The 142,778-nt window shown below is 49.0% G+C and overlaps 3 protein-coding genes and 1 long non-coding RNA gene across 6 annotated transcripts in view; 2 read left to right on the forward strand and 2 right to left on the reverse strand.

Annotated features, from left to right (window-relative positions):
• Positions 1-14,120: 14,120 nt before the first annotated feature.
• Positions 14,121-21,908, forward strand: Serpinh1 (serpin family H member 1). 2 transcript variants are annotated; one of them, XM_052713097.1, is made up of 6 exons: positions 14,121-14,304; positions 15,543-15,586; positions 17,879-18,531; positions 19,905-20,003; positions 20,155-20,387; positions 20,909-21,908. In XM_052713097.1, the coding sequence occupies exons 3-6, from the start codon at positions 17,913-17,915 to the stop codon at positions 21,209-21,211; spliced, it is 1,254 nt and encodes a 417-aa protein (XP_052569057.1). In that variant the 5' UTR covers positions 14,121-14,304; positions 15,543-15,586; positions 17,879-17,912; the 3' UTR covers positions 21,212-21,908. The 2 variants fall into 2 exon arrangements, with proteins under 2 accessions (XP_052569057.1, XP_052569056.1); XM_052713096.1 differs by lacking the exon at positions 15,543-15,586.
• A 7,129-nt stretch (positions 21,909-29,037) lies between these two features.
• Map6 (microtubule associated protein 6) lies at positions 29,038-105,648 on the reverse strand. 2 transcript variants are annotated; one of them, XM_052712167.1, is made up of 4 exons: positions 103,561-105,645; positions 48,669-48,882; positions 46,745-46,941; positions 29,038-30,446 (listed from the first exon to the last, which is right to left on the reverse strand). In XM_052712167.1, the coding sequence occupies exons 1-4, from the start codon at positions 104,988-104,990 to the stop codon at positions 29,171-29,173; spliced, it is 3,117 nt and encodes a 1,038-aa protein (XP_052568127.1). In that variant the 5' UTR covers positions 104,991-105,645; the 3' UTR covers positions 29,038-29,170. The 2 variants fall into 2 exon arrangements, with proteins under 2 accessions (XP_052568127.1, XP_052568128.1); XM_052712168.1 differs by lacking the exon at positions 46,745-46,941 and having other exon boundaries at positions 30,297-30,446; positions 103,561-105,648.
• A 24,285-nt stretch (positions 105,649-129,933) lies between these two features.
• The window catches only part of Mogat2 (monoacylglycerol O-acyltransferase 2), a 22,644-nt gene continuing 9,799 nt past the window's right edge, over positions 129,934-142,778 (forward strand). Inside the window, exons 1-2 of the mRNA XM_052761200.1 lie at positions 129,934-130,344; positions 138,334-138,512. Of these exons, the coding sequence (XP_052617160.1) occupies positions 130,254-130,344; positions 138,334-138,512 (270 nt within the window). The 5' untranslated portion in view covers positions 129,934-130,253. The remainder of the gene's footprint in view (positions 130,345-138,333; positions 138,513-142,778) is intronic.
• LOC128124657 (uncharacterized) overlaps positions 138,524-142,778 on the reverse strand; it is a 10,259-nt gene continuing 6,004 nt past the window's right edge. The window contains exon 3 of the long non-coding RNA XR_008222928.1: positions 138,524-142,778. This exon is cut by the window's right edge and continues 2,197 nt beyond it. This is a non-coding gene — a long non-coding RNA (uncharacterized LOC128124657).

The raw sequence follows: 142,778 nt of genomic DNA on the forward strand, positions 1-142,778 counted from the left end.
GCCCGTAAGTGAAATCTCTGCCAAAGGGTGCAGCGACGTCTGCTTACCTCTGAAAAATGACCACATCTGTGCCCTCTGTTTGACCAGGGTGCTAGAGTCCAGGCACACACCTGAGACAGAGGCTGGCAGAATGGAAGAGCCATTCCATGGAAGCCCGGGCCAATACTTGCTTCTTCCAGCTTTGAGTTCCCACCCTCTAGGACCATGCCGGGGCACACAGTAGGTGCTCAATAAGTCATTCTGCATCTGTGCTGCCACCTTCCCGGGTTGTCTGCCTGGACAGTGGCTCTTGCTCAGCTGGGCATTAACTGGAGCCCACACTCAGCCTCCCACAAGTCACTGGCAGATCCTGCCCACACCCCTGCTCAAACCCCAAGTGCTGAGATTGTAAGAGTGTGCTGCCATACTTGGCTTAAAAATATTAAGGTCAGGTGTGGGGGTGCATGCCTTTAATCCCAGCGCTTAGGAGGCAAAGGCAGAGAGATCTCTGTGAGTTTAAGGCCAGCCTGAAGCCAGCCTGGTTTACATAGCCAGTTCCAGGACAACCAGGGCTACACAGTGAAACTCTGTCTAAAACAACAACAAAAGTAAGACCAACAAAACCCCACAGATAAAAACTATTAAGATTCGAAACGGCAGCTGGTGAGATGGCTTAGCTGTCAAAGACGCTTGCTGTGCTTGCATGATACCCTGAATTCCAGGCTCAAAATCCATGGCGGCAGGGGAAGTAAACTCCTGGAAGCCGTCCTCTGACCTTTACACACACGCCATGCATGCTCGCGTCTGCCAGGAGCACACACACACACTAAATTAAAAAAGATGTATACTTGGTTTTTTGAGACAAGGTTTCTCTCTCTCTCTCTCTCTCTCTCTCTCTCTCTCTCTCTCTCTGTGTGTGTGTGTGTGTGTGTGTGTGTGTGTGTGTGTGTGTGTGTGTGTGTGTGTAGCCCTAGCTGTCCTGGAACTAGCTCTGTAGACCAAACTGGCCTGGAACTCACAGAAATCCACCTTCCTCTGCCTCCTGAGTGCTGGGATTAAAGACAAGTGCCACCACCACCTGACTACATAATAAATTTTTAAAATAGAAAGGATTCAAGATGGTGACAGCATAGAATTATGCCTGTATTGTACATAAGGCTTCAGAAAGAAAACACACCTAGCTAAAGAAGAATTTCAGAGAAACGGTGGATTTTTTTTTAAGTTTGGGTGTCTGAAGCAACATTTGCAACAAAATGTTGTATTTTCTATTTGAAATTTAGTCTTAATTAAGCATCCTGTATTTCTCCAACCTTACTCCCAGGCACCTACTGTCTCCTCCATTTTCTCAGCCTCTCAGGAGTGGTTCTTACCCAAGATGCCAGAAGAATAGTTTGCAAACTTGTATCCACACCACCTTGAGGGTTCGTTAACACAGAGAGATCAGTAGGCCATACCTCCTAAATTTTCTGGTTTATAGGTCTAAGATGGGATCCAGTAAATATCCCTTCGAACAGATTTGATCTTAACTGATGTTCCTGGTCCTAAAAGCCGCAGGAAACTGCAGTAGCTCAAAATGGGCACCAGAGGGCAGAAGCGTCCAAGGGTCAGGTCTCGTCCCACCCACTGTCTTGGGGCAGGTCTTAAAACAACTGCTTAGCATTTTGCTGTGTCCTGGGGATGCCAGAGGCATGGATTAGACTCCATTCCTGCCCCTTGGGACTCAGGTTACGGAAAGGAAAGCGGGTATGCTAACGGGGAATTACAGCTGGTGCTGAGGTATGAGAAGCCCAGGGAAGGGGCTGCCCAGGAGGCCTTGGACAGAGCAGCCATCCATGAGAGGAGCAAGGATGAAGGGTGTTCTGGGAATACCAGAGTGCTTGAGGTGGAGGAGAGAACCTGGGAGGGGGCTGCTGAAGCTGGCAGGGGTAGAGGAAGCGTTGGAGCCAGGCAGGGAGCGGCTACCTCTTGAGAGTTGCCCGGAATCCCAGAAAGCGTCTCACTAGGTGGTGTGCTGGAATGATCCCCTGGCGACAGTGTGGAGGAGGCTGGAAGCTGGTAAGGAAGTATTAGGGACAAAGGTCAAGAACGAGGTGACCAGGTAAAGCGAGGATGAGGGTGCCAGCGAGCTCTGCATCCATGCATCCATCCCTGTGTTTATGTGTCCCTGTGTGCATGATCCATCACAGACATACGCGGAACACCTCTGAGCCCAGCTCTGGATTAGTGCCTGGTGGTGCCGGTGCTGATGAAGGCAGGCAGTTCCTGCCGTATCTACAGAGCTTACCTTCCAACAAGGAGGACCACAGTTCAATAGCCAGTCGCACAGAGAGCTGACTTGTTACAGCCATGGTCCCTGAGAGCAAGCCAAACGGCAGGGCCTGGGTTGAGTTGGGGGTAGGTTGGGAAGGCATCTCCCAAGAGAGTGCCTGACCTGGGCATTCCAACTCAACAGCACAGATGACTCATTCAGCAGACCCTGGAGCCTCTCCTGCCACAGCCCAGAGCCAACAATACAGCTATTGAAGGTTCCTACCACTGCTCCAGACCAGTTTTCTTGGCCAAACCTCCCTCAGCCACACAATCCTGGCCTTCACTGAGAGAGACATACCAAGATTATATCCAGGTGCCAGTGGCTGTGCACGCTCCTTATCCGTCAGTCCGGGCAGAGGAGTGCTCACCGACAGACTCCTTCAAGTATCCAGGGCTCTTCCTCTAAGCTCCACACAAGTGTGATAGCCAGGAGTAAGGGGGTTGAAATAACTCTGAATCTCCTCAGTGACCTGAGGCTCTGGGTTCCTGGAGCACAGTGTGATTGTATGCAGGGGTATGATCAGCCTCATGAATGGACTGATAAGATAAAGCTGACTAGAGCTTTGATTTCTAGAAAGCTAACCTTCTTGTCACCCTCTAGATCATACCTCAGTTGCTCTGGCCTTGGCCCTCTGTGCTTGCACCTCCCTTCAGAGGATACTGGCTTCTCCCAACAAGAGCTGCCTGGGGTTGCCTTCACCGATGATAAGAATAATGGCTTCTGGGCAGTGATGGTGAACATCTTTAATCACAGCACTCGGGAGGCAGAGGCAGGCTCTGTGAGTTTGAGTCCAGCCTGTCTACAAAGTGAGTTCCAGTCCAGCCAGGAGTGTTACACAGAGAAACCTTATCTTGAAAAACCAAAAAGAAGAAAAAGAAGAGGAAGACAGAGGGGCGGTGGGGGTGGGGGTCTGAAGCATGCCCAGGCCCATGGCCCAGGGCAGGTGGGTACCACTACATAATGTTGTTGTTTGACTCTAGATGGTCTTTTAATAGAAAACCCAGAGCCAGATATCAGGGTGAAAGCTGAAAGATCAGAGAAGCAGAGCAGCCGGTCACTAGTTCTTACCTCTACGAAATCCTCAGCCTAAAGAGAACGAGTTCCTGTCTCCTCACACCTTATGTAACTTTCTCTGCTCTGCCATATTACTTCCTGGGATTAAAGGCGTGTGTGCTTCCCAAGCAAAGGCATGAGATCTCAAGTGCTGAGATTAAAGGTGTGTGCCACCACCGCCTGGCTGTGTGTCTAATCTAGTGGCTGGCTTTGTTCTCTGATCCTCAGGCAAGTTTATTAGGTACACTATGTATCACCACAACACGAACAAACGTATGATGGAGAGGTGGGAAAGATAGAACAGAGTGGTGTGTTCACTAGGGAGAGAGACAGAACTGGAGACTTGACGGCTTTGACAGGTGAGGAGGGCTGAGGTTACATTCTGCCAGTGCCCAGTAGGCTTGGGGGGGGATGACGGCAGAGCTTACGCAGACACAGACTCAGCCCCCAACCTTCTTCGTGGCCACAGGATCCCCTTGGCTCTGGGCAACGATAGAGGCCCAAGTTGAGGAGAGTCTCACTTTCTGGACTGGACCTCCCTAAAGGACCACCATGGTCTCTGATACCACCGGAGGCCATGTCAGTGTCAGTGGCCCATGCTGCTGCCCCAGACCCCAATGAAACCTGAGATCCATGTGGACATATGTAGTCTGTGCCGCTCTCTGAGGTCGTGGTGATGTCCTCGGGCTTTGCTGAGGGCCATGAATGAGTCAGTGGTCCTGACATGGCTAAGGGCCGTGTTGATGTCCGCAGCCCGTGTTACCACTGATGCAGATGTGCCGCCTAGCTGTGCTTATGTCCCTGAGGGCAGGGGAGCTGGCCCAACCCCACTCTGGCCACTGAGTCTCTTCTTAGCTGATGACTTCTGGCACAGATGCAGGCAGAGAAAGAGTCATCCTCCCTTGAGGGACTGGCCACTAGGAATTTGACCATACTCCAGTGAATATATGGACAACACAAAATGGACTTGTTTCTTTTCGGGGGCATGAGAAGGCTGGAAAGTCAATGTGATTGGTGTGATTGGGGCGCATGATGTGAGGTTCCCAAATAATCAACAAAAAAGGAACTAAAAGAAAAAGAATAATGGCTTCCTGAAGAATGCCTGTGTCCCAATCCTCGGAACCCAGAAACATATTCCGTTGTGTAGTCAAGAGACTTCACGTGGGTAACTAAGCTCTGGTTTTTGTGAAGAAAGACAAACACAATCAGGAGGGTCTTTACAAGACGAAGTCAGGGTCGGATGGGGATGGACTGAGCAGTCCTAGGGAGGAGACCCAGTGGTGCTACGATTGCTGATTTTGAAGGCTGAAGCAGAGGCCGAGAGTCATGGAACTATATGGACCTTGAGGCTGGGAAGGACAGTGTGATGGCTGATTTTCTTGGTCAGTTTCACTAGATTTGGCATTACCTAGGCCACACATCTCTGAGACTGTCTCTCCTAGCTGTGGGCAGAATAACCCACAGGTTGGGAGCCTGGACTTCATAAAAAGACAGAGAAAGCAAGCTGAGCATCAGCATACCCCACCCCCCCCACCCCCGACCACGAACAATGGACCCAGCTGCTCACACACCTGCTGTGATGACGTCCCCACGGGGGACTGTACCCCCTCGAATCATAGCCAAAGGAAACCCTTCCTTCCTTAAGTGGCCTTTCCTGGGTTATTTTGTCACAGCACCAGGAAAAATGACGCATTAAGACAGATTCACCCCTGGAGTGTCTTATTCAGTATTCGGACCCCTAGAACGGTAAGGATAAATTTGTGTTGTTTCAAGCCCCTTAGGTGGTGACAAACAGCCTCGGGAAAGGAAGATGGCGGCTGGCTTTTCAAGTGGCTGGTGTAATTCGAATCTTTCCCCCTGTCCCTCGCCTTTCTCTCTTCCTAGTGCGATCGCGTCGTGTTTGTTTCTTGGTTCTCAGCCAACATGGAGGGCCTGGAAGCAAAGGTCAGCTCAGCTCATTCTTCTCCCAGGTCCTAGAACAGTGCCTGGTCCACAGCGCTTCCTCAGAGCACCCTTGCTACACTGGAGATAAAGAACAGACTTGCTGGGACTCTCTTGTGCTCCATGCTCAGGGATGGGAGGCTCTTTGGCTGACTGGGAGGATGCCCCCCCCCCCCCCCCGCACCCCAGACTCTGGAAGGGCAGACTGGGTCTCTGAGCTGCTAGAAGGGAGGGGGAGAGGAGGGAGAGAGACAGCCTGAGTTTGATTCCTGGGACCTACATGGTGGGAGGAGAGAATTGACCCTTACAAGTGGTCCTCTGACGGTACACACGTGTGTCCTGGTATGCACACATGAGTGGGTGCACACATACACAAGGTGTCGTGTGTGTGTGTGTGTGTGTGTGTGTGTGTGTGTGTGTGTGTGTGTGTTTTAAGAACCATTATTCTTCTCACTTCATGATGACCCTGAGGCTTAGGACAGTGATTTGAGAGGTGGGATTTGGGAGACATCCTCTCTGGAAAGCGTGGGCCCTGAGGCGCTCAAAGGCTCTGACTGCTCCTCAAAGCTTTCCCGTACTCCACATGGGTTCCTGAGTCCAACCTGAGCCCCAGTGTAGATCCTGGGACCCTCAACTGCTGAGCAAGACTCTCTCAACCCTAGTGACCATGTGTCCAAGTCTCCCTTGCCACTGTCCCAACACCTCAAAAGCTCTGCCTAGGACCTGGGCAGAATTAAAAAGCTAATCAACTTATAGACAAAGCCACCAAGAGGCCTTGGTGACATAGTGCCAACATGAGCCTCCTGGTGCCCTCTGGTGTAGCCCAGGGACCTAAGCCAAGGCCTGATTTCGAAGCCACGTATGTCATTTTCAGGCTGCTGGAGGAAACATTTCCTTTGAAGCCCCCAGCAGGGAAGACACAAGGTCTGGGACACAGGAAGAGGGGTGTCACATGACATTCCTTTAAAACTGGGAAGGTGGCACCTTATAATCCCAGCACCCGGAAGATTGAAGTGGGTGGGTGGGTGGGACTAAGAGTTCAAAGGCCATAGCAGGGCGGTGGTGGTGCACACCTTTAATCCCAGCACTTGGGAGGCAGAGGCAGGCGGATCTCTGTGAGTTCGAGGCCAGCCTGGTCTCCAAAGAGAGTTCCAGGAAAGGCTCCCACAGAAAAACCCTGTCACAGAAAAACAAAACAAAACAAACAAACAAAAAAAGAGTTGAAAGGCCATCCTCAGCTATCCTGATATTTATCCTCAGCTATATAAGGAGTTCGAGGCCAGCGTGGACTACGTGAAACCCTTTCTCGACAACATGAAACAGACAAAAGGGGGAAAGAGAGAGAAGAGGAAAAATACACCAAAGGAAGAGGAGGAGGGGGAGGAAGAGGAGGAGGAGGGGGAGGAAGAGGAGGAGGAGGGGGAGGAAGAGGAGGAGGAAGAGGAGGTCCCTTCTCTTCTCTTGTTCTTGTGTCAGAACTCAGACTGGTCCACTGTGCCCTCTGGGGCATCTCCTTCCCTCTCCAAGCCTGCCTTCTGAGTTCTCATTCACAACTCTTCCAGCTAAGGAGATGAGGAAACTAAGTCTCAGAGGGATCAAGGACTTGCCCAAAATCCCCCACAGAAGAGGTGGCAGCTGGCCCTGGCTCTCTCCTTAGGCTCTTCCTCCCTTACCCTTCCTCCCCATCTAGCCCTGAGAGCTCTGAGCCCTGAGAACAGCTGCAGCACAGCCTCATCTGGGTCTCTTTCCCGGTGGTGACACACACACACACACACACACACACACACACACACACACACACACACACACACACACACACACACACACGGCAGAGATCTGAGATCTGGATGCTTCCATGAAAGGCGTGTTTCCCTCCTGAGTCAGAGCAGGCTGACAACAGAGACCTTTGGGCCTGGCTGGGCTGCCTTGAGAGTCATTCCCCACCTCCCTGCTGGAACAGCTGGGCAGCAGCCAGCACAGCTGCATCCCCTCCACAGGGCTTGCAATGATAGGCCCACGTTGCATCAGCTTGGCCTGTCTCTGTGCAGCTCCAGTCCTGACAGCCAATGAGACCCAGCCGAGTGTACAGACCCCAGCGCTGGCCCACCCCACCCACCAAGGATCACTCCGGCGGCCTGGTCCACCCCTGGCATTCTCGGCCAGGGAGGAGGAACAGGGGGAAGCTGCTGCTCCATAGCATCCTGCACTGCCTCCCCTCCCCTCCCTGCAGCCTCTTCCACCAGAAGCCATCAGGCACCAAAATTTCCCCTACTGGGGACTATGGAAGGCTGTTGCCTCCCATAGGAGCTCCCTACCCAATCTCCATCTCAGGGGAAGGACCACTTGCTGCTGCATTCTAGGTAGGCCTTTCTCCTTCCTCCTTTGTGGCCTCCAGGCCCAACCACCACCACACATTCCCAGCTCTGCGTTCTTGCCAGGGTCAAAGCTCCAGGCTCTGGCTCTGGGCTACTGAGTCTTCTCTGTGATATCCTGACACACACAGACACACTCCCACACACCCTGACTCCCGACACACAGCCCTGTCTTCTTCATGCTACAGCCTGGCTGACAGGGAAAGTCAGCTCTGGCTACAGGGACCTGCAGCTGCCCCCAGGGCTGCAGTGAAGTAGTCCCATTTTAGGGGGTCTCCAAAGGTCAGAGGCTTCCCCAGCAATACCCCCCACCCCACAATCGCTTTACGCTAAAGCATGGCCTCCCATTGGCTGGGTTTTTTCTACTTATTTACTGGTGTTTTGAGGTGATTGTAAAGTACATGCTGTTGAAAACATCCGGAGCAGAGAAAGGAAAAAAAAGGTGATATACATTCTTCCCCAGAGACGGTATTAACCCACTTAAGAATATTTCTTCCGAGCCTTTCTTTGAGAATACTACACACATCCGTGTATGTATATAGCTCATTAATTGCTTACAATACACACTCATTAAAGAGAAAACAAAACACCACAAGGCTGGGTGTGGTGGCACACACCTTTAATGCCAGCACTTAGGAGACAGGGGCAGGCAGATATCTAAGTTTAAGGCCAGCCTGGTCTACATATGAGTTCCAGGACAGCCAAGGCTGTGTAGGGAGACCCTGTCTCAAATAAGCAAAAGTAAATGAACTCAGACCTTTAACTAGCAGAAAGGCTTCCAAAATCAGCTGGAATCACGTAATATCCGAAGTTGGTTTTCTTTTGGTGACGTATGAACACATCCTTCCAGATATCTAGCTCTGGACATGGAATATTCACAAGCGTGCTGCTTTATAAACTGCTTTATTTTTTTGTCCACCAATCCACCTATCTGTCTTTCTCCGTCTGGGGTTAGAAGAGCTCTGTCTGGTTTTGACAATGCCAGTGCTCTGCTTCTCATTGCCTTTGTCTCCAATCTGTTCGTTCGTTTGAGACAGGGGCTCACTCTGAAGCTCCAGGTGTTCTGGAACACTCTGGAGATTGGTCTGGCCTTGAACTCGAAGAGACCTGCCTACCTCTTTCTCCTGACTTCTGGGTTCCAAGGTGCACACACCATGCCCACAGAGACAAGCTTTCCGCTCCACCTGCCATCCAGTTCTCTGCAGCGATGGTCGTCGTTGATAGGCCTGGTCAGTGTTTCTGATGACCTTCCAGAGATGCCCCCATGCAGGATCAAGGGAGTGCCCAGCACTCTACTTTCTTGTTGCACTTTGAGATCCAATCCCTTTCAGGATGTGTCCGCCCCATCTGTGCTACTACAAGGAAGGATTCACTAAAGGTTCCTTTTGTTGTTGTTTTTTTGGGGGGGTTGTTTGTTTGTTTTTTGAAGACAGGGTTTCTCTGTGTGACCTTAGCTGTCCTGAAACTCACTCTGTAGACCAAGCTACACTCGTACTCACAGAGATCTGCCTGCCTCTGCCTCTGCCTCCTGAGTGCTGAGATTAAAGGCGTGCGCCACTGAAGTGTGTGGCATAAATGCTGTCTCTGTCTCCAGCAAAGCTTTTCTTTGGTCTTCATCTCTGTCTCTCCCTTCCTTCCTGTGCTGAGGATTAAACAAGGCCTTGGTGGGTGAGAGCTACGACACTGAGCTACCGTCTCCCAGCTGCAAGCGTGTATATGAGCTTCCTTCTCTTTTAAAACATGATCCATCCAGACCATGGGTGAGGAGGTGGAGCTGAGGTCAGAGCAGTGGTTCTCAACCTTCCTAATGCTGCGACCCTTAATACCAGTCCTCATGCCATGGGGACCCCCAACCATAAAATTATTTTCGTTGCTACTTCATAACTGTAATTTTGCTACTGTTATGAATCATAATGTGAGTGTCTGATATGCAGGACATCTGATATGTGACCCCTGTGAAAGGGTCATTCAATCCCCTAAAGGTGCCAAGCCCCACAAATTGAAAACTGCTCGGTTGGAGGTTCTGCAAAGTCAATAGGTGATCTGTGGGGGGAAGGAGGGAGATCCTGACACAGACTCCTGACTCCTTGGCTAGGCTGCCGTTCTCTGCCTCTGCCCCCAAGGGGAGTCCCCATTCTAGCTACAGCCTTGGCTGGCAGCGTGTGTGTGTGTGTGTGTGTGTGTGTGTGTGTGTGTGTGTGTGTGTGTGTGTTTGTGTGCTCACACACGCACACGCACATGCATGCATGCACATGAACACGCACTCACAAAGCATGCAAAACTTTTGGGAACATTCAGAAGACAGAACAGGAAAGGTCAACAGCATTTCCTCAGAAGAGATCAGGGGTGACAGCCTGTGAGGAGTGAGTGGGGTGTGACCTGGAGATCCTGACCTGGGCTTTTTTTGAGAACAGTGTGGTTGGTGAGGGAGACAAGGTCATGGGCACCTAGTCACACAGTGGCAGTGCCAGGAGGAGGTTCCAGGGCCCTTGTGTTTCTTAGCACTAGGGTGCTGCACCAAGCTGGAGCACATTAGTGCTGGGGAGTGGGGTGGGCACAGGTCACAGCTCATTTCTGAGCAGTAGAGATGCTATGACAAGGAGGACAGTTCTGTCGCCAACCTAGTCATCACTACCATTCCAGCATGTACATCGCCTGGGAGAAAGGCGAGACAGGACAGTGTCAATCACTATGTCCAAACTTATGAGCCCCAAAGGCCTGGCCTTTCCCTGCATGAGAAGGCCAGAAGGGGACAGAGGAACCCTGGGAAGAGGCAGAGTGCCAGTCTGTGTGCCTGCCAACATCAGGCACACACATGGATATATCATGTAGTGCACTCGGGTTTGCAGACAGTTACACATACATGTATGCACACTGATGTCTTGAAGGCTCTGCCTTAGAGTACTGTGCATATTGCACAGCCACGTGAAGACACATGTGTCTCCATGGCACTCGGTGGGCCAGGGGTGTGGGTGAGGGCTCTAGAGTTCCTGAGCTGTGGCATGGCTGGGGGTGGGGCCTGCTCTTGGAGGAGGGGAAGGGAGGGAGCTTCCTGGTCCTCACTGGCCCGCACTTCTCTCTCCCTCCGGCAGCCAGCAGCACAGCCCCCTTAGATGGAAGGCATTCTTGGGAGAGTCAGACATTGCAGGATCCCTGACTCACGCCTGGGCTGAGAGCTCACTTGGCCTCTGGACAACTGTCACAGAGTGGCCGCCTGTGGGCCTCCAGCTCCAAGGAGAGGGCAGCTGGGGACTGGCTGTCAAGCCTTACTCCAAGTTAGAGAGGGAATTGCACTTCCTGTTCTAGATTGGAACAGCCTGAGGGGACCATCCTAGCTAGGGTCTGGGACAAACGCAGTCACTGATCTTTTGTCCAGCTCTGCTCCTTCCTTCTTCCCCTCTTGCTGTGAGCCTTGACCATGCTGGTCACTCCCCCACACGCTTCTCCCAGGCTGCGCTTAAAACGGCAACATTTTCACCTTCTGGAAGGATCCAATCGGATAGAAGCTGTGGGCAGTGTGGACACTTAAATGACAGGCTAGCTTCTGTCCTAGGAGTCCACAAGCTCCTTTCTGGCAAAAGTGGACCGAGTTGGACTGGAAGGTGTTCTGTTTCCTGTGGCCTTGCTTCTGGACCTTGAGAGCATCAAGCTGGGCCCCTACATGCAGGGCAAGGCAGGGTGGCAGGAGCAGAGGAATCTAGGCCCTGGAGGAATCCAGACATGAGAGTTTCTGGACCTGTTTGAGTCCCCCCCACCCCCCCCCACCCCCTTCAAAAAGAGGCTTTTTTCAAAGCAAGCTGCCTGGAGAGTGGGGGAAGGGCCTCCAGCGTCTGGGCTGGGCTCAGAGCTAAGAATAATGTGGCAAAGACTCTTGACATTTTTTTGCTGACGTTGGAAATTTAAAGGAGCCATGGCCTTTCTTTCCTAAGGAGAATGAGTTAGCCGCTTCCCACGTGTCCCTCGCTGGCATGACTATGGTTTTCACCTATGATTATGTTTTTTATGACTATGTTTTTTTTTTATGCAAGACCCTGGGCTGGGAGCTAGGGACACAGGGGGAGGAGGGGGAGGCTTCTCCCACCCTTCCAAAGTCCCCAGTGACATTCCCTTACAATCTGGGTGTGATAATGTAGATGCTCAGGCAGGCACTGCAGGCTGACAGACAGAGGAGACTTCTGGCCAGCTGAGCTACACAAGGGGTCTGTGAGGCTGCAGGAGAGTCCAGCTCCACACCCTGCTCTAGACTCAGCTTCACTACCCGTAAATGGGGGGCTTTCGTCTCTACTTCTCCCCTACTCCTGCTAGGGTTCTGGACTTGTCTAACACAACGAGCCTCAGTTTACCCTCTGCCAGTTGGGGAAGTCATAGTTCTCTCAGCTTCCCTTCCAATGCTAGTGAGGCCTGGGTGCCGACAGGTGGAAGGGCAGAGAAAAGGGGGGTGGGGGCTGTCTGGGATTTTTCACATAGGACCTGCTGGAAACCCAGCACACCTCCACTGCACCCCACCAGATTTGATGAGCTTTCTATTGCTGTCTCAGCTCACAGCCTACCAAGTGAGTTCCAAAAGAGCCCGAGAGCCAACTGAGGATGATGATAGAGAGGGGGTCTGGCCTGGGACTTGGTGGTATCTTTACAGTGCAAAGATGTATCCTTAGAAGCAGTACACAGTGGAGGCAGGAGGAAGCAAAGGAGAATCGGGACAGCCACCATGAGGACAGGGACAGCACCCCGTGCCTGGAAAGGCTGCTCAAGATCAGATCTGTTCTACAGAACAATGGTAGGCTGCCCAAAGACAACCAGGTCACTGTGCTTAGAGGGAGGCAGGTGATTGCCTTTGGAGTACATTTCAGAGAATACTAGCATTCAGCATAGGCTCACCTTGAACTCACCACCCTCCTGCCTTCTGCCTCCAGGGTCTCAGGACTTCAGGCCTATGACACTAGGCCTGGTACCATGATTTTTTTTTTGTCATTTTCCTTCTAAGATCTTTTGACTGAGATTCTAACAGGCTAAGATTCCTTCACTAGGTTCAAAAGACTTTGTGGGGCTTCGATATAAGATTATCATGTGTGGTGGTCATTTGAGGATTCACATACTCTCTGATTCTTTGATTCAGGCCTAAATCTATTGGGATCTAATATTTGCCTCAGCCTTTAGAGCAAATGGCTGGGTAGCCATAGCCAGACCTCTGTAGAGCAGCTGGGTGGGGTATCCAAACCTTCCTCCACTGTTCCCTGTAATGGTTTGATGCCAAGACTCCAGAAAAATCATCTTTTGGGGTGCTGGTGCAAAGACTCACCTGGTCCCCGGGCTCTAGTCAAGAACACGTGAGAAAGAAGATAATTAGGAGTCCGTTGATTGAGTGAGAAAGTGAGTGAATAAAGGGTCCCTGGGGCTCAGTGGCAGGATGCTCTCCTAGCTTTCTTGAGTCCCTGGCCAAAACGTTGAAAAGAAATAAAAAAAAAAAAGCCTCTTCGCGCCCCACTCCTTTCCAGGCCTGTTGTCTGTTGTCTATTATGCCGCTATCAGAAGATTGAGGGAATCTGGCCTCACCTACTGAATTCTCTACTAACTGCACACACCCCTCAGAAAGGATGTCCCCAAGGGCAGGGACTTTGCCCAGTGTGCAGCTTTGTTCACAATACTTAGAACAGAGAAAAATACAATGGATTAACTCAGAGCTCAAGAGGCTATCAGCGTAGGAGGGTGGGGTGGGGTAGGGTGGGAGAGCTAACTGTGAGTCCCTGAGCCCTAAGAGGGAATGGAGGGGTGGACAGGGATGAGCACATTGAAATGGAGAAAGGGGCAGTTATGACAATATCAGGTTTCAATCAAGGGCACTAGCCCAGAAAAATAAGATCATACAACATAGACCTTAATACATCCAGGTTGTTCCCTTACACACACCTCTCCATTTCCAGGGGGGCCGCCTAGGTGCCTGTCTCTGAAATTACTTCAAGACTTGGCTTCCAGGGTGTGGGTCCAGCTGGAACTCTTAGGGCTTCTCCTCCCCAGGGAGGTTTCAAGGGTGAACTTGGGAGTGGAGGAGGGCACTCACTGACTTCTGTGTCTGACTCTCCTAAGGCAAAGGAGAGGGGCCCCCACTAAGGGGTCCCTGATTAAAGCTTGACAACAGCGGGCAATGGATCTATTGGGCAGGTGAGAGAAATGTGTGGCAGAAGGGATGTGTGACCAGAGCAGGCTTGTGTGGACAATCTGAGAAGGAGACTCCAGTCCCTGGGAGCAGAACTTTGGAGTCGGTCTGTCTTTCTGCTCATCCTGTAGTCTACACCCTGCTCTCCCACTTCCAGGATCTCGGAGTCCAAGGATGTCCAGGCTCTAAGGAACAACGCCCCCAACACAGCCGGACGAGGGGGCAGTAGGACCCAGGGGTTGGGAGAGCGCCCGCAGCACAGGGGCGGGAGCCAGGGCGGTTTGGGGGAGGTCTTTGGCTTTTTTTTTTTTTTTTCTTCCTCGGGGAGCCACGGCGCTCTCCGGAAGCGTTTCCAACTTTCCAGAAGTTTCTTAGAACGGGCAGGAGGGGGTGGGGACAGCCATATATAGATCCGGAGCCCGGGGCAGTGAGTTGAGTAGAGCCTGTCTGAGACGAGTGTCCCGTCGGTCCCGGAGCAGCCCAGCCCGGCCCAGGTGAGGGGCGGGGGCGGCCGGGCGATTTGGCCCAGAGGGAACGGATCGCTCCCGAAGGGACTGGGGCCCGATCCAAAAGCCTGGGGTCCTGGCACTGGAGGGCAGGGAAAGATCGGACACGGAGCAGTCCTGCTTAGGGTCAGGTTACACATCACGGTCCCTGGAGCTGTAGTCTGGTACGCGGACCGACCGGAGGAAGTGAGGAGGGGTCCCAGCAGCTCAGGGAAGGGTAAAGGTGGTGGCAGGGCCTGAGTGGAGCTGGGACCAAGTGCAGAGATGACCTTTTGCACAACAGAGAAAGGGGGAGACCTGATTCTCCCATCGTCATTGGGGAAAGGCCAGCTCTGCAGTCCCTTCCTCTGGGGTGGAGGCCCAGGGACGCGCCGTGGTTGATACCAGCCCAGCCTCCCCACAGGCTGTGTGGGGGCCTCTGCACCTAGCATGAGAGATGCCATAGCCTTGGTTTCTCTTGACCCGGAGTGGGAGTCCCTAGCTGTTAGGGACCCCCGGGCTTTGGGGAGCAGTCGCTTTTTAATTAGCATCCTAGAAGGTGACTGATGGCTGGACTTGACCAGCATTACCCCACCCGAAAGGAGAGTCATCAGGGTCCACCAGACCCCGGGTGATTGGAGTCACCCTGGTCGTTCCATCCACCCATCTAGTTCCTGCAGGGTGAGGACTTCCTCTGAGCCTTGAGGTACCCAGCCTCCAGCTTGGGGACATTGCTGAGTCTCCAGACGCAAGGAAGAAAGCATTCCCGGTTTGGTCTAAAGGCCTACCTCTCCACTTCCCGGGTTTCCTGCTGGGCCTTCTGGGCTCCAGGGCCCGGATGGAGGCCGGTACGAAACTGGGGGCTTTGACTGCCTGGAAGTCGGGCCGAGGCCACACCCTTCTGCTCTCAGATAGTTCCTGCACCCATCCCCCATTCCCGTCTAGTCCTTTGTCTCAGTCCCAGGATTCCCTGCAGAGATTTTTTTTTTTTGGTAGTGGATTGCTGAGAAACAGGACACCACAGTGGTCGGCTGGAGAGCTTTGCTGAAGGCAGAGCCCCTCACTAGGAATCCTGACCTACTTGAGCGGAGGAGGCCTCAGCTGGGCTCTGCTTTCTCCTAATGCAGAATCCACCTCCGCAGCATCCCCTTGATACCCCGGGTATCCTTTGGGGGCTGGGCCTGACAGGCCTCTGCACCCCACATCTCTGCGGGGTCCCATCTCTTTACTCTTCTGTTTTCTTTCAGAATGAAAAAGGCAGGCAGTGATCTCCCTCTGAGGCAGTTTCAAGGTACTTTAGACCCTTCAAGTATCTGAGAAAACCCTGGTGTTTGCCCCCTGCCTCTGGCGTCTGCTCCCCTTCTCTCCCATCACAGGCTCCCAGGGCCAGCGGTGGGCAAAGCCTTTGGCTCTGTGGTATCTTGGTTCTATTTTGTTTCTGGTTTTGTTTTTCATTATGGGACTGTAAATTGTCTAACCTTGGCCGGAGGGCTGGCATTTAGCTGTGGCAGATGGGTTGGGCTTAGGAGGCTGGCTTGCTTGCAGAAACTTGCCTACTTTCATTCCTAATGCTGGGTTTAACAGCGTGGCCTTTCTCGCCAGCCCTGCCTCTTGCCTCAGACTTCTGAAGCGCAGATGTGAAACTATAGCCCAGGAGGCTCCTGGATTCTCCAGGCGATTCCTCAGCACCCCTAGTTCCCAAACCAGGCTCCCAGTTTTCTTCCCCTCTGCTGGCCTATTGAGATGCTGTAACTTCTGCCTGCCACGTCCTCACCACGAACCTTGCGGAATCCCAAACTAGTCATTTGGAGCTTTCTGGAGAAGCCCCTCCCAGGTCGGGGTTGGGGTTGGCTGGGCGTGGGGGCTGTCAAGATGGTAGCTGCCACGTGGCAGGCAGGGCTAGGCTTCTCTTCCCCTTCCTTAGGCAGGCTGGTGGCCTCGGCTGGATTAGTGGTCCTTTCTGAGTAGGGTGGCCACGTGTCTGCTGCTGTGATATAATCCATAATGCTTCATTTTACTCTTTGAAGTATCTTTGAATGTACAGTGAATTACATGGTCACCCTGACTCAAAGGTCTAGTGAGGGAGGAGTATAGTGTGGACATGAGGACCCCACCTCTCCTAAGAGTGAGATCTCACATCACCCCTCAGGCAGCTTTGAGACTGTGGTCCTCCATTCCCTCTCCCTGTCCAGTCCCTTTGCGTTGTTCCTTCAAGGTCCCTAGAAGGGAAGCAGCTGAGGAGGTGGGGGCTGGTCTGGCTAGCAGGAGTGTTGTCTCAGAAATCCCATACCCTTTCAGGCAGGCCAGGCTCGCGAGAGTCTTCCAGCAGGGTTTGGAATCTTCTTTCTTCCTAGAAGACTATGAAAGGGTCTTCCATTGTAGGGGCACCCATTCCCCACCAGGGTTCTTTCTGATCTTTTTGCCTCATGGTCTACTCACCTGAACTGCATGAAGTGGGGAGGGGGGAGCGATGAGCTGGAGAGGGTGTGGGAATAGAAACCTTGGTGATCTGGGGCTTATCTTGAGGACTGTTTCTACTGCTGGAGTTTGAGGAGGGGACTTGAAGGCATCTCTGAGGTTCTGGGACAGATGGTGACGTGGCCGTGGCTGTCCCACGGGAGGGCAGAATGGAATTTGTGGCTCTGGCTTCCTGAAGGATGGAGGGGAAAGGTCGGTGCTCCACTGAGCAGCGACTCACTCTCTTCCTTCCCCAGGATCCTGCCCTTGCTTCAATCTTAGGAACCCCCTTTCAAGTTTCTAAAGACCTGGTCCCAAGAGCATTTGTCATGGGATTTCCCATCTGGTTCAGGGGCTGTGTGGGAGACGGACAGGCGAAGTCCCTGCTAAGGAAGAGGTCTTGGGTATGGGGAGACCTAGACCCTTAGTGCTCAGCAAGAGTCTGAGGCTAGATGGTAACACACGTGGTGTATGTACACACCCAAGGTCACCCTAGGGGCAGCAGAGTGGAGCATCTGGGTTCCCCCATTTAATGAGTGACCTAGCAGTGACTTATTAATGTCCCAGGGCAGAATGCAAGGCACAGAGAGGGCCAGGGCCTCAGCTCCATTTTACATGGCATCCTCTGCTCAGAAGTGGGCTTCCTGCAGACCCCCGGCCCAGCTGCTGCCTTTTACCAACTGACAAAGGCCCTGAGGCTGTAGGAGACTAGAGCTGGGCTTCACAAAAGCCAGTGAGGATGCCATTCTGGCCAGGTGGCCCTGACCCTTAGAAACAGCTATGACAATGCTGGGCATTGGGATGTTGTAGGGAACCAGATATACTAGGTTTCCCGCTCTCTTGGCTACAGCCTACTTCAGGGCAGCTATAGATACATAATAAACTTATAAGTAAGTATAAGTATTTGATGTCCCATGGGAGACATCAATGGGTGGCCCGGTAATGTGCCAGGAACTTTTTTTTAGGTAAGGCTGTCGAAGAAGGCCTCTGAGAGGCTGGGTGGCCCTGAGTCAGGTCTGGGATCCAGAGCTGAGTTCTCTTGCCCCGTCGTACCCTTGGTGGCTTGGTGAGTTGACTAGGGAGTAAGGCATAGACTTCAGGGTGGTTCTCTCTGTACTCCGCACAGGTCCTCTGTGGTGCACACAGCTCACCTCTCAGCCATGCGCTCTCTCCTTCTGGCCGCTTTCTGCCTCTTGGCTGTGGCCCTGGCAGCCGAGGTGAAGAAGCCTGTAGAGGCCGCAGCCCCTGGTACCGCGGAGAAGCTGAGTTCCAAGGCAACCACACTGGCAGAGCGCAGCACAGGCCTGGCCTTCAGCTTGTATCAGGCTATGGCCAAAGACCAGGCGGTGGAGAACATCCTCCTGTCACCCTTGGTGGTGGCCTCATCCCTGGGTCTTGTGTCACTGGGTGGTAAAGCCACCACCGCATCGCAGGCCAAGGCCGTGCTGAGCGCTGAGAAGCTGCGGGATGAGGAGGTGCACACGGGGCTGGGTGAGCTGCTGCGCTCCCTCAGTAACTCCACCGCTCGCAATGTGACCTGGAAACTGGGCAGTCGCCTGTACGGGCCCAGCTCGGTGAACTTCGCCGAGGACTTCGTGCACAGCAGCAAGCAGCACTACAACTGTGAACACTCCAAGATCAACTTCCGAGACAAGCGCAGCGCCCTGCAGTCCATCAACGAGTGGGCCTCGCAGACCACCGACGGCAAGCTGCCCGAGGTCACCAAGGATGTGGAGCGCACGGACGGGGCGCTGCTCGTTAACGCCATGTTCTTTAAGCGTGAGTCTCAGGATTGGGGTGACGCAGAGGTGGAACTCTTTCCCACTCTCCTGAGCTTTTCCTTATGCTCAATCCTTCTTTGTTTCTCATCTGATCACGATGATACAACTGGCAGAGATAAGGCTTATTGTTAGACTCTCTGACGTGCTAGAAACTAGATCCGGTGGGGAGCCAGGCAGGAATCGCTAGGATGGGACTGTGCTTCGCCACATTAGGGTTCTTGCTTGTGTAAGTTGGAACATTCTGCTTCAATGGATTAAGGAACCATAGATGCAGGGTTAGCCCCATCTCACAGGGAAGGAGACTGAGGCCCAGTGGATTGACTGAAGGTTAGATCTGGGGTTCGTGGTTTTGTGTGAGTATCCAGATATGGGGGGCTGGCCTAAGAGCTTGCTGGTAGGTGAAGGTGACCCCTAGTTTACAGATAGGGTCAGGCTTGGGGTTGGAGAGATGGCTCAGTGGTTATGAACACTGACTGCTCTTCCAGAGGACCCAGGTTCAATTCCCAGCACCCACATGGCAGCTCACAACTGTCTGTAACTCCAGTTCAAGGGGACCCGACACCCATGGCAAAACACCAATGCACGTAAAATAAAACTAAATAAATGAAAAAAAAAAGGGCAAACACACACACACCCACACACACACCCCACCCCCCCCACACCTCCGCCGCCAGAAATGACACAAAAACAAACAAAAGCAAATAGGCCAGGGTGGGTGAGGAGTCTGATTGTCATTGGTCTGTCTGGATGGGATGTAGGTCTGGTTGGGACTTGCACCCCTGTCATGCATACGCTTTTGGTCATCTTTCTGGCCACACAGAACTTAAAGAGAAGGAGGAAATGTTTTTAACTGACTCACTTACTTACTGTTTTTATGTGTATATGTGTGTACCTGCATGAATTTATGTGTGCCGTGAGCTCACATCCGAGTGGTTGTGAATCTCCATGTGGGTGCTGGGAACCGAATCCAGGCCCTCTGCAAGAGCAGTCAGCACTCCTAACCACTGACTCATCTGTCCAGCTTTGAACTTGTGGAGAAGAATTAAAGGTGGGCTTTGCTTACTCCAGGCCAAGTTACAGACCGACCCCACCCACCCCAGTAGGGAAGAAAGCCTGCCTCAGCAAGTTTCCCAGACTCTGACAGATGCCACCCAAACATGAGGAATGAGCTTCTTGCAGTGTGATCAGAGAGACCTGCCTGCTCAGACAGGGAACATGTATTCAGTGGTCTGAGGACTTGCCACACTTGAGGGAGCCCAGAGCATGTGGCATGGGTAGAGTCTAGGGTGCACAGTCGGGGTGGATGGCTGTGGGCTGACTGTGTCTGGGGGACACAGCTCACTGACACCTTGTCTTATTTCTCTCCCATAGCACACTGGGATGAGAAATTTCATCACAAGATGGTGGACAACCGTGGCTTCATGGTGACTCGCTCCTATACTGTGGGTGTTACAATGATGCACCGGACAGGTAGGTATCTAGCCAGACAATCAAGGTGTGGGGCCCCAGGGTGCCCAGAATCTGGTTGGCCCCTTACACACACACACACACACACACACACACACACACACACACACACACACACCCGTAGTGTGCTCAGCATCCTCTGCTTTTCACACAGGCCTCTACAACTACTATGATGACGAGAAGGAGAAGCTGCAGATCTTGGAGATGCCCCTGGCCCACAAGCTCTCCAGCCTCATCATCCTCATGCCCCACCACGTGGAGCCCCTCGAGCGCCTGGAGAAACTGCTGACCAAAGAGCAGCTGAAGACCTGGATGGGAAAGATGCAGAAGAAGGCTGTCGCCATCTCTCTCCCCAAGGGAGTGGTGGAGGTGACCCATGACCTGCAGGTGAGGGCCGGAGGGTAAGGGTCAGGGCAGGCCTCACCCAGTTGTTCAGCAGGTCCGTCCGTCCGGCACCCACAGGGCATCCGCGTAGTGCTGGCCTCTGCTAATGCTGAGGAGATGTGTGTTCTGCCCTTGGGATGATGGCATGGGTACCACTGAAAACAGTTGACCAGCTACTAGGCAGCTGCTACCCATAATGAGCTGAACTTTCTTAAGAAAATCCCCCGCAGACAGACCTACAGACCAGTCTGGTCTTGGACAATTCCTCTTGGATGGCTTTCCTCTCAGATAACTCTAGACTCCGTCAAGCTAACAGTTAGAGCTAATGAGGAGAAGGGTACAGACCCTAGTGGTCTACAGGGGAAGGAAGGGAACGGTGGTTTGGAGCACCTAGCATTATGCCGGGAGCAAGGTGGTCAGCGGGGGACTGTCTCTTTTTGGGGAAGCCTCCAGGGTGGTGTAGATGGAGGATGAGGGTGTAAGAGCCTGGCACATGTGACCTCACTTAGTACCTGCTCCCACAGAAACATCTGGCTGGACTGGGTCTGACGGAGGCCATTGATAAGAACAAGGCTGACTTATCGCGTATGTCTGGCAAGAAGGACCTGTACCTGGCCAGTGTGTTCCATGCCACCGCCTTCGAGTGGGACACAGATGGCAACCCCTTTGACCAAGACATCTACGGGCGTGAGGAGCTGCGCAGCCCCAAACTCTTCTACGCCGACCACCCCTTCATCTTCCTGGTGCGAGACAATCAGAGCGGCTCCTTGCTGTTCATTGGGCGCCTGGTCCGGCCCAAGGGAGACAAGATGCGAGATGAGTTGTAGGGTCCCAGAGTGAGCATGGCATGGCAGGAAGTGGCCAAAGGTTCCTGAGACACATGGGTGCTATTGTCGGGGGAGGGAGGGTTACCAACCTTGGATATTCCACGGGGCGGGGGGTTGGCAATGCAGATCAGAATTCCCGTATGTCTGAGTGGACATTTCTAGCTAAAATCCACTCCTCTAGGATATGGGGCCCAGATACTCTGATGCCAAATTCTGGAGTGTCTCAGTCATCCTGTCCTGCCCTCCAGGTTCTAGATCCAATCTGCCTCAAACAGTCCATCAGTGTTCATATTTATGGCCAAGTCCTTTTTTGATCTGTGAGACAATCGAGTTGGGGGTAGGGCAGCCCTCCTTGTCACCATCCCCTCAGCGCTCCCCAGTTCTCTTGCCCATCTCCCAACTCCCTTTAACCACAAAACTAGGTGCTGCAGCCCCAGGACTGGCCACCCTTAAAATGACGCTTGCCCACCAGCAGTGGGAGTTGGGAGACAGAGACAGAACGTAGGAGGGGCTCCCTGGCCTACCCTGCTCTGGAGCCACCACACTGGGTCCTGCAGGGGTGAACTTTCGGTTTTCTCCTTTTGTAGTTTTTCAAAGATGGGGAGGGACAGGGGGAACATGAGCCTTTGTTGTTTTCAAAATGAGAAGTTAATTTGTACAATTTTTTTTTGAATAAAACTTTTCCAATAAAATGTTACAGGAGCGTGGCAGTAGATTAAAAAGGTTCCCATATCATTCTTTCCAAGAGACAAAGTCTGTGGCTTAAGCAGACCATATCTAGCTCTGGAGTGCTGGCAGATAACTGAACAGGGGCATGTTGTGTGCTGACTGGAGACTGTGTTCTGCTCTGAAGCCCTGGAGAAGTTGGGGCTGCAGAGCCTGGGTACCCCGGTCCCACACGTTGAGGGATCATGCTTGTCAGCCCTCTGATCTCATGGCAAGTTGGTCTTAGCCCAGGGGCCAGAGGGCTAACAGACGCATGTACAGTTGATAGGCTTACCACTTGGTCTCAGCTGTACAGCGGAGGCTTGTGGGAATCCCCCTTTCCAGATGCCTCATATAAGGGGTTTGTGACAAGGAGGAACCCACAGACCCCTGTCCTCGTGTTTGCCTCTTGTGGTCCTTAGGGCTATGCCTCAGGCCTCTGGCGGGAGAGGCAGAGGAAACGGCATTAAGCCCCACCTCTGCTGGCTGTGACCTTGAGCAGCTCACTGCTTTCTCTATATCCCCTCAACCATCAAGTCCACCTGGAGGGGTTTGGACCACAGACAGTCCCTTACCTTGGCCAGACAAGTCTACCAGGTGGAGCTGGAGCTGTAGGAGGGCCGACCCTTTCTCAGAGCTATGCCATTGAGTTTGATCAAAACTGTTTAGAATCCCAGACCTGCCCTGCCCTTTGAACTCAATAGGTTAGATTTCCACTCTCAAGGGACTTCATCTAGAAATGGAGACTGGGGTTAGTGACCAGCGTGCGTGCTCAGGACTCAGTGCATTCCGATGAAGCCTTTACATTGGGTGTTATCTGCCCTTGAGAGGCCATCCAGTACAGCCAGCCCCATGCCTGCTCCAGCTTCTCTGCTACGTTTCCTCATTTCCCTGACTTCGAAGCCCTGGGACACTATCAACTGTACGACATCTAGCACAGTGCCCAGCACACTGCCTAGTGGTCCAGTGGTTCTGTGGTGCTTAGGAACACCACCAAGGAATATGACTCCCTCTCCGCCAGCAACCATTAGCTGTCTATACCTCCTTTCCCCTGATGAAATGCTGACCACTCCAGTCTTGTGTAGGTAGCTGTTCTCAGATGTTCCTGGCTACATCAGCCACATCATGTCCTGAAGTTAGCATCTCACAGCACTCCTTCCCATCCCGCAGCTCTTAGGTTCTTCCCCTCTTCCGTGGGCCCTGCCTTGTTTGCTCAGATATTTGCATTGATGGGATGCTGAGCCAGTGAGGGGATGCTTGGCTGAGATGCCTCTGTACTTTGTCCCTTGGTTAAGTTCCATGCCCTAAATATCATCTTACAGACCCTGAAAGGCCCTTTACTCAGGCACCCAGAAATACATCATGGAGAGACATCTTTGAAATAGGATGTTGTGTTCTGTGCAGACCAGTAGGACAGGAAGAAGATGCCTCCCTGGAAATAGCTAATGAGAATATGGAATCTCAGGAGGACACACAGCAGCACTCTGGACCACAGCCCTCCAAGGCACGGTCTGACCCACAAGTATCTTTAGAAAGATGATTCCATAAACAGCTGGTCAGGGAAGTGGCCAACGATGACCAGCCTTTGCTAAGACGCACCCTAAGGTCCTACTGTACCTATATGACAGCAGGACAGGCCAAGTCCCTCCAGGCCTAGCAAACAAGCCTGACTTGATCTTCTCGGAAAGAGATCCAGGCCTTTCACCTAGAGTCCCTAAAACAAAGGAGGGACCAGCATCCTTCCAGGCCCTTGTGTTGCTCCCAGATGCACACTGTAGCTCCTTCTTTGGACACATAACTCCCGATCACTTGCCTGCACTCTGAAGGGACAATCTACAGCCGCTGCCGGGGTTAGAGGTCAAACCCTGTAATGTTAATTCCCAAGGTCCCAGAATACCACTGTACACGTAGGTGGTTAGGACCCAAGCCAGGTCTGGTGAGCCCCGTGGAGCTCTGGGCTCTTCTTGCAATGGTTTTCCTCCTTTCACGGTTCACAGTTGGAATTTCCAGGCTTGATTCCCACAGGAGGCTCCAGCCATGCCTGTGTAGTAAGTGTCAGAGTGGAAAGGATTATCCGAAAGACCTACCCCAGGTCTTCCCTTCTCACCAACATGTCAGAAGGAAAGCTGTGATTGGGGGAAAATCACAGACATCGCCGTCATCAGCGACTTGAAAGACGCAGGGGGTTACTTTAAGAAAGTATGTGTTGTGTGTGCGTATGATGGGTGTTGGTGTTTGTGCACGTGTGTGTACGTGTACACAGGTGCACGTGCAGGGGTCGGAGGACAACTTTTGGCTTCCTATTTTTATGTGGGTTCAGAGATCGAACTCAGGTCATCAGGCTTTGCAAGCCTTTTACCTGGCGAGCTAACTCACCAGCCCTCAGGGGCGTTTTCTGTCACATCAACTTGACTCCTGCGTTTTTCTATGTGGAGGACACAGTTCTTGGTTCTGCTGTGAGCCTGCTCTAACAGTGACTTTAGTCAGGCTATTCTAGATAGGGTGTTTTCATGAGAACATAGGTTGTCACTTGGTGTGAAACGAGCTCACAATTTCCCTCTCTTTCTCTATAAGGAGTTCCTGATGACGTTTACTTTCTCTTTATAGGGACGACAGTACACCTTTCTCTTGAAACTCATGAAGTCTCTGGCTTTCTGTCATGATTTATTGATGGGGATTTGGAGTCCCTCTCCATCCATCTCAGGACAGCATCTTGCCTACTACATTGGATATACCACAGTGCTAGGAAGTAGCAGTCTTTCAGATGCATCAAAGCAGGAAAGATTGCTCAGCCACTATAGTCAGGACACTACTTGCTACACACAATGGTTAGTTTTTATTGTCACCTTGATATAAACCTAGAGTCACCTGCAAAGAGGGAACCTCATTTGAGGATTTATCCAGACCAGACATGGGCCTGTGGTCATATCTGCAAGAGGTTGTCTTGGGAGGGCCCAATCCACTGTAGGCAGCACACCCCTGGGGGAGGTGGTCCTGGGCTATATACAAGCAAGGCAGCTGAACATAAGCCTGTAAATGAGCCAGGAAGCAGTGTTCCTCCATGGTTTCTCTTCAGTTCCTACTTGAGTTTGACCTCCCTCAGTGATGGGTTGTTAGCTGGAATAAGAGGGTATAACCCTTCCCTCCCATGTCGTTTTCAGTCAGTATTTCCTCCACGGCAAAGAAAGAAAACCAGGATGCCACACAAGCCTGAGACCTGTGTGTGGGTCCCCAGCACCCACGTACAAGCAAGGAGCACGCACCTGTAATCCCAGCACTCGGGAGGTGGAGACGGGGACATTCTTAGGGCTCACTAGCTAGCTAGTCTAATCAAATAGACAAGATCCAGGTTCAGTGAGAACCTGTCTCAAAAAATAAGGTGAATGGGGGCTGGACAGATGGATCTACAGTTAGGTAGCTCACAACTGCTGTAACTCCAATTCAGAGGATGTGACTCCTTCTGGCTTCTGGAGGCATCCATTTGCATGTATGTACACACACACACACACACACACACACACACACACACACACACACACACAGAGGTGGGGGGCATGGCATACACACAAATAAAAATATCCAAGGAGCAAAATGGACCTATGTCCAAATGAGTGTACTGAGGTATCTGACAGGTACATGGAAATTTGTTGGACTGTTATCTCAATTTTCATGTATGTTCACAAATTTTCCTATTTCTAAAATAAGGTTTTCTATAGTGTCTACTAACCAACAATAACAACCATTGGTAACCCTGGAAATCGCCAGCTCTCTGGAGTGGAGGGAACAGAAGCCTGAGTCCACTGAGCAGGAGACAAGCAAGAAGAGAAACCGAGTGTTTCCATGCCTGATGTGTGATTTGCTGAAGCCCCATTTAGCAATCAGAGGACACACACCCAGGAATGCCTGGGAAAACAGAAGGGTGTGTGGCACCTACTTTCTCTCTCTCTCTCTCTCCCTCTTTCCCTGTCTCTCTTTCTCCCTCTCTGTCTCTCTGTCTCTCTCCCTCTCTGTCTCTCTCCCCCCCACTCCCTCTCTCTCCCTCTCTGTCTCTCTCCCTCCTGTGGAGCTAGTGATGAAACCCAGGGCCCTGGGTATGCTAAGAAGAAGCACTCTGTCCCTAAGTGCTGTGGGATGTTCTGTATGGCAAATGTGTTGCTGATTAGTCAATAAATAAAACACTGATTGGCCAGTGGCCAGGCAGGAAGTGTAGGTGGGACAAGGAGGAGAATAAAGCTGGGAAGTGGAAGGCTGAGTCAGAGAGACACTGCCAGCCGCCACGATGACAAACAGCATGTGAAGATGCCGGTAAGCCACGAGCCATGTGGCAAGGTATCGATTAATGGAGATGGATTAATTTGAGCTGTAGGAACAGTTAGCAAGAAGCCTGCCACGGCCATACAGTTTGTAACCAATATAAGTCTCTGTGTTTACTTGGTCGGGTCTGAGGGGCTGTGGGACTGGCAGGTGAGAGAGTTTGTCCTGACTGTGGGCCAGGCAGGAAAACTCTAGCTACACCTAAGCCTCTTTCTACTTCTCATTTTGAATCAGGTTGCAAAATTGCCAGGCTGCCCTTGAACTCACTCTGTAGCCAAGGCTGGCTTGAATATTGGCTCCTCTGACTCAGACTCCCGAGTAGCTGGGAGTACAGGCCTGAGTGCCGGGCTCAGCTTAAGAGCGACTTTCTTACATTCCAAGTAGCATGCTGTGATCCATACACTAGATCAGCCCATGGCTTTCCTCTAGTGATCTGCGACAAAAAACAAACACCGAAAGTATTTCCTCAGCAGTACCCCACTTCCTGTCTCTGTCCCTGTCCTTACCCACAGCCAGCACCCTCTTTGCTGGCAGGGCACCAGCAGAGAGGGGACCTCTGTGAGGACATATAAGCTCTAGCAAGCTAAACTTGCAGAGAGGGTCCCCTAGCCTGGGCTGCAGGTGGGCTGTGGGCAGGGAACAGATCTGTACCTTACAGGTCTCAATACTTCTTCTGTGCCTGTGTTTTCCCAGCCTTGTCCTTCCCATCGCCTTGTTCCCACATCCCAAGACTTCATGGGTAGTGGGGGAATCCCTTGAGCTGGAGGATGTACACATGCGCATATAGTCTCACACAAGGCAGCACAGTGATCTGTCTAAGCCTGAGGTGGGTGGGGTACATTTCGTAGTGATGAGCCAGGACATGAGCTGGGACCAGTTGTGTGGGACGAGTCATCCTCCAGAGCCTGGGCACCTTTGGGATAGAATTGATTTGTCCCAATTAGCCTCCCATCCATCTCTGTAGGTCTGATTTGCCCCTGGGCCAGAAGTAGGGAATCTCCCTTTCTCCAGACCTCAGTTTCCTCACCTTCCTTTCTCAATGCATGCCCGGACTTAGGAAGGTCTCCTCTGAGGCCTCTGCAGGTCAGTAGCCACCTGGGAAGGCTGTAGAATAGCTAATTGCTGAAGGAAAGAGAGGGGCCATGAATGAAGTCTGTATCTAAGGGACAAGAGACTGAAGTTCACTTTCTGCCTTCTGATGCAATGGAGGACTGGTGTGTGTGTGTGTGTGTGTGTGTGTGTGTGTGTGTGTGTGTGTGTGTGTGTGTGCGCGCGCGCGCATGCGCATATGCACACCTGGACAAGTGCATGCATGCATGCATAGTCTGCTGCTCAGAGACTAAGCCTCATCCTCATCCCTGCGCTGGAGGTTGTTGGTTTTCTGATCTCTAATCATTAAGGCTCTTACAAAGCCAGGCGTTGATGTCGCATGCCTTTAATCCCAGCATTTGGGAGGTAGAGGCAGGTGAATCTCTGTGAGTTCTAGGCCAGCCTGGTCTACCAAGCAAGTTCCAGGACAGCCAGGACTGATACACAGAGAAACTGTCTTGAGTGGGAGGGGAAGACTCTTACAAAGTGGGATACTGAGGTGGACTGCCCTGGGCTTCCAGATCCGCCGGCCCTCAGCACACCTGTACTGTCTCTCAGCTCTCGTGTGACACACCCTGACTCCTTGTGGAGCTGGTCTCTTTACCTTAGGCCAAGCCCCCATTTTGTCTGGATACAGTAGCACACACATGTCTGTGATTCAAGTACTTGGAAAGGCAGGGGCAGAAGGATCCTGAGTTCAGGGTCAGCCCAGGTTACACAGACAAGACCCCACCATGTAGAGTAGGCTGAACTTTAGCCCCCGGTCTCAAGCCATTCTCCTACTTGAGTAGCTGGGACTACAGGCCTGTACCACTGTACCCAGCTACGGCAATATTTATAAGCCCCATATTCAGCTGTCATGGATACAGAACAAGTATCAGTAGCTGTGAGCTTTGAGCCTCATTAGAGAGTCCTGAGATTCATGATCCAGAAGCTGGGGGCCTGGAATGGATGAGCTGTACCACTGATCCCATGACCAACACCTATCACCCCTAACTTCCCCAGGTCAGGTGAATGTCTGCTTCTATTTCATCTGTGGGCTTTAGCTCTGACCCATCCTGAGCTCAGCCTGCTGGGATTTGCCTCTTGTGGGCTTTCAAGGCTCAGATCCTTGCACTGCCTTGCCACTTCTGAGGTGGCCCCGCCCTCAGTCTCCCAGCGTCACTTACTGTTGTTGCGCAGCTGTTTCCTGGGGATTGAAACACCTCCTGGAGGGAGGCCGGAAAGGCTCAGAAAGTGAACGGAATTTAAAAGTCTCAGGAAACTCCTGAAACATACAAGATTCACAAGGCCCTGCCTCAAGGCTATATAAGTAAGGATCTCTGGAGCTGGAAGATTCTCCAGCAAGTCATGCAAAGGTCTCCAGGGATACAGTTTTAATGAGTCTTGAGTTTATCAGTGATACAACTGCCTTTGAGCCAGCCATGCTTCTGCTGCAGGTAACCCCTCACCCACAGTTCTGTTAGTGGGCCCAATGAACTCACTGGTTACTAAACTAGATGTGTGGGATCATCTCTTTGTTCTGTCCCATTGGGGCAAATGGATATCTGTCCAGGGAAAACCACCCAGCACCCATCTACCCCTAGGTCATGCTGACAAACCCTAAGAACTGTGAGTTTCTGACTCCACAGATGGACTCACCCACTCTCCAGTGTGCACGGCATGCACACATACATGCGCACGCACTCCGACACCACAGAGCCAGAGGAAGACACTGCTGAGCCAGAGGGACCAGTTTTATTAGATTCCAGCAAGACTACAGCACGATTTCATGCAGATTAAATATATGTCTTTGCCTCCCCAGGAGGGGAGCACCTCCACTTCCAGCTCCTTCATGGCGTTTCAGGGGAGTCAAGGGGATCCCTCCATATATTCTGCATGGGGAACTGTCGGGATCATGACTGGGGGTGAAGATGAGACCGTGGACAGTTGAGGGCCTCTGGGACCTTGAGTCTTCAGAGGGTCAGGGGCCATAGGACCTTGGTCCTTTGATGGGGCTGGCACCAGGGGATCCTGACCCTTCAGAGGTACTGGGATTATAGGGTCTTGATTCTTTACAGGCCCAAGGACCACAGGGCTTTGATTCTTTGGAGGCTCTGGGACCATGGGACCTTGGTCCTTGGCTAGTGCTGGGATAATAGGGTCTTGGCTCTTCACTGGCTCAGGGGCCACTAGACCTTGGTTCTTTACAGGTGCTACAAACACAGAATCATTTCCCTTTATAAGCCTGGGGACCACTGTATCTGTACCTTTGACTGGGTCTGCTAAGCCTTGATTCTTCATGGACTCAGAGACCACAGGGGCTTCACTCTTCAAAGGTGCCGTGACTGTGACATTCTGCTCCTTCCTACGCTCTGGGACCACGGGAGCTTGGTCTTTCCAAGGCTCAGGGGTCACAGGACCTAGGTCCTTCAAAGGAGCTCGGTCTTTCCAAGGCTCAGGGGTCACAGGACCTAGGTCCTTCAAAGGAGCTCGGTCTTTCCCAGGTTCAGGGGTCACAGGACCTGGGTCCTTCAAAGGAGCTCGGTCTTTCCCAGGTTCGGGGGTCACAGGACCTGGGTCCTTCAAAGGAGCTCGGTCTTTCCCAGGTTCGGGGGTCACAGGACCTGGGTCCTTCAAAGGAGCTCGGTCTTTCCCAGGTTCAGGGGTCACAGGACCTGGGTCCTTCAAAGGTGCTGGTGCTGGGGAAATTTGATCCTTAGCTCTTGCTGGAACCACAGGACTCTGATTCTTCAGAGGCTCCGGCAGCAAAGGGCTTTGGGCTTCGGCTGGTGCTAAGATGACCGAATCTTTATTCTTTAAAGGCTCAGAAGCCACATGGTCTTGATCCTTGGCTGGTGCTGGGGCCCCTGGACCTAGATTTTTCACAGGCCCTGGGAATACAGCACCTTGATCCTTTGGCGGGCCCAGGGGTGTAGGGCTTTGGTCCTTTAAGGAGCCCGGGACCACAGGAACTCGGTCTTTTGGCAGTTCTGGCACCATGGGGCCTTGGTCCTTCAGAGGCTCTGGGACCACAGGACCTTGGCCTTTCGGAAGCCCTGGGACCACAGGACCTTGATCCTTGTGTGGTTCTTTGGCTACAGGACCTTGATTCTTATGTGCATCACGGGTGGGTTGGACCCGGCTCCTGCAAAGAGAGAGAGGTGGTCACTGAGGGTCGAGCATCAGCCAGGGAGAGGGCAGAACACAGATTGCCTGATGAGACTTGGCCTGGTAGGGCCTGGGCAGGGTAGCTCTTAGTGGAGGAGCCAAGAGGAAATTGGATTTCCACACCAGTGGGGAGTGCAGGGTGGGAGCAGGGCAGCCCAGGGAATCAGTCATTCAATGTGTTTGCCAATTGATTATAACCTGCAAGCGGCAAAGGGCGTGGTGCCTGGGAGACAGCAGCAGTAATGCCCCCCGGATTCGAACCATCCGGTGGGCACCCCAGCAGCCCACCTGGCCCATACTCTGCTCAGCCCTATTTCACCCTACATTGCCAGACCCATCCTTGGAGCCCCATCTTAACTACTCAGTGCTCATGGAGAGTCAACTGCTCTGTCATATCTCTAGTCCTTTCCAAGGTTCTTTTTCTCCCCAGACTCTATTAAGGGATGGCTACTGGCAAGGACAAGGGTCTATGGTGTATCAGGAAAGGGGTGGTAGGAATATCCTTCTGACCTCCCCACCCCGAAAGAGGAAGAGTATCTCATCATTCATGTTTAGAACGACCCACACGTGGTAATAATAAAAAGTGGATTATTTTAAATATGGCTGCTCTTCAGTTCTCTGCAGACAGTGCACCCCCTACTGCCTGCACTGCTCCCCACACCAGCCTTTGGTAGACAACTAGCTGGGGCTCCCCCGTTCAGGCCCTGGTGCCCCTTCTCTGGCTGCTCTCCCACTCTCTCCTCAGACGCTTGTGCTCACTTGCTCCAAGGCTCCTGGGTTTATCCCTCAAATCCAAGTCCCCAGACCCCTCCCTATAGCCTTCATGGGATGCGTGCTCTGCGTGGCTGACCGCAGCCACCCACCCCATCCCTTGGTCCGCCCTGATTGCAGAGAGCATGCGCCAACACTGCCACCTGAGGCCAAACATCACCAACCCAGACCCGAGCGTTCTGGAGCCTTCTGGTCTACACACCTTCCTTGTAGGCCAGGCTGCCATCAAGAGTGGCATTGCTCAGCCAGTGTCACAACCCTTGCACACCTAGGCACATTCCACCTTCCAAATCACTTCTACAGCTCACGCTGGCAACACAGCAGCCCTGTGAAACACACGGGTGTGAGACACACAACGAGGGTTTTTATCACCCTGATTGTTCAGCAAGTGATGAGGAGGTGAGGTGCCTGCAGGAACTAGATTCTAGATCTTTCTTCTTCTGGGGCCTGTGTGCTTTCTCTCAGAGGGCCTGGCTCACAGCGGTCCTTAGGACAAGACACTTCTCAGTATTATTCATTTATACTTCATAACAACAAAATCCGTACGGTTAGACCCAAGTTAGCACTTTAATAAACCCTGACAGGTCCTCTCAGATCTGTGCGTGACCCGCGTGCCATCTTATTGAAGCTCAGGAGAGCGTCCAGGCCAGACTTCTTCTCAGGACCTCCGCTTCAGCCCCTATCCCATCGGCAGGGCATTGGCGCCCCCTGCTGCCGAAGTTCATAAGCAAGGGCAACCCTTGAGCCTGGGCGCTTGGGCCTTGGCTTTAAGCCTACTGAACTGTCTCAGACATGGTTCAGCAATACGGATCTAACCCCATATTGATCTGTCAATAAACTTTTTACCTTAGTAGTTAAATCTCTTTAATCATGAGCTTTAGGATTAAGATTAGAAATGGTGGACAGCAAGATAGCCTGCCTCCAAGGCTGCTTTCATTCCCCAGAATACACATATTGGAAGGTAAGAACCAACTTCCACAAGTCATCCTCTGACTTACACATGTGTGCTGCAGCACACATGCACACATTTGTTCATATGCATACATGTGCATACCCAGATAAATAAATGTAATTATAACTTTTTTTTTTAAGATTAGAATAAAGGGCTGAAAAGATGGCTCAGTTAAGAGCACTTGTTGCTCTTCCAGAGGATACGAGTTCAGTTCCCAGTGCCTAAATAGTGGCTCACAACTGTCTGTAACTCCACTTCCAGAAGATCTGGAACCTCCTCTGATTTCAGTAGACTCCTACATGCACATGATACACAGACATGCATTCAATCACACACACACACACACACACACACACACACACACACACACACACACGCGCGCGCACGCGCGCTACATATAAAAGAATGATTAGAAATGACTTAAATAAATTCAAAATATGCCTCTTTTTTCTCTCTTTCTCTCTTTCTTTTTCTTGTTCTTTTTCTTTCTTCTTTCCTCTCTTTCTCTCTTTCTTTCTTTCTTTCTTTCTTTCTTTCTTTCTTTCTTTCTTCCTATCTGTCTGTCTGTCTGTCTTTTTTGTTATTAGCTTTAGGAACAGTCTGTGTAGATTTAATTCAAAAGTTCAAGGTAGTTTGGTAAATTAGACCATCTAAATTAGCTTTGTTACTCCAATATAAAGCGTGTAATGGAATAATTAAGTTATATTTATAAATTATTTTTTCTTATGTAAATTTTGCAAATAGAATCAAGACATAAACAAATAATTTAAAAAATTCTTCTGGGGAATTGGAATTATCACTCAGTTGGTAGTGTTTGCCTGGCATGCACAAAGCCTGGACTCCATCCAAGCACTGTATAAACTAGACATGGGAGGCCCGGGTTTATAACCCAGTACTTGGTTGGAGGAGGAGGTGGCAGGAGGATTGCGAGTTCAAGGTTATCCTAACTACATTAAAAGTTGGAGGCTAGCCTGGGCTATGTGAAACCTTATCTCAAAACACAAAACCAAAATCACATTCTGGCTTATGACACTTTTAAGGAAAACCCGAGTGTGTGTCTGATATTTTATCAGAAGTGAAATCTGGGATCAAAAGAGGCTCTGGGGACTGAACTGTCCTGTCAGGCTGGAAAGGTAAGCAACTTCCCGATATACAGTCCAAACAGTGGGATGCTCTGTTCTCCCCATTGGCAAAAGGCAAAAGTAAACTTCTGTGCTGTACCCTCAACACTCTGGTGAGTGCCACACAAGAATAAGCAGATAATGCCAGGTGTTTGGCGGCTCACACCTTCAATTCCAGCACTTGGGAGGCAGAGGCAGACAGATCTCTGAGTTTGGGGCCAATCTGGTTGACTTCTAGGACAACCAGGGCTATACAGTGAGGCCGTGTCTCAAATAAGTAGGTAAAAATAAAAACAAGCAGATATACACGTTTAAACATTGTTGAACAGCTGCCACTCGCCCGGTGTCTGTTGTCCTTCAAGACGAAGCAGAAATAAGTGTGTCCCAGAATGTCTGCTGGCTTACACGGGAAGAGAGGCTTCTGGCTGAGGCCTGGCCCCACCAGCGCAAACTGTTTCTAAGCCAGCCATTTCTTTGTTAAATGAGACATGCCATTTCAAGTTAAATAACCTGAGATAGTTTTACGAAGTTCGTAACCAGCGATGGAACATTTATAGCCTATCAAGCTGCTGGAGTCTTGTGCTTCACTTAAGTTATTTATGATTTAGGTTGAATTATTTAGAAGAATCGAAACATAGATCTTCCTTAAAAGGAGGCTGTTACTTTTTGCTGGATATTTGGTTTTCTTACTTTTACAGATTAGGCATTGCTTTTGAAAATCAGGTTGGCCGGGCGGTGGTGGCGCACGCCTTTAATCCCAGCACTCGGGAGGCAGAGCCAGGCGGATCTCTGTGAGTTCGAGGCCAGCCTGGGCTACCAAGTGAGTTCCAGGAAAGGCGCAAAGCTACACAGAGAAACCCTGTCTTGAAAAACCAAAAAAAAAGAAAAAAAAAAAAAAAAAGAAAGAAAATCAGGTTGGTTTTGACAGGGTTTCCCATGAGCAGAACCGCCCTCATGGGGTATCGTGAGCCCTCACTATGTCTGTGTGGCTCTGCCACCTCTGCCAGCCTTCCTCTGTGACCTCTGGGGCAGCTGGGATACACTCACAGTGCTGTTTGCAAGGGACAAAGGGTCCCTCCAATGGAAGCTGGGAGGTGATGGGCTAATAAAGTGAATGGCTCCTGCCCTTGGGTAGGACAGTCTGTACAACTGAATCTGCCACCCTGGGCCAGCTTCACATCTTCCATGTGGTCCTTCTACCGCCCGGCCTGGGGGCCCCACAGCGCAAATCTCCGGAAGTGAGACAGACAGGCTGGCCTCATCTGCCTTTCAGGGCTGCTTATTGCCTGAGAGGTCTTGAACAATTACTGAACCACATGGGCCTCGGTTTCCTCACCTGTAAAATGGGATACCGGTTATCAGGGACTGCCATGGCAGAAAAACAGAGGACCGCTACTGGGAAGCTGAACTGTGTTTGTGAAGTGCTTGGGCAAATGACACAGACACACCCATCCCTGGGAGGCAGGGTGGGTAATTGTAATAATGGTTTATCTCCTTCAACTCCCACAGATCCCTGGGGAAAGGTGGGCCTTCCTGTGACCTTTGTCCTTGGCTAAGTCTCCAGCGCCCTCCCCCCAACACTCCCTTCCCTCTTCACCCAAATAATGCCCACTCATCCTGCACCCCACTCATCCTGCACCCCTTTCTCAGCTCGCTGCAGCTGCACTGGGGAACCTGCTCTGACCCCAGTCATGGCCACAGGGGGCCGCCAGCTCTCTCCATTCCTTTTCTTAGTCAATTACTTGTATACTCTCTTGGGTTAATGGTTCCCATGCTATCTGGACGTGTCCAGAGGACATTTTGCTCACAATTGTATCCTCTGCATCTTAAACAGCACCTCACTCATAGACAAGGTCAAACTATAGGCTGAGGTTTGTCCGGTGAGTGGATGCACAAGAATCCTTTCTGTGCTGGGCTCTCCTATTTCAAATTGACGTTTCAAGGCTGTAGGCGACATCGAGTCTCAGACACGTCACTCTCTGCCTCTTGTTTCCATGGAGACTGTCACTGCCTCTAGAGCACAGTGGCACTGGATCCATTCTCCCAGAATTTGGAGTGAAAATGTGTGTGGTGGTATGTGCCTGTAATCCCAGCACTGGGGAGGCTGAGGCAGGAGGATTGCTTTGAGTTCAAAGCCATCCAAGGACACATGTTAGGCTTGGGTCACAGAGGGAAATCTTGTTTCAAAAAACAACAAACAAACCAAAAACCTCACCAAATAACCAATCTCTCTCTCTCTCTCTCTCTCTCTCTCTCTCTCTCTCTCTCTCTCTCTCTCCCTCTTTCTCTCTCTACACACACACACACACACACACACACACACACACACACACACACACACACACCAAAAACCAGAATCTAGAAGTCAGGCTGCTGAGTCCTGCCCGGGGCTGCACTGGCTGCCACTGGTTTCTGCCCCCACTCCCCCACCCCCCCAAGCCTAATCCTCCTTCTTCCTAGATTTCTTCCTGATGTACCAGCCACAGGGCAATGTGCCTGGTTTGCATAGAATCCTGTCCAGGAAAAACACAGAGGGAGAAAAAGACCTTCATCAACTGAGCAATAGCTGCGCGCTGGGCTGTGTCAACCCTACTTTACTGTTTTACATAATGTAAAAAACACACTCAGAGGGAAATGGGCAAGAGCTGGCCCAAGGCCAGAAGAACTCCAATTCTGACCCAGCTCCTTCCTAGCCATGGGCTGACGCCATGGGCACATCATCCTCTAAGCCTTGATCTCCTAACCTATAAAAGGGATTGGCTGGTAGACTGCTCACCATGTGAGTCCTGAAACACAGGCTGTGTTTGGTGAGCGGCCGCCCAAAGAGAGACTTCCTTATCTGGTGAGGAGGGACAAGCAGTTCCTCCCACGGCCTTGCAGGTAATGGACAGCAAGCTGGGCTCAAAAATATGATCCTTCCAGCACCTTGGTGAGTGGGCAGAATTGGACGCACAGCTGGAGCAAAGGATCTTAAGAGCGGGGGCCAGGCCAAGCATGCCACAGCACCCTGCAGCCGGTGGGTAGCAGACAGGCTGACATCATAGCTTTGTCCCTTCACTGCTGGCTTCCAGGGTCACCACACACATGCTCACATTTCCTGGGTACAATAGTTACAAACTCAGAGACGGGAAATGCAGCACCCAAGGGGCATTGCCAAGGAAACCGTCTTTGGAAGGCTCATCATTCTCATTCTCAGGAAGGATCCATGGAGATGAGGAGGAGGGTTCTCCTACTCTCTCTCTCTCTCTCTCTCTCTCTCTCTCTCTCTCTCTGCCAGGATATGGTGGGAGCCTCTCCCTGGTAATCACCCTGTTGTCTGGTAATTGTCCGCCTCTCCCGATGATAGACCGTGGGCTATGTTTTGTTTATCTTCACTTCAGTCTCCGGCAGACACAGCAGGACAACAATAGACGGGGTGTGGCCTTCTCTTTGTTCTCCGATTTTTTTCCTCTTTATCTACTCATTGGACAACCTCTGTGGAGTGTCCACTCTATTAGGCCTGTGCCAGGAGCACAGAAGTGAGACCCAGGCTGTGCCCAGAGCAGTCCCAGACACACGCTCGGAACACGACGCCACCACCAATGAACAGGAACCGTACCAGCCCTGCCTGGCCCTAACCCTGATTCGCTCCTGTCTCTTCAAACAGACTCAACATTCTCTCTAGGATCAAAGACCTAACTTTGCTAGGAAGCCTTCCCTCTCTGCTCCATGAAAGCATAGCCCCACATAGCCAGACTAAAGGTACGTGGGGCCATCAGGTCTCCAGGCTCTCTTCTGGCATCTTCCTGGGCCCTAGCTGCCTTTAGTGCTCTGGCTTGGGTCCGTATTCCCTAGTGACACAATCCACGCCTTGGCATCTCAGTGGTTAGACTTGGACAGTCACTTGTGTTTAACACTTGGGACCACCACCCTGTCTACCCCAGGAGAGACAGCACCTGTGTTCTTATCCCAGCTCCTCTGGGTAGCACATACCCCACAGCCAAGAGCTCAGTTGCCTTCACCCTTCAGACTACTATCCTTTATGGGTCTCAGTCGGCTCCCACCACTCAGGGCCAGAGCTCAGAACTGAGAGCGAGGCCACAGACATGGCCTCCAAACAGGACACAACTCCTTATCTCTGATGTCACCCTTACCAACCAGCCTCCCTGCTCTCCCCGACTACCTGGCTAGGAGAGCCTCCTCAGGGGTGAAGATTCAGTCCTTGGGCCGCCTACCCAGTGAGACTCTCTCCAACTCCCACGCCAGGCCCTCAAGTTCTCTGCAGCTGCCCCTCCCATCGGGCGGGCGATAACTACGCAGTAGCTGTCTCTAGAGTGGACCCTCTAAGGGCGTGGATGATGCTTGCTGCTCCCCTCCCTTCCTGATTTTGCTCCTTTCTTCCCTTCCTCTAACATTTCACACATGCCTACTGAGTGTGTGGCCACTGAATATAGTTGGGAACCCGGGAGCTGTGGCACGGGCTGGCACTCAGTAGAGTTGGCATCCTAAACGAGGAGCTAAAATCCAGCTTGCACAAGACCAAATTCTAACAACCACGTGTGTAGGACGCGCACATTTTCCTAGCTATGCTTGCCTCGGGATCTCTGGTTCTCTTCAACCCTGATGTCTCAGTTTAAGAGAATCTTCCAGATGACACAGCCTTCGGTTTTCAAATGCCGGGCCTGCAGCTTGGGATTGTTCTCACTTGCATTTTCCAGAAGAGGAAAGGAGGCTCAGAGGGGAAGCATAAGCTGTCTAGTGTTGCCCACAGTAAAAGCAATGCCAGGACTCCATGGAGGAGTTCGCCTTTCTCTTCGAATACAGAGACCCAAATACATCTGCAGCCTCAGAACCGAGTTTGTTTGTGTGGCCACTGACTAGTCCTGGCTGGAGCTGATGACCTCTGTAGGTCTCAGCTCTGATCTCCCAACTGCATCTCCTGAGAAGTGCACCTTCTAGAACAGATCCCAGGAAGTGCCGGCTCAGTGCCCCTTCTCCCCAGCGCTTCCTGAATCTCCCAGGCCAGATCGTGCAACCCCCACAAGTTTACTTCCAGTTTGCAACACCCTTACAGAGAAAAGAGCTCTGAGAAGCAGCAGCTTCCGGGCCCAAGGGCCAGCCCTGTTGGCACCATAAGCCCTACCTGAGCACAGTAGCAGTGGGGACACCAGCCGGGCAGAGTCCACCCACGGTGGCTCAGCACATGGAAGAGCAGCTGGAATCACAGGTAGGAAGGGAGATGCTGCCTCCACAAGGCTTACTCCCAGGGGAGTGTGCCCACCCCCAGTGTGGCTGAGAACCCATGGCCTCCACGTGGAAGGTCACGGTAGTTACGGGAGGTGCAGGTGTTCTGTGATAGCTGGAGTCCTGGCTGCATCCAGAGGCTGGACCAAGAATGAGCTGCAGCATCAACCACTGACTTCAAACCCAGGCTCATGATGACAAGTTGTGGGATTTTGTCACTTAATCACTGAGTTTAGATTTCTTTATCTGTAAAGAACCTGATGACGGGAACAAGTGATGTAAAAAAAATCAGTGTTTGTTCCTTTCCTGTGAGCTGGCCAGACAGAGTCTGTCCAGGAGCAGAGTCCTGGATCCCAGGGCCCTCTACAGCTCTGGACCTCTTCCTCTCCATGTGGGCGTGAGCCTCCGAAGTCAAGTTAGGCCAAGTGGCTAAGTGGCCCTCTAAATGTATTTACTCATTCATTTAAAAATCATTGAACATCTTTTCTAGATTTGATCTTCTAAGAATGAAATAAATTCCCAGTTGTATATATAAGAAGTATTATTAAAAACCATATTTGGTTATGTTAACTCTAAAAAGGCAAAGTCAAGGGCAGGATTGATCCTGTGAACGGGTTGCCAAGAACCTGATAATCCTGCTAATGGCACTTAAAAAAAATAATGCACGGGACTAAGGCTGTCAGACAAAGATAGCTCAGCTCTTATCTAACTCCGTGCTCCTGGGAACTTAGAAACTGATTTTTTTCTGCTCCCTGCCCCAATGTAAAGCAAAGGATCGGGTCTTCGGCAATTAATCAAGGTCGGTTCCGGGTGTTTAGAGAGGATCAATGTAAAAGAATTTATAATTGCGAGACTGGAATCTGTACGGGTGATTTACAGAGGCGCTCGGAGAGGAGGGCATCCATGGAGGGCTGGAGAGGGGTGGGGCCGTGAGAGCCATCTCTAGATAGGCTGGATCTCAGGCCTGCTGTAGAGGGAGGCGTTCCCTCAGGTGGCTGAAGCTGCCACACTGTTTGTGGGTGTGAGAGGGAAGTGGTCCGCAGCAAAGCAACAGGAATTAAACTATGGCCAAAGGCGTTCCACCTTCCATTCGGCCCCATCAGCCACTCAGGATGTAACAGGGTAGAGAGGCGAACCAGAGACAGGTGAAAGGCGTCCTGGCTGTGAGCGCTCTTCCCACCTGCCTCCTCCAAGCTCCAGCACCAAACAGATTCCAAGACCACACTACTCCTGGACGGCCCAATGTGCACTTCCCGAATTTGGATACCACATCAATTCGGAGGGTAAGGTAACTAGAACTTCAGTCTCCTTGAGGCCTTATGAAATTCTAGCACTCAGCCATGTCACACAGCTAGCAAACATCAGAGCTTCGATTTGAAACCAGGGCTGCTGCCTCAAACTCCGAGCCACCTGGGTAGCAGAGGGAGAACACCTTTCTGTTGTGCCAGAGAGAAGGGTCCTGCCCTGGGCAGGCAATGGGATAAGGCCATCACTTACGATTACTCTGCATCTGAGAGCTCGTGATTTTCTGAAGTTAAGACTGCATGGAAAAGGTGGCTACATCAAGGGCAAAGGGATGCTGACCCCAACGGAGGCTGGCCATCATGAAAGCTGCTGATCTCTACTTCGTTGTTGCCATGGCCTGTGTGCCACAACTACCCCCTTCTTATGAGCAGGGGACGTTATCAGCAGAACAAAGAAGCCTTGTGGAGGCACCATGGTGGAGGCGGGACACACGGTGATCATGGTCACTCACCCACCCGCTCACTCAGTATTCACTCAAAAAACACTTCAGAAGACATTCTCTGGGGTAGACATTGGGCAAGGACACACATGACAGAAGGAGCTAACCCTTCCCCTGGAGAAGCATGATCCAGTGTTGGGGAGGAGGAGGGGGCAGGGGGCAGGACACACACACACACATACGAGCTGATGACACAGGACATGTGATGAGTTCCATGATGAAGATACACACAGGGAGCATCTTACCCAGCCTGGAAGGTGCAGGCAAGGCTTCCTGGAGCGGTCCCCTGAGCCGAGTCTTGAAGGATGAGTTAGCCAGGTGAGAAGCAGGAGAAGGGCATTCTGGGTAGGAGGGACAGCGTGGGGAAGGCATGGAGGTGAGAAGCAGCGTGGTGACTGAGAACGAGCTTCCGCAGGCCGTGGGAGCCGGAGCCGATGGTTTCAAAGCAGGGGATGACATGGTCAGACTTGCAAGCCCTAGAGAACCCTCCAGCAGCATCGGCCCACAGCAGTGGCAACAATTGGCTTCTCTATGTACCCGAAATTTCCTGGGCCCCAGCTAAGACGCCTGAGGCCATCTGTTGAGACAGCTAAGTATGATGCCTCATGAGCAAGTGGCCAAACCACTCACTTGAGGACAGAGACAGACATTTCAGCTCAACTCCATGTTGGAAATAAACAGCACCAAGGAGTGGCCTTCAGTCTGCAGCGGCAGGTGTCAGATGCCTGCTTTATTTTGGCTCCTCCAATACCAAATGTGTTGCTTAGGAACGGAACATGCTCTGGATTCTTCGCACAGTTTGTAACAGGAGTGCGAAGACTTGGTCCAATTCTGACTTTCTCCAGTTTGCATCAGATCCCAATATCTAAAGAAAATGCTGGGCAAGCTCGCTGGAGGGCTTGCGATGGCCCAGCCACAGTGTGATGTTGTGTGCTTAGTTGTAATTTTCCTTAAGGGTCCCCCTTGTTGGGAACCTGATTCATCCCAGCCAGCCCTACGCTTCCTGTTTCTCAGGCTGAGCCAAGCTGTCCAGGGCTTTCCCCTTTGAGCTTCCCTGCCTCATCTGTTACCTGCCTCCTGGCGCTCACAGGAAGAATGCTTTGTAAACAATTGAAGCATGAATCACTTGGATGTTATTCAGTCCATAGACTCCAAAGAATCCAATAGTTGAATTCTTTCAAAGCAGTTGTGTTTGGAGTGTTTTTCTCCTTCAGGCTTGTATAACTAGTTCTCAGTTAGCTGCTTTTCTTTCTATCAATGAGAAAGTCATCACACACGGTCCCAGTACCACACAGTACTGAAACAATCTGTCTAGTGTCCATGTCCCTTACATTGGCATCACTTTGTTCTCCTGAGGTGAGTATTAGTGTCTCTCCTTCCAGAGAAAGGTACAAAGACTCGAAGGGGCTGGGGAAGACCCAGATGCCAGCTGCCAGCGCCACAGTGTCTGAGGCCCTTTCCATCTCAGCCAAACTTCCTGAGAAAATGCCCAAGCTCTCCTGCTACGGCAGGTAGGGTGGCCTGAATGTCAGGGGACACTGTCAGCCCTGTCGGTGGTGGGACAAGAACCTGGGGTACCTGCCTGACTGTGAAGTGTAGTCCAGGAGAGGGCCGCTTCTGTGGTCTCCATGGCCTCAGCTGTCCCAGCCATTGCCCAGGCTGTGCTGGTGACTGGGGTTTTAGGGAGCAGAGGCCTGCTTTAACTGCAGGTGGCCCACAGGTTGCACCCTGAAACGTGGATACCTGAAATGTGAGCTGCTAATATACTTGAGCAATAAATGGCCCTTGAAGCCAGCACGAGGTACTACAGGGGTCCACAGCCTTTATGAGGTGGGATTGACGCTGGGTGGAATTGCACCATATATATATATATATTTGAAGCAAGAATTGAAACACATTTCTAACCAATGTAGCAACAGTGGCCTGTTCTAAAACTACATGTCTGGTTTAGTTGTTGGTTGTCTTAGGAAAGTGATATGAATAAGACATATGGAGATATGTAAGTGATGTGTCGATTCATGTGCTGGGGGCCTCTGGGCAGTGGCAGGAGCCACAGGTGTGTGGTGTTGAACCGGCTCACCTTGATGGTACAGGTCAAGCAGGTCAGGCTGTCCTACCCTCCCAGCTCTTCTCTGGGACAGTTCCTGCCAGTCTGGTTCTGAGTGCATCTCTTCTCTCACTGTCTGGGCTTACTCTGGGTGTCCTGATGTGTATTTTTAATTCTCCCTTTCTCTCCTTTGCCACTGTTTGCAACTCTGTTCTCTCCTGATCTATCTCCCAATCCTATTTAGTCTCCCTTAACTGGGAGGAGAGATAACTAATAGACATCTCTATCTTTAGTTACTGAGCATTTTTTTTTTTTGTGTATATCCTGCCTCATATAAAAGTAATGATGGTTGAATACAAATATATAGTGATTTTAAAATATTAATACCCTAGATTGATTTTTGACACTGCATTCCCAAACTCAGAAGTAGGGCCAGCATAGAACAGAAGCATCACCCTAGGGCTCCTGGGATAGCATGACAAAGGATCTGTGGCTGTGGCATGGTGAGGCAAAAGCATGATGGCAGAAGCATGCAGGGCATGGCTGCAACCTGGGCAGGTGGAATGGAGCCCCCAGTTAGTAGCCACCGTAATGTAACACTAGGCCTTTCTACCAGGGAACTCTGCACTCTCCAGTCTTTGCCACTCCCGCCCCCAAGTGGACTATCCCCAGAACCTGAGCTCATCAGGTTCATGACCCCTCCACACCTTGGCTTGGGCACATCCCTCTGTTTGGCATGCCTTGGGTGTGTTCCATTCTGTTCACCCAATCAACACCTACCCATCTGCTGAGTCCTTTCTCATCATCCATGGAACCAGCTAGAACAGACTCCTCCTTCATGCCCACTGTGATCAGAGGTATGGTCTCAGTCTCCTGGCTCCCCTAGTGCCCAGCACAGAGCCTGGCACACAATAGTATCCAATCGACACATGTTGGAGGAATCATGAGAGCAAAGTCTTTGTCTCCTGCTTTACCAGAAGGACAACAAAGTGAGCTAATACGGTTCTCCCCCGACCCCACCCTCCCATCCCTGAATCTACTCCCTTGCCTTGAGACCTGGCCCAGATGCCCAGAGTACCTCTACCCTGCCCCCCTCCTTAGCGCCCTCTGACAGGAAGCTTTCCGTTATTTCCCACCCCCACAGGAAAACCTGCTCTCCACTCGAGCTTCCAAGTCCCCTGACTCACTGGGTCCTCGTCTGAGTCACTCTTGCTGCTACTTTTTTCATCCCCATGTCAGGTACATGCACGACACAGTGAGCCAACCCCTGGGTGCAACTTAGACGAGCAAGTGAAGGCGTCTCTGTCCCCCTGCAAGGAGAAAAGGCCAGGACGACCCCGCTGCTGGCCACAGGAAGGGGAGCATTAGAGGGCAGCTTCTCACCCCGTGAGGCGGTGAGTGGCGCAGGCGGGCGCAGGCGGTCACCGTTCCAGGGACATGGCATGAAAACATTACACTACCTTGTTAGCCAGGGCATCTCCAGGTCCATCTTCTCCTTTCCCAACATTTAGCTCTGACTGCTTGCAATTAGTACCTGAGAGGCAATCTAAAAGAGGCAAGCTGCATTATGGGGACCCCGGGAAAACTGCAGGGCACAGCTCATCTTGCACAAAGAGGCCCAGATGCCAAAGGCTGTCTCCTTTACCTACTCAGCTGGGCCTCACCAAGGAAATGCGATCAAGAAAGTGGTGTTCGTCTTTAGCATTTATTTATAACTGGAAAAATCCTGTTTGCTTTCTGAGCAAGCACAGACCACAAGACGTCACAATCAATTGGCTATACATGAATTTTTTTTTTTGTCATTCTTTTACTAACAGCGGGAATGAAATAGCACCGAGAGAGGTGTGCACTACATGATACATAGACAATCTGTGGTATGCAACAAAACCTGGGCCACAAAATCATAGACACTTCCTCTCGGCCTCAGAGTGTCACAGCTTCATGTGCTGTCTAGGAGCTGGGGCAGAGAAAAGAAAGCTGGGCACAAAAGAGTTTTGCAGGCAGGCCAAGAAAAAAAAAGTCTCCATTCCAGCCCTCTTGCCCAAGGTGAACAGGGAACAGTAGGGAAATGTACGGAATGAGGGGCTGGCATGGTCACCTGCAGAAAGACAACACCAAACACTTTGAGGAACCACAGTCAGTTTCGTCCAGTACGTTTGGGAGACAGAACAAGACCGGCCGAGTTTTGTTTGTAAACTGTAGAAATCGAAAGAAGTTTCTTGTCAGTGGAGTGAAACATTCAAGAGTCAAAGTGAACTGCAAACAGTTTTCGTAGGTGAGTGTGTGAGAAAGAGCGGGCATTGACAGCTTGAAAGGGACATTATCCAGGTCATCTAAAGCCTCAGGCAGGGCAGGGTAAGAAATTCAGCCCCTAAGGCTATGGGGTCCACGGCGAACTACAGTGTGCACAACACCAACTCAACTCAGTCACAGCACAGGTAGGGTAGTCATGCACCTGGGTGTGTTACTATAGAGACCTGTCTGCCCACCAAGCCTGGCACAGTGCCCAGCACAAGGTAGACCATGAACAGTGAATGGAGGATCCCCTGTGCATTGTAAACTCTGACTTACTTGATCTACAAAACACACAGCTATTCTACAGGGAAATCAAAGTGTGGCTAACAGCAGCTCTGGCTGATGCCAGGGCTTGAGAGGAGCATGCGTTGGCAGCTACAGTTGGAGCACTTGATAGAGTTCTCAGTAAACAGTAAGGTTGGCTAACAGGTAGCCAGAAACAGTACAGAGCTCTAGGCATTCCTGGACAGGCATGTGACACCTGTGAGTCGTGGCCATGAGACCCATCAATGTCTCCTCCCTTCTATAGCATGCCTCCCTCACAGTCCATGCCCTGAGACGGGAAAGACAGCATCAGGGGATGCCAAAGACTTCATCTCTAGTCTGTTCTGTTAAAAAACGAGGGCTTGCACAGCACTGCTGAGTTAATTCACAAACCTGTCTCAACTAGCTCCAAAAGTTAATTCACAAACTTGTCTCAACTAGCCCCAAACAGTGCAAACAAAACCTTCACTGTCTGCACAGTAAAACTGAGCCGGAGCTCGGGAGCTCCACCTTCCCAAACTGCAAGGACCTGAAGGGACTTCTGAGGGAAAAAGCCAGGAGAGCTTCCCCTGAACCACTTTTTCTCACAAGAGAAAGCAAACTGCACCATCTCAGCTACTCAGAACACTGAGCAAATAAGGACTTCCAGGACAGGAGCAACCTATACGCCACCAGAACATTGCTGGTGGACATTTTGGGTTCCCTCATAAGTAAGGAGGGTGGGCTCCTTTCATAACCACTCCCTAATTCCTACAACACAACTCTAGGAGGCTTCTGCCACACACAGGCAGCACTGTAATACACCAAGAGCTGATTCCAAGCATCAAAACGTCATAGATGCTTGCTAAGCCCTTAGCAGGGCTCACCACACACTCTGGCCAGATGCTCAGCACGCTGGCCTCTCTGTGAAGCAGAGCAAGAGCTCGGGGCTGGAGGGTGCATCGCCGTACCTGCTGCCATGTCTGCACACCCCAGCTGCACATCTTAGGAACAGAAAGTCACAGTAAGTATGCTATGTGCCATCTGTACACCTAACTAGTCTCGGTTAGGCAGGTGTTCTGCAACATCAGCAGTATGCTGAGGGCAAACAGAGAAAAGTGGGCTCCCATTGCTGGGAGCTCCCTCTACAGCATCTACAGCTTCCCAAATACGCACTCTCTGCCACTTCTGGCTGGCCCCAGCCAGTGGCCTATTACTTGACACACTATTCAAAGCCGACTGATAGGCACGAAACACAGGCACACACTCCTAACAGAGGGTTCCAGGAGAGGGTTACTTCTAGTTAACAGACATAATTCCATTTCACTGACAGTAAGGCCAAGGTTGGTTTGTTGCTGTTTTGCCTTTAACATTTTCACCAATTCTAACCGTTGGAGCCGAAGCTGAACTTGGGTAGCACACAAGCGTCCACTGACTTTGGGAAAGAACATTTGCCTAGAGTCCAAAATCGAGTGCTGCAAACTGTGGGAGGCACGGGGGGGGGGGGGGGGGGGGGGGGGGGGGGGGGCGGGGGGGGGGGGGGAGGAGGCCTTGCAGCAGACACTTCCGGCTCCACCAGGAGCTGCACTTGGCAGTAGTTGAGACCTGTCCCAGCCGGGACCCACAGGGAGCGCACAGCCAGTGCACAAGGCTTCCCGGTGTCCCGGGGGCCCTGGCTGGATGCTGTGCCGCCTGTAGGAAGAGGCAGTGGCCTCAGTCTGTGAAACATGATTCCTCTCAGAAAAAACCAACCACAGGGCTCCTGGGACACTCAGAACCAAGGCAGACGGGAAGTCTCTAATTCATTTTGTGGCCTTTTGTTTGTTAGTTTAAATAAAGGGGCTGGGGGTGGGGGGGTGAGGAGGAAAGTGACATTTACTCTTTGGCCTCGGCCAGTTTATTGTTCATCTCTTTGCTTGGCTCCTTGTCGTCGGGTTGGGTGGCACTGGGGCCCTCTGCGGTCTTTTTCTTGGCAGCCTGGCCCGACACCACCTGCTTGTCTTTGGCCTTCCTCGGAGGCTTATGGCTCGCTGAGGTCTTTTTTGGTTTGGAACTCTGAATACTAGGTTTCTCTACCTGCATGGGGAGACAGACAGACAGAGCACAAGTACAGAAACACAAAAGGGAGGGAGTAGGGGAGGAGATTTAGAGAAAGACATTACTAACAAAAGAATAACGGGAGCGAGTGACTGGTGACGGAGCAGACAGGCAGAGCGAGGACAGAATCTCAGCGGTGTCTGGGCATCTGGCTTCTGTTGTCTGAACCCACAGGCAGCCTGGAGCCACACCCTCACCTGTCATTTCTCCCCTGGAGCAGACCAGGTGGTGGGCTAGAGAATGGTTACAGAATCAATCCATTGTCCCTCCTTGTGGGAAGGTCGTGCCTTGCTCGCCTCAGGTTCAGGCATGTGGTTGGCTGCAGTCAGTGAGTGCAAGATACCCTGCACATCTCGAGGAGGAGATGCTCAGCCTTCTGGGTCCTAGACTGAAGAGGGCAGGTAGGTATTCATGAGGATGAACCATGGCTGATCCCTGGGGTGGTGAGTGCGTGGTTTCGGAACAACTCAAGTGTCAGGCAGGTGATAGGCACTACCAGCCGTATGCCGATCTCTGGCTGGATCTAGCCTGCTTCCCCAGAGCAGTCCAGTTTCCAGGCCTCTCCTCTAGATCTTTCCTCTCATTCTGAAGATAGAGTCTTGCCTTCCCTTTCTCAGAGAACTCTGGAGTAACTAGGCTTGCTGACCATCCCTAATTTCCCCAATCTTTCCTCCTTCCTCACTTGGAATCTTCTCTCTTTCATTGCCAACCTATATCCTGGAGCCTATTTCATTTGTGGACGGACAGAGCTGGTGTTGGGCCTCCCCGGCTGGGCCATTCACTAACAGGTCCGCTGACCTCATCCTGATTTGCCTGGATTGGGGTGGGGGGGTGTTTTGCAGGACCATGAAATGTTCAGTGCTAAAACTAGATGCATCCCAGACAGACGGGGTCAACCTGTCACCTTGGCTCCAAGCTGGTCCTGGAATAATGGAAATGTCAACTGAGTCTAGACTTGAGGACAAAGGTGGAGAACGACCAGTTATGTTCTGGAGTTACTTTGGTCCCCAGGCACGTTCTGCTATTACACATGGGAAAGGTGGTTATGTGCCCAGCCCAGTCTGGCCTGACACAAAGGGAGTGTGCTTGTGAGTACACTTTGCTAGCTCTGTCCAACACATTTCTCCTGTTAACAAACTCATACTGAGATGCAGTTAGGTAGAGTAGTGTTATCATAAAAAAAAAAAAAATCCCCAATCCTCATTCAGAAACTGCTGCTTCAGTAGTAAATAACCAGGGACACTTCTCGCACTCAGTGTGACGGGAGTGTGTGACACACTGGGCACTCTGTTGGGAAGAATGAGTGAAGGGGGACCTTTCCAGGGACTGGGGCAGCTGGGACTGGGAGGAGGAGCTGCGGAGCCAATGCCAGCTGCAAACCAGGCCAGGGAAGGGGCTGCAACGCTGGGTCAGTTGCTCAGAGGCCAGAGCACAGCTCCTTCAGAACAAGGGGCTTTAGCTCCCAAGTGAGATTTCTCTGTCGTTTTTATTCTGCATTTCTCAAATATAGAATCTGGTGTGCCAAATGCTAAGCTAACTTTCCATAATGCTCCTTTCTAGTGTGCCCTTGGAACTTAACAGAGGTACCTGTTGAAGATAGCCCTGGTCCTGTGTGCTGAGGAAGGTATGATTCATCGGGAGCCCCGGGGCCTAGCCGGAGCCCCACATTCTGCTTCCTCCAGGCTGTGCAGTAAGAGCTGTCTCACCTTCGGGGATTCCTTGAAGGGCTCGCTGTAGAGGCTTCGTATTCTTCTGCGCTCCATGGCCTTGTTGTCGGCTGCAGTGGGCTTATTAGCCTCTCCTTTGAACTGGGCGCTGTAGCTGGTCTCATGAACCATCTTGTCATCCGGGGGCTTGTACTGGGGCTTGGCTTTGATCGGTTTCACAGGCTTGATGTCTGTCCATGCTCTGAATTCATTCCTGGGAGTCAAAGAACGCATCAGTGATGAGAAACACCACACAGCAGAGAAATGTTCCCCACCCCAGCGACACACGAAGCTGGCTCCTGAGCCACACTGTGGCACTAACTGAAGCATAGCTGGCTGGGCGTCGGCATCACCGTCACCATAAAGGCCAGCGGTTTTCCTTCTCTCAGAATTCACCCAGGTGTGGAAATGGCAATAGAGATCTCCGAGAAAGAGCTCAGGGTCCTCCTCAGGCCGAGACTCTGGCCATCCAGGACAGTCATTCTCAACCTTCAGGTTCTGTGTGCCCAGTCTCTAAAGCAGGCTGAGACACCCGGCCCAGACAGTGCTTTGGGAGCTCAATGAACATGGGATGCCTGTATAAGCAAAGCTAAGGAGCTTCGGACTTGGTTGAGACAGGCACCCTGCAGCCTTGCAACAAATACCAAGTCCCCCTTGCCGCTTTTTGTGTGGTGGTGGAGATGAACTCAGGGCCCTGAGCACCAGAGGCGGGGGGTTGTGCTGCTCACCTCCAGCCTCCAGCCTCCTTCCCCCACTTCTCCCAGTGAGGAGCCCTTGACGTCCAGAGTCCTCAGGGTGATCCCTCCCACGCTTGCTTCTTCTGGTGCCAGACCACTCTGGAGGGAAGTCCCTGTCAAGTGTCTTAGTGCACAGCATGTCCCCCACATCATTCGGACAACATAGTCAGGACTTACATCGGCTGTGTGTGGGTAGGATGGCCATCGTATGGGTGTAAATGGCTACTATTCTGTCCCTTATGTGACGCATCTGTCACCCCCCATCAGTGTCTACTCTCAGCAATCTCTGTGGTTTCCACTCTTCTGTTGTTGTGTCTGTGGTTCTGGGTATTGAACCCAAGGCCTCTCACGTGTTCGGCAGGTGCTCTCTCTCTCTCTCTCTCTCTCTCTCTCTCTCTCTCTCTCTCCCTCTCTCCTATATTTCCAGCTCTCTTCTTACTTTTTTTTTTTTTTTTTTTTTTTTTTTTTTTGGTTTTTCGAGACAGGGTTTCTCTGTATAGCTTTGCGCCTGTCCTGGAACTCACTTGGTAGCCCAGGCTGGCCTCGAACTCACAGAGATCCGCCGGCCTCTGCCTCCCGAGTGCTGGGATTAAAGGCGTGCGCCACCACCGCCCGGCCTCTTCTTACTTTTTAATCTCATTATGTTGGCCAAGATTTGAATTTACTGTTGCTCAAGCTGGCTGTGAACGTGTTTCCCACCCCTGCCTCCTCAGTGGCTGGATGACAGGCCCACGCCATTAGGCCTGGCCACTTGGCTGTTGCTGATCTGTCATAAGGAGGGAAAGTAGGTGGCCCATGAAGTTGAAAACTGTAGGTGCTGAAGGCCCAAACAATCCCCCACTTTGAGGGCAGGAGCATCTGCGCAGCAGCTCTGGGGTTCAAGAGATCTTAGTCAGTCTGTTGTCCCTTGGGGGTCATGGACAGCTGTGCTTGGAAGAAGGGTTTAGTGGGGGCATCTGCGGGGACATGTTGGTCCAAGACCTCTTCTCACCCTCTGTGGTTCCTTTCCTTAAGGCTCAGAGATGAGAGCCACAGACATGGAGGCCATGGGGACATGCACAGTGCTGTATGGCGCAGCCCAGTGAGGCTCTATTAGCCTTTACCTGCTAAGCAGCCCTTCTGCTTTGAGCCTTTGCTTCCTGTTTGTAAGATAGAGGCATCAGGCTAGACAAGGTCCTGACAAGCTCCAAAACGTTCCTGTTCAGTAATGGGAGCCCCTTGCCCATCTTTTCATCTGCTCTCTGAATTTCTCTGGACGATTGGCTCCTGTGTGGAGAGACCACTGTCTCTGGGAGGCCCTCATCAGAGCTTCAGGCCCACCTTTCTGGTGCAGCCTGGGCCTTCACCCGGACCTCCCATTGACTCCTTCAACATCGCTGTGGACAGCTGCTAGATACATTCAGAGCAGCTACTGAGGTGCAACTCCCGGGGTCGATCTGGTTTTCAAAGACATCCACAGACACTGCCTTCCCCTCCTGTCTAGACTTATGCCCCCTTTCCCTGGACCAATGCTTCAGATCACAGCATTGGAGTCCTGATGCCCCCTCTCACTGCTGACTGGCTTGGCACATGCCATGGGTAAGTCTTCCTCAGTTTTGTGGTCTGCATGCTGTTCCCTCCCAAAGGTTCCTATGAGATGAGGTCCTGAGGTCCACGCTCTGCTCCTATAGTGCCCACATGCTCCGATTCCTCAGGGTGTCATTTGGTACCAAGTTACCTGTCCAGTGTCTTTATTTCCCTCTGCCAGTGTTTTGTGTGCCGGCTGGTGTGCAGAGCTCTTCAGATGCATTATTGTACGTCATCCTCACCTCAGCTCTTGGCAGAAATGCTGGCCTGTTTTGCTAGTGAGAACACTGGGCCACCATACCCTTCCCCCAAAGCATGCTGCCATCCCTTTCAAACTGCCGTGTCCAACTACATCAGTCCACAATTCTAACTACCCAACACCAGCAACCTCTCTCCAGCACTTTCCCCAGCCACAGGCAGAACTAGGTTATGGTGGTATTTTACTTGTACTGAAATGTGATTTTAATTGTATGTTAATAAATAAAGTTGCCTAGGGGTCAGAGCTATTAGAGCCATAGCAAGAGCATGGCGGTAGTGGTGCACGCCTTTAATCCCAGCACTTGGTAGACAGAACTAGGTAGATCTCTGTGTATTCAAGGATACAGCCAGCGTTGGAGACACACGCCTTTAATCTCAATCCCAACCATAGAAGACCTGGAAGTCTCTACAGACATGCAGTGACGAGGCAGTCATGTGTTTGGGTTTACAACCAATGAGAAGGCAGAACAGAAAGACTATATAAAGACAAACACACAGGAAGTAGCTCTCTTTTGGAGAGGTCTCTTGGCTTAAGAGGCTAGCTGCAGGGTAAGGCTTTTAGCTCTGATCTCTTGGCTTTCTTCTTTGCATTGGTTCTGTGTTTCTTACTTAATAAGACGGTTGGTTACATCGACACTAGGTGGTCTCGTCTGGCCCACCTCTCTCCAAATCAGTTGCCATGTGCTCTCTCCCGAAGCCGTCCTCCCCTCCCACACCTGCGAGTCTAGGGTAAGGGCAGTGCTGGACTGACAACCGTTAAGCCAGTTCCGGTGTGACTGTATTTCATTGTTATAAATGTCAAGGATGGTCTTGGTCCTGTTCCTTCACGTTTCTTCCTCTCTCTCAGTGTGGTCCTCATCTGCTAGGACGGAGATGCAGCCTCCTCCTCCTTGGAAACTGCTCAACAGGAAGACTCTGGTCCTCCGCCTCAGGGGGCGGACATGAAGTTACTGCATAAGCATCACAGGGCATCTGTGTCTCGTTCCACAACATGTTCCCAAATCCTTGCGCACTCTAGCTTAGATGGAAGCCAATGGCCCTCCTCTTTACTGTGGCTGGGGAGGAAATGGAATATGGCCAAAGTGAGGTAACTTCTAAGAGTGGGTCAATAAAGGAGAGGCAGGCTCCTCTTTGCTCTCTTTGGGAACAGAAGCTGTTGTGTGAGTCAAAGAGCCCTGCAGGCCTATCAACACTCTGTCACAGAGGGAGCATGGATCGTAAGGATTTATAAGCAGTGATAAATCCCTGAGCACTTATAGGGAGTTAAAGGTTGCTACTGGGAAGAGGCCCCACCCTTCCGTGAGGATCCAGTTGTGAAGCAGAAGGGGACCATCGTGAGAGGGAGGGACGAGAGGAGAAGTGAATATGGCCAAAATGCATTATACCCATGTGTGAGGACAGCAAGGGCCTGGGGTCCCTTGGCTGAAGTCAGGGGTTTGAGCAAGCTAGAAGTGGATCCCAGGTCCATGCCAGCCTTCACATGGCCCTAAAACTAGGAGCATCTGGCTAGTTCTTTCTAGTCTCTGATCCTTAAGCTGCAAGGCTCTGGAGTAATCTGTTGCACAGCAACAGATTCTAATACCGACCCCAATCCACGGCTAAGCTTCTGTGCTGCTCCTCAACAGAGAAAGCGATGGGAGCTGAGCACAGAAACTGGAGTCCCCAGCAGAGCCACGGCAAGTTTCTCTGGTTACACACTGGTCTTAGGAAACAGAAGCAGGCTGAGGAGATAACTCAGTCTGTAGACGGTGTTTTGCAAGCACCAGGACCTGAGTTCGAGCCCCAGAATCCATGTTAAACAGGCTAGCTATGGTGCTATGTGCTTGTCACCCTGTGCTGGGGAGGCACAGAAGGGTGGATCGTGAGGCTCGGTGACCAGCTAGCCTAGTCTACGTGGTGAGTTCCAGGCTAGTGGAAGATGGCATCTAAGGAACAACACCTGAGGTGATGTCCTGTGGCCTCCAAAGGCACAAGCACACGCATGCATATGTACACTCATACATGCACACATGAAAAAAATAAAAATGAAAACAAGGCAGCAAAGCTTCTGCCCAGCCAAGTGGATAAAGATACACCATGTAGGTCCAATTCATAGGAGAAGCAAAGCCACCCAGACCGTCACAGGAAAGCTCAACACTTTCAAGCCAAGCTAAACGCACAGACACTACTACTGAGCCTGAGCCAGAACATCGAGGTGGGTCTTTAGAAAGAAATCCATAGGCTTGGTGTAGTGGCACACATCTTTAATCAGCACTCTGGAGGCAGAGGTGGGCAGATCCCTCTGAGTTCAAGGCTAACTTGGTCTATATAGTGAGTTCAAGGACAGCCAAGGCTACCTAGTGAGAACCTATCTCAGGAAGAAAGAAGGAGGAAGAAAAGGAGGAGAAGTAGTCTTCTCAGCCTCTGGCCATTTGTGAAGACTGGCTCGTTGAAGGCCCCATGTGAGGGCTAAAAGGCAGAATATGGGTTCCTGTCAGAATCACAAAGCCTATGATAGATAATTAGATAATAAATATATTTGGTTTTCATTAGAGTCATTTATTTAAGAAAAATTATTTCAGATGTCTTGTATTCCAGGCACGGATGCAGCTTCTGTCTCCCTAGGGTTTATTGGCAGATGGGGAGGTGTAAATGGTTACAATCAGATACGTATCTGGCCCTTATTATTCTCCTGACCTCTGCAAGTCAATATGCTGGTACCCAGGGTGGGCAGAATTAGGACAGCGGCTGCCAGGACGAGGCTTACTGCTGAGTGAATTTCAAGTCAGACTGCACAAAGCAGCCTCCAGTGAACAGCTGATGAGCTGAGCGTCCGATACTGAACCCACTATAAGCAGATGTTCATTCTCTTAGTAAAGCCTTGTCCCACTTAAGCACATTTGGCTGTACCATCTCAAGGGCAGACACTGAAAGAGCAATTACAGAGGGACAGACCACAGACAGCTTGAGAACCCTGTCACTGATGATCGGGGGTCCCAAGAGGGGTGTGGTGGGGCAGCGGCTGGAGCATGGGGAGAGGGTGTGGCCTCGGGAGGGAAGAATTGTGATGGGACAGGATAGAAGCCATTATTTTGTCTCCAGTTTAAAAAGGACCGACAGTTACGGGTAACGATGGAATAGGATTGTACAAGAAACAAGTTTAACTGCTGTGAAGAGAAGCGGCATGTTCCTCACGGTGGTAGGGACTTGGAATAATGGATTGCTGCCAGTTACATCATGTAAAATTTTCATTTCTCTTCCCACAGGCCTCAGATTTATTTATTATGTATCTAAATCCTTGGGAAATCAAATTTTTTCCCCTAGCCTCTGCACAATAAAATTTTCAACACTTCCCAGTTGCTTTATGCAGGAAGAAAACCGTACTTAACTCATAATGGTCCCAAATCTTCCTACAGATTTCCATAAGTAATTTATGTTGCCATGGGAACATATCAAGTCTCTGTTCAAAAGTCATGTCTGCATCTGCTAAATTAACATGTCCTCCTCGAAAGGAAGCAGGCTCGGTCATGAACCCTGGCACAGGCAGCGGTGAGGCAGGTCAGCTGCCAAGCTGTCCTCAGGAGGTGGCTCGGGGAAGTGGGATTTGTGGATTAAAAGGAACAGAATGACCCTGGGCCCAGGGTTAGAGCAGCTTGGAAAGCCTTTGTTCTTTAGAGGGAAAGGAAGACTGATTCCCGCAGAGGCAGCCAGGTCATAGAGGAGCTTTCAGACCTGAGCCTGGGAACATGCTTGCATGCACCTCTCAGAGCTTTTGTGTGAACAGCAGAAGGGGAGGTGCATACAGAGAATGCCAGATCTCTTATCCCCTAATATCCAACAAACTCGTTACGCTATGTGAGTAGATTGCCTTAACAGTATTCTAAACAAGGAAAGAATATTCTCTCTCTCTCTCTCTCTCTCTCTCTCTCTCTCTCTCTCTCTCTCTCTCTTTCTGTCAAAATTATGTCATACATGTGAGGATCCGGCATGTGTAACAGCTGGGAATGACAGGTGCCAAGGTGCCAGAAGCCTCATGAAGGAAGTGGCATTCTGCACGTAGCTGCCATCGACGTCTAGTCACAGGCTGCATGCAGCTCACAGGCCCCTGTGCACCTGGTGAATGGTCTCAAACAAAGAAAGCCCATCCTCACAGCATGTAGAGAGTCATGAGGATAGGGAGCTGAAAATGGAAACCGGGAATCAGTTCAATTCCTCGGGGATCTAATAAAAAGCTGCTAGGAGAATGAAAGTTAGCGAGGTTGCTGGAGAGCACAGTGATGTGCAAAACCCAGTATTTTCACACGCTGCACTAGCAATAGGCGACAGTAACAATTTCAGAGAGAAACGGAAGAGCTGTTATGAACAGATTCAATATTGTTAAGACAGCAATTACCTAGAAATTGGTCTATAAATTAAAGCAACCATTATCAATATCCTATCATAGTTCCTTATAGAAAATGGTAAGCTGACTTTAATACATATATACATATTATATTATATATATTATGAAAAGAAGTTGACAAAGCAATTTTGAGGATTTATGATAGCTGATTTCAAAACTTAGAATGCTATGGCAACCAAACATGTTGCCCTCATGAGGACAGCCTCGTGGGCTCGTGAATGTGGAAGGGGAAGGAGAGAGCAGCAGACACTGATCTTTGCAGACTGCAGTGTGCTGAAGCTGACTCCCATTGGCTTACGGAGCTGACAGACTCTCAGGGATTGGGTGGACTGATTGCTAAATGATTGTCAACTCTCAGCCACTATTCACATCAGGAAAGTAGCCAACACCACCCACAGGTTCCCTCCTTTGTTCCAAGTGGTGTTAAGCATTTCCCACGAAACTGCTGGCTTACAGATGTGGCTTACAGGTTAGTTCTGGACAGATGTGCTAAGGCAATTCAGAGAGAAAAGGTTTCAACAAACAATGTTGGGAAAGAAGGATATCCAAATGAAAGGAAAGCAAATCTCTGCTGGTCACTCATGCTATAGACAACAATGAATTAGAAATGGACTATAAACCAAAAAGCAAAGCAAAACGAAAAACTCTCAAAGTCATAACTCTCTAAGGAAAATACAAACAAACAAACAAATAAACAAAACAGAAAATCTTTGTGACCTCAGAGTAGATAAATATTTCCTAGGTAGGACACAAAAATTAAAAAAAAGGTGGGTGAGAAAGCTAAATTCAAATTCATCACAATTAAGCACTTTAAAAAGTTAGGTGGTCGGCAGTGGTGGTGCATGCCTTTAATCCCAGCATTCAGAAGGCAGAAGCAGGAGGATCTCTGTGAGTTCGAGGCCAGCCTGGACTAAAGAGTGAGTTCCAGGACTGCCAGAGCTGTTATACAGAGAAACCTTGTTGAGAGAAATAGAAAGAAAGAAAGAAAGAAAGAAAGAAAGAAAGAAAGAGCGAGAGAGAGAGAAAGAGAGGAGAAAGAGAGAAAAAGAAAGAAAGGGAAAAGCTAGGTATAGGGGCTGCAGAGAGGGCTGTTGAGAGCCCCTTGCTGAAATTCCCACAGCACCCACATGGTGGCTCACAGCCATCCACAACCCCAGTTCCAGAGGATCCAAGAGGCACACACATGGTGCACATGCATGAACGCAGGCAAAACATTCATACACATAAAATGAAAGTAAATCTTTTTTTTTTAAAACAGGCCAGCTATGATAATAGCACAGTCCCGTAATCTAGTCCTCAGAGGCAGAGACACGAGAGGTTCCAGGCCAGCCGGAACACCATAGTAAACCTCTGTCTCAAAAACAGAACAAAGACTTCAAGTTAGTGAATGGCAAAATTAATAGATGAAATTTAAGCATCTTGGTTTTCAGAGATGCCATGAAGAAAATGAGCAGACAAGCCATGGTCAGAGAGAAAATGTGGGCTGGACAATATCTGATGAATTTATAAGCAACCCAATTTCAAAACAGGAACACCAGGGACATTCCATTGGAGAAGGGATATGGAGGGCACGTGAGCACATAAGAGATGTTCACTGCTATGAATAATCAAGAAAACACAAGCCAAAGCCACAGTGAGACACTAGCTCACACTCACTAACATGGCTACAGTGAAGAACACGGATGATGCCTAATGTTACCTCGCATACCTCTTCAGAAAAAGATTTTTTTTTCAACTTCACCACACATGTAGCATGTGACTTAGCAATTCTCCTGAGCTGCCAAACTGTACATATGCAAACAACCTGTACATGAGTGTGAATAACGTTGTTCATAGCAGCTCCAAAGCCAGAAATAGCCCAAACGTCCATCAACTAGCAAATGGAAAAACAAAATGGAGTGTCTATGCAAACAACACTACTCAGATTAAAGAAGAGACTTTTTTTTTTTTTTTTTTTTTTTTTTTTTTTAAAGATTTTATTTATTTATTATGTATAGTGTTCTGCCTGCATATATGCCTGCCGGCCAGAAGAGGGCACCAGTTCTCATTATAGATGGTTGTGAGCCACCATGTGGTGGCTGGGAATTGAACTCAGGACCTCTGGAAGATCAGTCAGTACTCTTAACCTCTGAGCCATCTCTCCAGCCCCTAAAGAAGAGACTTTTAAAGACACCAGGGTAAATGAAGGGCAAGGAGGCGCCTCCGTCAGCAGAGCACTGCACAAGCGTAAGGGCCTGAGTCTGGATTCTCAGCACCCGGGTGAGTTTGGGCGCAGCAGCATGTGTCTGTCCCAGCACTGGGCAAATGGAGGAAAGAGGATCCCTGGGGCGAAAGGCTTGCTAACCCACCAGTCTAGCCAAATGATGGGCTCCACGTTCTGTGGGAGACCCTGTCTCAAAAATGATGACAGAGAAAGACTGAGCACCTAGGCTCTACCTGAACACAGACATACTCCATGCGCGCGTGCACACACACACACACACCTGCTTGCACACACACCACACACACATGCAGCATACACATGTGCTTGTACACAGCACACACATATACACACTATGCACGCACTCATATACACACAAATATGCTAAATGAAATAAAACTGACAGAAAATAGTACATGTTATACTATTCCATTTGTATTAAATTCCTAGAAAGATGAAACTGTAGAAACAGAAAGAGCACTAGCTGTCTATGTGTGGAGTGAGAGGGAGCCATTTTTTGGATATAGTTGCATATATTCACCAAATTTTATCAACATATATACAAGGGGCTCAGGAGATGGCTCCGTGGTTCAGAGTACTTGCTACTCTTACAGAAGACCTGGGTTTGGGTCCCAGAACCCACATCAGGTGGTTCATTCAGAACTGCCTGTGACTCCAGTTCCAGGGGCCTCCACAAACATCTGCATGCACATCGTGTGCATTCAGATAAGCAGGCACATACAAGTACATATAAATTAAAAAATATGCCGGGTGGTGGTGGTGCATGCCTTCAATCCTAGCACTCAGGAGACAACAGGCAGATCTCTGGGAGTTCAAGGCCAGCCTGGTCTACAAAGCTAATTTCAGGACAGCCAGAGCTGTTACACAGAGAAACCCTGTCTTGAAAAACCAAAATAAGGAGCTGGAGAGATGGCTCAGGCATTAAGAGCACTGGCTACTCTCCCAGAGGACCCAGGTTCAAATCCCAGCACCCACATGGCAGCTCACAGCCGTCTCTGACTCCAAGATCTGACACCCTCACACAGACATACATGCAGGCAAAACGCCAATGCATCTAAAATAAAAATGAATAAATTATTAAAAAAAAGAAAAGAAAAACCAAAATAAAATAAAATCCAGTTGAACTGCCCCCTTCTGTGGCATCCCTCCCTACGTAGGGAGGTGATCTCTGCTTCCTCGGGTGCCCTGGGCCCTCTCAGCACCAGCCTCTCAGGCTGATCTCTGTGCTCTGTGGGTTTGTTTCCAAGCATATCTGTGGTAGAGGCCTGTGTGGTCCATCTCTGCATCTCTGGCTAGAAGTTAGCACACTTCAGCGTGTGCTCAGTGTGGCTGCACAAACCAGTGAGCGCCCTCCTTGCCGTCTTAATTCTAAAAGTGACATGGAACCACAATGGCCAGTTATTCATTTTTCCTTTTCTTACTAATTTTAAGAATTCTCTACTTGGGATCAAAATAAAAGATCTGAATCTTTTATGACAATGTTTCCCAGTTTGCCTGTAATCTACAAAAGTTTTAAATTTGGATGTAGCCTGTAATGGTCAATATTATCAACATGGTAGGATATAGAATCACTTAAGAGATGGGGCACTGGACATATCTGTAAGAAGTTTCTAGATTGCGTTAATTGTGGTAAGATCCACCTGGAACAGAGGCTGTGCTATTCCGTGGTCTGCGGTACTAGGTTGGATAACAGGCAGGAGATGAACTGAACAGCAGTGTTCATTTCTGACTACAGACATAGCTGACCAGCTGCCCTCACTCCCATGGCCATGCCTTCCCAGCCATGATGGACAGCAGCCCCTTGAAATGGAATGGAAATTAGATTCTTCCTTCTGTAATTTGCTTGTTGTCAGAGATTCGATCACAGAAGTGAGAAAAGAAACTAACTCATAGCCTAATCTATCTTTTCCCATTTGCATATTTGCTGAGTTATGCCTTAAAAGTCCTTCCCTAGCTTGGTGGTGGCACACACCTTTAATCCCAGCACTTGGGAGGCAGAGGCAGGAGGATCCCTGAGTTCGAGGCCAGCCTGGTCTACAGAGTGAGCTCCAGGACAGCCAGGGCTACACAGAGAAACCCTGTCTCAACAACAACAACATCAAAGTTCTTCTCGACCCGAAATGGCATCAATATTTATGATTTCTCTTCACACATTTATGCATTTCAATTACAGTCAAGTCTTTAAGCTACTAGGAATTATCACTGCCCTCATGTGGACTGACAAGGATGAACAAACTTCACAGTGCCTACCCCTGGCAAGGAGGGAAAAGGCCACCCCTTATGTTCCAGAGGCACCATGGGGGTTGTGGGGAGCTGCAGGGGGCCTAGGGCATCTGGGTGATCACTGATGACTTGTTCAATATGTCAGTTAATGAACGGAGCTTTTCACATTGTTATCCTCGGGCTGGGGACTCTACTGCAGGGACTCATCAGTAAGAAGCACCCGGACAAAATAGCACATGTTCATGTATCACAAGCTCTTGGTTCTCGTTGTGAGTGAGGGTCCCATGTCATATGACTGTTTAGAAATGAATGTGTTCTAAGTCTGACAGCTGGAGACAGGACTCAATCTCAGAACTTAGCCCATAGTTTTAGGTGCAAACATATTAAAATGGTGACCCCTCCCGCCCCAAATGTCATTTTTTTGCTGCTTGTAATCCTGGAGGTGATTCCTATTAAGTTCCGCCTCTGGCTGCCTCATCTCTCATCTGAGGTGATGGGAGCCCTGGAGCACCTCACAGAAAGTGTAGCCTGGTGCTAATGGGGCTTGGACTCTAGGGAGTGAATCACATACCTTTGTTAGGCACAAATAAGCTTTTATGACTTAATTTCTTTTTCTTTCTTTTTGCTTTTCTTTCTACATAGCAGTTCTACTTCCACTAAGTTTTCAGCCTCCTGTTCACTCCAAGAGAAGTAACAGACATACTGAGCAGCTAAGGAGATGTATTGTAAGGTTTTAAGAAGGGAGAAACAAGGGGATTCAAGAGAGAGACATTGAGTTGAATCATCCTTAAGGCTAGAGATTTATTAACATCACAGCAGGCAGTACTCAGGGAATCTGAAAACAGAGCATCTTCTTTCAGGTTTCCAGGGGAAAGGGGAGGTCTTATACCATGAGGAAGCAGGTTTAGTTAACATGTGACCTATTATACTGTATGATCAAGGTTGGGAAGTAGGATATTCATGATTTAGGTTACATGATAGGGGCGACTCTTTCTCTGAGTAGGGGATGTATGATTCATTGGCTAATGTATGATTCATTCAACATGACAGTAGTCAGCCTCAGACTTCCAAGTGGCAGGTATGTGCATGTATGCATGCATATTGAGTGTGTTCTTGCTTTATGTGAAGTCCTATCCATTAGGGCCTGTGTAACTTGAAGGCTCAGGGTCTCTAACTTTTCCAGCCTTTTTTGTTTATATCCAAAAGAATCAGAAAGGTGACTTTATAGAAAAGGAAATGGGGGTGCCTAAGGGATTAGTGGGCGTTGGAATCAGTCCAGCTACTTCCCGCTGAATTGGGGCGTCGTTGGGTTTGGAGACCCCCGTTTCATGGTGGGTAGTCGGGCGGTGGCCTTTGGATTAGAGGCTGTTTTCTGTGTTCATGCATCAGGAAGACACTGTCCACTTGTAAAACCATTTGGAGTTGGGATTTGTTGACTTCTGGAAGAAATGAACTGTATAAGTTTATCAAGAAGAGAGGGAGCCAAGGGAAGTAGAGGAGTGAAGGGCAGGACATGAGCCATGAGAGGAAGGAGAGGAAGGACACACAAGACCAAGCTTTTGGCCTATCAGCTCCCCGAAGGATATTTTGATAGCTAGATAAGATAGGTTGGAGGAGGTTGTGCAGGAAACCACCAGGATCTCTCTATGTAGCCTTGGCTGTCCTGGAACTCACTATGTTGGCTCTGAACTCACAGATATTCCCCTGCCTCTGCCCCCCAAGTGCTGGGATTAAAGCCATGCACCACCACTCCTACAGTAAAGATTTTTTTTAATTGGGTTGTTGTGTTTCTAAGGTTACTCCAGTTGAGTGATTAGACAGATTGGTAGAGATTAATAAAGTTTTCCACCTGTGGGTGCAAGCTCTTTTTGTTGTATATAAAGAAAGAGAACTTGATAGTTGTATCTCAGGTTAAATATGTGAGCAACCATCTACTAGGGAAGAGTACATCACTGTGACTACTTAGGAATGTATCACATTTTGGGTATTTTCTTAAGTCTGTTTCTGGGTCAGTAGCCCCAAATGACAAGGGACCAGAAAGATTGGCCTCACACATTTCCTTGGAAGATGCTCCTCAAAGACCATCTTTGGGCTGGTGCTGGTAGCTCTAGCATTAAAGTGTAAGTAAACAGCAAGAATGGATGAGACTCAGTGGATAAGCAATTTGGTTAGTTAGGCTAAATGCAGTGGGTTCTTTAAGCAGTTTTAATGAGGGAGGGATTCGAAAGGAAGATTGTTAGTGGGTTGTTGTGAGTGTTTCTAAGGTTACATGACATTGGAAGGCTCAGCTAAAGTGATCCCTGTCATTCCAAAGAACGACTCCACCCGGAAGGAAGCAATGGGTCTTTCATGCAGATATCGGGTATAAGAAGGAGCGGAAGAAAAACTGCCACCCAGAAAGGGGTGTCTCAGAGCCTCCCCATCAATCATCACTTATCTGTTTGGCTGGGGTGTCTTCTGAAGAGGAATTTTACATCTTTGACTGGTTCACAGGAATACATTATCTGAGGCAAGCTGCTGGACTCTTCAGGTACTGGAGTTCCTGTCACAAGATGTTAGGTTACACACAAAGGCAGGCAATAGATGGCTGTTTAAGGGGCTAGGAGAACATTTGATAATTTGGCTTTGGACCTGCAACAGGTCAATGTCTACAGCCATTGCAGTTTTAAACAGCTCTGGATGTTTAACCCAGGAGTGACTTTTTCCCCCTAGGACCTTTATAAAGTTCATGGTTCACCCTGCTGGCCGAGCATCACATTTTCTGTATGTAGAGGTCAAATACTGTCTCCAGTGCTAGGAGATCTCATTCCTGCTACAGATGAGGCTGAGAAGGCAGGAAGGTGGCCTTTATTAAAATACAGTAGGCAGTATGTTGAAGGACCTGAAGTGATTCAGCCCTACCAGACAAAGCAAGGTGTCTACTGTTAAGAGCTTCTGAGGAAAGAAGTCTTGTATCATGAAGAAGCAAGCTTAGTTAATATCTTTCCTACAGTACAAGATCAAGGCAAGGGAACAGGAAATACATGATTTCAGTTTTGTGACGGGTCACTCTTTTTGTGGGCAGGAGAGTGGAGCTTGGTAGTCAATAGTCAGGTTGCCTCTAATTCTCAGGTAGCAGGGGCCTGAGTGTGTCCTTACCTTGTGTGCAGTTCTATCTATTTTAGGGCCTTGTTACCTGGGAGGGGGAGGGGAGGGTGGGTAGAGGGGGCTGTGTTATCTAATAGAAATGTGAAGCTATTTTTCAGGCCACACAATATAAAGATGCTTCCTCTTGGGGCCAAAGAGATGACTCAGTGGCTAAGGGCATTTGCTGCTCTTGCAGAGAGGACCCGAGTTCAGTTCCTAGCACCCACAACCATCTGTAACATCAGTCCTAGGGGATCTAGATCCCATCAAAGAACCATAGCAGAAAGTTGAGTCACTTGCCTAGGCTAACCCCCCACATGATAGCGACTCCACATAGCTGACATCTTTGGGAGCAACTTCCCAGGGGCAGCAGGAGTCACAGCCCATTGGCTACCTTGCTCCCTCTCTGTAACAGGAGGAGGGGCAGCTCACACACCCACTCTCTCACTTCCCAGGGCAGCCAGTCAGGCTGGAGGTTCCTTCTCTGTCAGAAGTACAAGATGTTCACTGAGGCCCCAGTCAGACGGTGGAACTCAGGTCTGTCTAACTGCACACTTAAGCTCCTCCCAAGTTCCTCGCAGAAGTGAAGCACTTTCTGTGTCTATATAGCCTGTCCTTGCCTTGAATTTGTTCCTTCTTTTCCTATTGGGGAAACTGCCTTCAAGATCTATTTCACATGCGTCACAGAAAGAAGTGGAAAGAGACTAAAGGTACAAGCCTGTATGAATAATGGGCCCCACAGGAGAAGGGCCATGCTATCACCTGCTCCCTGGTTCAGCCAACACATGCTGGACACACACTTTGCATGCAGCATTCAGCTGCCATTTTAAGCACACTCCAAGCTCTGCTGGCTGGTGTCTTCAGTACACACTGAGGAAACGCCTCGGAATCACACAAAGACACAGACTGACCTTTAACAACCTGTCACTGGGCAGGCTGTGAACCTCGCCAAACGCAAGACAAAGATGTCCAACAAGGGCACTGAGATCAAGGGCAGTGGGAGCCACAGGGCGTCACAGAGGAACCTGAAGGTGGTTACAGAGGAGGGGTGGGGAGGCACTGCCTGGCACCTCTTCCCTCTCCGTAGCTGTTCCCGGGAAGGTCACGCCCACAGCCCCACTGACACTTCCTCAGCACTGGGTGCTGTCCCCATCGAGCTCTCCCAGGCTGACAGAGCACAGAGGCAGAGACAGGCATGTCTCGAGCCATCAGTGGGCAAACAAAGCTTCGGAATATCTAATCTTTCGGGGAATAATGAGCATTTGACGAAGCCGCTCTCACTCCAGCTGTTACCAGCATTCTTAGTTACCAGCTGTGCTCGTCCTTAGACTGGTGACCTGTGACGGGAGAGAGAGAAGGGAGAGGAGAAGAGGATGTTGGGGCCTGGAGCGAGCCAGATGCTTCACAAAAGCATGAATTTATCTTCGACCTTCATGACAATGCTGTAAGACAGACTTTATCTCATCAATAATTGAGAGACCAAGCCGCAGACAGACAACGGATTCGCTCAAGGGCACACGGCTAGTAAGCTGCAAGACCAGAAATCAAATTCAAAAGAGAAGAACTACAAACCCGACATTTTCTTGCCATTCTACCGTAATCTTTCAAAATATACAAACAACAGTCCTCTTAAGCTTACGAGCCAAAGCACTCTACATCTCATTTCTCTTAATAAGAAAACAAACGGTGGGACCACCTGCAGTCCCAGCACTTGGGAGGTTATCTATACACTTATGAGTGTGTACAGATAACCTGAGCTATGTAACAAGGCCTTTTATCTAAAAAAGAAAAAAGAAACAAAACCCGACAACATTTCAAGATGGGGGTGTGGCTCCGTGTGTGTGAGATCCTGGCTTCAATCTTCAGTGTGGCTAAATAAATAAGATAAATACACGAACAAAATCATATTTGCAAATTATGCTACAGAAAAGAGGCTCACTTTGGGCCACAGAAGAGATGTTCTACCTGAGTAAACAGCCCTGACAAGGGTCTGAAGGACCAAGGCCAGGTTCCCCAGCCAGATGGCTAACAGTTTAACTTAACTCACCAGTAGGACCACGGCTGCCACTCTTGTCCCCTGATAGCTTAGCTATGGCCTCTCACATCTCTGGTTATCGATGATTATTGATATTACCTTCTCCCTCTAGACTGCCCACCCAGTAGTCCCCATTCGCTTTGCTTGACCCACTCAAATGTGATTTCTCTTAAGAAATTACATTTTACACACACACATACACACACACACACACACACACACACACACACACACACACACACCAGGACCACAGGGAACATGATGGGGTCAGAGGAAAACTTGCAGAAACCAGTTTCCCCCTTCTACCACGTGAGCCTTAGAGATCAAACTCAGTCATAGGCTTGGTGACAAGCTCCCTTACTGGGTGAGCCATCCTGCGGGCTCTCAGATGTGACTCCTGTGAGTCCACTCCAGCTGCCACCCTCCACCCATCACACACCGGCTTTAGCTGTCTTTAGACAAGGCTGTGTCCCTGAGCATAGGAGTTGCCTTGATTCCCCAGACCTTGTGCAGGGCCAGCGCAAAGCTCAGAGAAGGTTGCTGGGCGAACATGTCGGCGTGAGATGTTCCGAGGAACAAGCTGAACAGTGCCTAAAGACCTCATCTCATTTACAGGAAGTTAAACAAAGGGCTGTGGAGACCAGTGAGGTGGCTGTTGGGGGATAAACTATCAGAGTTGGGACCCACTCAAGCCTTCAGGGTAGAGGGATGATGGATGTGGTCTGGGGGGTGCTTGGGTGAGTGACTCAGGCACTTGGGCACAGTGAGAGACCAGGGAAAGGGAAAGACTCCAGGCTGCTAGGAGAGGTGCAGTTACCTGTCCTGGGCCTCGGAAACCCTGGCACTGTGCCAGTACCTGGCATGAGAGACAAGGAGCTGCAAGTCTACTGAGGGGCAAGGCAGAAAGCAAACAATTTGAGTCATGTGGTATGGCTTCTGCCATAACCCAGAGAAACAGAGGAGGCAGAAAAGGCCCAGGGCAAAGTGCAGCCCCAGGTATGGGGCACTGGGCAAAGTCTTACATGATGGGATAGGAAGAAACTGTCACAAGATGAAAGCAGGTCGTAATCTGTTGATTTGTTTTGGTTTGGTTTTGGGTTTTGGTTTTTTGAGACTGGGTCTCTCTTTCTATGAATTCCTGGATGTTCTGTAATGCAGTAGGTAGACCAGGCTGGCCTTGAACTCACAGAGATCCCCCTTGCCTCTGCCTCCTGAGTGCTGGGATTAAAGAGTGTTCCACCACATCCAGCCCTGGGTCTACCGTCTTGTTTGCCTTTCCTCTTTTTAGAGCCAAGTCAGACGGAGTAAAACCAAAAAGGAAGCAAAGGGGGACCGCGGAGAGCATCAGCACAAACAGCTTCCAGCTCATCACTCATCATCACTCAACACACGGCCTGGAGGAGCCCAGGTTCTGCCTCCCTCCGGAAACTGTGCCATTAGGGGAGCCCTGGGGACTCTGGGAAAGATGGCTAGCGGACTAGCCGCAGCTGGCTCTCACAAGCAAACCCCTTAATTAGGCTGCTGCCAGGAGCAGTAGAAAGAGATAAACCAATTAGTGGTGGTGGAGAGGGACCTGGATGCAGTTGTGGGAGCCTTTCTCAGATGGCCGTTACCTTGTGCCTGGGGCTGGCTCCTGCAGCCTTCTTGTTAATTTGGTGGTTGTTGTTTTGCAGTGCTGAGAACTGAACCTAGGACTTCACATGCCAGGCTAGCATTCTACCACTGAGCTGATTACCAAGCCTTTAAATTTGTTCGTTTGTTTTGAGACAGAATCTCCCTAAGTTGATTAGGCTAGCTTTAAGTTTATGATCCTTCTGCCTCGGCCTCCTGAATAGCTGGGATTACAGTATGCTCTTGTTGTGTGTGTGTGTGTGTGTGTGTGTGTGTGTGTGTGTGTGTGTGTGTGTGTGTGAATTGTTCTAGGAATTGTTACAGGAACAGGGATGGTAACAAACAGACACGGAAAGCCGGTCTTCCCAGGAGGTAACTTGTGTGCTTCACCACTTCGGGTTAAGCGATGACAATGGGGGCCACCAGCTCACAGCCTTCTCAGGGACAGAAAGTGGGTAACCACCTTGCACACTGTCTTCTTTTGCACCCACAAAGGCCCTGTGAGGCGGACACTGCTGTCATCACCATCATGTTACAGTGGAGGAGACAGGAGCTAGAGAAGTTAGGTGTCCTGACCTTGGACAGGACAATCAGATGCCGGGATTTAACAAGAATAGTGCAATTAATGACCATGTCCCAGCCTTGAAAGGGGAAATTCACCCAGGCACCAGGACAATTCCATGTTCCAGAGCGAGGCCTGCGCTCCAGATTCAGGATTTTCAAAGGTGGAGAGAGAGGGCACCGTGGCTCTGGGGGCTGTGTAGACAGTCCAAGGGCACACGGACCTTAAGGACTGTGATGGACTGAGATCGGACTCATCTGGGAAACCCAAAGGCCAGGGAGACAGCTGGCTTGTGGGCTCAGGGGCAGAGAGGGGGACCATGGCGGTGGACTGCACCAATTATACTCTGGTTTGTTGGAGCAAACTGCACAGTGCTGTTTCTTTGAGTTAGGGGTCAATTTGAGGGTTAACTGGCTTCAGCAGTAGGAGGCCAGAGGGACTGTGGGATGCTCAGGGGTGAGGAAGGAACATGAGACCAGCCAGAGAGATTTTCACGTACATTATGACACCTGCAGGGTGAGCTCTATAGCAATGGGGGCAGGGCTCTGATAGGTCCAGCAAAACACCCAAGACACCGAATCCACCTTAAACTCCTGCTGGTCCACAATGAGTGCCACCAGTCCAGGCAAGAGCTCTCCGTGGCCGGGCCTCTGCGTTGGCTCCCAAACACACACACCAGCCACGAGGACTGCAACTGGGGAGGGAGACAAGGTGGAAGAAGTAGCTTCTCTTCGGGGGAGGAAAGCAGTACCTTTAAATAGACTGACTTTTTCTCTGTAACACAGACGGGATATTTTAATTACTAATAGAGCTGGGTGGTGGCGGCATACATCTTTAATCCCAGGAGGCAGAGGCAGGTGGATCTCTGTGAGTTTGAGGCCAGCCTGGTCTACAGAGGGAGATCCAGAACAGCCAGGGCTACACAGAGAAACCCCATCTCAAAAGAGAAAAAAGAAAGAAAGAAAATCATTAATTACTAATAGAACTTGATTCATCAAGTTATGAGACTTTCCCAAATGCTGTACAAGTTAGGTGATGTGGCTTGCCCCAAACTTCATCAAGAATAGAGAAAGAACTTGCACCATAGAATAATAATTATTATTATTATTATGTGTGTGTGTGTGTGTGTGTGTGTGTGTGTGTGTGTGTGTGTGTGTGTGAATGTATGTCACATGTGTGGAGATGGCAATGGAGGCCAGGAGAGGGCATCAGATCCCCTGGATCTGGAGTTACAAGTGGTTTTGAGTTGCCAAATGTGGGTGCTGGGAACAGAACTTGGGTCCCCTGGAAGAACAGGAATCAAACTCAAGCACTGTGCCATTTCTCAGGTCCCTCTTGTTTTGTTTTTAATCATATGTGTATGTGGGATGGTGAGTACATGAGCACAATACTCACAGAGGCCAAAAGAGGGCACTGAACCCCCTGGAGCTGAAGTTTAGGCTGTTGTGAGGTGCCAGCCTGGGCACTGTGAACTGAGCCCAGGTCTTCTGCAAGAGCAGTATGAGCCATCCCCCAGCCCTACAATAAATTTAAAGGGATAAAAACAGTCACCTCACAATGCTGTATTTGCTTGATGCATTTATAACCAGTGCAGACTGCATGCTGGAAGCTTTAGACATGGACGTGCACACTTGATGTAATTTAATCTCAGGCTAATCTTCAAGGACCAAATTGCTACTCCTGTTTAATAGACCAGGACACGGAGGCTCAGAGGTCAAGGGACTTGCTTAAAGTGAAAGCAAGTAAACCCCCAAAGAACTCTAAAACTGGGTCTTCCATTTAAAAAAATTATGTATTTTTATTTTATGTGTGTAGCTGTTTGCCTGCATGTATGTATATGCACCACATGCATGTAGTTCCTGTGTATGTGAGAAGAGGCCTGGTGTCCAGTGTGGAGGCTTGAATATCCAAACAGGGCCTAAGAAAGCAGTCTCTCGGGTAGGTTCAGTGTACAGCAGTGTGGCTCTTTTAAGAGGCCCTGCTGTGCAGCAGAGCACTTGAACAGCATGCTAGGTAAAAAATGCCTGCCACATCTTGGACACAGCAGCTTCTCAGAGCTAGGGCGGCTCTCAGGGAACTGAGGGGGGCAGAGCCAGCTGCCAGAGCCATGAGGCAGTTGTTGTGGCCATTTAAGATTTGTCTCACTGTCAGAGAATGCTGCAGATGTGCAGAAAGTCAGGTCCAGACCGAGAAAACCTCTGAACAGGTGGAGTGTTCTTTAAAATGTACTTAGATTCTAAAGAAAAGGAAGAAAATGTATACCTATATAGTCATAGAAAAAAATTTAAAAATAATGTCTTTAAAAAGAGAGTAAAGTAATATAAAAAATAAGCCATGTAAGGATAGAAAATATTATAACACAGGGAGTTTCAACCTTATATGATGCTTTGTTAATTTTGATTTGTTTTTGTTTTTTGTTTTTTTTCAGATAGGTTTTCTGTAGACAAAATTCTAAACAATCTTAGTAAATAAGAAACACAGAGCCAAATACAGAGGAAATGGCCAAAGAGATCAGAGCAATAGCCATGACTAGCTTTAGCTTACCACCAGCAGCAGCTTCCCCAGAGAGGGAGACCTCTCCCTGCCTAACCTGCATTTCTATTGCTTTCCTGTTCTACCTTTTCATTGGCTTTAAGCCCAGCCACATGACTTCCTCGTCACTGCCTGTCTATACAGACCTCCAGGTCTCTATGATTGGTACTGGGATAAAGGCTCCTGTTACCACGTTTGGCTGTGTCCTTGACCACACCGAGACTCTGCCTGCCATGTGATTGGATTAATAGCATGGGCTACCACCGCCTGACTCTGCTTATGGCTCACTTTGATCTCTGATCTCCAGGCAACTTTATTTATTAACATACAAATAAAATCACATTTCAGCACAAACAAAAAATAGGTTTCTCCGTGTAACAGAGTCCTGGCTGTCCTGGAACTTGCTTTGTAGACCAGGCTGACCTCCAATTCACAGAGATCCCCCTGCCCCTGCCTCCCAAATGTTGGGATTAAAGGCATGTACCACCACGCCCATCTAATTTTGAATTTTTTGGATGCTAATAAACAGAGAACAACAGTTGCTGAGAGACATTGGATTGTGGAAGGGACTGCTGAATTAAACCAGACTATATACTTTAGGCATGTCTTGGCTTTAGAATGGAAGTCGGACAATGTGTTGTGTTGGGGGAGAGGTTTTGCTCTTGTTTCCACAGGAAACAAAAAGCTATGGATTCCTTCAAAGTAAATCGAGATCAGATTTGATGGGAAGACTTCCTGAGGATCTTGGCTACAGACACGAGGGAAAAGGCCAAGAAAGACTACAAGACAGGTGATGTATAAGCTGATCCCTCTACATGGGAGCAGCTCTGAGACTGAATGAGACATGATAAATCTTGTTGGCTACAGAGTCCTCATGACTTATTATTACATGGCATCCTTCCAAATGTCATGAGTAGAGATTTATATTACAGTTTGGTTATGCAGTTCAAATGGACTTATAAAGTTGATAGATGCCTTTTACCTGCTCAAACATAGAACAAAAAAAATCATCTTTAACTAACTTGTGCACACCTCACATTCCATACTTGTGTTAATATATATATATATATATATATATATATATGTGTGTGTGTGTGTGTGTGTGTGTTACCTTTAAAAGTTTATGTTTTCAGAACAAAAGAACAGACACTGATGAAGACAAGTAGCCCAGATGATCCAGCCTCTCAGAATGTCTCTGTTGCAGTTTCCTCAAAATTCTGCATCCAGAACAGCTTCAAAGCTGCTAGCTGAGATGGTCCAGCCTCATAGACTATCCAGCCAAGACTTGAGATAAGCTCTACACTTTCCCATCACACAGAGATTAAACAAAAAATAATACAGCTAGCTCTCCCAACACTTGACCATTATCCCAATTTTCTCAGGTCCCCTAAAGATGCCATTGCCAGCCAGTCACAGAGGAAGCAGTATGGGCAGTACAGAGAGATGAGGTAAAGCCATGTGACAGGACATAGATTAAAATAAATGGGTTAATTTAAGTTATAAGAGCTAGTTAGGAACAAGCCTAAACTATAGGCCAAGATTTCATAATTAATACTAAGTCTCCGTGTCGTTATTTGGGAGCTGGCTGGCAGGACAGAGAAAAAGACTCACTACAGACGGCATCAGATCTGGAGTAACAGATGGTTGTGAGCCACTGTGTGGATGCTGAGAACCAAACCCAGATTCCTTGAAAGAGCAGCAAGTGCTCTTAACCACTGAGCCATCCAGCTCCAGCCTGGGTCTTCCTACTGTGTCTTTGTTTGGGACTCTAGCAGGTCAACTTCAGTCAATGGAGCAGTTCCTGTTAGGAGCCGGCATCATGCATTTGTGGTATAATCATTCTGAATTCCTTCTTCTTTCATGCATTCAGTAAAGATTTCACCACAAAGAGAAAAAGGCTTTGCTCTCAGGACCAATACAAAATGCAGTCCTCTGTTTGGAGATAAAAAGGGTTGGAAATATCTAGCAGCTGCCACTTGAGTGCTTGTCAAAACATTCATATAAACTGCAATAGTCACGCCAAATAGCTAGTGAAGGTCCGTGTCCACCCTGTAAACAGAGCTGCATGTTGGCACGGGCGTTATGTGGAGGGAGCTAGGCTCAGAGGCAGAACAGTCAGGGAGACCAGAGAAGAGGGACTGGGGACATCGGTGTGAGACAGTGTGGAGCAATCTTATTGACACAGGAGCGAAACCTCACTTGTCCATTAATGACATATTTAGCTATAACATCTCCCAATCCACAGCCATGAGAGATCTAGACAGGGAAAAAGTCAGGCCCTACCTTAGGGAAGAGTATTGACAAAAATACACTTTGGCCGTCAGACCTGTGTAGATCAGAGTGTGTTGTCTCTACCGCCACATACTTTCACTGTCCTGGCGGGGACACTGTTCTAACTGCCTCCCTACCTGCAGAGGCAGAGAGCTGGCAAGTCACCCCCCACCCCCCACTTCCATCCCCACCCCCTGTCACACACACACACACACACACACACACACACACACACACACACACACTCCTGCCTGCCCTGCAACTTCTGTCTCTGCCTCATTTGAGCGTCACAGTAATGCTGCCCTTGTGGGATGAGCGTACCTCCTCTTCCACCTCGTCCAAGTATTCGTGAGGAGTCAGCAGGAGTTCTCTGAGTGTTGGTTAGAATCGCCTGATAATTTGTCTCTGGACCCACTGTACCTTCAGTACATGTGATGTTCTGGGAAGGATTTCAAATGGAAATAAACTCATTTCTACAATTTTGCACCTTATTGATTATAGTTTATTACAAACATTTTAACTTAAATACTTAAAAGAATTATATACGCTGCTATGTGGGTGCTGGGAATTGAACCCGGGTCTTCTGGAAGAACAGCCAGCATTCTTTATCACTGCCATCTCTCCAACCTCCTTCCTTAAATAGTTGAAAGAGATTTCTACATGACAAGTCACATAATTTTGCAGAAGTCTAGACTGCAAGGCAGATGTCAGGGATACTTATATCCAGACTTGAGTTTTTATAGTCGTGACCTAGTAGTCAATCCTCAAAACCCCTCAGATTCCTCTGGGTATCAGATAAAATCCATTCACTTGAACCCTGCACTGGATTCTAGCTTCCTGTCTGTATCCTTCCCAATCCCATGATTCAGTGCAGGAATCAATGACTGTGCTGGGAGAGCAAAGTGCTTAACTTACAAGGCTTCGATAAGGGTAGTGATCTCCAGCATTTCATGAATAACAGGATGTATTCATTATCTCAAGAACATTTGCTATCAAATTGTGCATTCAACATGTTGGAGAATTTAACTTAGCTCTAGGATCTACACCTTAACAGGTTCCTGGGAGATTTTAATGCTGCCAGAGGTATACACTCTGAGAAAGCCCACTTTTAAGTTGTCAAGGCCCTGTGATGACCAGGGAAAAGTGGCTGGGACAGGACCCTGCTCAAGGCAGCACATGTCTGGGGAGCCAGTGTGACTGGCTTGGGGTGGAGAGCTGGAATTACTGTAAAGAGGCCTTGTGGGTCAAACCTCAGTCGTGGGTGGGGTTAGACCTACGCTCGTGGGCACTTACCCAGTCTCATTCGTGTGGGGCAGTTCCAATGTGGCCATCAGAAGAGGGTTGAATTCGTAACCTCAGTTTGCTGTTGACAGCTGTATGATGTCAAGAACTGCCCTTCCAGGTGCTGGAGCGATGACTTGGTAGTTAAGAACACATACTGCTCTTATGGAGTATCTGAGTTCTAACTCCGTGCACACACAGTTCACACAACTGCCTATAACTCCAGCTCTAGGGGAACTCTGATGGCTTTGGCCTTGCATTTACACACTTACACACTTACACACACACACACACACACACACTTTATTAAAAAGAAATCTGAAGAAAAAAAAAAAGCCCTTTCTTCCCTGAGCCTCACATCCCTCATCTATAAAATAGAGGTGTCATTTACCTTTTTCTGAAGTATTGTAAAAGTTGGTTTTTTTGTTCTGGGATGTTAGGGATAAAATGCAGGGCTGCCCCATGCTAAGCATACATTGGATCATTTTTCCAGGCTCTACAAGTATCTTCTTCAGAACGCAGCCTCTGCCCAGCCTCCTCTCCAGCTCCCTTTCCAGCTGGGATCATTTAACACAGAGTCAGCAGGAGTCAGTACCAACGACATTGATGGATGGCCCTCCGGTGATTGTCTCAGCTAACAAAACTCACGCGGACAAAGGGAGGAAAAAGAGGCAGATTCAAAGGCTGGTGATTCTGTGATCTCCTGCTCACTCCTCACAGGCCTCAGCAGGAGACCAGGGAAATTCAATTGGAAGAAAATGCACTTATCTCCTTTGATATATGGAGGGGGAGACAGGAAGGGGCACAAGGCCAGTTCTACAGGAAGATCAGAAGAAAATGATCGTTTCTGGTGTCCCAAGAGATAAGCACTAAGCATCCAATTGTGTCACTTAGTTGGGATGATCCAATTCCATCCAGCAACACCACCAACAAAGGCATTTCTGTTTTCATTTGCTGTGATGCCAGACATATAAATGAGTGAATTTATGTTCTTTTTTAAAAGATTTTTTTTATTTTTAAGTGTGTGTGTGTGTGTGTGTGTGTGTGTGCGCGCGCGCGCGCGCCTGTGGGGGGATTGTTGCACATGAGTGTAGGTCCCTGAGGAGACCAGAAGAGGGTGTTTGATGCCCTGGAGCTGGAGTTTCAGGACATTGGGAGCCACTGCGAGAGCAGTACATGCTCTTGACCACTGTGCCACCTCTCAAGTCCCAAATGAGTGCATTTCTATCACTGGTGAAATTACCTTTGAGCACGATAGATAGTTCTTACTTTAAATCCATTAGTTTAATCAACAAATTTCAAAATTATAAGAGCTTCTTTTGATTTTTTCCATGTCCACTTTCTAGCAGAGCCCTGGGAACCAGTGTCAGCTCTGAGGTCCTGGGGGCAGTTGATGGACCTCCAGGAGCCTCAGGTTTCTTCCAAGTCCACTTTCTAGCAGAACCCTGGGAACCAGTGTCAGCTCTGAGGTCCTGGGGACAGTTGATGGACCTCCAGGAGCCTCGGGTTTAATCCTCACTTTCCCTACCCCAGCCTGACAGAGGGAGAATAATCCGATATAGGAAGTGTGTAACTGTGCCAATGACACAGGAAGTGTGCAACTGCTAAGGGTACAGGAAGTGTGCAACTGTGCCAAGGACACAGGAGGTGTGCAACTGTGCCAAGGACACAGGAAGTGTGCAACTGTGCTAAGGACACAGGAGGTGTGAAACTGTGCCAAGGACACAGGAAGTATGCAGTTGTGCTAAGGACACAGGAAGTGTGCAATTGTGCCAAGGACACAGGAAGTGTGCGACTATGTTAAGGACACAGGAAGTGTGAGACTATGCTAAGGACACAGGAAGTGTGCAACTGAGCTAAGGACACATGGGAGATTTATTCTACTTAGGGAAGTGGGACAGTAGAAAAAAATGCCAAAGAAAATATGAGTTCAATCTTGGTGACACGAATTTTCCAAAACTGGAGGTATTGTGGGGCTTGTCACAGCCATGGGGTAGTGAAAATAGGTTCTACCAGACATGGCTGTGGAGAGTCACTGGAAGGTAGAAACATGGGGGGAACATGGCTGTCCATGGAGCCTGAGTGTGGGCAGCCGGGCCTCTACTCCCCTGCCCAGCTCGGAGCCTGGGAAGACTGAACAGCACAGAGCCAGCCTCCAGGGGCTTCCAACCTGCTTTCAGTAGAAAGGACTGAGAGGAGATAACTCTGGGGAGCCACGACCTGGATTCAATTTCTATCTTGGCCTCGCATCTTTACCGGTTTTGCTTGTTTTGGCTTTGAGACAGTGTCTGACCATCGTAGCCCAGGCTACCCCACACTCACAGCCCTCCCTCCTGCTTTAGTCCCCTGAGCGCCTGCGCCGGATCTGTGGATGTGCTTTTCCTGTTGGGGAAGCCCTGCCTGCTGCACACCCCTGCTGACCTCCACGGTGACCTGGGAGGGGATGGGGCCATGAGTGCCCCCCAGGCTGCAGTCTTCCTCATCTGCACTTCCAACTTCCTCGGAAGTCTCCAGAGATGCGTGTATTGATCCAGAAAGATACCAACACTTTTCAAAATGCTGTACAGGAAACCTCCTCTTAATGAGTGTTTAGGGCACTAAGATTGGCTTTGTTATTTGTGATTTTGAACTATAACGGTATTGTTGTTATTTATCATTATTATTATTATTATTATTATTATTTCATTGAGCTTTCTCACACCAAATTGCTAATGAGGTAATTACCAGCATAATAATTGCTGCATGGTTTCGGGAGGCAGGAAGGAAAATGCAGAGTGTAACAGGCAGCTGGATGGGGGCTGTTCTGTCAGAGGTCGGAGACTCATCCAGGGCAGGTTGGGGAAGAACGGCCATCAGTTCGTAAAATGGGGGTTTCTCAGAGTACTGTAGAGGTAGCCAGATCGGGAGGTAAGGAGAGGGGGAGGATTTCAGGTCTCTCTGATGCTGGGTGGCCTCTTGGGGGTGACTTGGATGGATGGAAAGGAGACTTAAGAACTAGCTAAAAATTGTCTCCCAGGCAGTATTCAAACGGTGTCTCGGGCAAGAAACAGACCAGGACTTAAGCAGCTTCACTGCACTGCAGTGGAACAGAAAATGGACCCTCCTGGCTGTGCTGTGAGGGACAGCCACGGCACCAAGGCACAGTGGCATCAGGGTGCTTAGCAGTTGTTAGTATCCCGCCCTTCAGCCACCGCGGCTCACAGCACCGGATAGCAGAGGACCCCGTTCCCTTACACCAAAGGGCTTAGCTGTGTTCAGTTATTTTTATCCATGTATTTTCCCTCGAAATGGCCCAACTCGCTTCCATTTAGTCTGTCAGTTCATATTTTTAAAACGCTGAGGTAAAAATAGAAACCTAGAAGGCTAAATAAGGAATTTGAGTCACGCAGCTGCATCCACGGCTGAGTTGTGACTGGAGTATCCTCAGTCTGAGGGCTTGGCTGCTGGCTTCATGCCTTTTGAATGGTATCAGAACATCTGTAACATTAGCCTCCCTGCTCAGCTGGCCTGGGACAGGGGAGCCTTGAGAGGAAGGCTTGAGGGAAGCGTGTTAATTCTCATCCGTGTGACTAATGTTGAGCTCAGCAGATTTGCCAGAGGGAGGCAGCCTACACATGATATCCTCTGTGGAAGACAGTAGCATGGTAAAGGAATTTAGTACAAAAAGTCTCCATGGATGTGTAGAATTGAGATTCATTCTGGAAGGCTGCTAGCAATGCTCTCTCAGGACTGGTCAAAGCCTCCCACACTACTTAGAGTTACCCAGGGTGGGAATGAGGGGCTTGTTAAAGCACAGGCTCCCACCTTCAGAGTCCGGTGGATTCTGATTCCAGGGGGCTGTTTAAACAGCACCCCAGGTGATTCTGGTACAGGCCCACGGATGGTGTCTAATGAGGGAAGCGCTGAGATGCTGATCTGCACTGGCCTTGGGACAGATACCGAATGAAGCCGGTTCAGAGGTTCTGTAACCTGCCCGAGGTGGGCAGCTTACCAGTGAACGGTGGCAGCTGGGCTCCTTCCCCTCATCCGCCCCGCTCAAAAGCCGCAGTTCCTCCATTAAGCCTGGGCCAGAACAAGTAAGAGCGTCTCCCTCTCGACACTGAAGTGTGCCTCTCTTCTGTGACGTACAGCTGTCTGCCCTACACATAACCAGAGTTAGACGGCTGCCTCGCCTCTGAATTTAGGCATGCTGTCTGATGCTTTGGCGTCTGGGGCCTGGCTGTGCTGGTTAGTTTTGTCAACTTGACACAAGCTACGGTCATCTGGGAGGAGGGAAGATGCCTCCAGAAGACTGGGTTATAGACAAGCCTGTAGGGCATTTTCTTAATTAGTGATTGATGGGGGAGGGGGGGGTCCAGTCCATTGTGGGTGGTTCTGTCCCTGGGCTGGTGGTTCTGGGTCCTATAAGAAAGCAGACTGAGCAAGTCATGAGGAGCAAGCCAGTAAGCAGCACCCCTCCATGGCCTCTGTTTCAGCTCCTGCCTCCAGGTTCCCACCCAGTTTGAGTTCTAACACTATGCTGAGAAAGATACAATTCCCACTTTCTCACTTGCCCTTCAAATGATGGTACTGACTCAGACATTAATGTCCAAGATATATCTTATTTTTAATTATGTGTCTATGTGTAGATATGTGCATGTAAATACAGGGGCCCGTGGAGGCCAGAGGTGTCAGATTCCCTGGAGCTGGAGTCACATGTGACTGCGACCTGACATGGATGCTGGAAACTGAACTCAGGTTCTCTGGAAGAGCAGTACAAACTCTTAACTACTACACCATCTCTCCAGCCTCAGACACAAACAGTTAAAATAATAGAAATATATCCAATAAAGTAATCCCAGCTAGTCACACTCTCTGGGATGGGCTGACTTTGGAGCATTCTTGTGTGACAAGCAAAACCCTCTGGAGGCTGCCCAGTGACAGACAGACAAGAGCACAGGACCAGAGGCCTCAGGAGCTTAGAGAACTTGTTGAGATTCCAACAAATCCATTTCCTACTCTGAAATCATCTCTCCCTGCCCCTGGACAAGTCATAAATGCATCTTGACAGCCTCAGATGTCACATTATAAACAGAAAGGCAGAGGAGGTCACTTATAAAACTCCTCTGGTCACCAGACTGCCAGAGGACCTCAACAGTGGCTTTAAAAGTGGAGCTGTGCTGAGCGGTGGTTGCGCACACCTTTAATCCCAGAACTCGGGAGGCAGAGGCAGGTGGATCTCTGTGAGTTCGAGACCAGCCTGGTCTACAGAGCGAGATCCAGGCAGCCAGAGCTGTTACACAGAGAAACTCTGTCTCTAAAAAATAAAAACAAAAAAAGAAAGAAAGAAAAGAAAAGAAAAAATTGGAGCTGTTTCAGAAAGAAAGAAGAAATGGGGGAAGGGAGGAAAGAGGAAGGAAGAGAGGGGGGAGGGAGGAAGGAAGGAAAAGGAAGCTCGTTTTGAAGCAGCAGTGATTAAAAAGCCGAATGTAAGTGAAGCGTCCGGTAACTAGAAGAAAGGTTAAATACATTTCAGAGCCATATGACAGAATGGTGTGCAATCTAAAGATGTAAATGGTGTACACATTCGTGACAGCCTTGTGAGGAAATCCAATGTGTTATACAAATAATATACACTAGTAACTTTTAAAAAGCTAAATGATATAAACAAAAAGTTTACAAAATTTTAGCATTGTATTTATTTATGGGGGCGGGGCATGCACTTGCCGCAGCTTTCCTGTGGAGGCCAGAGGTCAAGTAGTGGGAGTTGGTTCTCCGATCATGTGGGTCTCAGGGACTGAACTCAGCAGAACCTAAATGAATAGTTTTAGCACCCTAAGGAAAATGCAAGGCGGCTGAGGAGGAGGCTGTGTCCCAGCCTGGTTTGTGCTGCCTCTGCTAATCACCGCCCCCGCTTTGCTAACCACCGCCCCCCCCTTTGCTAACCACCGCCCTGTGCTAACCACCCCCCCCCCTTTGCTAACCTCCCCCACCTCTGTCCCCTTATCTCAGAATGGCTGGTGAGTCCAACAGAACTGGAGGAAAGGATCCAAGCAAGTGGTCAGGACTCCAGCTGAGAGGCAACTGAAATGGCCTCTTGGTCTCCTGGTCTCCTTGTAGGCATTTCTCATTGTCCCTACACACAAGGGTCATGGGTCACTGTGGGGCCTCAGCATTCACCAGGGGGAGCTTCGCCAGCTCTTTCCACTCTTCCCCAGGGTCTCTGGCTGTTGCCCTATTCCAGGTCACTATACCACTTTGAAGCTCAACTTTCTACAAATAGAAGTTTCCAGAAAAAGCCACACCTGTGTTAACCAACACACTCCAGGGCTCATCCACTAACTAGAACTTTGTGATTGTAGGGAGTTGGAATGTTACAAATCCAGAATCAAATCATCTTGGCTATCTTTAGTGCCCTTAATAGACATTCATCGCTCACCTCTGTGCCTGACCTAAGATCCTTTCAGCTATCTCTAAGACCTTCAGGATGTATTCCTGCCGACTGTCTTCCACACTCAACAACATCTGGAACCCACAGTTCAGTTTTACCTGCTTGGTGTTAGCCCTCACCTGTGGTCCCCACCAATGTGTTTGGCCAGTACACTGATCTGCCATTTTCTTTTGTTTTGTGACTAACTAAAGCTCACAAAACCACTTCCGTGGTGAAACACACTATTCAAGGAAACCCGAATATTTGTTCCCAGGCCAGGGCCACTTATTATTTGCTCAGAATAAACCATCTTTTATTCCCTTTGTGGTGACAGCTGTGTTTGGTGCTGACAGCTTTGGCATGCAGTGTGGGGCCCCAAGGACCTTCCACTTTCACAGAAGGAGTCATCTGGATCGAAGCCAGGCACCAGCACAGACTCCTTTTTCCCAGCTGCCCTTGTGGCCTCCTGAGCAGACCCTGGGGGGATTTTCTGAGCCTGGGCCTCCCTTTTGCTTGAGTCCACAGCTGCTGGTTTATTTGGGCTGGCTGTTGGATAAATTTGTTTGTTTTCAGAGAGTTGTTTGATTTCAGAGTGTTTGGTCGGAGCAGCTGGTCACTAGATCTGCCCATCCCCCATCCCTCTAACATAGAATTCAGACTTTTTTCTGTCTCCTCGTATTTATTGTAATCTTTCCTCTTTTAGTTTAGGAATTCTATGGGTCTCAGGTCAAGACACCGAAACTAAGATGCTCTTGCTTCCTTCAGCCCAACAGGGTGGAGGAGTCAGGGGGGCTTCCCCTATGTGGCAACAGTCTCATAGGAAGCCCAAGACAACACCCCAGTCCTGGGAAAAAGAAATCTTGCTGGCTGAGCTGGGAGGACACATGTTAGTGGTGATCTGATAGTGTCTCTAATCCCCCACGTTTTCATAAACATGAACGATAAACCTGAGACACGAGGGCAGGAGGAGATCTCATGAGACCTGAGGAGGCTACTCCAACAAGCTGTACTTGAGTCTGATCCCAACACAGACCCTCTAGCTAGCATAGAGGGTTACAGTTTTCAAGGAAGAAAACAAAACACTAAAATGAGAAATAAAAATTCAAGGAAAGATAAGCGTCAAAAAAAATCATGTGGTACTCCATCTGGTTTTATGGTTGATAATTATGGAGAATATCTGATATTCCCAAACTGTTTTTTTTTTTTGCATGCTAAAATAGGAGCCCTGGGGGTTTGGGGGAGGAGGGGCAGCTTCCTTCAAAATCTAAAGACATCTTAGGAAGAAAAGATGAAATTGTGTGTTTACCAAAAAAAAAAATTTTTTTTAGAAACTATGAAAATAAAAACAAAGCAACCTGGTTATTCAAGATCTCCACCTCAAGCCCATCCGAGCTAGGGTACAGACCTGCGGATTTTTAAAATTCTCACTTCTTGTTCTAGTTCTGCTGCAGTACAGGCGCTTAAGTGCTGGACAGACGGACAGACAGACGTGGGGCAGCTCCTGCCCAGGGGGTCAAAGCATCCTTATCCCGGCAGCCATGCCTATTAAAGGCTCCCCCAGGATCCCCAGTTTTAACCCTTTCTTGTCTTGCTGCTCATATCTGACTGACTACCTATACTATGCCTGAGTCCTAACACAAAGATGACATCACCTTGGTTTATTGGTGGAAGTGGTTTTGTTTGATTTCTTTAGATACGTGCTTTGTGATGTATTTACATGGTGAAGTTCTTCCCTCCCCTAAAAAGTATAAACTTAGTCTAAATTCCTTAATTCAAATTTGACTAAAGCTTTCAGCTTTCCAAGCCAATGACGCCACTACTGGTTCTTCTACATCTAAAAGCTTTACCTCTTTTTAAAAAAATTAATTATCTCTTTATAAAATAATTATGGGGCATTCTATGAGAGTGGGCAAAGGACCACATGAGTCATCTATGCTAAAAAGAAAACTACACACTTAAAATGATAAATACCAATTTAAAATTGGGGCGTTTTTACATGGTAAACTTCAGGAGATAAAGACCTAAGAAACAAAATCCAAAACCAGGTGATTTTATCGATTAAAGAAGACAGTACAGTGAGGACTTCCTTCAGCTTGGGTGGAGAGGATCTCATCAGGCACTTCTTATCACCTCCTGGGTGAGAAACTTCTGGAAACAATACCTTGGGTCCGTGTACCTCACTTCAAACTTGAGTCAGCTTCTGAGGGTACACATATCCCCAGCTGACCCCTGGCTCGCAGCAACCCCAAAGCTAAGAGTGCCTTAGGCAGCATCTGAACCTTAGGGCAGAATCGTCCTCACTTTACCTGGGCTTCCTTCCCACCAGTGTATTTGGTTAGAACTTGCTCTCCCAGCTCCCATCTTTAAAATATTGTGATGTGATGTGATGTGATGTGATGTGATGTGATGTGTGTGTGTGTGTGTGTGTGTGTGTGTGTGTGTGTGTGGTGTGTAGTGTGTGTATGTGTGTAGTGTGGTATGTGTGTGTGTGTGGTGTGTAGTGTGTGTATGTGTGCAGTGTGGTGTGTGTGTGTGTGTGTGTGTGTGTGTGTACAGCATGTGCACGCACGCACGCACGCACGCACGCACGCACGCACGCACGCACGCACACCCCTGTGCGTAGGTGTGTGGGCTAGTTTTGCATCAACTTAACACAAGTTGGGGTCATTTTAGAAGAAGGACTATCAGTTGAGAAAGTGCCGCCCCCATGTTGGCCTGTGGGGGGATTTTCTTGATTAGTGATCGATGTGGGGTTCCTGCTCACTATGGGTGGTGCTCCCCCTGTCTGGTGGTCCTGGTCCATCTTTAACGGTTCTGAGGGTTGAACTCAGGTCACCACGTAGTGTGCATGACCAGCGCTCTACCCTCGAGCCATCTCACTGGCTCTAAAATTTTACTTTTGAAAAGAAAAGTAAATAAGGTTTTTTTTCCCCTTAACTTTTCTGTACTGTACACACTATATTTCCTACTAAAGGAAGAGGGTCTGAGCATGGTGGCACACGCCTTTAATCCTAGCACTCAGGAGGGAGGGGTAAGAGGATCTCTTGAGAGTTCAAGGCCAATCCGGTCTACATAGCAAGTTCCAGGACAGCCAGAGTTACACAGAGAGACTGTCACAAACAAACAGGTAAATTAACAAAAAGGGATGAGAGGGAGAGAAGAGAAGAGACAAAAACTGAAGAGATTCCTGGTGAGCCTCCTGGGCACAGCCTTGCAAAGCCCCTTAGCCTGACCCAGGTTTCCTCTGCAGGCCCCTGGGCTGGCACGGCTCTGCTGAGACCCTCCCCTGGCCCTCACAGCTGACTGCTTCTCATTCATTGAGCACACATGAGTCTGTCCTTCTTGGTTCCACTTGATTTCCACTTTTCCTCGTGGCCAGCTGCCACAGTGTCCTCCTGGTAACTTCCACACTGGTTCCCATGGATACCCTCCACTCTGAGACAGTCAGAACTCAGAGCAGATGGCTGCCTGCACTGGGTGGGGACCAGACTGCAGAATCTCTGAATTATCCAGCACTCTGATTCTTCTGTCTATCCCCTCCCAAACACACACACATGGATACACACACACACAAACACATAAACACACATTCACACTTGTATACACACATACATACATACATACATACATATACTTACCACAAATACACACACACACACACTCATTAATACACACACACAAACATATAAACACACATTCACACTTGTATACACACATACATACATATACTTCCCACAAATACACACACACACACACTCATGAATACACACACACAAATACATATACACACATTCACACTTGTATATACACATACAAACATACATATACTTACCACAAATACACACACACACTCATGAATACACACACACACAAACACATAAACACACATTCACACTTGTATACACACATACATACATATACTTACCACAAATACACACACATACACACATATTCATGAATACACACACAAACACACTTGGACACATATACAAACATCCATACACTTACATATACACGTTTACACATACACATCCATACAGATGCTCATACAATCATGCTTGACTCTGGCCTTTACAAGGAGCTGATGATGTTTCAAACATTTGCATAGCATCCATAATCTGCTTGACCATGAACTGTATACTGCGTAAAAAGGAGATAACACTTTCTCATGACAGTTTATGGAGTTTATTTTTTTCTGACCCATTTCACAAATGATTGTTTGGACCAAGACCTTTCTGAGTTAGTGTAGACTGTGGGGTATGTAAAGGAATGTAAAATAATATTTAGGTTCTTAGCATTTTTTATTGCTATTGTCTGCCTCCTGATTGCTGGGATTAAAGGTGTATGCCACCATACCTGGCAAAATATTTATTTATTTATCTCATTTGTATCAGTGTTTTGCCTACATGTATGTCTTTTCGCCTGTGGAGGCCAGAAGAAGGTGTCAGATCCCCTGGAACAGGAGTTACAGATGGTGTGGGAGGAATTGGACTCAGGACCTCTGGAAGAGCAGCCAGTGCTCTCAACTGCTGAGCCATCTCTCCAGCACTAGGCTTTTGAAATCTCAAAGCCCACCCCTAGTGACACACTTCCTTCACCAAGGCCACACCTCCTAATCCTTCCTGAACAGGTCCACCAACTGGGAACCAAGTACTCAAACATATGAGCCAATGGGGCCATTCTCATTCAAACCACCACAGGCTCCTAATAGAGGATCCCTTCAGCAAGGCCATACAATAAGTAGTAAATGAGAAGGCTTGGGTTCAAGCTGATATTTTCTGATCCTAAGGCATTTCATTGATCCTCTACACCACGGCTATCAGATCAGTATACAATTGCAGTAGTCCCCCCCCCCAACCCCCCAGCAATTCACAGGGATATGCTCCAAGATTCTCTGAGTATTCCAGAAACTGTGGGTAGATATCTACTATCTAAATGTGGGGTATGTGTGTGTGTGTGTGTGTGTGTGTGTGTATACCTATGACAAATTGTAATGTATAAAGTAGGCAAGTTAGGAGAGTAACAACAATAACTATTAATAAAATAAAGCAAGTGCAGTATAATGTAATAAAACTGCCAGCATCGTTACTCTTGTTCTCTGAGTCTTCGAAAAGTGAAATAAGGCTCTGTGACATCTGACAGTCTGATGACCATGCTGCTTCTAAGAGACTGATGGGCAGGTAGCATACACAGTCTGGATATGCTGGGCAAAGAGATGACTCGCATCCCAAGTGAGACAGAGAGGGATGGCATGGGGCTTCATCAAACTACTCACAATGGCATCTAATTTTTGTTTTGTTTTTTTTTTTAGGTTTTTCGAGACAGGGTTTCTCTGTGCAGCTTTGCGCCTTTCCTGGATCTCGCTCTGTAGACCAGGCTGGCCTTGAACTCACAAAGATCCGCCTGCCTCTGCCTCCCAAGTGCTGGGATTAAAGGCGTGTGCCACCACCGCCCGGCATCTAATTTTAAATATGTTATTTATTTCTAGAATTTTCTGTCTAACACTTTGTGGCCAACACTAACCACAAGTAAGTGAAACCATGAAGAGAGAAAGGTTATGTACTAAGCTCCTTGTGATCCTCATCTTTTTTTCAGAACTTTCCCCTCTCCTATCCATACTGCCAGTATTAAAGATGTTTGTTACTTGAAAATATTCATACTTCTTCTGATTTGTCCTTTCAGGCCCCAAGACAACAATCAGGATCATCACCATCAACACAACCATCATCAACAACACAACACCATCATTCACTATCACTACCACCACCACCACCACCACCATCACCAACAACACTATCATCATCACCAACAATATTGTCATTACTATCACCAACACCAACACCATCATTACATCAACATTATTATCATCAACAACATTGTCATCACTATCACCACCACCACCACTACCAACATCATCAGGACTACCAATACCATCATTATCACCATCACCATCACCACAACTACAACCACCAACATCATTATTATCATCATCTTATTTCCCCTGATTTTTGGAGCAGGAACTGGCACAGAGTCAGGTGGGACATCTGCAAACATGGACCTCACAGTCGTATGCCTGAAGCCTAATGTGGTGCCTCATTCATAGCAAGACTCAGCCAACATAAACTGAATTGAACAAGTGACTAGTCTCTTTTCTAGAAGAACAGTCTCTGCCATCTAGAAGAGGTTATGGTGGAACATGCAAAGTACCACCTCATAAATGAGACTGGGGTGACTCCCGTGTATGGGATTATGGCAGATAGATTCTGATTTTGTTCTTAGTTTTCTTGGAGGATGGGGAGGGTCGGTTTTTCTAAGACAGGGTTTCACTATATTAGCTCTGGATGGCCAGGAACTTGCTATGTATACCAAGTTGGCCTTGAACTCACAAACCTTCTGCCTCAGCCTTGTGAGTGCTGTGATTATTGGCATGTGCCATCATGCCTGACAATCTTTGTTTTCTTGAGACAGGGTCTCAGTCTAGCACAGCTGGCCTGGAACTTGCATCAGTCCTTCTGCCTTAGCCTCTCAGGGCATACCTGGCTGGGTCTTAGGGTGGGGACATCTCTGGCTGGAGCTTACAGTGGTGATGTACCTGGCTGAGATGTACCTGCCTGTTTGGGGCATACATGGCTTAAACATTTCTTTTAAATAATACGGTGGTTTGAACCCAGGATCATGTACATGCTAGATAAGCACTCTTACCACTGAGCTCACCCCCAGTTAGAGTAGACTCCTAGTTGGCATCAAGAAGCCTCTCACTAACTCTAAGTCTGCTTTAGGCCAACAGAAGAGCTTCTGTGAAGATCCGAAGCCGGGGTCCCTCCTCATGTTGGAGTGCTTCTGTGCTGCACAAAGAAGCTGAATTTTAAGCAGAATTACTAGTTACTTCCCTGAATGTACTGTAATGCCACTTATTTCTTGTTTAATTACTTTAAAAACCTTGTTCCTATTTCCAGGGAGCAATGCACACAAAATGGCCATAGCAGCTCGAGACTAATACTCCACAATGGCGAGGACTGTACCTTTCTCCCTCAGTCACTAGGAGAAAGGGCATGGTTACTGTTATGTTACGAAGACAAGGAGACCCTTATGTGTATCAGCCTCCCGGTGCTTTTCAGCTGTAAGGAACAAGACAGTGACTATGTATGTTACATGGGAAGAGTAAGCAATGCTCTTTGCAAAGCACAGTCAACCCCAGCATTTCTAGGCACTCGGTTCAGGGAGCGATTGGCTAGTCACACACACACAGGCTGAGCATGGGTAGCAATAATAAACTCAATAGCATGGATTAGACACTGGTAAACTGTGCACAGCCCAGGGGCCAAATACAAGTTTGGTCAGTCACAAACTAGGAATGTTTTTTGGTTGGTTTGTTTTGTAGGGCTGGGGCTGGAACTCAGGGCTTTCCACACGCTAAGTAAGTGCTCTACCACTGAAATATATCCCCAGCCCTAAGGATGGTTTTGTAGATGAATATTTGCTATCAATTGGATGAAAGAGACACTAGTTTTGAACCTCATTCAGCCCATATTATTTCCCAAAATACCTTTTCTTTCCTCCCTTCCTTCCTTCCTTTCATTTTTTTTGTTTTGGTTTGGTTTGGTTTGGTTTTTTTTGAGACAGGGTTTCTCTCTGTAGCCCTGGCTGTCCTGCTGGAACTAGATCTGTACACCAGGCTGGCCTTAAACTCACAGGGATCCACCTGCCTCTGCCTCCTGAGTGCTGGGATTAAAGCTGGGTCAGTGCCACCGCTGACCAGCTTCTCCTTCCTTCCTTCCTTCCTTCCTCCCTCCCTCCCTCCCTCCCTCCCTCCCTCCCTCCCTCCCTCCCTCCCTCCCTCCCTCCCTTCCTTCCTTTCTTTCCATTTGGGACAGGGTTTCACCATTTAACTCTGGCTGGCTTGGAACATGCTATACGGGTTGGGTGGATCTCAAGCTCACAGAGCTCTAACTGCCTTTACCTCCTAGGCACTGGGATTTACAGGCATGTGCCTCTACACCCAGCTAAAAATCCGCTCTTCTCATTAATAGTCCTGTGTTACTTAAGAGTGTATTCAGTCAACATTATTATGGTGTTTTAAATTTTGGCAACAATATTTTGGGGGAATTTATTTTCTATCTCTTTTTGGGAAGATTGATTTCACTTTTATTTATGTGTCTGTGTCTGTGTGTGGCCTATGGAGGCCAGAAGAAGGTGTTGGATCACTGTAGCTAGAGGTACAGGCAAATGTGAGTCACCAATGTGGTGCTGGGAACTGAGTGCTGGTCCTTGGGAAGGGCAGCAAGGGCTTTTAACTGCTGAACCATCTCTCCAGCCCCTCTCCTTGGTACGTGAATTCCTACACACAGTATCACTAGCTTGGCACGCTGGTCCGCAAAGCCTAAAGTATTTAGTCTTTCCTTTTACAGAAGGTTAGCTGACTCCTAGTTCAGACTGCAGCCACTTTCCCAGACTCGTCACCACTGCGTCTCTCTGTCATATATGAATGTTTGTTGTCCCCCATGAGCATAGCTACCTTTCTGTGGCCCACTGTTCCTTCTTCCTAAAATGTGCCCCCTCCCTACCATTGGTCACGTTGTTTTGTTCACTAAGCCTGACCCTTCAAGGTCCAGCTCAGACACTACCCTCCTTAAACACATTCCCTGATATGTCAAGTCAGAACTGGTAACACTCCCCTGCTCAAAAAGTGTGTGGCACCATGGAGCACGTAACTTACTTTGTTATAGGGGCTGACATCATAGCTGCTTCTCCTCCCAGAGTGCAACAGTCCCGGGCAGGGAGCTCTCGAGGAGAGTGCTCCCACTCCTAAGTGTCTGCCAGCGGACGTGTGATGTATGATGCTCTGCTGTGGAACGGGGGGATGAATGAAAGCTAACCTGACTCCTACTGGACAAGCAGCCTAACCTCTACAGCAACTGTCTAGCTTTTATTTCTGCCAGGTCCCTGGGTGTTTGCCTGCTCTCAGGAAAGAGTAGCCTGTGCCCACCAAGGCTGATTAAGTCACAAGGGTGGAGAATTGTGTATGAATATGCCACAATGTTACGATTTAGAAATGACACTGTGAATCCATCCTCAGAGCCCAGCATCATCCTCCCACATGCCCAGGCTGTGGGGGCACAAGGCTGGTGGGCAGCACCACCCTCTAATCCTCCCCTTCCCCATGCTCCTCTCACGTACATGACACCCATGAGTCTTCATTTGCCTGCTCCCTGTGATCTCTGAACGGACCCGAGTAACTGACTTTCGCTTTCAACCCAGTGGAGACCATGAAATCCACCAGACAGAAACTGGTCACCAGGAAACTCTGAGAACAATGGTAAAAGACTTCATACACTAGAGACCTCCTCTGAATTCTAGCAAGCCGTCTTCTGTGCAGGTCCAGAGACCCCCCAAAAGACACAGGTCCCGTCTACAAGAAACGTAAGCTAAATGGACTTTTGGAAGTACATATTTATTATTTTACTTCATGTATAAAAGTGTTTTGCCTGTATGTCTATATGTGCATCACATGCACACCTCTGGGATCCCATGGAACTGGGGTTATTAATGGCTGTAAACCACCAAGTGGGTGCTGGGAATTGAACCCAGATCCTCTGCAAGAGCTAGTGCTCATAGCCACTGAGCCATCTTTCTGTCTCCTAAGAACTTTCTTTTACAGGCCTTCAGGATCACGAGATAGATGCCAAAGCCATAGAAGGCTCCCGGGACGCCTTTGCTCTTGGGGAGATAGAGGAATAAAGTTGTAGAGAAGTACAAATGGATGCTTAGCTGAGTATCATTACAGTCCAAGGGGAAGCTCCTATCCAGAGTCTGTGCACCTAGGAAGTTAAAAGCCTGAACTCTGACTAGCTGGGAAGAGGAAGGGGATCAGTCAGGGTGGGAAGGCCAAGAGCGGTAATGGGAAGAGAATAGGGTCAAAATGCATTAGATATATATGTAGGAAAATGTTATAAAGAAATCCATTCAATGCCTAATTAATATATGCTAATGATAAACATTAAGAATCAGACAAGTACAAATTAGAACATAGAGCTCTACTGACTACAGAAACAGCTGTAAATCCATTTTCAGAGAAATTTAAGCTTGTTAACAATCATTCATTTCCAATTGCTGTCATTGAGACTCAAATTTTATATTTTCTGTTTTAGGCATGCAATGTTTTCATGAATACAAAGTAGCAAGAGCCTCACCTCCCCCGTTTAATTTATATTTGCAAAGACAAAGTATAAATCAGTGATTCGGATGACTGGCGGACTAGACATGCCCACAGAAATCTCACTGAAGCATACCATGGTTCCTTTCCAGAAATTCAAGAACTTGATCAAGCAGAAAAGCAAACAGCCAAGAGGCACGCAAGCCCGGAGTACCCAGTGAGGATGGGGCCCATTTATTGTTTACTGTAGGCTACACACTGTGGTAAGGACTGTGCACATCATCCTTCATGTGTTTAACTAATTGTCCAGCTGCAGGGAAGCTCAGCAGTTCTTACAGAGCTCCTGAGTTCAGGTCCCAGCACCTACCCTGAGTGGTTCACAACCACCTGTAACTCCAGTGCGAGGGGATCTGACACGCTCCTCTTGGCTTCCACAGGCTTCTGAACTTACACACACATAGATTCCTCCCTCCTCTACACACACATATATTTACATAATAGGAGAACAAAACATTAAAATAAACAAATCTAGCAGCAAGCACATGGTAGCACATGACTGCAATTCCAGCACTTGGAAGGACTGAGAGTTTGAAGCCAGCCGGGACTACATAGCAAGACCCGGTCTCAAAAATCATCTAATATCATGGCTGAGGATATAGCTTAATATTAGAGTCTAGCATTCTCAAGTTCCTGGGTTTGATCTCCAGTTACCCCCCCCCCCCCACACACACACACACAAGTCCCTAAAGAACTCTGGAGTGAGTCCCCTTCTCTCCAGCCACACTGGCACCTGGTTCAGGCCCTCATCATCCCTTGGCCAACAGCTGCCTCCTCCCCTCCAGGCTTCTCTGAGCCTGTGGTCTCTTCTTCTAGCCCAAGTGTAGTAGCTGGAACTAAACATCCATAAGGCACCCATCTCCTTTTGTAGACCTTGAACTTCTTGGGACTGACCCAAGTCTTGCTCCCTCCTATCCTGAGGACCCCCAGGAAGACACTCAATATATGTTACATTAATCGGCTGAAGGATGACTAGAAGAAAAGAAAGGACTGAGAAGTGTCATGTGTTCATACAGTAGGACAAACAGACAATGGACGTTATCAAGAGCAGGATGGATGGATAATCAGAAAGCCTGGTGAATGGGTCAAAGAATAAATGAACTCGAAAGAGAAAAAAAAATCATCTAAATCGGGCGGCGGTGGTGGCGCACGCCTTTAATCCCAGCACTCGGGAGGCAGAGCCAGGCAGATCTCTATGAGTTCCAGGCCAGCCTGGTCTACACTGTCTGGAAAAACCAAAACCAAACCAAACCAAATCAAGCCTCCTAAGGACCTAGCTAGGTGCTGGGAGTGCTGACGAAGGAGTCAGGTAAGAGAGGACTTAATGGGGTGTTTGTTAGGCCTTTCAACATCTTACAAGGTGGGTGTCACTGGTTCTGTGTTACCAATGAAGAAAAAGGTTACGTCACATGTCCAACGTCTTATAGTTAACACGTCAGACAGCAATGGAACCCAAAGCCCCAGACAAAGCTAGACACCTGGCTGTCCGCCTCCTTACCTCCCTGTTAGATGCCTCCTCCTGGTCCCTTCCTTCCACATGAAGCTAGCATCTGGGTCCTGACTCACACAGACACAGCTTCTCCAGCATGTGGTCGTGACCAGGCTGCCTCAGTGTTTCCCACAGGCTCCTACTACTGACCAGCTCCCACGGCTGTAATTTTCTTGCCGCGTGTCTCTCACTAGACCAGGCACTCCCACAGACAGGTATCTGTGTAATTCATCTCCACACCACCAAGTCTTGGCCTAGTGAGTGCCTGATGCAAGGGGCCACAGGGGTCTCCTGAATGGATAAACGAAGACTTCCATCCTAACCTACTCTGTCCCACTCTCTCAGAACGATAACAACAAAAGCAGACCGCACTGGCTGTGGCTGGTGTACCGTATTAACTTCCTCCAGGGTCATCAGGACTCTGTGAAGCCGCTACTGTGTTACTGTCCCCATTGAACTGACCTTCCCAAGGCCACACAGATTTTAAGATAAAGTGCAGGATTCAAACTCTGGTTCTGATGGTCACCAACTCCTTCTCAAAAGCCGGGACACCTCTCGGATGCAAGCAACTCTTCCCTCCACCAGTTTTCCAACAGAATCACCCAGCCCCGGCAGGGCCCCAGCACAACTCTGGTCCCTGGTTTTCACCTTCATGGTGGCCTGCCGGCAACTCAGATAATGAATTCATGTTGCTCCCTCATGACAGCAGTCCCCTGCAAACAGGGTCATGTGCTTGTTGCCAGCCACAGAGAGGCCCAGTGTCCCAGCCTTTCATGCTTTTAAGATGGCTGTATTGAACTTGGAATAAAACTATTAATCCCCCTGTGTTATTATTATGGAATTAAGACCACATAAATCCAACCTAATTCCCTGCTTTTACAGTAAAAGCCTCTTTCACAACAGACTAAAAGCCCCACAGGATAGGAAGGATTTAGAAAGAAGGAGGAGGAGGCTCTGAGGAAAAACCGAGTGAAACTGCATATTAACTAAGTGTGGGGCTCATGACTCAGCTCAGGATGCGATTTGACCACGGCACCTACTGGGGTTCCTGTGATTTCAACGTATAACCAGGGCTGAGACCCCCCCACCCCCACCCCGGGAACAGCACCAGGTGTGGGAGCAGGAAGCAGAAAGCCTGGGTGCACAAGCTAGGCCTGATCCTGGAAGTGCTGACCTCAAGCCAAAGTGCTGAGTCTCACCCTGGAGGGAGAGGGGTCCACACAGAGCTCAGGACAAGGAGTGGGGAGACCCCTGCACCCCACCCCAACACACAAACAATGTTGATGGAGGGTGACCATATGGATTTAGGAGAGGGGAGCAGCGGAGGTTGGTGGAGGCAGCAGCCCTTTCTAGAACAGAGTGTTCTAGAATAAGTGAGGGCTGGGGTACACAAGGGACATGCTGGAGCTGCACAGGGCAGACAGGGCCATGTTCTGGAATGAGGAAAAGTGGATTTCTGGGCCTGTCTGGCTACTGACTGGCCATGAGAACTCAGTCCCCACCCTTCCCTAACTCTGCTCTCCATCCTTATATGGTGATGTTAGCCTGGCTAACTCAGGAGACAGAGGCAAGTGGATCTCTGTGTTTTAGAGGCCAGCCTGGTCTACCTAGTAAGTTCCAGGCCAGTCAGGGCTACATAGATACCTTAAAAGATCACAGAAAAGCCTAAATAGGAACTGGGAAGCCAAGTACAACCCAGTAAGGTACCCCAGCACAGGGCTCGAGTTCAACACGCAGCAAGCACAACACGCCGGGTATGTGGCACGTGCTGGAGAGGCAGAGGCAGGGGGATTCTTAAGAGTTTTCTGGCAAGCCACACCAACCTGATTAGCAGTCCCCAAGTCCCAGTAAGAGACCCTGTCTCAGAGAGGGACCTCACCTAGTGTGATATCCGAGGTTGTCCTTCAGCACACACACACACACACACACACACACACACACACACACACACACACACACACACACACACACACACATACGCATGCACACATGTGCACACACCCCGGAATAAAGACAGGTGAAAGCATGTGGCGGAGTGGGTACTCAGTAAATGCAGCTGAAGCGGAGCGCTGCCTCTGCTGTCTCGCAGTTTTAGCGTTGTCTGCCTTTCTCTTAATCACTGTGATTGAATTGTGAGCAAGCCTTAGGTAGGAGGCTTGAGAAAATGCACTGTAGGAACTGTCACCAAGTGGGCCAACTTTCTGAAGTCACCGTTAGGAAATGGCCAGTGACCACAGGGCACAGCAGAGTGAATGAAGCAAGTGTTTCCCTTGCTCTTAAGGGTTTTGTGGCTTGAGGTCTGGGCACCATTTCCCACCCCACATTAGGCTTGACCCTGCAAAAGACTTCCATTCATGCGCAAATAATTACACATTGATGTGGAATAAGTGAGGAGAAGCGTTATTCACTACACATTATTCATCGTGTCTTGCCAGTGTGGTGGAAGCTAGCAGGCAGAGACAGTCAGTGACGGGCTTACTCTCCTCTCAGGTCGGGCAGGCAAGCATGGAGGCCACCAGACTGCCGTTTACTGACCCCCACCCTACCCTGAGATCAGTGCGTGCTGAACTCTGATCTCAGCTCCCTTCTCTTCTCTTCTCTTCCTTCTCCTCCCCTCCCCTCTTCTCCCCTTCCTTCCCCTCCCCTCCCCTCCCCTCTTCCCCCTTCCTTCCCCTCCCCTCCCCTCCCCTCTTCTCCCCTACCTTCCCTTCCCCTCCCCTCCCCTCCCCTCTTCTCCTTCCCCCACCCAGACTAGCATCTCTGGGCTTGGTTCTCACCAACAGGTGGATGTTGTTCAAATCTTTCTTTTTATGTTCTGCCCTTTCTCCTTCCTGAGCATCAAACTATATCTTCATTTTGTATTTTGATTAATGCAAACACACACACACACACACACACACACACACACACACACACACACACCCCTAGAACAAAGTCTACATGTCCTAACCATTGACTCCTGTAGACTGATGCCACTCTAACTCAGATAGACACCCAGAAGACACTTTTCCAACACCTTGGAAGGTTCCTCAGGCTCCTTCTCAGCCAGCTACCCACCCACTCACTGCAAGCACCACTATTCTACCCACCATCAGTGATTCCTGCTTGTTTTTGAACTTCATATAGCAGAAGTCATGCAGTAAATGCAGTTGTATTTCTTTTCTTTCACTCACCATTATGCCTGTGATCTATTTATCGTGTGTCACAGTCCCTTTCATTGTTATGTAGCAATGGTTCTCAGTTAGGGATAAATCCTCGCTGCCACAGGGATGTTTTATGGAGATATTTTTATTGCTACAACTCAGGGCAGGGAAGCACAGGAAACACCACTGGCATGATGTGGGTAGAGGCTGTGACGAGAGGCCAGGGGTGTTGCCAAATACCCTACAGTGCAAAAGGCAGCCCTTCCGGAAAAGGAATCGTCTCAATGAAAATGTGTCGATGCTGAGATGAAAAATCTCTGTGTATCAGTCTCCTACAGCAGCCATAACAAGCTGTCAGAACGGAATGGTCGGAAGAACACACAGCTGGGTGAGCTTGGAATCTGGGGTCTGGAATCCCAGCTACCTAGGAGGCCTCCTTCAGTGAGTTCAAGGTCAACTAGAGTAACTTATCGAGACCTGGTCTGAAAAAACCAAACAAGGCTGATGATGTAGCTCAGTGGTAGAAGGCTTGCCCAGTATGCACGAGGCCCTGGGTCTAATCCCTAGGGGAGAGAGAGAGGGAAGGAAAAGGAGGAGGAGAGAAGGGAACCCACAGAAACTTATGGTGGAAGCCCAGCTCTTGAGTCATTTCTAACGGGTCTCACTGGGGACCGTGCAAGCAGAAGACATCTCCTCCTTCCCCCAGCTTCGAGGCTTGCTTGCTTTTTTGACACATAGACTCTTTTCCATCTAAAACCTAAAAACAGGCAGCCAAGACTATGACCTGCATCACTCTAACAGACAGCTGTCTTCCTGTTTTTCTTTTATGCTCACACGCAGCCTCCCAGGGTTATCCAAGCTATTCTTCCCACTGCACGATCGATCTAATAGTCCCCTTTGCTTATGTATCCACAAGCTCCAGAAATTAGAACAGGGCAACTTTGAGGGAAGTGTTCTCCTGCCCGCTTGACCCTGCTATAATACTCTCCATCCCCGTGTGCCCATACACACTTACATTGTGTGCGTTTCTCTAGTGGAGATGCTGTATGCATTCTTGCACACATTTGTGTTCATTTCTGTTAGGCGTGTTCTAAGGAAGGAGTTGTTGAGTCATAGGGCAAACAAAAGAATGCTAGAAAGTGATTGTGCCAGCAGTATTTCTGGCTTCATTTTTGACTAAGAATCTCTTTGTAAACCTTCTGAAGACATTGCCAACTCAACTTGTCCAAACTGCACTGTCCAGCTCACTGAATGATTCACTGTTTCCCAGCTCTATGGAGCAGCCATCAAGGGAATGCCCTAGACGCTGCCTGCCCCTTTCTGTTTTCACCACGAGTATCTTATTCTGTACCATCAACACACGTTTGCACTCTTCCCTTGTTGAAGGTCTTATCATCTCTCACCTGGACAATTCCCTTGCCCCTGGTGGTCCCAGACTTATCCTTCGAGTCCATCCTTCCCACTGCTGGCAAAGTCACCTTTCCTAAAATTCCCACCCGATTCCCTTTGTTTATAGGATAAAGAAACTGGCCTGATCCTGTCCTCCTCCACCCGTTTCCCACTTAGTGCCCACTCATATCTTGCAAGCCGCAGCACACCACTCACATTCTCTACTGAGTGCTTTCTGAATAACACTCCAGCAGGGGGAACTAATTCCTCTCTCTGTGTCCTACCCCACCCTGCAGAGTAACTGCGCAGCACGTGTGTGCCGGCCTTCGAAACACTAGACACGAGCTCTTGCAAGCAAGGGCCACTTCATCACCCCAGGACTTAGTTCAGGGCCTGACCTAAGGCAGACACAAGCATTTGGTGGCTTGAAAACATACATGCTAGTGAGCCCTGGGAAGAGGAATGACAAACAGAGGGAAAGACTGACATACACAAGGCCTGACAGGTCAAGGGCCATCACGGAAGTGACAGTTCCAGTCCTGCTGGGTGATGTTCAACAGAACCAAAATTTCATTCTTTGGGAAGACAAAGAAGCAAAATTAATCTCAGTAAGACTAACCTTGAAAAGAGAGAGAAGGCACAAATAAATATTAGCTTATGAAAAAGATAGAGCCACAGGTAAATAGAGAGATTTAAAATTCTGAAAGAATGCTATTATCAAATTTATGTCAATAAAGTTTAAAATTAGAAACCAGAAAATATCAACATCAATGGCTGGAACTGGCTCAAGAAGAAATAGAAAAGGTGAACAAATGAATCGCATTGAAGACGTCTAAATTGTAGTAAAATACATTCATGAAAAAAGCAGGTCCAGGGGGTGTATAGGAGATGCCGATCCGATATTCAAGGAGCACCCCCTCTTACCCATCTTGTTCCAAACAACTTAAAAGAGGGGAGTCTAGTCATCTAATTCTATAACCTCATCCCAATATTACATGAATCCAATATTTAAAAACAGATTGGAAATGGCAGATCAATTTCACTTACAAATGCGCATGCCAGTATTTTAAGATAAAAACAGCAAGCCAAGCTCAGCATAGTAAAACCATTCTTTTATCTAAGCAAGGTTTATCACAGGACAATAAATATGCCTTAGTACCAGAAAGCAATCTATTAACATTAAAAAGTAAAACTGGACATCAGTTGATATAGAAAAAGTATTCAATGGGATCTAACAGCCATCCACATTTTTAAAAGTTTCTAGCATAAGTAGAATGAGGTGTTTCCTAACCCGTTCTATGAAAACACAGCAGACTCCATCCTTAGTGATAAAATGTTAGAAGCAGTCCCGTGCTCCCAGACAGACATCTATCATCCCAGACCACTTAAAACAACACTGGATATTCTAATGAATGCAAAACACAACACAAACAAGACATAGACATATTGGAAGCATGTCAATAGACTACCATGTGCTAGAAATATAAAATCATTCCTTAGACAAAACTAATTACAAGCCGGGCGGTGGTGCACGCCTTTAATCCCAGCACTCAGGAGGCAGAGCCAGGCGGATCTCTGTGAGGCCAGCCTGGTCTACAGAACAAGATCCAGGACAGGCTCCAAAGCTAAACAGAGAAACCCTGTCTCAAAAAACAAAAACAAAAACAAACAATAAAAACCCAAACAAATAAACAAACAAAACTAATTACAGTGTGATAAGGTTACAGAACACAAGAGTAACTTAGAAAAAAATAAATGTATCAGCAATAATACATTAGTAAATGCAACCAATATGCTCCTCACAAAAGAAACAATAATTAAAGGATAGTGTAAAAGTAAGAGAAAATGAGTGTGGCATTAGTTTAGGCTAATGGAACAGAACAAGGGGTCCAGAAATGATATCCAAGTGTATGTGACACTTCTACGCTCGAGGAGATATCCTCTGTTAATGGGGAAAGGTGAGCCTCTCAAAAGGGTATGGGACAAAGACACGTGAGGGGAGAGGAGAAAGGGCTTTTTTGGTTTATTTTTATTTATGTCTATATGTGTGTATATCTCTGAACATGTGTATGTCAGACTACCTGGAGCTGGATTACAGGTGCTTATGAGTTGCCAGATATGGGTGCTGGAGCTCAGGTCTGCTGCAAGAGCAGCAGTTGTTCGTAATTGCTAAGCCAGTCTCCAGCTAAGCCAGTCTCCAGCCCTAGGGCATTTGATCCCTAAGTCAGTCTACAAATGAATAGAAAAATCCAATGAGGTGACTAGAGACTAAACTGTAAAAAGATAATGTAAAACTTTAAAAACCTATGCGTATAATTTTATATATATATATATATATATATATATATAAAAGATCTTATGGAGGAAAATTATGTCAGCAAAAGATGTAACAGACTTGAATAAAAAGCATGATTATCATGTTTGCATAAAGGCAACTTATCCCTTAAAAACAGACAGCAGTGTTTTGCCAAAGAAAGCCTTAAGTCTAACTCAGCCACAAGAATAGATGTGGGGGTTCCACTTTAAACTTGCCCAATAGGATGTCTGAGGACATGCCCAGGAATCTGAAGCTTGGAAAATTCCCTAGGTGGTTCTTCCACATCTTGAAGTTTCAGAACCCTGACTTAGGAAGGGACCATAACCTGGCTGGCTACAGAATCACTGAGAAGTTTAGAATGTTCAGCTGTTCAGGCCATACCCTAGATGAACTGCGGCAGAATTTCTGGGTGGGACACCTATACATTAGCATTTTAAAAAACATGTATGTGTACCCATTTGTGTGCACACACATCTGTACACACATGCATGTGGAAGCCAGAGGTTGATAGCGGGTGTTTTCTGTGGTCTTGCTGCACCACCTTATTTTTTGACACAAGTCTCTCACTGAGCCTAGAACTCACTAATTCAGCTACGCAAGCTGGCCATTAAGCTCCAGGGATCTGGCAGTGTTTGCTCCAGAGCTGGGTTTACAGGAGCATGCTGCCCCACCTGACGTTTTAAATGGGTTCTGGGGATCCAGACTCCGGCCTCACCCTTGCACAGCAACCACTTTACCACCGAGCCATCTCTCCAGGCCCTGCCTCAGCACTTTTAAAGACTGCTATGCGGCGAGGCTGAGGCACTTGCCCTAGGTGAAGGCTTGTGCAGAGAGGCCCGTGGGCCCCGCGGGCTCCCGGGTGAGCATTTCCCTCTGGTGTAACTTGGAAGAATTCAGGCCTTATTCCAGTTGAAGAAGGCGTGGCCTCCTTCCTTAGGTAAGATTAGGCCTACTCGGGCTGGAGAGATGGCTCAGAGGTTAAGAGCATCAGTTGCTCTTTCAGAGGCCATGAGTTCAATTCCCCGCAACCACATGGTGGCCTACAACCATCTATAATGAGATCTGGTGCCCTCTTCTGACCTGCAGGTGTACATGCAGGCAGAACACTATATATATAATAAATAAATAAATCTTAGAAACAAACAAACAAAAAACGATTAAGCTTACTCATTGGTACCCCCAGCACCCTGGTTGGCATGGGTTTGGTGGTCATTTTATGCAGTAAACTCAACCGCATGATACTGAAGGGAATTTATCAATATGTAGGCGAATAACTTTCACTAAGTCCTAAATACCCATACGATCAAGAAATCCAAGCACAGAATTAGACTGTGAAATATACAAGCAGGACAAACAAAATCCTTCTCTTTGAGTGCTCGTGAGCTGGGGAGATGTGGGCTTGCATATTCAACAAGTAAGCCAAGACAAAAGAGTTTATATAGTTCATGGTGAGCAGAAAGAAAGGAATCATTCTGAAAGGCAGGACCGAGAGAGTCAATATCTCAGGTTGTCATGAGGTATTGCTAGGACTTGGGAAGTAGAAAATTGGGGAAGTGTGTAGTTGGTACACAGGACGTGAGCCAAGTCAGATGGGCCTTCTCCAACCTTCATGCAAGGCTGGAAGGCAGACGCCAAAGGTTCTTTTTCTTCCTGACTTCCTGTTATTGCTTTCATTTCTCAAGTATTTTGCCTCTGGTTTATAAATTGCACCTCGCAGAGCCCCCACTGATTTCATCTAGGGAGAGTTTGCCATTAACATTTCTACAGGGAGCACCTGCTGCCACATCCATCCCTATTAGCTGACAGCCAGGGCGATGGGCTTGACTGGGAGGGGGTTTTACTCCCTTCCTTGTGACTCATCTCTTTCCTAATTGAGGATGCCAGGTCAAATGTCACAAATGACTGCTCAATAAAATCCACCTTTAAGACACGGTTCTCGATTTTATAGTATCATCTATGTAAAAAGAATATATTAAAATTTAATCAACCTTATGATTATGAATAATGACAAAGATACCTCAGATACCACTTGAGTGCAAAAATCCCAGGCCAGTGTGATGGGCTATGAATCAAATGAGCCGCTGAACAGGACAATGTCTCAAAACCAGAAGCAGGCCAGGATAGCGGATGTTATTTAGTGACTTATTTAGCATATGTATGATTCTGCATATTGAGTGTACATTACATTACAGACCAGTATATGACGATGATGGATCATATGGCCTTTTCTCCCTACTAAAGCGAACTGCTCACATTGCTGTCATATGATGGATGTCACTTGTAAAGCCCATGAGAGAAACCAGCTGCCATGGCGTAAACACACCATGATTTATGGAGAGAGGCAGAAGAAAAGGTTTTAGAAATCAAATTGTCATTGACATGGAGCCTAATTTGGTTTCTATGGTGATATTAGGCTCCAGTAGACATGGAGCATACTTAAGGAACTGTTCAGAATCATAGCAAGAAAAAGAATGTCAGACAATAGGCAAGGGGGAAAAAAAATCAATGTTCCAAATAGGCCCATACATGCCAAACACATTTTCTCTACAGTATATTTATGTTAATTTATAAAATCTACTACTTCTTCACAGTTACTTTCACCCAAAGTCCATTTCTCTAGAATTGGTTAACGTTTCTTCGGGAAAAAACAACAACAACAGCAACAAAGTAAATTTCACAACAAATGTGTCATAAATTCAAATTGTTCATTAAAGAAATGTCTGTCTTTTAGCAACTCATTTTCTTAATGCTTCAGAATATAGCATCGATGGTCACAAAGTCATGTATGCATTTTGAAGAAAAAGTGATTTTTTTTTTTTAAAATGAGATGTTCAAAGATTGTCCCTGATAGGTTGATAGACGTCTGGTAGCTGGTAAAAGCGGTCATTCTCACAAGGCATCAAGAGAACCATGTCCCCTATTCAGTCTAACCATCCAGTATTTGTGTAATTGGGAACACGAGGCAGGGTATGCCGATTCCAGGTAAGGTTTGGTTGTGGGGAAGCCTGCTATACAGAACAAAGCCACAGACCAACATCTGCAGGGAGTGCCTCTGAGGGCCATGCTCGTTTTCTGATTGTCTGACCCAGCTTCCACCAATCGAATGAACCCAGCCAGCTCAGAAACCTAAACTGAATGTGATCACCCCAGGCAGTGTGGGAACCTTGGACTGCCATGGTCTCTATGAAGGTGAGCAGGAAGAAGATCCTGCCAGGTGGTTGGTAAGGTTCCACCCTCCAGGGCAGGGCAGAGTGGAAATAGGAGGACGAAGGGGGCAGGAATCCCATGTCAGGCTACCCACAGGCTTCTCAGATAATGAGCCAGGACTTGTGAACAAGAGAGCCTTGGCGAACCAGAAAAGCACGTCTTTCTTTGTGGGGTTTTAAGGCCCCTGCTTGTGCGTGTGTTCCCCTCTCTCCTTTGATCTTCCGTTACTAGTGTAAACATCACTGTGAAAATCCCACTTCCCTGCGGCTGTCCAAGGAAAAGGAGCTTCTTCCTTGCTTGACCCAGAACTGTGATAGAAGTGGTGTGCTACTTCTGGAAGACGAGAGAGAGAGAGAGAGAGAGAGAGAGAGAGAGAGAGAGAGAGAGAGAGAGAGAGAGAGAGAGAGAGAGAGCTAGTGGGAGGCAGAACTCAACAAGAGAGTTTCTATATCTTCTAGTCTTTTGCTGTGTGTGAAGGAAGGCTTGCCACGTCCACTGGACCATCATTCTGACCTGAGGCCACACACAGTGTTGGCAGGTGACACTAACTCTGCGCTCGCAGGGAAAAGGCACCTAATTGACTATGGCACCGATGAAGGGCCCCTGGACCCTGGAGCCACGCCTGGACAACACTAGCTCGCTCACTCATCACGCACACCTGCCTCCTCAGAACCCCAAGTTCGGTGATATATGTTCAAGTCAACCAGGGTCTATCAGCTAATTGATGTTGGTTGAAACATAAAGGCAGGCCTGAAAGTTAAACATTCAGAAATTCACATTGGATGGACAAAGGGTAAGAAAGCAGGCTGGAAGGCCAAGGCTGCAGCACAGGAGAATTCTAGAGAAGGGCGTGTGTGTGTGTGTGTGTGTGTGTGTGTGTGTGTGTGTGTGTGTGTGTGTGTGTGTGTGTGTGTAAAATGGGGGATGCTTCCATCCTTGGACCATTCATTTACAAGGAATGTGAATGTGCCAGAGAGGATAAGAAACACATCTGCTGAACCCAGAGGGAGACAGGAGCTGCCTCGGTAGGGAAGAGGGCTGGAGATATCTAGGAAGCAGACACTAGATGAAGGAGGCATCATCTAGGAGACTGTAATGGAAACAAAAAACTACCACTACGTCCCAGGCATGGCCAGTCCTCATGAGTCACCTCTCTCGATCCTCCCAACGGCCAGCACAGTGTTTGGCATATAGTCAATCCTCAAAACTACACAGAAAATGTCACTCTAAATCAGCGCTTGTGTGGACAGCCCTAAGATAACTTTCATTGATTCCATCTTACAGATAAGATGTCGAGGCCTGGGAAGGTTAAGAAGCTCGCCCCATGTGCCAAAGCTCTGAAGAAGCGGGAGGAAAATGAATTCAAAGCACTAGTGGTTGAGAAGGAGAGTCATTTGTAAGACATGTGGGGAATCTAGGAAAGGGTGTGGCCCTTGAGTGTCCGCCAGGGACTGGGGAGGAAGCCAATGAGAGACCAAGAGAAAGAACTGGACTAGGGAGGAGAACGGACTGCCTGGAAAGAGTGGAGCCAACTGGGGGTGAGGGGTGGGGGTGGCAGTATCCAGGCCTAGGCAGCAGGTGAATTGGGAGGACAGGAGGAAAGCGCATTTTAGCTGGGAGGAAACTGACAAGGTCTCTGTGGGGCGGGTAGGGTGCTGAGCTAGGCAGCAAGGAGGACAATGTGGTTTAGGGGTGGCACAAAAAACAAGCCGGGAAGACCAGGGTAGAAAATGTTAAGGGCTTTCCTACAGGGCGGGGCAGAGAAGTCTGGGTTGTGAGGGTTCTAGAATGTGGCTATGGAGAGAGGGTGTGGTCCAGCACTAGAGAGGAGGCTGAATGAGAAGTGTTCGGTGGGGAAATGAACCCTGGATAGTCCTCGCGAGGGGACGAGGGTGATCAGCATCACCTGTTACCCCTGTCTCACCTGTAGGAACTGCTCACTGTACTCGTCACCTCCTCCCGGATTTGCCTATTGAGGGCATCTGCCACGGCGCGCCCTTTGCCGCCTTCGAGCCCTGCGGCTTGGGCATGGGCAGCGGGTGTCTGCTCGTGCCCCTCCGAGCGACGCACCATCCAGGCCGGTCCTGCCTTCCTGCGTGTGTCACGCTCATCTGCACCAGATGCCTTTCCAGCTGCAGGGCCTCCCTCCTGGGTCAGGGACTGAGCTGGGGGCAGTGGCTTCTCTTCGTGCCCTTCTGTGCGAGTCACCATCCACGCGGGCCCGGCCTTCCTGCGTGTGTCGCGCTGGTCTGCACCAGAGGCCTTTCCAGCTGCAGGGCCGCCCTCCTGGGTCAGGGACTGAGCTGGGGGCAGTGGCTTCTCTTCGTGCCCTTCTGTGCGAGTCACCATCCACGCGGGCCCGGCCTTCCTGCGTGTGTCGCGCTGGTCTGCACCAGAGGCCTTTCCAGCTGCAGGGCCGCCCTCCTGGGTCAGGGACTGGGCCGGGGGCAGAGGCGTCTCCTCGTGCCCTTCTGTGCGAGTCACCATCCAGGCCGGTCCCGCCTTCCTGCGTGTGTCACGCTGGTCTGCACCAGAGGCCTTTCCAGCTGCAGGGCCGCCTTCCTGGGTCAGGGACTGGGCCGGGGGCAGCGGCTTCTCCTCATGCCCTTCGGTGCGAGTCACCATCCAGGCCGGTCCCGCTTTCCTGCGCGTGTCGCGCTGGTCTGCACCCGACGCCTTTCCTGCCGCCGGCACCCCGGCTCCTCCACCGCCTTCCGGGTCCCGGGCTTCCGTAGAGGTCTGCATGGTCCCGCGCTCTTGGCTCTGCGGACGACGCTTGGGCACCCCAAGAATAGACGGGGAAGGTTGAGAAGTCGAAGGGATCTGCACCGGCTTGGGGATCCAGGGGTGGTCCCCGCGGCGGGGGAGTGGCCAGGCGCGGAAGTCCTTCTGGTACTGGGTCTCGCGCTCGAAGGGCGCGTCGGAAGGCTGGTACTCGCTGCGCGGCCGGCAGCTGGGCTCTGGCCGCTGCACTTTCCAGGCGCGGTAGTCCTGTCGCATCACCGAGTCCGCGGTGCCTGAGCCGGAAGTGGAGCCCGAGGCCGCGCCCAGGCCCGGGCCACTCCGGCCGGGGGCGGTTGCACTCTCGCGGTCGCCGCTGGGCCCGGGCGCCGGCCCTGTTGCCCGGGCAACTACATCCGACTCGCCCTGGGCCGGCTGCGTCTCTATGGCGACAGCGCGCGAAGGGGGAGCTATCGCTGACTGCAGCGGCGCTGGCGGCTGCGGCGGGGCCCCTGGATGCTCCGTGGCCTCCGAGTACTTGGTGAAAACCAGCGGCACCGCAATGTCCGCCTTGTCCAGCTGGTTCCAGAAGCGGGCGATGCAGCAGGCCCTTGTGATGCACGGCCACGCCATGATGCTAGGTGCAAAACCGGTCCTCTCTCTCTTTTGGTGGTCCTAAATCAAACCCCCAATCTCCCTTTAACCCCAATCCAGACCCGACAATGTGATTCCCACCGCTTCCTCCCCCTAGCAGCCGTTTTCCTTGTCTTCCTCCCTCAAAGAGCACCTGGGGATGAGATACAGCTGAAATAAAGTCCACAAAGTCCCTCGATTACCGTCTCCAAACGCCTTCGGCAGAGGACCTGCTGTGGCCCGTGACGGATGAGAGCGAGGTTTGGCGTCCCAGAGTCCAGGCCTAGGGCGTCTGGGCGCGCCCTTCCTGCGGCTACGGTGTCACGCAGACCCCGGCCGGGCGAGGAGATGCTTGGCAAGGAGGCTATGGGCTTAAGCCATGGCGCAGAGAGAGGGCTGGGCAAATAGGCTCTTGTCTCCTTTCCGTCTGGTTCAAGTCGGCCTCCTAGGGCTTGGCAGCGGTCACCTCCAACCCAGACAGAGCAGAGAGTGCAGCTGCCTCTGCCGTATCGGTACCCCTGGTGATGCTGCAGCCGCTGCCGCCGCCGTCTCTACTGCAGAGAGGCGGCCCCACCCTTTTTTGCGGCTCAGCAAGGGAGGGGGGTGATCAAGAAAAGATGCTGAGAGTGTGCGCGCTGCAGAAAAAAATCACCTGCTGTCGTCAGCGCTCGCTGCTGAGAGGTTGCCCTCTCCCTGTCCCCTCCTCCCTTCTCCCTGGCAGCTCCTCCCTCTTCTGTTCCCAGGCAACAGCAGAACTGGGTCCTTGGTAGGTTCAAGTCCCAAGCTCTGAGGACTTGCTGTCCTTGGGTTGCTGGCTTCACATCCTGGATCCCAGGCTCCTCTTTGGTAAAATAGGCCCAACCACTGGATGACTGCGGATATTAAATTAAAAAGTATAAGAAACCCCCTCCCAATGAAATGTCTGTCTCAGAATAGATGCTTTTGTTCATTTTTAATTTTTTATTTTACTTTTAATTATGTGCTTGTGTCTCTGTGTGGGGTATATGCACGTGGATGTGGGTGCCTGTTGAGGCCAGAGGTGTCCAGATCCCCTGGTGCTGGAGTTACAGTTATGAGTTCCCATCCAACCCCATGTGGGCGCTAGGACCCAAACTCGGGTCCTCTGGAACATCAAAGTTTTTTAACCACTCAGCTATCTCTCCAGCCCCTGAACAGATACTTTTAAAAGGGAAGCTGCTGTTAATGGTCTGTCACCAGGCTGTACTTACACTCAGCGCTGCCGACTCCTGCGCTAAACCAGGCCTGTCTATATATAGGGCTTCCCCGGGTGTATGAGATTGGGAGATGCAGGCCTAGTGGTACCCTGGCTGCTCTTTCTCTCAGCAATCCTTGGGAAGCTGTGCTCTCTACCCTCTCAGGGAAAATCTCGTTCTTCTTCAGCCCAGAGGCAACACTTGGGGAAAGGAAGAGAAAGGAAAATTCTGGAAAGGGGTCTAAGGAGGGAGGGAAGCGATTGGGTGGGAGATAGTTCCCTGGGAAAGGGCAAAACTTTCCCTAAAGGCATTCTCTGTTGTATTCCTGCCTTACTTTCTACTTTGGAGTCGAACAGATTTAGGGGTCTAACAGACCTGGTTTGGCTCTGATATTCTCTTGGTGACTTGGGTTATCTTTGGAACGGAGGAGCTAATAGGTGCCTCAGGTTTCACAAGGAGAGTTAAGCGCTCACAGCAGAAGCCTGTAGTTCAATCACATATTCAGAGATTCAGATCCTGGCTTCTGTACTTCTGGCTGCAAGGCCATGCATGACAAATCATGGCAATCTTCTGACCCTTAATGTCGTCTCTGAACGAGGGTATCTATTCTGAACTCGCGAAGTTATTCTCAAAACTAAAATGACATAATTCACGGGAGTTACTTAGCTGCAGCACCTGGCATATGATAGTGGCTCTTTCGGCTGCTACTGTTAATACTCAAAAGGCCTGTCCAGAAGATCCACAGGCAGAGCCTCGAAGATAAACCACTCAGAAGCCTGCTCCAGGAGACCTCTCGCTTCCTCATTTAAAAAAAAAATTCATTTTCTAAAAATTTCTGTTATTTCTTTACTTTTAATTAAATTAATTAGTGTATGTATGTGATATGTATGTACATGTCCAGGGGAGGACATTGGGTATTCTGCTCTATCAATCTCGGCCTTTTTCTCTGAGACAAGGTTTCTCACTGAACTGGAGCTAGGCTGGCTGGCCAGCAAATCCTGCAGTTCTCCTGGCTTTGCCCCTCACAGTGCCAGGGTCCCAGGTGGTCATCTGGCCACACTCTGATTTCTTACTTCACTGCATGGGATTTGAACTCATGTTCTCATGCTTGCACAGCAAGGGAAATGCACTAGGAGGCCAGTTTGCACTGGGATGAAAGAGCATATGATCAGAAGGTGAGCATGCCCCCTAGTCAGTGCCCTGACCTGTCCCACCGGATTAACCCTTAAGAAGGAGACAAGGTCATGTTGTCAAGGTTCCATCCTTTATGATATAGATAAGGTCAAATAGTAAACAGTGTTTCAGATTAGTTCTGACTTAGTAATAAGCCCTAAAGATCCTTCCATAGCTTGGTATCTCATTTCTTTTTTTCTGGGCTGAGTAACATTTTTATATGGACACACCATAGTTTATTTATCCATTCACCTACTGAATGGCATGCTGGTTGCTTCAATGTTTGGGGAATTATAAATAAAGCTGCTAAAACAGTGTATATATTTTTCTACTGACATAAGCTTTGAACGCCTTTGGGTAATTATCAAGGAAAAGGATTGTGAGCACATGGTCGAAGGATGGTTAGTTTTATAACAAAGCGAACTGTCTTCTACTGTGGTTGTACCAGTTTGGAGTTCTCAGCATTAACAAATGAGAGCTCCCATCTCTCCACCCCTTGCTGGTGTTTGGTGCTCTCTGTATTTTGGTTTCTTGTTGCTGTAATTTGCAAGTCTCTGCAACATACTATAGTGAACATTCTCTTCTTATGCCAGTTTGCCCAGGTCCAGCTACTTTGGTGAGGGATCTGTTCAAGAGGTTGTTCTCAACCTCCACTGCATGCTGTGGCATACCCACCCACACACATACACACTCAAAATAAATAAATAAATAAATAAATAAATAAATACACGCAAAAGTCTAATATTTAGTAGGCTTTATCCTAGGACTGAGCACTGGTTTAATAGCAGAAATGTGTAGATATAATTCTACCCACACATATTAAAGTGTAAGAGCGTACATCATCTCAAAAGCGTGATCATATCTGACACCCGATAATCAGTTCTTAAAATATCCTAGAAAGTAGACCTTCCCTAGTACATCAAAGGTGCCTACCCTGCTTCATGCTTTATTGTGAAATGTTGGGCTCTTTCCTTCTACCACTACCGACCAGGGGACCATGGGGCACAGTCACAAGGCTTCAGTGATGAAGCTGTGTAGGTCTTGGAGGACTCACAGGACTTCTGCTGAGGCTGTCGTGAGATCAGAACTAGGAATGAAAGAAAGCAGGATAATGACATCTTTGAATTCTGAAATCAGAATAAAAGAACGGTAATATTTTAGGATCATGAAACATCCTAGAATCTCAAAGTAGTAAAATGACAGAGTTCCAGAATCACAGACTAAATGAATATTAGAATATTAGGTCAAATATTAGAAGCTAGACATCACAGACTCATACACATGTGTACATGAATACACACACACACACACACACACACACACACACACTTCACTGGTTGTTGCTGTAGGCTATCATAGACTGAATGTATGTGTCCACCAAACACATATGTTGCTAAAACCCTAACACTAAGGGGCTAGCATTGGGGGAAATATAGAGAAGGACCGACTCTCCTCCCCCCATCCGATAAAAGCCCGATAAATAAGAAGAGGAAGAGGCCGGAGTTCTGTGTTCGCAGCATCTGTAAAGCAGGAAATGGGCCCTCAGCAGACACCACTTCTATCAGTGCTTGGGTCTTGTACTTCCCAGGCCCTGGAACTGTGGGAAATGAACATGTGTTGTTTCAGCTCTGGGTCTATGGTGTTCTGATACAAAAACCCAAACAGGCTAAGATACACAGTAAACACATCTTCTCTTTACTGAACTAAAAGAAAAAGTTTCTTTAGACCGCATTAGAAACATTTTGAAGACATATTTTTTTTTTAAAGTATAACGTCCTCAGATTTCTAAGTAGTCTGTCATTCATTATCAGGTCCAAATATTACACTAAGCAAGATCACCTGACGCTCTGCCACTCTTTTGTTACTCATGGAATTTTCATCTGTCAATTTTAGCAACTATTGATGTCTCTTGCCTAGCACACGTATTACAATAATGTTTGTGAAATGGTGATTTTTCTGCCTCCATTATTCCTCTACTAGCTGGAGTCTGCTTATAACACTATGGATTCATGAATATTTTTCTTGTGGGTTTAATACATTATTTCACTTTCTATTTTGAGGATTACATTGTCCAGATTTTGCATGTGGGAGTTCTTGGTGATTGCTCTGAGACACCTTTGAAAAAAATGGCCCAGATACATTTTAAATTCCATCCTAAACATACTCCTTCCCTGCCTTCCTTCAATATTGCCATCATGTGGAAGAAGGCATAAATGCATGTTTGATGTGTGTTTCTTAAATATACATGAGTCAACAAATGTGTATTCAACATTTTTTTCTGAATGATATCGTCCTTTTCGTCTTCTCCTCCTTCTCCTTCTCCTCCTTCTCCTTCCTGAGATGGGGTTTCTCTGTGTAGCCCTGGCCTGGCTGTCTTGGAACTCACTCAGTAGACCAGGCTGTCTTCAGAGATCCGCCTTCGTCTGCCTCCCAAGTGTTGGGATTAAAGGCATGTGCCATCACTGCCTGGTTTATATCATCCCTTTAGAAGCTTTCTCAAGACTGAGAAGATGGCTCCATGGGTAAAGTGCTTGCTGGACCAGGTTGAAGACCTGAATTCAGGTCCCCAGAACACACATAAAAGTTGGGGATGGCTGTATGTGTCTGTTAACTGAGGGTAGAGACAGGTGAACTAAAAACAATTAAGACTTATTTATTTTACTTTATGAGTATGAGTGCTTTACCTACATGAATGTTCCCCTGGAATTGGAGTTACAGATGGTTGTGAACCACCATATAGGTACTTGGAACTGAACCTGGGTTCTCTGCAAGAGCAGCAAATGCTACTAGACAATGAACCATCTCTTCAGCTCTAATAAGTGGCTCTTTAAGGAACTGTCCTTCCATTGACATTCCCATAAGTTTTATTTATTTATTTTGTTTTTTTGAGATAGGGTCCCTCTATGTAGTCCTGGCAGTCCTGGAACTCACTATGTACACCAAGCTGGCCTCGAACTCACAGAGATCTTCCTGTCTCTGCCTCCCAAGTGCTGAGATTAAACATAAAAGAAGATACATATGTGTGTCTTTGCACATTAATGCAGGTGCCTATAGAGGCCAGAAGAGGGCGTCAGATCTCCTGGAGCTGGCATTAAAGATGCCTGTGAGCGGCCTGATATGGGTGCTGAGAACTGCTGGGGCCCTCTGCAAAGGCTGTATGTGCTCTTAGCGTGAGCCACCTCTCCAGCCCTCCTCTTAAAATGACTTGTGGCAGAACCCTCTCTGTTTCGTCTGATTCAGAAGAACTCCCTGTTCCTGGGTTATTTCAGTCCAGGCTAACGGTGCTCTTTCCTTTCTAGACTTCCTTACAGCCGCAGGTAGTCAGGCAACATGGCTTTCCCAGTGAAGAATAAACAGAAGACCCTTGGGGATTTCTGAGAAAATAGTGGCTTTCTGACACGGGAGTCTTCCCTTCTGCCTTCCCTCCTCTGCCACCTTCATTTGTGGAAACTGGACATGACCTAGAGTCAGACCCCTGTTTGTCTGCGTGAGGAGACAAGCTTGAGAACAGAAACTGCCACCTAAAGATTGTGGAGATGTAGACAGAAGGAACCTGGACCTGCCGGCGGCTCTGTGAGGGCTACACTGGCCTCCTTGAATTCTGTTTGCCTTTAGTCTCTGGACTTTCCTTTTTCTGTTCGGCTTTAGAATTTTTTTTTTTTTTTTTTTGGTTTTTTGAGAAAGGGTTTCTCTGTGTAGCTTTGCGCCTTTCCTGGAACTCCTGAAACTCACTTGGTAGCCCAGGCTGGCCTCGAACTCACAGAGATCCGCCTGGCTCGGGCCCCCCCCCCCCCCCCCCCCCCCCCCCCCCCCCCCCCCCCGAGTCCTGGGATTAAAGGTGTGTGCCACCACTGCCCGGCTAGAATTTTTTTTTTTTTTTTTTTTTTTTTTGGTTTTTTGAGACAGGGTTTCTCTGTGTAGCTTTGCTAGAATTTTTTTATGAGAAAAATAAACACATTTTTGGCAGGTCAGTTTCCTGTGACTTGTAGCCGAGTACAAACCTTACTGGAGTCAGCAATGGTTTTAAGTTTTCTGTGTTTCTTTAAAAGTGTTCTTTGAGATCCGGAATAGTGACATGGGTCTTTAATCCCAGCACCCCAGAACCAGAGGCAGGTAGATCTCTGTGAGTTCGAGGCCAGCTGCACAGTGAGACCCTGTCTCGGGGGAGGGGGATATGCTATGTTTTGTTTTGTAAAAGAACATTTGAGCTGTTTCTATTTGGGAATATTAAAGCATTATGCTTTTTTTTTTAAAGATTTATTTATTTATTATGTATACAGAAGAGGGTGCCAGATCTCATTACAGATGGTTGTGAGCCACCATGTGGGTGCTGGGAATTGAACTCAGGACCTCTGGAAGAGCAGTTGGTTCTCTTAACCTCTGAGCCATCTCTCCAGCCCGCATTATGCTTTTATGAGAGACAGAGAGACAGAGAGGCAGAGAGACACAGAGACACACAGAGAGACAAAGAGACACAGAGAGAGACAGAGAGACAGAGATAGAGTTCTTTGAGCAGTATGCCTTTTCCTCGCTGACAGGCAATGCCTCCTCTAACATGCGGTAATTTTTATACTCATGAGGCTCTGTGTATAAACAAGCATTTTGTTATATTGGTTTATTTACTTATTCCTGGCCAAATGATAGAAATTATTGTGGGTGTTAATAATCAACAGGGCGAATTTCTCCTCTCTATCCCCTCCTTCTCCTCCTGGTTTTCTGTGTGGTTATTTATCTTTCCACAAATATATCTGAGTTCTTACTAACTACCAGGTCCCATTTCACACTGTGTGACCCAACACTGAGCAAAGCAAGGAAGACTCTGTGCTCCTGTGTGCCCCTTGGGCATTGCAAGTTACACTTCCTCTTTCCCTATTCATTTTTGAGTCAGTCTGTCCAATTCTTGACAATTTTAATAGAAAGTCTTATGAAAAGTTTCATGGGATTGCATTCAACTTATTGAATATTTTAGGAATTTCTATGTTCTGACTTTTGAGGCTGTCTACTCTTGAAGACATCACTCTGTTCATGTGATTCTTCTGCGATGCTCCTTGCCCCTATCCCAGGTAGAAATGGGATGACTTTGCAATGTTTTGTTCTTAAATAATTACAGGCCTGCAGTTTCAGAACCAGTGCAGGGAGGTTCCCAGTGCCCATCACGCAGGCTTTCGATGGTGAGGTCTCAATTATAGCACACTATCAAAACAAAGAAGTTGGCATTAGCATCACAGTTAACTATACTACAGACTTGATTTGGGTGTTACTGGACTTCCATGTGTTTGGCTCGTGTCTTTAAGTACTGCCCTATGACACTTCATTCCCTCTGACGTCACAGATGTCATAGAACGGTTCCATCACCATGCTGCCTCTTCCTCATCACACCCTCCCAGATCACCTTGGTTTCTCCAACAACCACTGGTCTAGTCTCCATCTCTAGAGTCCAGACCGTCGAGAATATTACGTAGATGTAATTACGGCACAGAGATCCTTGAGGGTCATCTTTCTCCACTCACTTCATTCGTGAAAATTCATCCAACCTGTTGCAGGTTTCCTTTTTTGGATGAGTAATATTCCAGTGTCTAGAGATGCTATGTTTTGTTTTGTGAAAGAACATTTGAGCTGTTTCTATTTGGGAATATTAAAGCATTATGCTTTTATGAATTTCATGTACAAGTACTCTCTATTGTTTCTCATGAGCATAAATGCTAGATTCTATAGTATGCATGTTTAACTTTTAAAGAAACAGCCAGACTGATTTCCAGACTATTTTACACTTCCTTAGCTTCCCTATACCCTTGAAAAGCCCCAGTGATGTGTGTGTGTGTGTGTGTGTGTGTGTGTGTGTGTGGTTTTTCAAGACAGGGTTTCTCTGTTTAACAGTCCTGGCTGTAACTCACTTTGTAGACCAGGTTGGCCTTGAACTCACTGAGATCTGCCTGCTTCTGCACCCCTAGTGCTGGGATTATGGGCATGTGCTACCATGCCCAGTGCACCAGTGGTTTTTATTTTGCCCATTCCAATAGATATACGATATTATATCCATCAGCTTTCTGTCACTGTGACAGAATACCTGAGGTGGTTGCTTTATAAGGAGGAAAGGTTTGTTTTTGACTTAGTGTTACAAGCTTCAGTCCGCGGTCATTTGGTACCCTTGTTATCTTAGTTCTTTTTCTATTGTTGTGACAAAACACCATGACTAAGGAGACTGATGGGAGGGTTTGTTTGAGGTTACACTTCTAGAGGAGTAAGAGTCCATCGCCATCACAGCAGGGAAACACGGCAGCAAACACCAAGCGTTGGCAGCAGGAATCACTGAGAGCTCATGTCTCCAACTATAGACAGGAAACAGAGAACTAACTCAAATAGTCAGTCTTGATGCCTCAAAGCCGTCCCCCACCCCCCAGGCCCCCCAACCCCCCACCCCCGCCAACACACACACCAGTGACATACTTCCTTCAGCAAGGCCACACCTTCCAAATCTCCAAACACCTACCAAATGGGACCAAATATTCCCATGCCTGGTCTGTGGGGGCATTCTTATTTAAACCACCACACTCGCCTTTAAGGCAGTTGTGAGGTAGCACAAAGTGACAGGGAGCCCCACAGCAGAAGATATCTCAGGGACAGCTGGTAAACAAAGACAGAGGACAAGGTCCCAACATGCCCAGGGCATGGCCCCAGGATCCTAACTTCTTTGCAGAAAGTCCCAGGTCTCAAAGGTTCCACCAGCTCCCAATAGAGCCATGACTAGGAATCATAAAAAACACATGTTTTTTACAAAGGCACTCAAGATTCCAGCTCCAGCATATTACAGGTTTTTACTGTGCATTTCCCTATATTTGCGACGTGGAACATCTTCCCATGGCTTCCTTGAAAGGATGTACTTTAAACATGCAGCATTGAAATTAATTATGATTAGCCGGGCGGTGGTGGCACACGCCTTTAATCCCAGCACTCGAGAGGCAGAGCCAGGCGGATCTCTGTGAGTTCGAGGCCAGCCTGGGCTACCAAGTGAGTTCCAGGAAAGGTGCAAAGCTACACAGAGAAACCCTGTCTCGAAAAACAAAAACACACACACAAAAAAAAGAAGAAGAAATTAATTATGATTATAGGCTAGCCATCATTACCAGCTTTCAGGACTATCCAGAAAACATTAATGTGTCTGTGAGGCTGTTTTCAGAGAGGTTTCACTGAGGAAGACATACCATGAATTGGGCAACACCATCCCTGTGGGGTCTGGCCTGGAAAAAGGAAAACAGGAGTCCGGTCTGTTGGCTCTCAGACTTTTTATACCATCACTCAAGAAGCAGAGAGGCAAGCAGGTCTCTGTGAGTTCAAGGTCAGCCTGGTCTACATAGTGGGTTCCAGGCCAGATCCTATCTCAAAAAGAGAAGAAGGAGGCTGGAGAGAGGGCTCACTCGTTAGTAATGCTTGCTGTTCTTCCGGAAGACCTGAGTTCTGCTCCCAGCATTCATATTGGGTGGCTCACAACCACCTGTAGTTCCAGCTCCAGGGAATCCAACACCCACTTCTGGCCTCCAAAGGCGCCTGCAGTATACACATACATAAAAATAAAATAAAATTTTCTTTTTCAAAGTTAAAAGAGAGAGGGAGAGAGGGAGAGAGAGAGAGAGAGAGAGAGAGAGAGAGAGAGAGAGAGAGAGAGAGAGGGAGGGAGGGAGGGAGGAAGGGAGAGAAGGAAATTGAGCTGAGCACCGTGCAACACTACTCCCTGCACCCTGACCGTGGGCTGATGTGACAGCCACCATACCTTCCCCACCAGGATGGACTGTGCCCTCAAATCGTGAGCCAAAATAAACCCTTTCTTCTCTTTTAAAAACAGATTTGTGCCGGGCGGTGGTGGCGCAGAGAAACCCTGTCTCGAAAAAAACAAAAAAACAAAAACAAAAACAAAAACCAAAAAACAGGTTTGCTTTTATTTTTAATCTTGTGTGTGCGTGTGTGTGTGTGTGTGTGTGTGTGTGTGTGTGTGTGTGTGTGTATGTGTGTGTGTGTGTGTGTGTGTGTGTGTGTGTATGTGTGTGTGTGTGTGTGTGTGTGTGTATGAGTGTATGTACATGAGTACAGGTGACTAGAGGTGTCAGATCCCCCTGGATCTGGTGTCACAGGCAGTTGTGAGCTGCCTGACGTGGGTGCTGGGAACCAAACTCAATACAGGCCCTTAACTGCTGAGCCATCTCCCCAACCCAAACTTTTCCCTTAAGTTGCTTGTTAGCAGGAATTTTGCCACGGCTATGAGAAAAGTAACTAACACAATAAGCAATGTGGTTGTCAAGTGTTCTTCATGTACCCATTTCTTTCTTCTCAGAGACCACTCAAAATTCCCCACTATTCACAAACTGTAAATCGCCTTGAATTTATTGTTTACATAAATGACAGACTTCCTCCTTTCTCATTTTTATACCTCTCATGTCTTTCTCTTGGCCAGTCACCATTACTGCGTCTCTAGAATTATTTTTCTGAATTTTTTTTCCCCAGTTTTTTAAGACAGGGTTTCTCTGTTGCCCTGGCTGTCCTAGAACTTACTCTGCAGACCAGGCTGGCCTTGGACTCAAAGTTTCAACGGTCTCTGCCTCCCTAGTGCTGGGACTAAAGGCCTGTGCTACCACCACCTGGCTTATTTTCCTGGACTTTATTAAGAATGTTCCAGTAATTCCCCATTAAGTACGATGGTGAATTTTGACATAAAATATTTAGAAACTATCCATCAACTTCTATTTGACTCAGAAAGCCTTGTAAAAAAAAACTCTAGAAGAGATGATGGACTTATAAAAATGCTTTTTCAGTCTCTTTATAGACAACCATATCGTTCTCACTTTGATTTGTCGACATATTAATTATAATAACAGTCATTCCTATTCAGCCATGCTCGCTTTTTTGATAGAGCACCAGTTCGGTGGTGATGTGTTGTTCTTCTAAATGTGCTTCAGAGTACCCCTACTAAATTGTTAGGGGTTATTGTATTAATATTCATGAATGAGTTTACTCTATCCTTTTCCTTTTGCTGGGCTTTTCGGCAGCTTTCGGCAGGGTTGCTGGCAGGTGTGGCTTTCTGAGAAGTGTGGCAGCGCCTTCCTCTCCCAAGCTCCATGAAGGGCAAATGGAATTCAATCTGCACTTTTCCTGAGGACCTGACATAACTCACCTGGGAATCCCCTGCACCCTGGGGACCTTCATGTGCCTGTCTGTCACAGGGATCATGTCATCCCCCTCTTGAAGACCCGTTCTCAGGGTCCCACTGCCCCTGGAATAAAAGCCGATTCCTAACCATGACTTTCGATACCCTGCATGAGCCTGCTCTGAGCATCCTGCTCTCGCTCAGTTCCCGGTTGTTGACTGTGCCCCAGTCACCTCGCTGCCTGTCTGCTACTGAAACACAGATTGGAAAGAGCCTAATGTGAGGTCCCTCAGTCCTCTTCTGTCACTCTGTTCCCTTAATATGTAGCGCCTTCTACTCTAGAATCACCTTACTCACTTTAAAACCTAGTTGTTAGGTGGTGCTGGTTTACTCCTTTAATCCCATCACTCAGGAGGCAGAGGCAGGCGGATCTCTGTGAGTTCCAGGCCAGCCTGGGCTACAGAGTGAGTTCCAGGCCAGCCACCAAAGCCACACAGAGGAACATTGTCTTGAAAAACAAAACAAACGAAAACCTATTTGTATGTAATGCCCCCTCTCCCACCCTACTGTTAGCTGCTAAGCTCTTTGAGTTCCCTGGGATCTTGCTTGCTTTATTTACCCTATTTCCATCTTACAATTATATTTATAACGAGGCAGATAGAAAAAATAAGTCCATCGAATAAATCAATCAGAGGATCGGTAAAAGGGACATCTGAAAGGAAACTGGTACCGTCGTCAGAGAAAGATAGGAAAGGGCGTCAGTTAGCACAGAGTTCGGCTCTGAACAAGTTTAACGACAGCAAAGAAGCCAAGTGAGACACCCCGGTAAATCTTTGGAGACAGGATGGAGGGAAATGAAGGGGTTGACCACACAGATTTGAAAGTTACTCTTACACTTTGATTAATGCATGTCTTCCCCCGCCTGCTCTAGTGGGTGTGGTGGTCATGGTGGTGACGAGATGGGATGGTGATGGTGGGGATTAAAGAGACGAGGGAGTGATGGCGGATGATGGAGATGATTATGGCAAGGGTAGGAATGGTAATAATTTTGATGGTAGTGGTAGTGATAATGGTGGTGGTGATGGTGGTGTCTTAGTTAGAGTTTTATTGCTGTGAAGAGACACCATGACCACGGCAACTCTTATAAAGGAAAAACATTTAACTGAGGATGGCTTACAGCTTCAGGGGTTCAATCCATTATCGTCATGGCAAAAAGTATGGTGGCGTGCAAGCAGATGTGGTGCTGGAGAAGGAGCTGAGAGTTCTACATCTTCATCCACAGGCAGCGGAAGGAGACTGTACCACACTGGGTCTAGCTTGAGCAAAGGAGACCCCAAAGCCCGCCCCCACAGTGACACACTTCCTCCAGCAATGCCACACCTACTCCAACAAGGCTACACCTCCTAATAGTGCCACTCCCTATGGGCTAAGCATTCAAATACACGAGTCCCTGGGGGCCATGCCTATTCAAACCACCACAGGTGTAATGATGGTGGTGGTGATGGTGATGATAGTGGTGGTGGTGATGGTGGTAGGGATGATGGAGATGATGATGGCAGGGGTAGGGATGATAATAACTTTGGTGGTAGGGATGGTGATGATGGTGGTGGTGATGGAGATGGTAATGGTGGTAATAATGGTATTGGTGGTGGTGGTGGTGGTGATGATGATCATGATAGTAGTGGTGGTGATGGTGGTAGTTACTGTTGTTTGCTTTTTTCTCTTTTGGGGGGCCCACCACCCAACTCCCAAATCAACCACATACGGAAGCTTATTCTTAATTATGAATGCCCGGCCTTAGCTTGGCTTGTTTCTTGCCAGCTTTTCTTAACTTTAAATTAACCCGTCTGTCTTTTGCCTCTGGGCTTTCCCCATTCTCTCACTTCTGTAAATCTTACTCTTACTCTGTGGCTTGCTGTGTAGACGGGTGGCTGGCCCCTGGAGTCCTCCCCCTTCTCTCACTCCTAGATGTCCTCTCCTCCCAGATTTCTCCTGTTTATCCTCTCTGCCTGCCAGCCCCGCCTATCCTTTCTCCTGCCTCGCTATTGGCTGTTCAGCTCTTTATTAGACCATCAGGTGTGTTAGACAGGCACAGTAACACAGGTTCACAGGGTTAAACAAATGCAACATAAACAAAATAATATTCTTTCTTTTTTTTTTTTTTTTTGGTTTTTCGAGACAGGGTTTCTCTGTGTAGCTTTGCGTCTTTCCTGGAACTCACTTGGTAGCCCAGGCTGGTCTCAAACTCACAGAGATCCGCCTGGCTCTGCCTCCCAAGTGCTGGGATTAAAGGTGTGTGCCACCACCGCCCGGCTTTCAAAATAATATTCTACAGCAGGTAGTGATGGCAGTGGTGGTGGTGATGCTGATGATGTTGGTGATGGAGATGATGGTGGTGATGGAGATAATGATAATGATGGTGGTGGCACTCCTTATGAGGATGGCATCTGGAACGTTCTTTAGAGACCCTGCTCCCTACTTATCAAGCCCAGAAGCATTGTCCATGGTTATGTGATCAGCACATACAAATTGGTGGACAGAGGCCAGGCCAAGTTTATGCTGCCATCTTTGCAGGATGACTACAGTTTGAACAGAAACTGGACACCAGCCATCCACTTCCTGTAAGGAAAATACATCAGCAGCAATCCATCAAAACTGGGTTGCTGACATAGACTGTTTCATGATGAGTGTTCAAATTAAGTTTTTTATTCTATTTTAAAATATAAGCCTTCTCTTTGGGCTTAAGTCGTCAGGTCAAGTGGGATGCCCAGGGGAGGAGTTTTTCTTTAGTCAGTTTGCATTGGTGACTGCCAGAGAGCGAGGCCTTGATCCCAGCCCAGAGGATATACATTTAGCCTTCTGCACCTCTGCAGAAAGACATGGGACACTAGACTAGAGACTCTGGGGATAGTGGAGGGAGAGCAGGGGCTGTTGAGAATGGAGAAACACCTCTGACAGGAGGCAGAGTGAGAACACCACCCGGTAGAGGCCCCAGCATCCATCAGCAGTGAAGAAAACAGGCCTCCTGTCTTTCTCACATAGGATCAGACACCCGGGTGTCCTCGTGCCAGGAACCAGGGAAGTGGGGAAGGGAGCTGGCCAGACTGAGAGTCGTGGTGGTTGAGCAGACTGTGGACTAAAAATACGTGGAGGAGAGGAAACCGTTGCATATCACACGAGCCCACGCCTTCTGACTCCACCGCTGCCACTCACCACAGCCCACAGATCTGTGAGTTTGGGACACTGAAATGAGACCAAAGTCTGCAAGAGCCTGTGCTTCTGGCCTCTGAGTTCACAGAGGAGACAAAGTTGAAGAAAGCTGGAGTCAGCATCACGCAGTCATGGAGAGGTGATATCAGAGCGGCACCAGGAGGTAACAGGCAGTACAGGCTGTAGAAGCCGAGAATTTCCCAAGCGCCCCCAGGGCAGGGACCAAACCTCTGTCCCCTCTGTTCTCCTCCTCCTCAGAACCTTTAGGGCACAGCAGGAATGACCTTGATGACCAAGGAAGTGAGGTGCTGGGACCTCTCCTCTCCCAGCCACTGGCTGTGCTATGAGGAAGCCCTAAGAGCTTTGAGGGCCAGGCCTCATTGAAGAGACTCAAGATGCTTTGAGTAATTGCTTTCTACCTTCAAATTTAGGAGGTTTTCAAGGACTTACACAGAGAACAGCGGCTCACATCTTTAATCCCAGCACTCAGAGGCAAACAGATAGATCTCTGGGTGTTTGAGGCCAGCCTGGTCTGCATGAGAGTTCCAGGATAGCTAGAGCTACATAGAGAGACCCTGTCTTTAAAAAACAAACAATAACAACAACAACAAAAAAGCCTACACTTGAATTATTTAAGCCTTCAGAAGAATGTATTGGTTCCAAGATGAGATCAGAAAACAGCAGCATTGAAATAAACACACATTTGGAGGAGAAGTTGGCTCAGTCTATAAGTGCTTACTCTGCAAGCATAGGGACCTGAGTTTGGATCCCCAACACTCACATCAAAAGCCTGGCACCGCAGTAATCCCAGCGAGGGGGAGGGGGACACAGGCTAAGAAAACCTACAAAAACCAAGATACCCCACAATGGCTTCTGGTCTCCACATGCATGTGCTCACACATGCACACGCACAAACATGTAAACACATATAATATGTTCCCGTACCCCCAAATAAATGATTAAATGTTTAAATAAATGTCTACAAGTGCAAGATTTTTAAAAAGACTTGCTTATGGGGCTGGAGAGATGGTTCAGCAGTTAAGAGCACCAGTTGCTCTTCCCGAGGATCTGGGGTCAATTCCTAACACTCACATGGCAGCTCACAGCTCTTTGTAACTTCAGTTCTGGGGGATCCAACACCCTCACACAAGCATACATGTCGGCAAGACATCGATGCACATAAAATAAATTATTAAAAATTACTTATTTTTATGTTATGTGTAGGTGATTGTATATATGGCATGTATACCATATGAGTGTCTAGTGCCCTCAGAGGCCAGAAGGGAGCACTGGACCCTGGAAATGGAGTTACAGTCAACCGTGAGCCACCACGTCAGGGCTGGAAACTGAACCTAAGGCCTGTACCAGAACAGCAAACACTGTGAACGTCTGAGTCATTTCTCCAGCCTCAGTACAGTTTTCTGCCAACTAATCAAGAGGAAGCCAGGTCAACTTCAACTCAACTGTTATACACGAGTTCAAGTTTCAAAAAAACAGAATGAGTAATATACTCTTCCCCAAACTGGAGATAATAAAAACCCTTTTAAAACATTTATAGTCCATTTATAATGCTCATTACGGTGAAGGTGGACCTCCGGTCCCAGCAGGCCTCAAGAGAACTCTTCTAGCCTGGCAGAACGAGGTCCCTTAGGGTCACGGCAGTTGGCTCTAGAGGGAAATGGGACTGAGTGTAACAACTGAGCAGCTGTGGTGACGCCGGGGCCATTTCCATCAGTAACTGTGCTCTCTTAAGAAACACTGACGAGGTCCAAAGGTAAGGGGGCCCCACGGGCTGTACATGGGAACAAACCCTGCCTGAGCAAGAGAGCAACACGGTTAGAAATCGGTTCCAGGAACGCCAGTGATTTCCGCTGTGGAGGAGGGGATGGACGGGATGTGAAGGCTGGAGAAGTAAGTTCTTAGGTGAGGCCAGGAAGGAGGTGCTCAGGTGGATGACAGCATGGACTGGGGAGACTGGAGCGGGAAGACAGATTTGAGAGCTGTACCTCTGGTAGAAATAACTGGACTTTCTAAAGGACTAAAAGTGGGGGTGCTGAGGAGATGCCTGAGTGAGTAAAACGCTTGCTGTGTAAGCACGACTACCTCAGTTCAGACCCCCAGCACCCACATACAGAGCTGGGCACAGCAGTGCACCCCTGCAATTCCAGGGCTGGTGAGGCAGAGACAACCTCTGGACTCTGTACTGATGCACACGTGGGCATACGTTTGAACATGTGCACCCCTAAAAAAAGAACCGAATAAGAGGTAAGGAAGGAGGAGTTTGGGTCTCCTGCCCCAGAGCCCTGGGTTGAGGGGCAGGTGGGTGGTGGGGTTACCCAGAGCCAAGAAGTACAAAGACAGGAAACGTCAGTTTGGGGCATTGAAGACTTGGAGGGTTTATAGGGTATTTGAAGTGATCTGCCTGTGACTCAAAGTGACCTTTTGGTATCAAAAGGTGAGCCCAAGATTCAGGGCACAGAGGAGGAGGTATTGTCAGGTTCAGCCGAGCACAGATTTCTTTCCCTGGAGGCCTACAAGGCACATCCTCGTGCCGCTGCATACATCGCTCACTTATCCCACCCACCAAACTTCTGAGGATGCTCCTGGTCTACTGGCAGTGAGGCAGGTCCAGGGAGGTGGGAAGAGCTCTCCACTTTAGAAGTCAGGCCTTTCCTCTCCCACTGGATGACTGCAGCAGGCTCCAGAGGAAGGGATGCAGCTCCAGAGGAAGGGATGCAGCTCCAGAGGAAGGGATGCAGCTCCAGAGGAAGGGATGCAGCTCCAGAGGAAGGGATGCAGCTCCAGAGGAAGGGATGCAGCTCCAGAGGAAGGGATGCTTGGCTCTCAAACACAGGCCAGGACAGCCAGCTGGGCATGGTAGTGCACCTGCGCACCTTTAATACCCAGCGCTTGGGAAGCAGAGATGGGGCATCTCTGTGAGTTTGAGCCTAGATCGATCTATATAGTGAGTTCCAGGCCAGCCAGGGCTACGGAGTGAGACACTGTCTCAAAAAGGCGGGGAGGTGTGGTACAAAGAGATCTGGTCACGAGCTGGGGAAGAGACAAACGGTAGGGAACTGAGCCTGGGGAGGGGCTGTAATTGTCCCAGGCTGCTGTGTCAAGACACCCTCAGACAACAGAAATTGATACCTATGGAGTCTGGAAGTCAGTGTAATAGTTAATGCAGACTGTGAACTTGACTGGATTTAGAATCTATTAGGAAAGAAGCCTCTGGGAGTGTCTACGAAGCATTTCCAGAGGGCTTTCACTGGGAAGGAAACCTCCCCCAGAGCTAGATGGAGCCGTTCCCCAGGAGCTCAGATCACAGGCTGCACGAAAAGGACAACAGAGAAAGCCAGCCTAGCAGAAGCCTCCGTGTGTGTGTGTGTGTGTGTGTGTGTGTGTGTGTGTGTGTGTGTGTGTGTGTGTGCAGCTCCAGAGGAAGGGATGCAGCTCCAGAGGAAGGGATGCAGCTCCAGAGGAAGGGATGCAGCTCCAGAGGAAGGGATGCAGCTCCAGAGGAAGGGATGCTTGGCTCTCATGGTGGAATATACCCCTAACCCTGAGTCAGCATACACCCTTCCATGTTGAGGTGCTTTTGTTTGGGTATTCTGTCATAGCAACGAGGAAATAGTGTCACATCAAGCTTAAATGTGTGTCAGCAAGGTGGGTTCTGCTGGATGCTCCGTGAGAGGCCAGATCATCTTCGGTCTCTTGGCGTGGTCTCTCCCTGTATTCAAAGAGCATCTTCCCAAGCGTCTCTTGTCAATCTCCATGTAGCCGCCTTCTGTGCTTCTGGTTCGTGTCACTCTCTTACAAGGATCATTGTGATTACATCGGACAACCAAGTAGGGGGTCACATGAGGTGACTTCAGACTCTCCTTCAGTCATACCTACTATATATCTCTTCCTGTATATAAAGCATTGTTCACGGTTCTGGGGGTTAAGATATGACTGTCTTGGGTGGGGGTGGGGATGTTTATCCTTCCATTTATGTCCAGCAAATGCATCATTATCAGGGCAGGAAGAACTGCATTCAGCCCTGAGAGCCAACACTGTAGCTGTAAGGCTTGGGCCCACTGGTTATGTTCTAACAGTTAGGCAAGCAGGGTCGGAAACAGCCAGGTTGAACCACGCTGAAGGCTCGCTAGAGATAGACTTCTCAAAGCCCCTACCATGTCGTGCTCTCCAGCTTTAATCCTAACTCATCACGGAGCCTTACTAACAGCATCCTACAATACAGTGTGGACATTGCTGAACTGGCCAGCCTGCTGCATGGGCTGTGCAGCGTGCAGAAAGGGACCCTCAGAAGAGTAGCTACTTCCTTCAACTCTCAGAAAGGTTGAAGTGGGCGAGAGACCCTCAGCTTGGCATTTCCCCCTTTAGTGAACACATCTCCCAGCAGGAGGTGAATAGAGGTCCCTGGGTTAGAGATTCCTGTTTGCTGCCTCGGAGGAGTTCACCTTACAATGTCAAAGTGAGGAGACGTAGTACCATGGTCCTGGCATCAGTGGGGAGAGAGGGCAGAGTTCACATTGGCCATGCTGGTTTGGAATTCCTTGTAATGTCTAAGTAAAGAACACAACTGCTGCCGGGCGGTGGTGGTGCACGCCTTTAATCCCAGCCCTTGGGAGGCAGAGGCAGGCGGATCTCTGTGAGTTCGAGGTCAGCCTGGGCTACAAAGCGAGTTCCAGGAAAGGCGCAAAACTACACAGAGAAACCCTGTCTGAAGAAAAAAAAGAACACAACTGCTGGTCTGGAACAACGAACTTGGGGTGGTCACCCATATCAGGAGGAAGGCCACCTGTGTGAGGAACAGAGAAAATGTCTGGACCTAGTGGGTTCACAATGATCTCATATCAGGAGGAAGGTCACCTGTGTGAGGAACAGAGAAAATGTCTGGACCTAGTGGGTTCACAATGATCTCATTAGAACAAACAAAAGGCAAAGAAAAGTGTCATTTCTGTGGTAAGCTGCAGTGATGTACACCTCTGGGATTGCTTCTCCCTCTGAAGATGAGGTAACATCTCATCCTCATAGTACCTGACACTCAGGGCAGAAGCTCAGAATCCTCTATCCTGACAGAGAACAAACAGCTCTTCTCCAGGCGAAGCCCGCGAGGTGGGACTAGTCAGCCCACATCCAAGCCCAACTCTGGACTCCTGACTCTGAGACGTCACCCGCCCTGCCTTCGAAGTCCTTCTGCCTGCAGGTTCTCATAATGACCACCAGAGGGAGCAGCTCTCGCTGACTCCTCTCTTTCAATTTCCCCTCTACCTGCCCTCTCCTTTCATTAGGTTTTTGAGCCTGGGGCTTTTATGGAATTTTCAGGGTGGGGTGGGGTGCTGCTCTAGTCAGGCAATGGAAAGTGTGATAAAGGACAAAGGAAATGCTGGATTTTAATGAATAAGAAGGGCTGAAGTGGAGCCTTAATTCTGCTTTAAAAATCAGTCCGGAAACCCAGACTGTGGCAGACGCCTTTAATCCCAGCACAACAGGTTGATCTCTGTGAGTTCAGGGCCAGCCTGGTCTACATACCAAGTTCCAGAACAGCCAGGGATATAGACTGTGAAGGGAGAGAGAGGGAGAGGGAGAAGGGGAGGGGAGAGAAGAGAGAGAGAGAGAGAGAGAGAGAGAGAGAGAGAGAGAGAGAGAGAGAGAGAACGAGAACAAAAGAAAAAAATTAGTCAGCATACCTGTGATATTGGGACCTGAAGAGGAATGGTAATGCCTCAAAAAAAAATCCACTATATCAAAAGGAAAAAAAAAGAGGTCGGGCACGACATGATTAAAACATATTTAGCAACTCCTGGTACCTATTCATGCTCAAAACTCTGTCTCCCAAGTGCTGGATTGAAAGCCCTGTACAACCATGCCCTGTAAAATCTAATTCTTATTGGAAAACAGAAATAGGAGATTTCCAGTATCTGACCAAATAATATCTGTCTAATGAAAGATGATTCATGTGAACACAATAAAACTGTATATATTTGTTTATCAAATAATATCAAAAAGACAAGCCAAAAATGGGGAGATTTACAGTCTGTGTTACCATAAGTGCATTTTTAAAAGTCTACAGGGCTTTGGGGAAATGGCTGGATATTTTGAGACTGTGGGAAGGGAACGGAAAAGTGAGGCTGAAGCCACCCGAAGTGTTGTTGTTTGTTTTTTACTCTTTTGGGGGGCCCCGCCACACAGCACTCAAATAAATCACACACGGAGGCTTATTATTACTTATGAATGCCCGGCCTTAGCTTGGCTTGTTTCTAGCCAGCTTTTCTTAAATTATCCCATCTATCTTTTGCCTCTGGGCTTTCCCTTTTCTATTCCTGTATACCTTTCTTTGTTTCTTACTCCGCGGCTTGCTGTGTAGCTGGGTGGCTGGCCCCAATGTCCCCCTCCTTCTCTGGCTCCTTCATCTTCCTCTTCCCAGATTTCTCCCTCTATGTATTCTCTCTGTCTGCCAGCCCCGCCTATCCTTTCTCCTGCCTGGCTATTGGCCAGTTCTTTATTAGATCATCAGGTGTTTTAGACAGGCACAGGAACACAGCTTCACAGAGTTAAACAAATGCAGCATAAACAAAAGTAACACACCTTAAAATAATATTCCCAAACACGGAAGTGAGAGTCATCTTCTGCAGAAAACAGCTTTAATGTTTGTGACATTTCTATCAACCAACAGCTGGAACAAGAAATCCCCAGAAAATGGTACTCAAATGGCCAGAAAGCATACTGCAACATGCTAAACCTTACTAGTTGTTGGGGAAATGTTACTATGAGTACAGAAAAGAACATTCATCAACATGGTTAGAGCGCATTGGGGATATAACACAGTGGTAGAGTGCTTGCCTAGCATAGGCAAGGTCCTGGGTTCAATCCCAGCACCATAAAAACAAAAGCGTCATAGCATTGAGAAAGACCAGACCAGTAGCAACCTGAAAACTCATATATTATGCTTGTGTCCCCACCTCAGAAAACCATGTAGCTCTGTGCCACGATCCACCAACTCCATTCCCAGGCACATGCCACACAGAAGTGCACTACAGGATGTACGAGGGGTTGGCAAGATGGTTCAGAGAGAGAGGAGCGTGTTCCTGAGCCTGGACCTGGATTTAACCCCAGAACCTGTGTAAAGGTGGAAGATGATGGTTTTGGCGGCACTCTTACCCTGCGAAGAAAAGTCACGGAACACGACAGAACCCTCTAGCAAGAGTTTTATTAAAGAAGGGAGAAGGGATAGATGTGGTCAGGCCTGCTGAAAGGACACTTGAGAGAAGGGGGGGGGGGGGCGACATGGGGTGGTGTAAGCTATGGTCCTAGTGCCTGGGAGGTAGAGGCAGGAAGATCAGAGTCATCATTAGCTCTGGGTTTAAGATCACCTGGGCTCATGAGACACTGCCTAAATAAATACATAAATAAATAAACAAACGAACAAATAAATAAAAAGGTAAGCCATTGGTGGTGGCACACTACTTTAATGCCAACACTCAAGAGGCAGAAGCAGGAGTATCTCTGTGAGTTCAAGGCCAGCCTAATGTACAAAGCAAGTCCCAGGACAGCCAGGGCTGTTACACAGATAAACCTTATTTTGGAAAACAAACAAAAAGAAAAACACCCCCCCCAAACAAAACAACAACAAGAAGGTCAAAAATTAAATTTAAAAACAGTGATGTTGGGGTTCAAGGACTGAGATGGGAAGTGGACATAGGCTCCTACTTCTAACCAACATCCTGTCTGTAATTGGTACTCAATGACAAAGGAAATACTTATCTTTCTTAATGAAGTCTCATTGGGCATATTTACCACACTTCAGGGCGTTCCCCATGCCCAGGAATAAATGACCAACACAAAATGAACTCAATGGTATTTTCATAGATTTTTGTCTCATATTGTTTTGTTTGCAAATTTTTTATTCATCTTTTGCTTGTTTGGTTTCAGATTTTGTATGTATATTTCTTGTTTTTTGTTCTTTTTTTTAAAGTGAGAGAAAAAAATAAAAGATGTATAGTTGGGTGGGTAGGGAGGCAAAGACGATCTGGGAGGAGTAGGGAAAGCGAAAATTGTGATCAGAATATATTATGTGGGATTTTTTTTCAATTAAAAGTAAGGCATGGCCAGGTGGTGGTGGCACACTCCTTTAATTCCAGCACTCAGGAGGTAGAGGCAGGCAGATCTCTGAGTTAGAGGCCAGCCTAGTCAACAGAGGGAGTTCCAGGACAGTCAGAGCTACACAAAGAAACCCTGTCTTGAAAAACAAACAAACAAACAAGCAAAAAAGTGGTGGTCCTGGGGTGAGCCTCAGTTGGTAGGGTGCTTGCCCATCATGCATGAAGCCCGGGTTCCATCTGCTATGTGCATAAACCACGTGTGGTTGTGCATGCCTGTGATCCCATCACTGAGGAGGTGCAATAGGAGGATTAGAAACTCAAGGTCAACCTTGGCTGGATAGTAAGTTTGAGGCTAGCCTGGGCCACCCATGAAGAAGCATAAATCTAGAAGGAAAAAAGAAAAAAGCAGAGACAAGGATGGCAGTAGACTGTGGGCAGGGAAGGAGCTGTGACGGGCAGGGACGGAGGGACGCTGGCCGTGCTCTTTCTGCTCTTTGTTTTGGTCACTTACAGAGTAACAGTAGCAGGACTGATCTTATTTTATGAAAATACACCACTTTGAACACACTTTTTTTCTGATTGATGGTGTTGTGGTTGGATGAATGTACTATTTCCAAGCTCCTTGAGTAATGGAGTAGTTCTCTCGGAGGGGGTGTAAGCTTAGTGGAGATTGTTAGATTATTAGAGACAAAAGCCTTTTCTTTACAAACGTTCTCTCTCAGTTTGGGCTTGTTTGTTTGTTTGTTAGAGACAGAGTCTTACTGTGTAGCCCTAGCTGGCCTGGAACTTGTTATGTAAACCAGGCTGGCCTCGAACTTACAGACCTGAGTGATGGCATTAAAGGCAAGCACCGCTGCTCACAGCCCCATCTCGGATATTTTGTTGAAGAGCTAGAAGAAAAAATAACACATGTAATACATTTTGAATCAATCTCTACCTTTACCGAGACAGAGATTCTTTTCTTGTGTGTGAGTGTGTGCGTATATGTGTACATGTGTACATGCATATGATTGCTGGTGCCTGCTGAGGCCAGAGGTGTCAGATCCCCTGGGGCTGGAGTTGCAGGTGGTTGTGAACTTGGCTACATGGGTAACTGGGAGTAGAACCGGCATCCTCTGCAAGAACAGCAAACACTCTTAACGGCCAAGCCATCTCTTCACCCCAAGGGGAAACATTTAGAAGAAGGAACTGACATGGTGATGGATAGATGTGACTGGGAAAAACAAAACAAAACAAAGAATCTCAGGTGACTCTGGCTATAGCCTCAGCAACTGGGGCAGTAAAATTACTCTTTGCCATGATAAGAATGATTGAGAAAGAGCTGGCCTGGGCAGGGCATGGAAGTCAATTTCAGTATAGTGAGCATGCTATGATGGATGGTCCCTACCAGGCATTCTGGTGAAGATGTCAAGTGACCACATATGTCTTCAAGTCTAGAGGCAGGGAAGAATTCAGAACTGGAAGCTCCAGGTCTGGAAGCCATTTTTATGGAGACAGAAAACAAGTCACTAGTCTGAATGCAATCTTTAAGAGGCAAGAAGAATCAGGTAGCATAGTGGTACCTGCTCCTCTAATCCCAGCATGGGGGAAGTAGAGACTAGAGGCCAGCCTGGTCTAGATAGCGAGTTCCACACCAGCCAGGGCTACATATGAGATCATGTCTCAATTTGAAGAGGATGAGGAGGAGGGAAAAGAGGAGGAGGCAGAACAAAGGAGCCCAAGAAACAGTAGCTTGGGAGTTGGGAGGCAAAACGGGAGAGAGAGAGGCTTCAGGGACTTGAAATGATCTATGGTGACCGAGGCTGCTGATGCCAAGATGAGATCTCATACTTGACCACCCACCGCCTTTAATGGTGTGGAGGTCAGTGGCGAACTTGTGAGCGCAGTTTTGTGGAGTGTTGATGTGTGAAGTGTGGAGGTGATCTACATGGGCTGGGGGATGGAAAGGCCCAGAACACAGCCTTTCTAAAAGTTCTACTGGTTAGATAAGCAGAGGAACGGCAGATGGAGGAGACGTGGGTAGACGATTTCCTGATAGGAACTGATACAGCTTGTTTGTGGAGGGGGAGCAGGGATTTGGGAGAAAGGCAGGAAAGCAGCGGGTGGTGAGGGCCCGCCACTGCATTCCGCTTGGGGGGTTTCACTGTCCCTAGAGCAGGATTCCAGGGGCCAGAAAGGTGGTTTGGTAGATACGGCATTGCCTGAGAGGATTTATAAGGACCAAACAGGTCTCTCTCTCTATCTCCTTCCTTTTGTCTGGTCCCAGCAGAAGGATTCCAAGATTTCCTCTAAGTAAAAGGATCTGGCGTGGGCGGAGCAAGGAGGCCCTGGCGAAGGCTGGGCTGGGCTGGGCTGGGCCGGGCCAGCTCCTTCAGCCTTGAGCAGAGCGGTGTGTGGAGGGAGCCTCCGGAACCAGCTCAGCATGGTGGAGTTCGCACCCTTGTCGGTGCCGTGGGAGCGCAGGCTGCAGACCCTCGCGGTCCTTCAGTGGGTCTTCTCCTTTCTGGCCTTGGGTAAGAGGGTAGGCACCGGTACAGGGGAAGGGCCGGGCAGCCCCAGCGGAAGCACAGGATACTTGATGGGTGATTCAGGAAGGGGCTTTCTTTGCTGGGCTCAGAGTTCCTGTGCAGGGAGGATCCTGGGGTCTGCCAGAGCCGTGTGGGGGTAAGTAGGGTCTCCCGTGTCTTGGGAAAGCTTTAGTTTCCGGGAGCTGGGCGCAGTTTCCCCAGGCGCTTGCTGCAAGCTGCTGAGGGGTGGGGAAGCATCCAGTGCTTCCTGCTGCTCTGAGAGGGAAGCTCTCCGTTTTACCTTTCGGGGGGGGAAAAAAAGGGAGCTGGAACTGAGGCCAGGAAAGAAGGGACCAGCCTCTGCTTCACCAGCTGCATGATGGGGATGACAGTGTTGCCCTATGGGGTCTTTGTAGATGAAACGCAGGAAGGTGGAACCCCAAGGCAGATCTGGCCTGGCTCCTTAGGTGTGGGTCTGACTCCTGATCAGCCACACCCACTGATGTGTGGCTGCACTCCAGCTCTGCTGTGGACCAGGAAGGAAGAGTGGCAGGGAGCACATGGGATCTCCTTTGCTGGCACCAGACTCGGGAAGGATTGCCACCCCAGGACTGGGATTCAGCCTGGGTCCAGATACTGCTGGCTGGCAAAACATTCACATGCTGGGTACATGTTGGTCACACACACATATGCACATGTATACACACATGTGTGTACATGCTCCCTTAGGGCCACCTCACAATTCTTCAGCTATAGGGTTCATTTCTGCAAAGTGCCTTCCAGGACCCTGCCTCTGGCACTCATTTTAATTGCTCTGCACCTCTATCCCAGGGTTGGTAAACATTTAAGTACCTCTAGTAGCACAGCCGAGCAGAAAAGCAGCACGCTTGAAAGGCCCAGACTGTAAATCAGGTAAATCAGGAGCCTGGCCCCTGCTCCTTCCAGAGGAAGGAGGCCTGAGGGGTGGGCAGAGGGCACTGGGAGGAAGTGTGGATATAGAAAATAGCCGGTGGGCGTAGAAAACAGAAGCAGGAGGCCTAGGCCCATGGCTGCCTTAGGTCAAAGGGCGCTGGAGACCCATAGCCACAAGCTCACAGGGGCTGAGGGACACCAAGTTCAGCCTGCCACCTGTGACCCTGAGGGCAGGAGTACGTCTGACTGGGTGAGCTTGCCCCAACCGTGCAGCCTGTGGTACCTGCCTGGCCCTGCTCTTACAGCGCCTAGCAAGACCAGGGATTATAGCACAGACACCAGGGCCCCCCTGAGCCAGGAGGAGCGGGAGAGAAGGAAGGAAAGGGTTCTGGGCTCTCTCATGCCAAGATTGGGCAGGTTTACTTACCCCTTATCCCGAGGGCAAAGGAGAGCCATAGATCCAGCAGGAAGTGGCAAGGTTCACTTTGTATTAAAGGTCCCTGTGCCTACAGCTGAGTTTCTGCTGTGTGGCGGATGGGAAGATCAAAGGCCGGGCAATCAGAGTGTATCCGTGTCACCAAATCAGGCCAAGACCCGCCTGAGTGTTTCTTTTTTTTTTTGTGTGTGTGTGTGTGTGTGTGTGTGTGTGTGTGTGTGTGTGTGTGTGTTGTTCTCCTTTCTCTCTTCTTTTTTGCAGTCTAAGACCCAAGAGTTTCTGTCATTTCTAAAAGATTAACTTTTAAACTGCTACTCAAGAGCTTCCATAACATCTTCTAATGTGCATCTGACATCACAAGTTCTAAAATGTTTGCCATCTTGCCTCTTCTTCTTTTTTTTTTTTTTTTTTTTTTGTTTTTCGGGACAGGGTTTCTCTGTGTAGCTTTGGTGCCTGTCTTGGATCTCTCTCTCTGTAGCCCAGGCTGGCCTTGAACTCACAGAGATCTGCCTGCCTCTGCCTCACGAGTGCTGGGATTAAAGGTGTGCGCCACGGCCACCGGCTGGCCTCATTTTTTTACTTTGATGATGATGATGATGATGATGATGATGATGATGATGAAGGAATGGCCTCCGAGCCTTGAAAGCATGAGGATCTCAGTTCGAATCCCAGAACCTCTGTAAAAATGTCAGGCATAGTGACACATACTGGTAATCTCAGCACTGGGGAGGCAGAGTCAGGAGGAGCCCTGGCGCTCGATGGCTAACTAGCCTAGCCTAATGGGTGAGCTTCAGGCTAATGAGAGACACTGTCTCAAAAGGAGGTGGGCAACCCTCCTGAAGTTGACACTCAGGGTTGTCCTCTGGCCTCTACACACACTCGGACATGTGCATGCACACACCCGCCCACAGATGAACACACACACACACACACACACACACACACACACACACACACACACACACGTATGCACTACTTAAGGGAGGTTTTAAAAAATAGTGAGGGCCGGGCTAGGGAGATGATTTTTTTTTTCTTTTTCTTTGGCCTTGAACTCGTGATCTTCCTGCCTCTGCCTCCTTCAGCAAATCCTACTGCTGTGCACCACCACAACCAGCTGGGGAGATGAATTTGTTGGTAAAGTTGTCTGCACAAACACGAGGTTTAGGTTTTTAGATTCCCAGCACCCACACAAACACCAGGTGGGGCTGGTGGCCTGTCGGCAATATCAACACAAAGCAAGCAGGGATCCCTAGAGCGAACTAGTCAAATCCATGAGCCCTGGATTCAGGAGAGAGACCCTGCCTCAGCATCAGAGAGTCATAGATAGTTTAAAAAGACAGAGATCAGAGAGTGACAGGGGAAGGGACCCACAGCAACCTCGAGCCTCCACAAGGGCACCTGAACACACGTGTGCCCTCATGTGAACATATATACACACAAACATGCATACAAACCACATACACACTGAGAGAAAATACAGTGTGAGTCTAAAGCCTGCCCGTACCCAGCTTCCCAGGCAGGGAAGTGTAAAGGGAAAGAAAAGACTGTGTGATCTGAACAGCCAGTTCAGCTGGACATATGGGATGTATTTTGCAAAATGGCACTGAAGGAGCTGGGAAAGTCAATTAGGATCAGGCACCAAAGGCTCAGGCCCGGAGCCAATGCTTTCCAGATGGGCTGCTCACTTGTTTCTGTTTCTTTTCCTCCCTCACGTCTCTCATGGGAGAGCATGATCCCTTGGCGTTGGTCTGTGCTGTTCTTAGCTGGTTTTGTTTTATAGTTGTTGAATGAATGAATGGCAGGGGCCAAGCACTGACTCTCAGGTATTACCCTGCTAGCTTGCTATGTGTGCATAGCCAGTGTGCACACCCTCTCTGAGTCTCTAAAAAGTCGGGGTTTAAGAAACCTCAGACTTAGTTGGGCGTAATGGCACACACCTCTGATCCTGTGAATTTGAGGCCAGCCTGTTCTATATAGTGAGTTCCAGAATAGCCAGAGCTACATAGTAAGACCCTGTTTCCAAAAATACCAAACCAAACCACACCAACAAAAGAAACTGCAGGCTTGTAGAGACTGGGTAAAGGAAATCACCAAGCAGACCCACCTTGGGCTTGCTGTTAACAGATGGAGGGATCTTTCTGGGAGTCAGGATGGCCAAGTGAGACCTTTCTGGTTGAGGGGAAAGTGCTGTTTTTTCCTAAACCTTGTTTTTTTTTTTTTCTGTCTGCAAAAATGACTCATTCAAACTGTTGGACCCCAAAATTTAGGGTCTCAGGTGGGCACCCCAAGAACCCAGACTCCAGTCCAGTTGATGCAACAGCACGAGGATTTTATTAAAGAAACATCTGTACAGATGGGCAAACTCTGCTCCAAAGAGCAAGAGTCGCCCCTTACTGCAGCCCCATAAGGGCTTTTAAAGGAAAACCCCATAAGATTACAATTCCCATACAATTTCATGGCCTGATCACAGGGTGATCACAGAGGGGGTACAGTTATGTAAACCTCAAGGGGGGTATCAGGGCGGGAGTGGAGCTTACACACAGGTCACGGTGGTCCTTCCTGGAACATCTGCAACTATCCCAGTCACAGTTGAGCACATCTCTTAACAGAAATCTTTTTACATTGTTATATTGTTACAGGGGTGATTGAATAGTGGCTGAGTCAGGTGGACCTTGGAACTAGATTTTCAGTTTCTCATTTCCTGGTGCTTGAAGTTTCTCTCTTTCTGAGGCTTGGGGATGTAAGCCTGAAGGGCTAGGGTCTTTCACAAACAACATTCGAACCTTTAAGTAAATGACTTCCCATAATCCTCCCCTCCAGGTAGTCACTGTTAATAGTGAGTTTTTCTTCTTGAGAGAGGGTCTTATTAAGTGAGAACCACTGCAGAGACTTTTGGTTTGGTCCACATGGAAAGAGCTATAGCTGAAGTTTTACTTATTTATTTTACATTAATAAATTGGGGTTAGGCTGGGGAGATGGCCCAGCTGGTAACCTGCTGGCTGTGCAAATATGAAGACCTGCGGTGATTCCCAGTGACCACATACCAAGCTGGATGTGGCAGGATACACTTGTAAGGCCAGCTCTGGGACAACTATGACAGGAGGATCAGGGGGCATTCCAGCCAACCATCCTTGCTGAATCAGTGAGCTCCAGGAGACAGGAGGATGTAGGGATGAGCTCCAGGAGTCAGGAGGATGTAGACAGAGGTCAGGAGGATGTAGGGGTGAACTCCAGGAGACAGGAGGATGTAGAGGTGAGCTCCAGGAGACAGGAGAATGTAGACAGAATTCAGGAGGATGGAGGGGTGAACTCCAGGAGACAGGAGGATGTAGAGGTGAGCTCCAGGAGACAGGAGGGTGTAAGGGTGAACTCCAGGAGACAGGAGGGTGTAGAGGTGAGCTCAAGGAGACAGGAGGACGTAGGGATGAGCTCCAGGAGTCAGGAGGGTGTAGGGGTGAGCTCCAGGAGACAGGAGGATGTAGACAGAGGTCAGGAGGATGTAGGGGTGAACTCCAGGAGACAGGAGGGTGTAGAGGTGACCTCCAGGAGACAGGAGGGTGTAGGGGTGAACTCCAGGAGACAGGAGGGTGTAGGGGTGAGCTCCAGGAGACAGGAGGGTGTAGGGGTGAACTCCAGGAGACAGGAGGGTGTAGGGGTGAGCTCCAGGAGACAGGAGGATGTAGACAGAGGTCAGGAGGATGGAGGGGTGAGCTCCAAGAGACGAGGTGGGAGTATCAGGGGGCGTTCCCATCAATCATCCTCACTGAATCAGTGAGCTCTAGGGTCAGTGAAAAACTCCTGTCTCAAAAAATAAGGTGGAGGGGTTAGGGACTTACCACAGTGATGGAGCATCTGCCTAGCAAGTCAAAGGCCCTGGGTTAGATCCTCAACTTTGGAGGGGAAAAAGGTGGACAGTGATAGAGGAAGACACCTGACCTCTGGACTCAACATGCACACCCACACAAGCATGCACATGCACACACCCACACAAGCATGCACATGCACACAGACACATACACAGACACACAGACCACACACAGAGAATATTTTTTTTTTTTTTGAAATAAGGTTTTCTCTATGTAGCTGAGGTTTGGCCTAAGATTAAGTCCTCCTGCCTCAGCTTCTAAGAACTCTGATTACAGGCACACACTATGCTCTGCTGCTCTTCTCCAGTGCAAAAAGCATAAATAAAGTTTAAGTCAGCCTCCCTTCCTCCTTGTCTCCTGCTCGGAGGACCTTTCAGTCCCCTCCAAGGGCGGCTACATCTGTGCGGGCCTCTATTCCTACTCATGCTGCCACTGGCTTCCAAGCCCTCTACAACTGTCTCTGAAGATATTTAAGACAAACACAAAGTAACAAAACCACCGCTATTGCTGGTCTTTCAGCCCCTGAGAGGGATCCAGCCTAATGTGAAGGCAGAGCTCGGTACAGATTAGGGCAGATGAACCTCTGGTTAGGAAAGAGGGCAGACACCTGGAGGGACAGGCTGGCCCTCTAAGTGCTGCTGTAGCTGTCTTTTCTTCCAGGTTTTCCACAGACACCATTTGTCTGGGTTTGTATGAATCCTCCTTGTTTTGGTGAATAATTTCATGGCAATTGAAAACAAAGGACCAACGTGGACTTAATCTAAGTATTTACTAATGGAGAAGCAAACACACACCATGGGACATTATTGGAAAGGGGGTGAATTCCTATGACCCCACACGATGTTGTGCCTGGAGTAGTTAGGATTATAGTGAGAATGGGTGGGTGGGAGGAGGTAGTGGGGAGCCATGTCTCGTGACATGGAGAGTTTCTGTTTGGGAGGGTAAAGAGTTCTGGTGACAGGTGACACTAATGGGTGCAAAAAGAATGTACTGATGGCACTGAGCTGTACGCTCACAATGGTAAGGCGATGCCCTGTATGTTCAGTACATTTTATTAGAACCAAAAACTTCAGAACAGGGCTGGGGAGAGGATTCAGCGGAAGTGTGAGGACCAGAGTTCGGATCCCCAGACCCTATGTAAATGCCAGGTTGGCATGACAGTCTGCCAGCACCTAGAGGGCAGAGACAGGGGATGCCAGATCGGGGCAGCTAGACGAGCCAGTACTGGTGGGCTCTGGGTTCAGTTAAGAATAAGGTGGGAAATGGTGGGATAGCGTGAGGAGCAGTTGATGAAGATTCCCATTGTCATGCATATGCACACTCCACACACATATGAACACATGTATACATGCATACCCACCACATACAAATACAACAACAACACAAACCTTTCAAACAAAACATAAAGTACCCCAAACACCAAACTGGAAAGCTAGTTTCATGGGGGCAAGACTTCATTGGTTGTTCTGGCTGGCCCACCAGCAGTTGGCACTTCGTAGATGCTCCATGCAGGATGAGGATTTGTGGCCCTCATCCACACCCTCTGACTTCTAAATCTTTTTGTTCATGCTCGTCAAAAGCCCCCCTCCCCCACACCAGCAAGTCTGTCCCTGTACCTTCTCCAAGTGAGCTTCACAACTGGGTCTGGCTTTCTTTAAGAATCTGAGGACTGGGGATGTAATTCAGTCAGTAGAGTGATTGCCTAGCATGTACAAGGCCCTGGGTTAGCTCCTCAACACTGCATAAACCAGGCTTGGTGGACACCTATAATCCCAGGATTTGGGAGGTAGAAGCAGAAGGATTTGGAGCTTAAAGTCATCCTTAGCTACGTAGGGAGTTTGAGGCCAGCCTGGAATACTTGAGACCCCGCTTCACAAGAAAAACAACCAAAACAAGCAAGCTGAGAATCCGGGGGCTGGGTGTAGCTCGGTGGTAGGGAGAGCACTTGCCTAGCGTGTATGGATCCAAGGGTTTGATCATGATGCCGAAAGGAAAAACATCAGCAAATAAAAGGTATTGCACCCGTGAGGTGGGGTTATATTCATGGGGGTGATGCTCCACCAGGTGGGGTGTGGCCCCTTGGACCCGCTGCACCTGAGATAATCAGGATCCGCTTGCAGCAAGGGTTGCAGAACCACGGGCAAGAGAGACTTCTGCATTTACCCTGGTCCCAGCCTTGCAGTGCCCCAGGGTAACCAGGTGATGTCCCCACAACACACAAACCAGAGTGGACTAGGTTTGGAAACAGAGAAATCTGGGGTGGCTGGGGCCCTGGCTGTGTAGGTGGGTAAGGTGGGGCAGGAACAGGAGATAGTGCCAGCTCACAGAGCCGATGCCTGGCTGAGCTGTCGGGCTGTGCCTTGCAGTAATGGGCGCATGGCGGGGCCTTTGGAAGGAGTCCGGGCTTAGCTGTGGCTGAGGGTGGACAGAAAAGGGCCAGAAAGAAAATTGTCTCCTTTTTCTCTAGGATTCTCAAAGGTAGAAGGCAGAAGCTGATTCAACCCATGGCTCCATTTATGGAGTCCCTGGTGAATGCATATGGCCTTCCTGGAAGTGGGAGCAGTGTAGGTTGAGAGATCCGGTGTAGTGGAGGGAATGCCTTTAGATGGCCCCATACCAGTGTGGCATGTCCTGACATGTGAGGCATGCAAGCTGGTCTCCTCCCAGTGGTGTGGGCTAGACAGGGAGGGCAGTGCTGCATGGGGGCACAGTCATGGAAGAGCTAAACTGGAAGAGCTAACTGCTTTCCTTGCAGCTCTCAGTCTCTTGCTTCTCTCCCAGCCCAGATCTGCATCGCCATCTTCATAGGCCTCCTGTTCACAAGGTTCTGGCTCTTCTCTGTCCTATATGCCACCTGGTGGTACCTGGACTGGGACAAGCCGCGGCAGGGAGGCCGGCCCATCCAGTTCTTCAGACGCTTGGTCATCTGGAAGTACATGAAGGACTATTTCCCTGTCTCTGTGAGTACCAGGCTTTGGGGGTCAAAGGGCCCCTGGGCCACTCATCTCTGTGGGGACAGGGGGCTCTGCAGAGCAGAAGGCTGGCTGGGGGGCAGGAGCCTGAAAAGCCCGTGGAAGAACATAGTGTCTCTCTGGTTGTGTGACTTGGGGCCAGTATGGTCACTGAGGAATAAATGTGGCTTGAAGGGGATATGCGTGTCTTATAGGGGCAAAGTCAGCAGCAGTCAAGGTTCTGGGTGAAGGTGATAAACAGCAGGTCTTAAGAGACCCCACATTATACTCAGCAGATAGGGGGACCCCAGGGTAAAACCTGAGTCACACAGTGAAATCTTCTACAAACTTCTGCTTTGGTCACACTGAGTACCCCAACCAGCTCACGAAGCCTCTGGACAAGCTCCTGGCTTCTGCACTGGTATAGGACTGTGTCAGAGTCTGTCCTGCCATATCACTGGCAGGCAGTATATCCTTAGGCAAGGCTTGGCCCATGCTGGCCTCAGTGTCCCTAAGGATCAGCAAGCAGTATGACATCTCCTACCTTGAGTGTCCTCAAATCCTGGCACTTTTGATTCACGGCACTTTCAGGTCATTGTGAACATGTGGACTTGAAGGTTGGTCCTGAGTGGAGCAGATTCCTGAACCTGAGTGAGCAGACTCTGGGGCTCCTTCAGTAGGATATAGATAAACGGGACTCTGAGAGGCCCAGGCAGTGCTGCCTGACTGGTGGGGTGAAAAGGCAGTGGGGATGTGCAAGGCCAGGCCTGGGTACTTGAAGCATGGCTTACGGAGCTCGACAGACTAGATCCTAATCCAGATCTGCCATGTAGTGTGAGCCTGAGGCAGGTTGCCCAGTCTCTCTGTGCCTCTGCTTTGGTCATATTTAAGATAGAGATAGCTGGGCATGGTGGCACACACCTTTAATTCCAGTACTTGGAAGGCAGAGGCAGGAGGAGCTTGGTGAGTTTGAGGCAATCTTGGTCTATATAGTGAGTTCCAGGACAGACAGGGCTATGAAGAGAGATCCTGTCTCAAAAAGCAAACAGAAATGTTGCTGTACACCTCCCTGGACAGTGTGGATTCCAACAGACTTTGCAGACAAAGTCCTCAGACAGCCTAAGTAACAACTGTTCTCACACCATGTAACCAAGTCAGTAGGGCACTGCCTGGACCCTGGACGCTCTGACCTTTACCCCCACCCAACTTCTTCCTCCCCGTGTAGAGTCCCGTCCCTTCCTTTGGTCCGGGACTCAAGTCCTGAGCTATCAAAGGAGAATGGGTGGAAGAAACAGGCTCACAGAGGTTAAACAACTTGCTTGTGTCATGGAGACTCCAGTCAAGGATCCTACCCTGTGCCTTTAAGAGTTCTGTGGCCCCGCAAGGGCTGACAAAGGTTGGGTGACAATGGCATGCAGGAGCCCCTAGCTCTCCAGTGAGCAGAGCCTCCAAGGAAAGGGGCTGGGGAGGAGCAGGGAGGGGCTAGCAGAGACTGTCACTCAAGGGCATTGAGCATCTCAGTGTCAAAGGAGAGGGAGCTGGACTAGCTTGGGGGACTCATTGAGTGACAGTCACCTCTGCCCCTCAGATGTGTATATTCTACAGGGACTCCTAGTATCTCACAGCGCAGCACAGCACAGCGCAGTTTGTTGGGACCCAAGAGCAATCATGGACACGTCTTGGACAGAGTCCGCAGTCCCCACCCCAGGACCTCTGAGCTCTGTGACTGAACTCCCTTCCCTGCCTCCCCTCTCTCCCCTGTGTCAGGAAGGGCAGAGTTCTCTGGGAGGGTGTGCCCTCCTTTGAAGGTGTAAGTGGCATGAAGTACAGAGTCAAAGGAAACCTGGTGAGTCCTGACCCACCAGAAGAAAGGCTTCCTGAAGAGCGGACCTCACAGGCAGAGGCGAGGAGCTTGTCCAGAGACCCCCTGAGCTGGGTTGGGGTGCTCAGTGTGACCAAAGCAGATGCTAGCCTGAGCTGTGGCTGGAGAGGCGGCTCAGGTCAGTGGAGCCCCCTAGAGGCTACTTCCCAAAACTAGGACCGCTAGCCGACATTTTCCAGGTCTGGGTAGCTCGGGGCTCTGGAGGACATCTGCTTCTTCCCACTTGGATTCCCAGCAGCAGGGCTGACAGAAATGATAACGAGGAGGTCCACGGTCTTCCTGATCCTTCCACAGCCAGGGGGCTCCCCGCCTGATTTGCAGAGATTCGAATGTTGTTTATTACTTACCCCAGGCTCTGTGCAGAAGCGCCGGCCAGGGGCAGGCGACACCAGTGAGTGGCCAGCAGGGGGAGAGATGCTGGCCTCTTGGGATGTGCCTGGCTTAGAATGGGAGTGAGCAGGAGAGGACTGTGGCCTGCAGAATTCCTTTTCCACTGACCTCCAGGATACCTTCCCTCTCTTCTGGGCACTTTTCCTTCCCAGCTCTGCTGACACCTCCCGCCACCATCCCCATCAAATGCGGTCAGCTTCTGATGATTTTCAAGTTTTGATTATTTGTTACTAAAATTTTTACCAACTAGCTTCCGGGGGTGGAAAGGTCAAACAGAACTAGAACATTATGCCTGTACCACGGCGCTTTCCAAAGTCATCTTTGCTGCTTCCCTAAGAGCGAACGGTGAGGAGGAGTCAGGCGGTTTCCTCGAGGGAACTGTCCCTACCACATGTGAAAGAGGGGTCCAGGAGTTGGGTGTCCCTGTGAAGATGTCATCACCCAGAATAAACACACTCTACACAGGCCAAGACCTTGGTAGGGACCAAGTTCTGTGACCAGGACCATGACCTGGGGTCAGGAAATGCTGAGCACATCACACTGATCATTGTCAGAGTCAGCTTGGTACAATGCAGATCACCTCTCACCCCACCCCTGTCCCTGCCCCTGTTCCTCCCAGCAAGTAGCTTCCAGGAGGCTTTCTCAATCCCTATTGACAATCGGGACTAGGTAAGTCCTTTCTTCTGACTGGCAGCTACCTACTATGTACCAGTACCAATGTCCATAGACAGACGGGGTGGGGGAGATGGCAAACTCCATCCCCTTAGTGAGGACCACTGCTCCAGAACCTGTGTTCTGGGTCCTAAACTCCCCCCGACTCATCCCGCTTTCCCTCTACCCTAAGTCCAACCAAGAACCTCTCTCTTCCTGCATTGCCCTGGCTCCACAGCCCCTACCCCATTATCCGTGCTTTCACAGTGTACCCTGCCTTGGGATAAAAGCCATCTTTGTAGCAGCGCGCAAGGCCCTGCAGTCTGGGCTCTTACCTGGCTTTCTTTTCACTTTTTCGGTCCCAGTTCTCCGAACGTAAGCCATGTCACCAGTGCAGGGGGCCTAATCGGAGCACACCCCACTTCACTAATCCCCACCACCTTTCACACAGAGTTCTGACAGGGCTTTGCACTTGGGGCCTGGATGCCTGGACTCTGCCCCTTCATTAGCTGTGTGAGCCAGAGAAAGACCAAGGGTCTCAGTTTCCCCCTCTGTACACTGGGGTGCTGACACCAAAAACGTTCTCAGGGGTGACAGCAGAGGACAGAGTGGGTTGGTGTGTGTCCTGTGCCTGGCACAAAGTCGGTGCTGGGCCTGTTCGTCCACTGAGACACTCTTTCCAGCTCCCAGGCCTCATACAGGCTGCATATCTTCAACTCTGTAATAGTCTCGGTGGTAAAACTTACAATACTGTACTGTATGGACCATAAGAAACACACCTTCTACTAGATTTGCTGAGTGTATCTTGATAAGATGTTTAGGGAAACACTTGATAAGATGGAGGGGAAATAGAGCTTAGAAATGAAGGATATATCCATAGACGGCAGTGAGTGTCAGCCAAATGACCCCATTGTGTTGCAGGAAGGTGGGGCAGAGAATTTAGCTGAGAATCTGGAGAGGCCAAACCCGGACCCAGGGCCACCCGGGGAACTACAAGCAGGCGCAAATCGAATATCCAGCCTTTCCTTCATCCATCCATCTGGCTGTGGGGGAGGGTACAGGGAAGTTGCTCCAGCCCTACATACCCACATGTGCCCACCCAACCAGCCATACACACATGCATACACATACATACACACTTGCACACATCTATATACACAAGGAATTTACACCCAAGGCCAGCACCAGATGTACTGAATCAAACCCTGTCTTCCTGCCAAGTAATTTATGTGCACAGGTAGGCCACGGACCGCTTTTCCTACATGAGAATATTGATCCACGTGCCGTTGGAGCAGTTGAATAGGCTGCTGATGCGGAAGCCTGGGGGAGGGACCTGGCTTTTGCAAGGTTGA

The sequence above is a fragment of the Peromyscus californicus genome, unplaced genomic scaffold (genome assembly GCF_007827085.1).
Source record: "Peromyscus californicus insignis strain IS unplaced genomic scaffold, ASM782708v3 Scaffold_4__1_contigs__length_199733344, whole genome shotgun sequence".
NCBI lineage: Eukaryota > Metazoa > Chordata > Mammalia > Rodentia > Cricetidae > Peromyscus > Peromyscus californicus.

What these genes read in the sequence shown, in the direction of transcription:
- Serpinh1 (XM_052713097.1), top strand. Translation starts at nt 17,913, where the DNA reads ATGCGCTCTCTCCTTCTGGCCGCTTTCTGCCTCTTGGCTGTGGCCCTG. An exon ending in TACAATGATGCACCGGACAG is followed by an intron (nt 20,004 to 20,154) that starts GTAGGTATCTAG and finishes CTTTTCACACAG; the next exon opens with GCCTCTACAACTACTATGAT. An exon ending in AGGTGACCCATGACCTGCAG is followed by an intron (nt 20,388 to 20,908) that starts GTGAGGGCCGGA and finishes CTGCTCCCACAG; the next exon opens with AAACATCTGGCTGGACTGGG.
- Map6 (XM_052712167.1), bottom strand. Translation starts at nt 104,990, where the DNA reads ATGGCGTGGCCGTGCATCACAAGGGCCTGCTGCATCGCCCGCTTCTGG. An exon ending in ACAGTGAGCAGTTCCTACAG is followed by an intron (nt 48,883 to 103,560) that starts GTGAGACAGGGG and finishes TTTGACTCCCAG; the next exon opens with GAATGAATTCAGAGCATGGA. An exon ending in CCTTCAAGGAATCCCCGAAG is followed by an intron (nt 46,942 to 48,668) that starts GTGAGACAGCTC and finishes CTCCCCATGCAG; the next exon opens with GTAGAGAAACCTAGTATTCA.